Source organism: Phasianus colchicus, chromosome 3 (genome assembly GCF_987193195.1).
Source record: "Phasianus colchicus chromosome 3, bPhaCol1.hap1.1, whole genome shotgun sequence".
Taxonomy (NCBI): domain Eukaryota; kingdom Metazoa; phylum Chordata; class Aves; order Galliformes; family Phasianidae; genus Phasianus; species Phasianus colchicus.
Genome location: NC_143438.1, coordinates 75,827,362 through 75,971,540, shown reverse-complemented (window position 1 = coordinate 75,971,540; position 144,179 = coordinate 75,827,362). Strand labels below are relative to the sequence as shown.

At 40.4% G+C, this 144,179-nt stretch overlaps 3 protein-coding genes and 1 long non-coding RNA gene across 6 annotated transcripts; 2 read left to right on the top strand and 2 right to left on the bottom strand.

Moving 5' to 3' along the window:
* The first annotated feature begins 24,754 nt into the window (after positions 1-24,754).
* Positions 24,755-83,819, top strand: LRP12 (LDL receptor related protein 12). The gene is made up of 7 exons (XM_031591118.2): positions 24,755-25,159; positions 58,852-58,908; positions 64,825-64,960; positions 67,588-67,790; positions 75,398-76,499; positions 77,164-77,296; positions 80,591-83,819. Exons 1-7 carry the CDS (start codon positions 24,784-24,786, stop codon positions 81,449-81,451), a joined length of 2,868 nt encoding a protein of 955 aa, XP_031446978.2. The 5' UTR covers positions 24,755-24,783; the 3' UTR covers positions 81,452-83,819.
* A 965-nt stretch (positions 83,820-84,784) lies between these two features.
* Positions 84,785-88,695, bottom strand: LOC149918687 (uncharacterized). The gene is made up of 3 exons (XR_016465282.1): positions 88,372-88,695; positions 88,104-88,264; positions 84,785-86,000 (listed from the first exon to the last, which is right to left on the bottom strand). It is a non-coding gene; the product is annotated as an uncharacterized LOC149918687 (long non-coding RNA).
* Positions 88,696-89,186: 491 nt separating this feature from the next.
* On the top strand, positions 89,187-121,281 carry DPYS (dihydropyrimidinase). Its single transcript, XM_031591120.2, has 11 exons — positions 89,187-89,337; positions 90,053-90,313; positions 93,462-93,620; positions 95,157-95,336; positions 95,849-96,038; positions 105,924-106,080; positions 107,401-107,542; positions 108,036-108,178; positions 117,149-117,356; positions 119,542-119,647; positions 121,154-121,281. Exons 1-10 carry the CDS (start codon positions 89,257-89,259, stop codon positions 119,614-119,616), a joined length of 1,596 nt encoding a protein of 531 aa, XP_031446980.2. The 5' UTR covers positions 89,187-89,256; the 3' UTR covers positions 119,617-119,647; positions 121,154-121,281.
* Positions 121,282-126,070: 4,789 nt separating this feature from the next.
* DCSTAMP (dendrocyte expressed seven transmembrane protein) lies at positions 126,071-135,673 on the bottom strand. 3 transcript variants are annotated; one of them, XM_090137892.1, is made up of 5 exons: positions 135,449-135,673; positions 134,380-134,434; positions 129,032-130,088; positions 128,153-128,467; positions 126,071-127,430 (listed from the first exon to the last, which is right to left on the bottom strand). In XM_090137892.1, the coding sequence occupies exons 3-5, from the start codon at positions 130,049-130,051 to the stop codon at positions 127,347-127,349; spliced, it is 1,419 nt and encodes a 472-aa protein (XP_089994018.1). In that variant the 5' UTR covers positions 130,052-130,088; positions 134,380-134,434; positions 135,449-135,673; the 3' UTR covers positions 126,071-127,346. The 3 variants fall into 3 exon arrangements, with proteins under 3 accessions (XP_089994018.1, XP_089994017.1, XP_031446977.2); XM_090137891.1 differs by lacking the exon at positions 134,380-134,434; XM_031591117.2 differs by lacking the exons at positions 134,380-134,434; positions 135,449-135,673 and having other exon boundaries at positions 129,032-130,753.
* Positions 135,674-144,179: the final 8,506 nt, after the last annotated feature.

Below are 144,179 nucleotides of genomic sequence, written 5' to 3'. Positions count from 1 at the left end.
CTTTCTTTCTTTCTTTCTTTCTTTCTTTCTTTTTTTAATGTCTTATGATCAAGGTCAGATGGGAAGAACTAAAGATTTATTCCAAGTTGTTCGTGTATGTCTTGAATAAATTGTTATGATGGAAGAACAAGGGTTGTCTACCTTCTTAATGCAGGCATCAAACCATACTATCTAGTTTGAGTCATTCTTTATGAAGAGGTGAATATAATGACTCAGACTTGTGGAAGGTGAAGTTATTGACTGTAAAGAACATTAATATTAGAAATATGAAAGGATTTGTGGTATGCCTGCCTATATGAAAGCTAATCACTCAAATCTCTGGGGTAAAAAATGATGCCAAGTTTGTGATTTCTAGCTCTTTGATTAAAAGATTAAGCAGGGACCAAAAATTTTGCCAAGAGGGCAATTTCAAGTGTGGGAACTGCAATATTTCTGAGATGATACTTACACCACAGGCCTATGCAAACCATACCTTTACAGCAGTAATCAAATGAGGCACATGGACTCTGAGGAGTCGATACAGGAGGAAACTGAGTACCCATCATGTCAAAGTATGAGAAGTAAATCATTAGCTTTGCCTCAGGAGCAGATTTCTGTTTTGGGTTTTTTTGTTTGTTTGTTTGTTTAAAGGATTTACTATTAAGAACAGACCTGTGATCTGTCATCTTAATCACTGCTTCTTAGAAGGATTGATTATTAAATGCAGACCTATGATCCACATGGTAATCTCTTCAAAATTCTGGATTCTCTTCAAGGCAAAAGGTCTAATGTCAGCTCCAGATCTTAAATCTCTTGATATTTCACTGTCATTTTGTGCTTCATACCGACAAAGACTCCAACAATAGATGAAGTTAAAAACAGAAGAAAAAAAAAAAAGAAACAATGAACAAGCTCCATGATTCTGTTCTGGGAATTGGTAGCAGCCGTGTCAGCAAAAATACTGTTTTGCTGGAGTAAGCGAGGCTGTGGGCAGCCATCCTTGTCCAGCTGGGCTGCACTCACTGGAGGTATTATTGTCCCAAGCTGCTCATCATTTTCCTGCCCTGCTCGACAGCTTTGCAGGTGACAAGAACCATCCTCCAGCTCTGCTTCAGCTGGATATTTTGAAATGTAGCCAAGGGGGACTGAATCTATTGCCCAGACTGGGAGCAAGTAGGGAAGGGGAAGATCCCTGGATTTTCCTACCTTTAGAATGGGGATGGCGCCAGCTCGCAGAAAGAGCAAGAAACAGCTGGGAGAACGACAGCATGTTCAAACTGCTGGGATGATTTGCAAAATGTCTATTGCTTATTTTAGGGTGATTATTCCTATGTAACAGGGAGGTTTTTCTTGTGAAAACAGGTTTTAAATATTCCATAGGCAATTGTATGAAAGTAAGTGTTCAAAAAAGCCTGCATGTAATGAATATGCAAGAGGTTGTTCAGACACATTTAACTTGGGCTTTTTTTGCCTCTCTATGCTTTCTGAAGATAGCTTTTATATGGAATATATATTTATAATCTATTTAAAATAATCCAGTGTTTTTCTATATGAAAGTGCATAAAATATCTTTACTTGCTCTGATGAAAAATGGAAAAATAAATCTTAAAACTAATGTATTTAAATTGACTGATATAAAATTGAAGGTTTATCTCTAAAGGCTCCGAACATTTTCAGCAGCTCAGACACTTTAATTCATGCTCCGTGCTTAACTAATGGCAGCTGTATTCTCCAAAATTGTACACTTGGTCCTGTCCTCCCACACTCTCTCACAGCTAACCAACAAAAGCTCTCAAGGTTTTAAAAATAATCTCACTGAGCTGAGGGCACAGGAGGCTTTTACACTGATGATTTGCTATAGGCCTTTTATAAATCACTTTATTAAACCTAAGACAAAGCTGCCAATGTAGAGATAAAATTTTAACTCTAACAGTGCACATGGAATTATTAATAAAAGAGTAAACTGATGGACAGTAGCCTACTGCATATGAAGTACTGAGTAATACGTACATCATTCCAAAACTAAAGCCTCCTATTTATTATTTATTTCCATGGAAACTACAACAAATACAAAGAGTACAATGTTACTGTTTTACAGAGCAAATTCTCAGCTACAAAATACTATTTTTCAATATAGTCACCACCATTAGCTATGCATTTTTACCAGCGATGAACAAGAGCCTGCATGTAGCACCCAAAAATCTGCACCAGCTGAGGTGACCCACTGTCATCACTGCTGAAGCATATCACCCACCACCTCACTGTACTCACATCCAGTGTTTGGTCTCCATCAATTTCAGCAAGAATCAGGGAATGTCAATAGATACCATTTTTTTCATATGGAAGAATTCAATGACAGACTTTTCCTTCATGCACACTTCCACGTCAGACACCATTTTGTCACACTGCCCCTCTGCTGCCGTCTGTCATGTGGCAACAACATGTAACAAAGTACTGCTGAGAAGGTTCATCCTCTACTGCCAAATGCCACCAACATTTGCCTGTGAAGTCGTGGACTGACATGATGAAATAGGGGGCGTTACTTTCAGAGCAGCCCCCATAGTTCTGCGAATGTCTCTTCTACGTTGCCTTTAGCATTCAGAAATAAAAGCATTGAAACAACCATAGGCATTTTTAATTAGTGACAAATCTGGATGATTTTGATGGAACTGCCATCTGATACTTAACATCATCACTGATGCTAATTGACTAAGTAAGAAATTTCGATGAACTCAACCTAATTTGTACAATTAAATTTAAGTAGCTGGGCTTGAAAATTGGATGCTTAATTGAAACTAAAAGTGTATATAGATTTAGGTTAGATATAAGGAAGAAATTCCTCACTATGAGAGCCCAGGAATAGGCTGCCCAGAGAAGCTGTGGACGTTCCATCCCTGGAGACATTCAAGGCCAAGTTGGATGGGCCCTGGGCAGCCTGATTTCCTGGGTAGTAGTCCTGCCCATGGCATGGGGCTTGGAACTGGGCGGTCTTTAACATCCTTTCCAACCCAGATCATTCTGTAATCCTATGAATTTAAATGACATTTTTGACAGAGTCATGTCTAGCACAAAATACTGATCAAAAGAAATACATTGTTTTAAATGTTGTAACTGCTGGTGCAAATGATCATAGTCAAAGGAGAGGACAAAAAACACATTTTTTCCAGAAGATTCGTTTCTGTAGAAACTATATTTATCTGCAGTTCCTATTATGTTGCATATTGACACATTTTGCTTTACAATGATTGTACTGAAAAATTCTGAGCAGCGTTTGCAACACAACCAGAAGAAAAAAAAAAATGCTGATGGTAAAAAAACAATCATCACATCATAGAATCACCAAGGTTGGAAAAGGCTTCCAAGATCATCCACTCCAACTGTCTACCTGCCATCAATATTTCCCCACTAAACCATGTCCCTCAGTACAACATCTAAATGTTTCTTGAACACTGCCAGTGACGGCTCATTCCAGGCCCATTCCAGTGCCTGACTGCTCTTTTGGAAAATATTTTTTTCCTATATCTTTATGTATTTTGCTGACTATATTTAAAGTTTTTCAAGGGTTTTGCCCTTGATCCCCAGCTTTGTAGCTGCCCCTCATCTCTCTGCAACCTTTGGTGGCAGGTAGAGCTTGCCACTGAGCCGCAGGCACAGTGACTCAGCTTCGAGCAGTTGACTCAGCTTACCCTAATGTTCATATATGTGCTATGACTGTGCAGGGCATGCACAGTGGTTTTAATGCCTTTATTTTTGGGACCATCTATGAAGATGTTAGAGCATGTTAACTGATCTTTATTGATCTGCATTTAGCTTTAGAGTAGTTCAAGGGAGTCCCTGCACCAGAATGACATCCTACAAATGGAAGTGGGGCTGTGAGACTACTCAGAGATATTGGATGGCCTGAACACTAGGTTGGGGTCACCCTTGGGCCAGCTGCACACACATCTCCTGTTTATAGCTGGACAGTTGTTATTTTCCTCTCAGTCAGCTTTTGGTCTTTCGTCCAAAGGAAAATTTTGACTGATAATTTTGAGTATCAGAATAGGATCTGTACTGTTGATCACAGAGGATGTGACCTCTTTGCCATGTATCAGCCACCAAGAGAAGCAACAGTCCAATGTCACTATGTGACAGCAAAGTAAAGTAGAACCAATAATTTTACCACTGAATAGCTTCAATGTGCCAGAAATTCATCCAGAAATATCTTGAGGGTTGGAAAAGAACACAAGGCAAAACCCAGACGTTTGTTAGCCCTGCTCACAGTGAAGGGTGTCCTGATTTACTCTCTGATTCTAATCCAGTGCTGAAGCTTGAGATGTATTCTGGAAAAGGTTTGGCACAGCCAGTAAGTGAAGTCAGTTGCTCTTTCTGTCTCATGGTGCCGTTCATGTCCTCCCTGCTGTAAGCAGTATCTTTCCTTCTTCTTGCACCTTGGCCCAGTATGCTGGAGATATGACTGAGAGAGGAGACATCTCCACACGTGTATGGGCATGATGCAGGGCTGATTCACTACTTCATCTCCCTTTGAGCCTTACTGAATCTGTGATTTTCATCTTTGAAAATGTAAGATTCCAATTCCCTTCCCTGCTTGTGCTGCTGGTTTAGCATCATGCTAATGAAATGCTGCTGACTGCTGAAATAAAAGGAGCTGCACTGTAGTCAGTGGCAAATCCAACATATGGATTTTAACTCTAAGTAATCAGTAGAACTGTGCTGATAAAAAGAGACATGGAACTAAGCAAGGGAATAGGGGAAGTAGACAAAAAATAATAGCAGGAAGCTAGAAAAATCAGGAGGAAGGAAAGAGTCTGGGTGAATTAGGAAGAAAGATGATGGAAACAGAAGAATCATTGTTGGGCAAGAAGGACATATCAAAAGTGAACTAACAATCATGGGCAGCACAGTGGAAGATGTGGAACACAGAAAAGAAGGAAATGAATAATCTATTGCTCCATTTGCACTTCAGTTTTAAAGTGGATTTTGGAGTTATAATGTAATCTTAAAGTTTTTCCAACTGAATCGGAATCAAGCTCTCACTTCACCCTTCACATCCTATTAGGCAGTTCTGAGATCATTACTTATTTATAGGTGCTCCTAATCTCCTATCCTGATTGTGTTAGTGTTTCTACTGTATTCCCTCTGGCATGAGCTAAACACAGCCACCTCTCCATCTATCTGAAGCTGGCCTTCCTCTTCATCATGTCATGTTGAGTTTTCTTTTCCCTCCCAGAACATTTCAGACAGATTCTGTTTGCCTTATCTCATTTTGCATCATGCTATCAATTGCATTTACGAGGCAGATTCCATCTATAGTGCGCTCCCCTACTGCAGTCACGTCTTACATTGCATTACCCTCTCCTCCCTGAATCTCTTGTGAATCCTCCCTTCTCCACTGAAGCCAAGAAGATCCAAACTGGTATCCTTAAAGTGTGTTTTATGGAGTGGAACTACATTTTTGAGAGACAGGGACCTGTTGGAGCGTGTCCAGAGGAGGACCGCAAAAATGATCCAAGGGATGGAACACCTCTCCCATGAGGACAGGCTGAGAGAGCTGTGGCTGTTCAGTCTGGAGAAGAGAATGCTCTGAGGTGACCTGATAACAGTCTTTCAGTATTTAAAGGGGACAGACTCTTCAGCAAGCTCTGCTGTGATAGAACAAGAGGAAATGGCTTCAAGCTCAAAGAGGGTAGATTTAGGTTGGATATACTGAAAAAATTTTTACAGTGCGGGCGTTGAAACACTGGAACAAGTTGCCCAGAAATGTGGTTGATGCCCTGTCCCTGAAGACTTTCAGGGTGAGGCTGGATAAGGGCTGGGGCAACCTGATCTAGTTGTGGTGTCCCTGTTTATTGCAGGGGAGTTGTACTAAATGACCTTTAAAGGTCCCTTCCTTTATGGATTCTATGACTTTAACAGAAGAAAATTTTCCATCAGTCACTAAGCTGCATCCTTTCAAGTAGAGTTTGTTTACTGCTCTCAGGGCCAGTTCTGCATTTTCTTCCATGGATGGAAAATACCTACCCACAAGGGTACAAGAAGACCATTTCAGACAGTGCTGAAAGCGTTCCTGAGGAATGGTCCCAATAAACAAGTCTTGACTTGCAATCTGGCTCTTCACATTTTTGCTTTAGGACATTGAGTTCTCTGAATCTCTACAAGAAACGGAATTGGCAAAGAAATACAAAGGTGATTTGGTTTATGACTGAATAGGGTTTGATGCTAAGAAGTGGCTCAACTGCCCAGCTCTTGGGCAACTTTTGCCCACCTCTGGCCCTTCCACTGTCCTTATCTATCCAGCAGAGGGGGGTTTAACTTGTTGCACATTTAATTATCTCATAGCTTGAGGTAGAGAGATTAAGGCTTTACTGTCTTCTAGATCTGCTTTATAATGAAAGGAATTTCATTATAATGAAGGAATAATGAAAGAATAGGCAGCCTTGATGATGTATCCTCAGTAATGCTTGGAGAAAGGACCATCAGTGCTATAATTCTCTGTTTTTGTAATTAGCCAATTACTCTGCCCTAATATCTTTGACGAACCAAAGCAGTCATCACCAGAAAAAAAATTGTCCCACCAACCCTACATCTGGTAATTGAGCAAATGGCAGGTTCTGTCTATCACACTCCCCACCAAGAGAGGAAGAGCTGATCCCACTTAATGAGAAATTGAATTACAGTCACAGCAGAAACTCATTTGTAGCTTCATTTGTTTCTCAATGTGTTCTTAAAATTATTTTGTTGTTTATTTAAAAGTTACTATTTCACTTCAGTGATCTAGCAGCCCAACGTATTTAAAATAGACATTTCAAAAATGATAATAAGATGGAATAACATCGTAAATATGATTAAGGAATGATATCAGCCTTCAATACAGGAAAAATACAGGCATTGACCATGTATCTGTATGTCATCAAATCAAGTTTCACTGCTTTTAGCAAAATTAACGTTATTTTTAAGCTTGCTAGAATAATGTATCTCCAGTCTCATAAACTGGTAGAGTTTGAGATTTTCAGAAAACTGAAACTGTTTGTCTTTATACTATTCTGACAGGAACAGAGTTGTTGGTTAAAAGCAGAATATGTGCAAGCAATTAAATGTTTATTTTGCACCAGAAAAGTTTGAATCCCAGTGCAATTACTTATTGTATCTGAGGAAATGTGATGTTACAAACCAGCTTGCTAAAGCCTGCTAACATACTGAGTTTGTGTTTGTTTTATGTGTAAGATGAAACAATTGCATGTGCACCTTGGGGGGCAGATCCTATTTAATAGTTGCCCACAATCTAGAAGCCTTGTAGAAATTTGTATTCAGGCATTAACCATATTAAACATTCATTAGTTTTGGGAGACAGTAGGACTGCTGAGTACACAGCCTGAAATACAAGTACATCAGTGCTTGCTATGAGTCGTGGTAACACCAATTCTCCAGGCTGACCCTATGATGAGTTCATCTCTGGCACCATTGTTTTGTGCTCATATCATCTGGGATATGAGCAGTCTGACCCTTCAGGTTGGCCCGTCACCAGACAGCTCAGAGCCAGCATGACCGTGCTACCTCATGCTCCCATGGCTGACAGTCAGTCACTTCAGACTTGCGTCTGGAAGGCCATACAATGCCTGCTCCCAGCTCACCTACATTTACCTTTTCTCCAGCGTCAAAAGAAATTAATGGTGGTTGTGGCACCTGCCAGCCTTTTTCTGCCCACTACATACCGTGTCCACAGCTCTGGAGAGCCATCACCGGACAGAAGTGCCATTGGGTGATGAGACACCACCAGCTGCTGCTAGGACCATGTACTCTGCCACACACTCCTACACATCATGCACAACCACCACTATTTATTATGATCTTTTATTTATTTTTGGGGTGCGACTAAACAAGCGGCAAAACTGAGTGTGTTCCCTTGGAATTTTACAGAATGCCCTCCCCTCTGTATATAAATGTTAGCACCTACATCTCTTTTTTGCTATTGCTACAGCTTTATTGGTCACTTAGCTCATGCAGCAAATGGACAAGCACATACAGACTTAGACAGAATTTGTCACCTTATCTTGATGTTATTTGACTTTGGAGCAGTCCCAGGTTTGCAAGCACTTTAGAGTTTGCAAGTATTTGGCCAAAATCTCCAGACAAAGATGGGCCAGTGTCTCATTTACTTATGGCAGCTTTAGAATAAGGAAACCAGAATGCAGTGGTGAGACTACTTGTCCTGCCACTTCTGACACAGCCCATAGTGTCCACAAAGCCTCAAGAGGAGGAAAGAGTCCTCTCTTCTTTCTGCCAGGAGACAACTCCTATAAAAAAACACAAAGCAGATGCTTTCAGACCTCTGTTCCCCTAACAAACAGAACACATGCTGCACCCTGGGAGCTGAAGAGGTTGAGACAGGCCATGATCTGAGCTGAAATGCTAACAGAAAAAGCCTGCCTGTTGTGAGATCAGTCTTTAGTCTCAGCTAAGCAAAACAAGGCAAGTCTGTTTAATTAGTGGTAGAAGAAAAACCTCTGTCTTTTATGTCACATAGAAAATGCATCTGTCCCACTGAGGGACACACAGGAATGTGTGCTTTTCTAATTGTTCTTTTTGAGGTACTTATACCCAAAAGGTAAAAATCTCATCCTTCTCTCTCTTTGTCCTGAAAATCCTTTAAAATTTCACTCTGGGAATCAGGTCTTTGATTTTCACACCATATAATCAGTGGGGCCTATTGCTCACTCAGATCTCAAGAAGGCCCAGCTGCTCTGCTTCTCCCCATCCTTTGGATGTGAGATCTCCCTTATGGAGGCTGTTGTTGGGCATGGTTGCTGGGGGCTGCAGAAGCCACGAACATGCAGAAATTTGTCTCTTCTGATTACGGGCAGCTTAACAGGAATAGGCAAAAATCAGCCACAGAAACTTGGCATAGATGTTCACATTTCATCATTGTCTCATATTTCATGGCTTTTTCTTGCCATATGAACTCCACATGGCATTGCCACCACTCAGCCTTTAGCTGAAGGGCATCTTGGTTTTAATTTGCTAAGATGTAGAGGGAAGCTGTCCCTGCAATGGCCACAGACAGGGCTGGAAAGGAAGGTTTCTCCTTGGGTCTTCTGAAATGGTTTTGATAGTGTGGGTCATCTGGCTTAGTGCCAGTCTCTTTGGAAAGGATCTTGTCCAGCTTGTGATAGAAAGTGTAAACCTGCAGAACTGCTCCAGACTGATAATCCTTTTCAGTGGAATGAACACATTTCACATGGAAGTTTCATGTTTTAATGAAACAGTTTCCTGATCTGTGCATGTGAACACAGGACAGACCCACAGCACTAGTAAAAACACAGAGCTCACCCTCAATACCTCCTCTGAAGTTACAAGGGATGTGAAGAGGGGACAGCTGCTCCATGACACACAGCACTGGGGACAGGCACAGGGAGGGGGCACAGGGTACCTCAGAGGGCTGGTCTGCAAACTGGAATCCAGCAAGGTGCTAGAAACTGCCTGCCTGCCTCCTTGCAGCCACAACATCTGGGTAATATGGGTGAGCAGAGACTAGGACTCCTGCAAGAAATTCAGTCCAACAACACAAGCACACCCATTCAGTGCATAATGCCACTGCCAGTGTTAAGAGAATTAAATTCATCTTTTGTTTTTCAGGAGTAAGGTGGTAGACAGCTCTAATTAGGACTTGGCCATAAAGCACCAGGATGTTATCAACAAGATCACATGCAAAGGCACTGTAGTTCCAATGTATGTTTCTTTATATCCCAAATACTGCAAGTTTTCTCTCTCTCTTGCATGAAGTATTGTAAGCAGAATCTTTGCTGAAAGGAATTCCAACTGTTTTTCTATCAAAGACACACATTGCCAGCACATATGTTCCTGCCTGAATTGTGAAACGGAGAAAATGGAATGGGAGACAGCTGTGACTACGTTAATAGTAAATTAGCATTTTTTCTATTGGAGTGTGAAGAAGGAGGTGAGAGGCATTGTTAATTCTCAATCTCCCTAAAGAGTCTTAATAAAACTAGTCAGTTATCTTGCAACTTAACATTTTGCAGTGCTGCTTAACATTCAGCTACAGTAAGTGAAAACCAGCACTGGCTACTGTGCTGTACTTATTAAAGCTAGCAGAGCATTACAGAAAAAGATTTATGGTTACTTGAAGGGATGGAGGGAATGTTCCCAGCAAGAGGGAAAAGAAAATAATTCACAGTGCAAACGTTACTTTTACTTAGTTTGACTATATGCTATCTATCATATCATAGTGTACCAAACTTAAAATATAGTTGTTTTTAAAGAATCTTTTCAGTAATTAAGTACACTTTCACGCAACAATTGAACATACAGTGCAAATAAAGTTTTATATTATTGACCAATTCTACCAATACTGAAGACACATCCATTGATTGAAACACTTGAGAACATAAACTACCCTAAGTAGTGGGGACTAATCTCCCTATGATTGGTAAAGTTACACAGTGCTCACATCTGTAGAGTGAGATCTTTTCTCCTGTTAAATCCCCATGCATTCAGGTGATAATGTACTCTTTTGACTGTGGCAAAAAAAGGTTGCTTAACCTTGGAATAAAGCACAAAGAAACATGGGCTTATTGAATAACAATATTCCTTTAGCAACGTATGGGGCTTTATCATACAGCAAAAACATGGCATCCTGTAAGTTCCCCAGGCTAATTGTGTGCTGAGGTATTGCAGAAGATAAGTGTTATGCTTTTGCATGCTGTCAGTAGATTTGGAGGGACAATTTGGGTGGGTTGAGAGCTGAAGGAAGCAAGCTGATAAGGAGCCTGGCAATTAGTTGGGATCTACCCTGATTCTTCACTCTTCTACCTTCCCAAATGGAACCCCTTTAAAAACAACCAATGCCAGTATATGACTTCCATACTGATGCAAACATAAATAAGCCTTATTAAGAGATAACTGTTCCTTGGGTGCCTCCTCCCGCTTCTTCGCAATCAATTTCCTGTTTCTTAGGGTTGGTTTTCCCACATCATCTGCAGTTGGACTTTGGTCTGAAACCTGACAGGCATGAAAGGCAGCTCCTGTGTGGAGGCAGCTATCTCGTGTTTATGCCTTTCACATACTTGCAATAAGAAAGGAACCTCTGAGAACAGTGGCAGCAAATGTTGGGACCGAGGCTGGAGGAGAAGTCAGTTTTGTAATGTTCCAAAATAGGTTTGAAAAGATTCTTTTAGTAACATTTGTACCAGGCTCAAAGCTTTATCTTGTTGCTTTCTGACTCGAGCGCTCAGCTGGTATTCAGAGCTGCACCCAATTACTCTGCTGGGAGGGGAAATGGACTTTTACAATAAGGCCTCTCTTTAGGAGAATTCAGTTTATTTACAGAGAAATCCACACAGCATCCTGCTTGTGCAGACAGCCTGTGACCACATGGCAGCCTACAGCCTACTTCCTCACATTTCCTAAGCCATCATTCCCAGCGAGCTTCCCCTCGGGAGCTCAGCCCGCTCCTTGCCCACAGCCACATCCTCATCCTCATCACCCACTGCCCTGCCCGTGTGCCCCTAGCAGCAGCTGCAGCGCATCTCTGCCAGCCTCTCATTCCTGGGGATTCGGCCTTGCTCCGCCCCTGGCCTTCAGCTGCAGATTTAATTAATTTAATTGCTCCTTCCCTTGCCCTTTGACAAAGGATGCTGGCCTGCTTCTGGGCTCTCTCTAGGTGTTCTGCAAATGACAGACATGGGCTTCTTCCAATGCACTAGCACAAATATCTTCTTCCTAAAGCTCCATGTCTTCAACACAGAATATTTCTTTGTTTTTTCGTGTGTATGCTGTCGTATTTTTAGTGCCAGCAGAAAGCATAAGTATGATCCTAACTGTTCCAACTGATGTGTTTGCTGAATTTGTGAACTTTTATTTATATTCACATTATACAGTGCATCCCCTCAAAATGAAAAGAGTACTCCTTTTCACAGGTGGATTAAGAAAGAAATATGAACAGCAAGTCTGGGAAGAAACGTGGCTGTCCCAGCTCAGAGGCAGAGCTGTGGCATGGCCTGCTGCTGCTCACATATCAGAACTATCCATGGCACAAAAAGCAGGAGCATGAGCTATCTGATCTTATGCACGAGTCCTTTAGATTCCAATTTCTAAAAGCACAGTTGGATTGCTTAATGCCACAAAGTTTAAAGTAGGTGTGAGTGTGAAGGTTCCTTAGAGAAGGAAAGAGACCTCACTTGAACAGAACACAGGAAAACACTGAAAGGAGAATTGAAGCAAATGTCTTATTTGGTGATAATACTGATGAACTGCATTTAAAAACATTTTTTAAATTATTATTTGTAGGCTGGAAGCATACAACCTATTACTGTTTATAGAAGGAAGTTTTCATATTCTGTGACAGAATTTAAATTAAAATCCTCGCTATGGTGTCATTCTGATAATATTTTAATTCTGGGACTGCTGCCATCGTGTATTTATAACACAGAAATTTTTGCAACTGGAAGAGCTATCCATAGTAGTCAACAGACTGAGTTACTGCAGTTATCTATTACTTTAATATGCTAACTAGGATTTCACTGTAGCTGCTAGTATGGAAAATCTTGACTTTTAAAACACAGTATATTAACAAATTGGAGGGAACAATCCTGCTTGTTTTTTTACACTGAATATTTTCATGGTTTGCATTTAGATATTCCCCTGCTAAGAAAACTGCTGTTGTTTACATAATGCTGAACTTGGGTTACCCTGCAGGGAGTTCATGACACACAAGGCAAATGTTTTAATAATTGTAACAACTAAATATGATGGTGTTTAATATTCTTACATTCATAATGAAGCTTTGTTGACTGTTAACTCTTTTCTAAAATGTTGTCTGCCACAGTGGAACAAAATACACCTTCTTCCTTTGTATTAAGATCAATGAAAAACAGCATTTGAGGACAGTCTACATCAGACCTATTATCAGCACTCTACAAATTTGCAAAATATAAGATGATGGATCTGTTATTTTGGTGCTGTAAAGAACCAGCAAGGTAATTTCTAAGTTCAACATTTAAACAATAAGTACAATAAAAGCATTGAGAGATTTTCATTTGCATGCTTTTAGGGTCTATTGAAATTAAGAAACTGGCATCCATTGAAATTCAGAAACTGGCATTTTCTTTTATTTATTTTCTTTATATTTATATATATGTATTATTATTTCTCTACGTGTATTTACTATATTTCATTCTGTAACATCTAATTGCTGAAATTCTATCTTCTGCATTACATCAGTGAGCAGCAACAGCAGTACTTTGGGTTTTGTTGTTGTTTTGTTGTTCATTTTTTTATTATGACAGCAGATGAATTGGTAAATTGGTTATCTAACAGCTGTTTTATATTTTCACTTTACCAGTCTTTGATGATGTTTTGTTTTGAAGGCTATTTTCCTGACTAAGACACTGTACGATCCCTCAGTATTTCTGTAATATGTAACTCAACTTTTTAATTTGTTGGTAATTACTCTTAAATGACTGTTTGCTGAGATAGCTAAAGAAATGTAAGAAGTCATTCCACCTGTGGCAAAACTCAGAGCTCCTGTAGTATAATCAGTACCAGCTACGGAGCTGAATTAAAAATGTTCAGAGGGATATTCTCACAAGTTAAGCTACTTTGGAGAGGATGAAATATAGGTCAGATAACCTGGCAGTATAAGACTGACAGTGTAATGCTATGAAAGTGAAATGTGATTGTAAATTCCCTTTTCGTTGCAGCTGCTGGTTGCTAGTACAGCCCACACCAGGATTTAAGTCCATGCACAGTCACTCTGGTGAGGAGGTGTACGGGTATGGGCTCAGACATTTTCCTTGCCAGCCTCTGCACATTGGCATAATTGTATAGCCCCCTGCAGTGGCCAAATCCAGATGGTTGCCACATGGCATGTGTGCCTGATTCCAGCCACACTTCATCTCCTGCATTCACATGCATTGCAGTGTTTCGGTAAAGAACCAATCAAGTTATCTGGCAAGATATTCCCATTTCACTTCCAGAACAAAGCATGCCACCTGGCACACATGAACACCTGCCCCAGGAGAGCAGCTGAGTGACCACACGTGGTGGGAGCTGTGTGTCTAATCCCTTACAACACACATAGAGACCATGGCAGTAGATGCAATATAAAAATATAAAAAACCACTTTGAATAAAATTGCTTGAAATACTGTCTGATCCCCCAGGAGTTCATGGGTAGTTTGTTATTGACTTCAAATTCATCTAGAATTCTGCCCATGCTATTTCAAGGTAATTGGAAAGTTTTCTTGAATGTGTATATCAAAATTGGAATAAAGTCTTTTTCTTCTTTTTCTTTTAAATGAAGGCTTTTGCTGTGTTTAACTACAAAATTGTACTTATTACCACTGTAGTATCAAACTGAAGAAGGAAAATCATGTTGCTGCTGAGTACAGAACAGGTCACCTCTCCAAGGCTTTTAAGTCCTATGAGATTTTATAACTGTATCTAAAACTTACCTGATCAAAATTTGCACTAAAATATTCAAGTGTCATATGTCTTTGCATCTGTGTCCACTGGCTTCTTATTTTTAGTCCTCACCAGTGTAGGTACATGTGGATTTTCTTATTTATTACCTTAATTAAGTTTATTATAGCTCAAGATATGTTTAGCAAATTGTAATTACTAGTATTTCTTTATATATAACAATAGTTTTCATCAATCCATCTTTTCATTCCCAATTCCTCAGACATGTTTCTGGCACTCCCTTAGAGTACAAAATATAATTACAAGTCATTCAGTAATTTTATTAGTTAATTCTCAGAAGACTATGGGATCCATATCATCTAGACTTGTTCATCTTTATATATTCTGTTTCTTAATGTATTCCCATACCTGCCAGATCGCCAGATATAGTGACATAATCTTCATTACTTAATTATAATTATTAGTCAAGGGGTTTCTACTCTACACATACAGCTTCCAAACAAAACCTCTTGAACAGATAAGCAACAAGTTTAAAAAATAAACCATCTGACACTCGGAATATTTTGTGCTGGCCATCTAAGAGCAGTAAGAGAATAAATAGTCATTTGTTATCTGGAGAACACTGTGTAATGAACGATAGAATAAAGGCTGTAGGTGAATCTGTTGCTGAATTATATTCACTTTTGAATGCACTGCAATTCAAAGTACTTTTTTTTTCCTTCACGGGTATATGCGTGCATAATTTATATGTATATAAAAAATAAAGAATGATTATATGTTCTTTTTGCGGGCAGGGGGATTTTCTTGGAGAGGAAAAAACGAAGGCAAGCGGGGAGTGGGGAAGCTTGAAGTTCCAGTGAAACCTAATTTGCAAACAATTTGCACTAGCAGCTGTAAATTTCACTCCAGAGATTTCCAGGTGCTTGGTGCACGTCTGTACATGGAGAGCATTTCCCAGGAGATGAAGCTTGATGGCTGCATTAAAATGAATCAGAGGCCTTATCTCAATGCAGGGTATTTGCATATCTCCTCTTCATGAATCCTTACTTCATGGATGTGTCTTTTGCTTTCATGCTGCCCTCAGTTTTTTTTTAAGAATGCAGATGAATTGGCTTTCTATTAATGAGTTTCAGTATGTTGCAATGAATTTCTTGACATCCATTTCATGACTGTACTTGTCTTTTATGGACACGGTTCTTTAATTGAGTTTACCATACATTTTATAGCATTCTTGAAATCAGAGTCCCTGAGCTACTGGCACCATGCATTCCGGCTGTGAGGCATCCACCATCCACATCTTCTCAGTTTACATGGAAAAGATGAGCGTTATCTCATTCTTTACCTTGGAAACTAGACTCAATAAGATTTTGGTTGTTTTTTTGTTTTGTTTTGTTTTGTTTTTCTCAGAACACAGAGAACACTCAGAACAGAGACTAACTGTGGCATACTCCTAATGTTATCTCTCAATATCGCCTCCTGTCGAACAAGATGGGTTTGTTGACAGGAAGTCCTGTCAACAGCACTCCAATCTTGAATTATTCTTGAGCCCCCTTTCCTATTTCCTTCTGGCAAAGTCTAAATGCTACAGATTGTCAAAGGTCTTACGGGCAGAATGGACCATCCTGTGCTGAGCTGTCTGTACGCAGAGTGAGAATTTCACCTGCTTTTTTTTTTATGGGTCACTGCAGTTGGTCGCAAACCAAAAGCTATGTGATACGTTTCACTTCTCTGTGGTGCTGGTTGGAAGAGCAGAAAATAAGTAACTAATGGGCAGAACTCTGGAGTTCACTGGAAAGTTGCCGCAATATGTGGAGATTTTAATGGCCTTTCCTTTGTCAGGGACACCTTACTCCTCTGAGCAAGAGGTGCTGGGCTGCTGCCAAGCCCAGAGGAAGCCAGCAAAGTCCCTGCAAGCAGCAGCAAAGCTGAAAGTTGTCTTGGTAGGTTTCTCGACGTCCCAGATTGCTGGAATGAAGTTTCATAGTTCTGCTCCTATTTTCAGCAGGTTTTATCTCTTCCCACAGGAGGAAATTGCTAGACCAAGACACGGATTTGTTCCTGCTTTATGTTCATGTTCAGCCTGGGAAGCTGAAGTCTTCCAAGGTAGCAACCAAGAGAGTTTTATCTTCTTCTCAGTGTCTACAGCAGCTTCTCTAGAAAGCATTATCTGTTTAGGGGATTTAGAGATTAACAGCATGGCCAGAGTGTATGCTGTCTCAGGACACACAGATTAAGTGTGAGGAAATATTGGCTTCCTCTCAATTTTATCCTTCCAGCTCTAGATCCACAATGAATAGAGAGGGTGGCACTGGGGAATGAAATGAGAGACGGGTGTTCACTGTCAGCTAGCTGTGTTTCTGTGACATGGAGCAGCCATCAGGGACAGGATTGCAGATAATGATGAAGGCTTTATTATCGACAGAGCCTTTGTCTTTATCCTTTTGCCCTGGACAGTCGCAAATAAACAAGTAAAATGTGAACAGTGTGAAAAATAACTGTGCTTTCCTGAATTTTAAGAGCCTCACATGCTAGTTCAGAAGGCAATGATCCCAGCTGCCAGAATTTCCATGAGTCCTAGATATCTCCTGCAATGCAATTATGCAGGCTCAGTAGAAAAATATTCCGTACGTTTGGAGCTAAAGGACAATATAATAAATGACTGCAGTGAGCTACATTGCTATTGCATCAGATTACATTTGAATCCACTACTAGTGGATTTTCTGGTGTTGGAAATCTGCCCTTCAGGATCTCATTGTCCTCTTGTTTGTTTGCTCACGTCCTCCTTGATACTGTAATACTAGAGGAAATCCAAGGTAGATTAGAAGCAGCTGTTTTGAAAGAAACAAACAGAACCTTCTGTCTATTAGTTGTAATCATTTTTTTTTCCAGTGAGTAAAAGCCAGCTGTCTGTTTGCAGAGAAGCAAAACTTCAACAAATGGTTGAACTTTTCACAAATAGAAAAAATGGAGCTAAATCCAAGCACGGTTTCAGGAAACTCTGATATCTGTAGAGCTTCATTTCATTCAGGGAACAATGCTAATTCCTGCAGTTCATGATACAGCCTCTAGCTCTAAAATCTCTGAATACTGCCACAAACAATATTACAGTACTCACTTGGGGTGTGTCAAAGATTTCTACAAGCCAGACAATAATATATTGAAAACATCATTTATGATAAATAAGCAATGTTACATAGTAGGACTAAAGCTTGAAAGGGAAAAATGAAGCGCAAAACTGTCTGGCACAGTGGAAAACTACAGTATAAATCAACTTCTGCTCTCACTTACAATGGATCTCCTGCTCTCACCTAAAGCAGCATACAGAAAGATGTAAATGGGATACAAATATTTAGGTCTTATTTATACTATATAGCTCCACTGACCAGATGTAAAATGTACTGTAGATATGAAAAACATAAAAAGCACCTGCCTTTAGTTCTACTTTACGTGTTTGTTTTGCACACACTTCATAACTAAAATGTTCACATTTGTCCTGGGGACTTGTAGATCTTTACAGATCCCTGGCACTCTTAACATATTACCACAAGGCGTTTGACTTAGCTAAAATGGGTGAGTGTGTAATGGCATTGCCAAGTGTTATGAGTCAAGTCATACACAAAGTCTTACTGAGAGTCTCATGATTTTTAAATAAGCATGTGATTTGGAGAGGAGGCCCGAGACCCAGAATGACTCCTAGACTGTTTGGAATTGGCACTATTATACTAAGGTGCCCAGATATGAAATGATGTATATTATAATGTAAATTACAAATTTCTGAATATGAATATGGCACATATTTATATACATGTTTGTGTATGCCTACTATCATTTTGGACCTTTGACATAATAATTCATGCTCAGAAGTTTAAGTGGAAACATGTAATACTCATTCAAAGGTTTTTGCTCAAACAGTAGTTGTCAATTACTGTGTCTGTAGTAAGCACCTGAGAGTTTCTGGGAAGCCCTCTCCTTATCTTTGGCTAACCTGTGGTTTATTTCAGGGGCTACAGTTAGGTAATGTGACTGACAGCTCTCATAACCCTTACATAAGAAGTATCATCTCTTTAGGAATTAAGAATAGGCTTAGTCCTGCCAAATCAGTTTCACTTGTGTTACGACCCAAGTTATGATTCTTAATATTGGTTCTTACTGAATAGAAAAGTGGAAAAGGAGAGTAACAACAAAGTAATGTAATCGCTCTCTGAATCGCTCTCTGTCCTTCTTGGGGAACCTCCTCCCTCTGAAACTACCAGCTATTCTGCAGAGCAGTCACAACCAGCACTAAAACCATGCACTGCTATTCTGCTATTCCCCAAATTGTAACTCATATCTGTGAGAAGGCATTAGGCACGGCTAAGCCAAGCAAAATCTGTTAAGAATATTAAAAGAGCAATCCAGCTACTGTGAAAGAAAAACAACATACTTCAGTTTGGGTTCTGGAGAACTGTAGAAATCACTTTTAGCACATATTGGAATTGGAGTATGACTACACTCTGAAGTGCAATAAAGCAACGCAGAGCTCCTCTGCCTGAGGTTCTGCCCTCCAACTTGAAGTCCTTCACTTGGGTGTCAAAGGTGTGCACAACAAAGGGATGACCTGGAACTATGGCTAAAGATTAACTGGACTCAACAAAAGATGAAAAAAAATCTCTTTGAGCAAAATATTAACACATCAGATTGGCTGCATTTTCTTCCAGAACTGTCTGCCTGTAGAGCATAGTTACCAATATAAAAGTAGAGTTTACTCCACTTTTTTTTTTCTTGGATTGTATTAAAAGTAGATCACTATTTCAGACTTCATCTCTCTGTCTTAATGAGCAGTGGGGACATGATGCATGTGCAGATTCTAGTTTAACCTAATTAAAAATAAGAATATTACCAGTGTCAGTATGCAGCTTGAAAAAATAATTGCTTCAAGAATTGTGTGTAAGAAAAAATAAATTGAATTTAGAAAATGAAAAATGCAACACAAAAAGATGTATGCTTTCTAATAGCTCCTTTTACAATAGCTAATTAGCCTCTCAGGTTTTGAAAGCTGTTTATGAAATGTTCTGTCTGTATCGAGGAGATTTTTTATGTTCTTTTTAATCATTAAGTCTTCTATCTTGGCTTTTTCTCTCCTTTGGAATATTCAGTTCTTCTTTCTTCCTTTTTCCCTTGGTCCTCAGTTTGCTCTAAAATTGAAATAGCACTAATAGTTTGGTTCTTCATTCTGTGAATTCTGTGAATCTGATGAAAAGTAGCACACTTTCTGCAACTGGTTAATTACTCCAAATTACTTGACTGTTACATAAACAGTTTTGCCTATAAATTGTTTTACCTTGTGTCTAGACCTTAAGCTCGGGTGCTTTTTTTTTCACATGTGTGTGTGTGCGCGTGCCTTTTTGATAATGTTTTCTAGAGTAATGTGTATACATGTTAAAACAACAACAACAACAAAACAGGTTTTTATAATAGATTTTAGTGACAGAATACTGACAGAAGCTTTTTTCAGGTGTCAGCATGCAGATTCTTTTCCTTATTCCTGAGAAGCTAAATCCAATGAAAGACAAGATTTTCTTCTCAGATGTGGTGTGACTACAGGCTCTGCTATTTTTTTAAGTTGTTCCACCAGTTTAGATAATCACAGCAACTTATTTAGTACATAGGTAATCCTGTAGCAAAATAATGTTAACACAGTCATTCTTATGCCACTTCTGGGTCTGGTATTAAGGATACCAACAGAGGAATGAAGGTATCCCCATGCTTCTTGGTCTTTGCCTGCCACTGAGCTCCAAGTGCCACAAGAGTTCAGCTGCCATGAGTGACAACAAGGAAAGAAGTTTTTACAGCAGGTTGTAGGTACTCATTTAAGCGCTGTGTTGTGTGCTGTAATTGCAGGCTGCATTAGGTCATGCTTTGTCACAAGGCTTATTCCAAACAGAAGTCACTTCCATTGGATTGTCCTTGCAGCAGCAACGTAAATGAACAAGCTTGGGCAGCTTTGCCAGAAATGTCTAAAACTAAAGTAATTACTCAACAGCCATTCATGCAGCATATGACAGAAGTGCTATTATTGTCAGGGAGAGTATGGAGCCTGTGACTACAACTCACCACTCAATCTGAACAGTTAACTGAACATAACACACTTGTTATAATATTTAAAGCATAATATCTGATACGTGTATGAGAGTCTAAATTCATGAGACATACAAGATAAAACAACGACTGTTGCATTAGAGACATTAATTTCTTTTTAAGTTAGCTAAGAAAATTGGCAGGTAGTTCTTAACACTTGTTTATATACAAAGCCCTTTCTGCTGCTGGAAATCCAGCAGCAATGTTCAAACTTTAGGCAAAAGAACTCACAAGCTGCCTATAGACCCGTAGTCCTCAGGTGATGAGGCAGGGGGAAAGAGTCCTCACTTATTCCAAGTGCTCTGCAACATTTTGAAAAAAACTAATGTGAATCTTAGGGACAGTGGGGCACAGTGCTGATACTAATATGCCCTACAGAATTAATTTGGGTGCAAGGCCATGATGATGCAGCTACACTGTCAGGGGTTCCAGACGTATTTCCTTTGCAGTTAGCTGAGACAGTTAGCTGGACTGTTTTCCATTGCCCAATGTACAAAATGCCCAATGTTTATACAGTCCTTAGCAAAATAGGACCCTATTCTTGATTGGCCTCAAAACATCACAGTGATTCTAATTGTAAATACCAGGGAAGTAAATGATCACAGGAGGCATTTAATGTATTTTTTCCAGCATGCAACAGCATACTTATACGTACAAGAGCACAATGCAATCAGATTCTGATGTATGCAATATATTTGTAACACAATGGACTTGATCCAGATATTTCTGGCACCTTCTTCTATTGTCTTTCATCACTTTGCAGTGAAGTCATGTAGGATACTCCAGACTTGAGGTGGCTGTAGTTTAGTGCTAAAATTAATGTTGAATAAAAATCAAGTTAGTTAGTACAGTTTAAATAACTTTTAGGCAAACAAATATTTGTTTGTGTAAAGAAACAATCGCTGAATAGATAAAGTCATTTTTGTCCCTGTCTTCATACCATGTGCTGCAAAATAAATGCAGATTTGAGAGAGAGAGAGAGAGAGAGAGACCCACTTCTTCTGCTGCCCACTCTTTTCTACTTTAAATACATTAAAATAAATAATTAAATACTTTTAAAACACTGTAAATAAATGATTTGGAAAAAAATAATATCATAAAATAATAATATTTAGAATTCCAATAATGTCCCTTTTATGATTGTATATTTGAGTTGTTCTTCAAAAATCAAATGAAGAAACTTCAGACACGGTAGAGGCCTTAACCAAAATTAAAATCTTGTACTGAAAATATCAGCATTTCTTATGAGCTCACCTGAAGAGAGATTATGGGCAAAAAGTAATGAGATGGGTAAAGGAAAGCTACTCTTACTTCATTTGGCCAAGATCTACTCAACATCTTGGATTGTCCCCAATTTTGTTGTGTACTAAAATGGTGTCAAATGAGCCCAAACAGGACTTGGTGTTACAGACACGCTATGAGATTGTCTCCTGCCATTTCACAGTCAGAGGAGGAGTAGGGAGAAAGGAATGAACTGGGGAGAACCTTTACAATGCTCATAAAACTGATGTTAGGTCTGTGGGTGGCATTTCCTAACAGCATAGTCTGAAGGGACAAACAAACAAAAGGCAGAACTGGTGAGGAAGGGATATGAAGAGAAAAAAAAGAGCAAGGATGGAAAGAAGGTAGGCAATAAGTAAAGGTGGCTGTGAAAAGCTGATCACTGAAAAGAAAACAATGTTGAAAGTAGAACTACATGGGAAAAAGCAGCACAGATAGAATCAGTGAGTTGCTGGTAATTCTTAGTCAAGCTGCTTTGATTGCTTCACATGCCAACCTTGAGCTTCAGGCAGAAGAACAATTGACTGTTACGACAGTCTGGGTTTAGTTCAAGGTGAATCATGTGTGCAATTTCAGGATAATTTATCTTCACCTGCCTTAAAATCCAAAGGAAAGACACTGTCAACTTTTGTGCTAGCTTAAAAATTAATCTATTGATAAAATTTTATTAGTCATCTTCAGATTAGAGTAAAAAAAATCCGTGAAGTCATAATTAGAATTCTCTGTATATAGATACGATTTACTAGGCACTTTTCTGACATAGGGAAAATGATGCCATTCCCTCTAAACATCAAAGAGATTAAGACAGACAGCTCTTGGCAAAGGCCAACAGAAGGAGCAGCAAAGTAGCAGTAAGATTTTTTTCACAGATAACTGTGCCAGGAAGGAAATCTTTCAGTGTTAAAAGTTCATAGATTTGGTGAGCTCGCAAAGGGGGCTACATGGGAAGGTGTTGTTTGACATCGTAAGCCTCTTGTCTGGACCTACTAACACATTCTCCTCCCTGGAGCTGAAAAATCCAGGTCACCTTGTAAGCAGGCAAACTGCTGCTGCAGAAGTTTCTCCTCAGCTCATTATATCAGTATCTCACCTTTTGCTTGCCAAGCTTGTTTAGTACTGCGGCAGGAGTCTTTTGAAAAAGATTGTTGTGCATCTTTGAGGACAATGTTAAAATTAAGCAAATTATTCCAGAGGTTTGTGTTTTGCTCTCTGCTGCCATGAATGATCAACGTGGGTATATGATAAAGGGTAACCACTTATTTGTGTGAGTGACTGAAAGCAGTTTTGCCAACAGGGATCTTTGAAACAGCATTTAATCTGAAAAGATAATTAATGTCTTCTTTGTTGTGCAACAGAAGTCTGTGGAATCATATCGCATCACATCTCTCAGTAACACACCACTGGGTGGCTGAAATTGGGTTTAACTAGGCAGACAAAAATAACTTCGGGAGGAGCAGAGAAAGGTTATGGGTCATGTGATGCTGATTTGTTTGTTTAAAGTTGACCTATCCCTGCAGCAGAGAGTTTAATGAGTTCCAGTAAGGACTTGCACCCAGCATGCAGAGCTGCAATTACTGTGGGAGGGTTTGAGGTCTGCGTGTGTGCGTGGGGTCTGGGTCACATCTGTTCGTGGGAGCAGCAGTAGCTTTCTCAGAGACTACAGATCAGACTTCCTGAGCATCCTTCCACTGCCCTGTGGTTGACAATCAACAAAAAGAGACACGGGATACAATGGGTGGAAAACAGGACATCTGAGATTTCACTGAAGAAGTTGTTCAAACTTGCAAGTAGAAAAAGAAATGGAGTTTGTTGGCAAAGACATTGTGAATACTTTTCTCATTTGTATAAACCTGTAAATAAAGGTTATGTTTCCTTTAAAGTGTGCTTTTATTTTATTTTATTTTTATTTTTTTTATGGCTTCTGAGAGGTGAACAGGCACATTGCTCACTTGATGAATTTACCAAGGCCTATTCCACTGAGGGCCATTAAATTTGATGATATCATCTCTAATTCCGGGAGTTCGTGAACCACAGCTTCCCAGTGTTGGGCAGCATTCAGGCTTGTCCAGTTTGCCTTCTTTGGTGACTATCACTGACACTTCATCTTCTTCAAGATGCTCATCCTTAAAGCTACCTATTTCCTGTCCCCCAAGAAGACACTCCTCCTAGTAGTAAAGTAGGGGTTGAGAAGTAAACATGGGAGAAATCAGAGAAGAGTGAATGAAGAATGGAATAAGGAAAAATAGTATAAAGCACTGCCCACAGCCATCACCTTCTGTGGAGCAAGAGCTCTGCTCTGACACCAGACACATCTGTTCCTAAGACGTACGGATGGAGCCCTTGTGTCAGTGGTTTTTGTTCTTGTCAGGAATGGTAATTTCTTACTTTTCAAATGAATCAGTTCACACGGTAGAACTGAGAAGACTTCAGGCAATAAACGCTTCTCCAAGTCTGCAACACACACGTGAGTTCAAGATAAATATAGAAACCGCGCTGTGAATCCCACTTTGTTTTCGATACTCAAGTATCTGAGAGTGCCAGGTAACTGCGGAACAGGAAAGTAATGTCATCAGTGGGTGCAGGGTGGGTAACCACACACAGGCAGACATTTACAGTGTCGTGAGGCTCTGTCTGGGGGTCGGCAGCGTCGGATGCTGTGCATTGACAGCAGCGTTTCAGATCGCACACGAGTTCCAGGTCTCGCTCACAAACGCACTTCGCAGCTGAGCAGCAGCAGCCGCCCGGCGTCCCGGCGTCCCCGCGCCCCAGCTCGGCTCTGTCACAAGCCCGCCCCGGGGACGCGGCAGCGAGGGCGGCTCCGAGACAGCCGAGAGCGAACCGAAACCCGGCGGCGGCTGTAGGAGGAGGAGAGAGAGGCGGGGCGGGGCGGGGACGGGACGCCCACCGCCCCCCTCCGCCGTCTGGGGCCGCCGCTCCGCCCGCCCGGCCCGCGGCTGCCGGGAGCGACTGCATGCGCTCGGGCCGCCAGTGCGCAGCCGCGGCGGAGCGCAGCCGGGGAGGAGGAAGCGGCGCGGCGCGGGGGAAGGAGGCCGAGGCCGGCGGCGGCTCATGGCTCCGCGGGCGGGCGGGAGGCAGAGGCGCGCGGGCGCGGGCCGCTAGCGCTCCCCAGACGGCAGCTCCGGCGGGCGCGGGACGGGGCTGTGCCCGGCCCCTCTCGCGGCTGCGGCGGCGGCTCCGGCTCCGGCTGCGTGTGGGGGGCGGCGGCGGCGGCGGGTCGTGCTCTCGTCGCCTGCCGCGGGCTGGTGGCATGGCCCCGCGGGGGAGCGCGGAATGCTTCCCGGCTTGGAGGTCCACGCAGCTCGTGCTCCTCGTCGTCTCCTGCTGCGGTACGTACCGGGCGTGACGCCACCCCTCCGCCCCCGGCTCCGGGCCGCCCGCCGCGGGCAGGGCGAACAAAGCGGCCTTTCTGCCCGCGGCCCGGTCCCGGCGCTCGGCCCGGAGCGCTTCCCCGCCCCCCCACCCTCCCATCCCCCGCCGTTCGGCCGCTCGCGGCTTTAATTTTGTTTCTTCGTTCTGGTGGGGGTGGTGATCTCCTCGGGGAGGTCCTGCGAGCGGGCGCTGAGATGTGTCCCGGCCGCCCCCGTCTTTATGTTCCGCAGATGTAAGTGGCCGGGAACTCCGGAGTTGGTGCGCGAGCGCACGAAGGCGCGCACCCACGCAGCGCCGAGGGGCGGGGGGCTCCGGGCTCCGGGGAGCGGCGGGGGCCGCGGGGCTGTGGCACCCTGCGCCAGGCCTCGCCGCACGGCCGGGGAGCTCCCGGGGGCTTTTGTTCAGCGCCTTCTCACTTGGTGCGCGTAGTGCCGTGTTGGCACGATCGCAAACCCCTCTTTAAACAAAGCTGCTGGTGAAAAGCACTGAATAAACGCGTCTGTGAGTGTGCTCGTGTTGTGTTTTGCGGTACGTAAGTAGCACGCTGACATAATAGGTCGAAAGGCAGATGCTGCGCGGCGGAGCTGCCCGTGGGCCCTCCCGGAGCTCGCTGTGTTATGAAGTTGAGCGCAGGCGGTGCCGCTGGGCCCCGGGTGAGCAGCAGCACGGAGCAGGCACTGCCCTGTGTGCACAGCTCGGGCAGCGGCCCGTCCCTCGGTACTGCCTCTGCTTCCAGCATGGGCTGAGCGGGTTCAGTTGGAGTCATTTTGCTGCTTAGGAATGTGGACCTACGGGCTGAGACGCTTGGTTTTGTCTTTGTGTAAGGCCTTGTCCGGCACGTGTCTATGCTGTGAGTAGGATTGTGAGCTCCTGAGTGTGGATGCACAGCATGGATTTGTAAGAATGTCACTGTTTCACTGATGAATGCATGTCTAGGTGAGCGGAAGTGAGATGGGTTCTTGATGTAGAACTGCGCTTAGAGCAGTGCCTGTTCCTGAGTGGTGACACCAGTGTGGTTTAACTTTGAGTGAGTACAAATGGATGAGCCAGGCAAGGTGCTGACCCATCCTGTGAATACACACGTGGGCAAGAAGGGGAGCGTTAGTATCTATGTGGGCTCTTAAAAGGTCACAATCCAAGGCTAGAGTAAAAGTGCAGCTGGAAAAGGTTTGGCTCTGGCAGAGCAGGAAGCAGTAGGGAAAGTCTCAGCTCTGGGCATGTTCAGCTGACCTTAGGCTTGTGTGCTTGAGAAATGTAACTTCTGTGCAGAGGCTTTTAATAAACTGCAAATTCTTCTGTTGTTTTTGCCACAACCAAAATAAAAAGAGTTACTGTGATAAACCTCACCAGATTGATTTCAGTAGTTAGATTCAGCTTGTGATTCTTTGGGCTGTTGTCAGCATTTCCACTGTAACACTTAAACAACAAGAACAGCCTTTTGTTAAAGTCGATAGTTGTGGAGTTTTGCTTGTTATACTAAAAAGCTTGACCAAGTACAAATTGTGCTGAGTAACATCTTCGGTGAACCTTCAATTCAAGCTTTCAGAAGTTTAACCAAGAACAAGGGCTGCATAATTTCTTTTGCCTTGCCATTCATTATGACCTTTGCTTGAAAAGGAAGGCAGAGCCTGCCTTCAGCCAGTGTGCTGCCTCTTTTCCTGAAGTTTAGTTTCTCTCTACAACTCCTTGTTAGAAATGTTCTGACCCATTTCACTGCTTGAAGGAAAGGAACTTTCTTGTCCCCAAGCTGAGCATCCAAGAGGAATGCAGGAGTTGGCTGCGTAGCAAGGCCGATCTCTAGTTGTCTCTTCAGTTTGTCCTGTTCATTTCTTTGGGGAGAGGGAGGTGGGAGTGGGAAGTATTCCCTGTTAAAGTGTGTCGCCTTCTTGTAGAACTGCTTTTAGCTCTCCCAAACCAAACTAAACACCAACATGAATTTGATCAGGGAGCTACTGGCAGTAGAGCTCTGGACAGAGATGTTGATCCTGAGCAGAGCCTTGCAGATATCATAATGTTAAGGCGTTGAATACAGGAGGCAGCATTCAGGGTAAACACGTGCTTGGAAGAACAGTAGTGCATCACTTTGGTGACTTTCATTGTGCGATTGCACAGCTATAATGCCTAGAATTTTCCACTAATTAAAATATGAAATTCATGGAGGTTGATATGTGGGCCTCGAGCTCTCTGGAGAATGTTTCTCTGTTTCCTTGTAGCTAGTGAAATTTTTTCAAACCTTCCTTCTGATGATGACTGTAATTATAAAAAATTGAGAAGGAGGAATACTGATGTGTGAAATATTGGAATAGAACTGACTAATAAGAATTGTAGCTTGGTAGGATATTGGGCCATGGTATTTATTTCTTGTTATAATGGGCCTTCCTGTTGACTTGGGAATTATATCCAATAAATATGGTACTGTGCATTTCTCTTTGTAACTCTGGCTTGGCTTTTGTTGGGACAAATTTGAAGACATTTCTGCTATCTCAAAGGCCCTGGAAGTTGCTTGCATTCAAAACAAGACTGTATATGGCATGAAGTGGTTTCTTTAGGGGAAAAATATTGTTTGAGAAATTGTTCTCTTGAGGGCAGTGTTTTTCAGAACAGAGTCTGATGATTGATTAGCTAGAAATCAAATGAATTTTGTTTCCTTGTTAAAGCATCAGCTAGGATTAGAGAACTGAATTCCTGTGTTGTTTGATTTTTATTTAACCCTTGGCAGAATGGCAGCTTATATTTTACGGGTACCATTAACACAGTGTTTTCAGGAGCATTTTGAGGACCAACCAGGGAGAGATAGGTTCGAGAGCAGAGGCTGTGTTATGAAAAGTCTTTCAAGTGACACAAGGCAAAGGCTGGGATGTCTTTGTTTGGACTGTGGGTTGGAGGTGTGGATGTTCACCTCTGCTTTGCTACAAGTCAGGATTTTCACTGACTTAACTGTAGCTGTTATCCCACTGTGTTTACGTCAATTTCTGTCCCACTCGACAGAAGACCACAGCAGGCTTTTTGCCGTGTCTTGTAGAGTTAGTAGTGATCAACACTGTTGTACAGTCAGTAAATTTCCCACTGCTTCTGGTTTTAGCAGATGTGATGAGAATAAAATAAAAGTGCAGCACTAGGAATGTATACCTGAAACAACTCCAAGGTAGGAATTGGTGGCATGATAGATCAGTCTTAATTTTCCATATCTATGGGATGGATTAGGCTTTACTTGGAGCACTGCTGACTGAGAATCATTAGAAGTCAGAAAATGACTATCCACAGAAGTTGTAATTGAAACAATGTTGTGTGTTACTGAGGTTGCAATGCTATTGATGCTATTTTGACCTATGGAGGAAAAAAAAAGAGAACATGCTGTTATTATATAAGCTTTAAAATGCTTTGTTCTGGATTAGTCCCATTCCAGGTTTCTGTAGTACAGACATTGCTTGAGATTATAACGAGATCATGTATATAATGCATTATTTATTTGGCTTTAAGACCAGGTAGGTTAAAGTATCATAGAAGTTCACTGATCCGGCCCCAAATTTAAGTTACGTGTCAGTTTGCTCATGATGACATGAGGAAGAATAAGACGTTTCTCAGGTTCATTCACCTTGTTTGAAAGAACAGTTTGAATCATGTAAGCCTGCCAGCCCGTTTATTTAATTTTCTGAAGAAATTGCACTGTGAAGCCGGAACATGCTGTCCTAAAGGAATGACTTGGCTTCATAAATTATTGTACCTTAAATTCTTGAATGTCACTTTTTAGTGATACGTCTGTGATATGCTGGACGAATACATTTTGCTAAGCTGTAAATCATATTATTGGCAAAACTGCTGTGTTTAACGTATTAGAATGGTTTCATAGTTTTTGAAGGGAAAACGTCCTAACTTTAATGGCATAGAAATTTCTATTGTCTGATAAGTTTACATCAGTCAAATTGTGCAAGTCATTCAGCTGGCTGCTCGGCGCCAGTTAAGTCTGTAGTCTGTATCTGTGAGAATCACAGAATGGCCTGTGTTGGAAGGAACCTCAAGGATCATGAAGCTCCAATCCCCTACGCCACATGCAGGGCCACCAACCTCCACATTTAATACTAGACCAGGCTGCCCAAGGCCCATCCAACCTGGCCTTGAACACCTCCAGGGACGGGGCATCCACAACCTCTCTGGGTGAAAGAGTCTTATGGGCAGTATTTAAAGTAATGTTAGTTTGAAAGGAGAAGAAGAAAACAGAACCTAGACAACCTCTTATAAAAAAGAATTTCCAAATTTAATCTAATTGGTGTGATTGTAAGCATGCCCTGAATGAGAACACCTTCAGGAAGAGTGAAGAGGCACTTGTAGCTGGAATCAGGACAGAAGCCACCTGACTCCATTACTGTCATCAGAGCAAAACACATAATTAGCTTGGTTTCTCCAGCTTCTTTCTGTCACTGCTGGGAGAGGAAGTGCTCTGCTGGGTTAGTGCTGGACGGGCCCTGCAGGTGGTTGTGTTGGACTCCTTTGTTTTGCCCAATCGCCTTTCACTGTGGAGTAGCTGTACTGTATGTAGTATCTGCATTATTTTCAACTAAGCAATAAATATATTTTTTTTGTTTGATCTGGCTAAGACTTGCAATTATGATCAGTCTTCTTTTTCATGAATAGATCTCACACAGCCACAGAATATCGGGGACTACAGGGGACCTCAAAAGATCACCTAGTTCAGTCTCAAGTTCTTAAAATTTGTATTGTTGATATGTTAGGTACTGTACATATTTGCCTTTTATCGTAGTTTCTCAAGCTGCAGAAAGGATTTTTTCATATTTGTTTAACATGAAACTCATTCCCATAGGTATTTTTTGTTCATGATGATAATCTGTACTGCATGTATAGTATGTTTTTACTTTTCTAGACGTGTCTGCATTTTCCAGCATCACTGTTCCATTTATACTGTCCCAGACAGTTAATAGTGATGCTGATTGCTGGCACAGCTGAGATAGCCAGTGAGGCATTAATGAGAATGTGATTTGTTAACAAGCTTGGATTTTTTTTTTTTTTTGCTGTTTCACAGTTCATACAGTAGTGCTTGTATTCAGCTGAGAATTACTAGCTATAATATTTTACAGCACCAGTTATTACTGAGGTGTCTGCCTGTTGGTAAGATTCATCCTACTTAGTTGACATGGTTGTAAAAACAAACAAACTTGGGTACCAATATATTTAATATCATAGAGGATGGTCCGAGTTCCTGTGTTCATCCTGCCAGCAGAAGTAAAGCTCCCAGTGGTTTATACTGCAGGCTGTGCTATAGTGCACTCTGAAAAGCCATGTAGTTGTGGCTCTTGCGTGTTTTCTGCACTTTAGTTGTTACCATTGTTGTTCCATTACGAATGTTTTATTACACTGAAGTTGATAGTTACATTGAAATACACAGTGCTGGTTCTTGTGAATATCTGTGCTTAAATACTAAGTAAGTGTAGTGTGTGGGTGGAGACAAATACTTCCACAGGCCTTACTCCGGATTTTGGTCCTGACTTGTTTCTCTGCTTTATATTTGGATATACTGTAACTTTTGTTGCATGTTAATCTGTTGATGAAAGTCTTTTTAGCAAGGCAAATATATCTAGAACTGATCCATGAGATTTTTTTCCCCTGTTTCAACAGCCTGAATTTTAGGTTATAAGAGAACTGCTGATAACTTCCTCATTGATGTTGTGAGGACCAACTTTCTGGAAGCAGTCGGGGGGGGGGGGGGGGGGGAAGAGGGTTATTTAATTTATCTTTATTTGATTCTGGATCAAAAGTGAGTTAGAAAGCAGTAATTAAAGCCAAAAATAAATGAAACAATCTAAAGGTTAACCTGTTTTGGAGAGGGGGGGAAATGTCACGCAGAAACATTTGGTTTCGTAGCTTGAGTTGTCATAGGATGATCTGACTTTCCACTTAAGCGTCTTGTGACTTACCAGGTACTTCCCCAGATACCTCTGTTTGGGGGGTGGAAATTTGTTTGATGTGAGAGAGCTGTACTTTCTCACTCTTACTGTGTGCAACAAACTTTCAGCAAAGCAATGAAAGTGAACTAGCTGCATTTCTGCATGTGGCGGCAGTAAGTGTGAGCTTTGTTTTCAGGCTCTGAGTTGCATATTTTCACCCTCCTGATGTGTGTCTGTAATGTTTCCTCCATGAAGGGGAAGTCCCCAGGACTTGTGTAGCAGTTCAGAGTAGAATTTTTAATTCAGTTGCAGACAGCAGATAAGAAAGTGATTCTCTAACAAGCATTGTGAGCATACTCTGGTGTGAAGTGGGAGTCTAATAACGTTGCTTGTTTAAAATTTAGGAAATTTTTCTTTCTCTCCCTCTGTTCGAAGTTCCTGTAACTTAGTTTTAGTACTCCAACTCTGTGTCACAGGTCCCTCTGAAAGCACAGTTTGTGAGAATAGTTTTCTCATGAGAATTATTTTCTTCCATCTACTCTGTATTGTCATGCTTGTAGTAAGTTTTTTTCTACTCTGTGCATCTTTCTAGCGATCCTGCTCATTAAGGAATTGCTTCTTTCAGAAGACCTTTTCAGTAACTGGAGTAAGCAATTGAGAACAGAAAACTGAAATTTTGTTGATAGGTTTTGGAGAGAGGAAAGCACGTGTTCATCTGTTGGCTCCTAGGTTTCAGCTGTGTATGAAGTTTCATTAGAGTTTTCTTAGCATTCTTTCTACACCTTGTGAAGCATATTGGAATTTAAGAAAGAGTTTGTTTATCCTTACAGGGTGTTTTAGTTCCATAATGCTACATTCTGAGTATTTCAGGTATAAAAGAAAATGAAAACTTCAAGTAGGAGTACTGTAGTACCTGAGACTGAGAATGCTAATGAATAGGGTCGCATCATGTGCTAAATAAATCCTATATCACAGAATTGCCAGGGTTGGAAGGGACCTCAAGGATCATGAATCTCCAACCCCCCTGCCACACGCAGGGCCACCAACCATCCCACCTAATGCTAGACCAGGATGCCCAGGGCCCCATCCAATCTGGCCTTGAACACCTCCAGGGATGGGGCATCCACAACCTCCCTGGGCAGCCTGTTCCAGCACCTCACCACTCTCTCTGTAAAGAATTTCCCCCTGACATCCAATCTAAATCTCCCTTACCTCAGCTTAAAGCCATTTCCCCTCGTCCTGCTGTCACTCACCCTTTCAAAGAGTTGATTCCCCTCCTGTTTGTAGGCTCCCTTTAGGTACTGAAAGGCTGCAATGAGGTCACCCCGCAGCCTTCTTTTCTCCAGGCTGAACAAGCCCAGCTCCCTCAGCCTGTCCTCATAGGGGAGGTGCTCCAGTCCCCTGATCATCTTTGTGGCCCTTCTCTGGACCCTCTCCAACAGCTCCCTGTCTTTTTTGTACTAGGGGCTTCAGACCTGGACACAGTACTCCAGGTGGGGCCTCACAAGAGCAGAGTAGAGGGGAACAATCATTTCCATGTCCCTGCTGGCCACCCCTCTTCTGATGGAGCCCAGGATACCATTTGCCTTCCGAGCCGCAAGGGCACACTGCTGGTTCATATTATGTTTTTCATCTATCAAGATCCCCAGGTCCTTCTCCACAGGGCTGCTCTCAAGGACCTCTCCTTCCAGTCAGTAGGGATGCCTGGGATTCCTCCGGCCCAAGTGCAAAACTCTGCACTTTGCCGTGTTGAACCTCATCAGTTCACCCGGGCCCACCTTTCTAGCCTCTCAAGGTCCCTTTGAATGGCATCCAATCCTTCAACTGTGTCAACCGCACCACTCAGCTTGGTGTGGTCAGCAAACTTGCTGAGGGTGCACTCAATTCCATCATCGATGTCATTGATAAAGATATTAAAGAGCACCGGTCCCAAGACAGACCCCTGGGGAACGCTGCTCGTTACCGGCCTCCACCTGGACATAGAGCCATTGATGACCACCCTCTGTCTGCGGCCTTTCAACCAGTTTCTTATCCATCGAGTGGTCCACCCATCAAATCCACATCCCTCCAATTTGGAGATAAGGATGTGGTGGGGGACCGTGTCAAAGGCCTTGCTCAAGTCCAGGTAAATGACATCAGTCGCCTTTCCCTTGCCCACCGATATGTAAAAATGTTCCTCTCGTTGCACAGCATTAGGTGGAGGCCTTAGCTGCTATCCCAGTTTTCCTGCAGATGTAGCTAATGGAAGCCCTTTTCAAAGAGAATGATTCTAGAATTCTAATTAACATGCTGTTTTATTTGTTGCATTCTTGTGTTTACTGCACTCTGCTCTTCACAGTACTAAGCAATTACAGTTTTCCATTTGCTCTCTTCTAAAGAACTACTCAGAGTGTGCAGGGGTTTAACTCAAATGTGTAAACTGTAAGGAAATATTTGTAACTGAACTGGGGAGTCTTCATATTTCGTTCCTCCAGCTGATGGTAAGTATGAAGATGTAGCATTTCTCCTGTGATGCAAACACCGATTTAAATTTTCCCAACTAATGCCCATTGGCATATCAGGAAAGTGAATGGTAAAATTGTTGGTCATGAGTGTGTTGATCTCACCAACATGCAGCTGTATGTAATGTTTGGGATTGATTTGGATAGCTGGTGATCAGTAGGAATGGCTTTCCTCATCAGAGCTCCTTTCTATATATTTCTTATCCAGAGATGCAATTGGAACAACCAGTTCCATGGTGTTAGAGATTGTTCATGAAGGTTGGAAAGTGAGGATGGCAAGGGAAAGAAAGACTAGGAAGTCATCGCAGAATGGCCATTGTTGGAAGGGACCTCAAGGATCATGAATCTCCAACCCACCTGCCACAGGCAGGGCCGCCAACCTCCACATTGAATACTGGACCAGGCTGCCCAGCGCCCCATCCAACCTGGCCTTGAACACCTCCAGGGGCAGGGCATCCACAACCACTCTGGGCAGCCTGTTCCAGCACCTCAGCACTCTCTTGGTAAAGAACTTCTCCCTGACATGCAACCTAAATCTTCTCTCCTTCAACTTAAAACCATTTCCCTTTGTTCTGCCACTATCTACCCTTGTAAAGAGTTGACTCTCCTCCTGTTTATAGGCTTTGTTAGATACTGAAGGCTGCAATGAGGTAAAGTCTTCAAGGTACTTTCATGGCTGGATGGAGCTCTGAGCACCCTGACCTGGCTGTAGGTGCCCCTGTTCATTGCAGGGGAGTTAGACTAGATGACCCTTTAATGTCACTTTCAACTCTATTCAAACAGAGGCAGAGGCAGTCTTTAATACAAGAGATGCAAGGTATCAGGGAGGGCAGCTGTTACTTAAGAGGCTGTGAAAATGGGTTTAAGGGAACTGTTTTTGGTACTGTGTTTTTTATTGTAAGGTGTGCTATAGGACTGAGTGAACATCTCATCAGTGTAAGTTGTTATTCCTAGGAATTACCAGCAGTCAAGAAAAGGGGTTGGAATTCAGGAGAACCTGGGGTATCCCAAGGTCGATCTCTCAGGTTCTGTGAGTTCACCCATGCAAGGGGATGTCACAGAAAATTTAACATCCTGATTCTTACCAGTGCTTTAGAAGAGATAAGTAAATGAACAGAGATCTTAGAGGGTTGCAGTAACTCAACGTATGGCTTTTATCAGCATTTTGAAACATCTCTTTTTGTGACCCTGGCACATATCCCTCTTTCTCTCTGATGCCAGCATTAAGGCATTTTGTGCTCTTCAGCTTCTGTAGTGCTGATGTGCCTCAGCGCTGCCTGCTCCACCAGTCCGGCTGCTGCCAGCCTCCCTGGTGGTGCCCGTCCAGCGCTTTGCGGTGCCTGTGGCCCAGGTGCTGCTCAGCTGTTTCCTTCCCATCCCGGATGTGTGGTTATCCGGTGTGCCTGTTATCTGTGTGCGCTGTAGGAAAGCATCACTGGTATTGTAATTGCAATGTAATTGGCAATCCACCGTGCCTAAAATGAGCTCTGATGCTCTTGCTAAGTCCACGCTTCTAACTTTCTGCTTTTCTTCTTCTATTATGGAAGTCTGGGCTGTTACTGCTGCTAGCAGAGCCTTTATGCTGTATGTGGATAAGGCTTGGAAAAAGGAGTCCATTCTTCTCTTGCTGTAGAGGAGGAGCATGGTCAGCTTTTCCCGCAGACTCCTGGAGGCCTAAACTATTTGCAGTGCCACTGGGACTGGGAGGAGTTCTACAGGTCCTGCATTCGGGACTTGAAGGAGCAGAAGTTCTGCAAGCTGCTCTGTGTGGTGACATCCCCGTGGATGAGTCCATTTGAAGCCAGAACTGCCAGAGTGTTAGGTTAGGCTCATGCATGGGGAGCTGACACACCCCTGCTCCCAGTTAACAAAAAGTCCTCTTAGTGCTGGACACTGACTTCTTAGAATCAGTATTGTGTGATTCAACTGCATGTCTGTCTTAAAACATCAATTAAAAGAGTGGAGACCAGGAATACATACATGGAACCAAGTGAATAAGCATGCATTTGAATCCTTCTCACCGAGTTTCTGGAACTGTCCCTAGCTTGTGGTTTTGCAAAGGAGATGGACCTGAATTCTGGGTAGCTATTTTGAGCCTTAGGTATGGAAGAATTCACCATAAAATGCAATAGCTTTTAGGTATGATTAATGGCCAAAGTAAATCTGAATTTAATTTTTAATCTGAGATGCTACTTGCTGACCATACTGCACACTTGGGAGTCAATAAATTGCTCAAAGCACTTAATTTGAAATAAACACCATGTGTGAGAAACTGAGGATGTGTTATTTAAGTAAAATGACTGCATCAAATGCTTATTTTTTTCCAAAGGAGATGACGTATTCAGATGGGAAGGAGAGCTGGAATAGCTTTAAAGTTGAGAGTTGTTGCACACAATTTGTAAATGATTGCTATATATGTAAGGATCATGGCATCAGATCCTTACTGAGCAACTCTTTATGCCTGTAGTGAGTGCTGTATACTGATATATTTCTGAAGTGTCTGTAGACTTTTTAATTTATTTAGACATATAATGGGGTTTGTTTGCAGTTCATGGAGTTGCATTGTTCTGGGCCTACTCTTCTCCCTATATCTGGAAATCTGCTATTAAAGAGAAAGGATGTGTACTTAAATGAGCTATATTCTTTATTACTACATAAAAGCAGGTAAATAGAAATTTGAACATGTAGGCATTGTGTCTGACGTTGATCTTCTACTTGTCACCATGCTATGTCATATTTCTTGCTATTTTAACACTCTGTACTTTTCTTTAAAAGGGTGTAGGAGCAAGTGTTGAATTTTTTTATCGGGTTGCCTTTTAATAGAGTGAAACGTCTACCCGTATGTGTAATTTTTAACTGTTTATTTCACAGCAGAATAAGTGCTTTGAAACCTAATTTTTATGCATTTTCCTTTTCAAGCTATATTCCTTAGGAAGGCAATCCATAGCTATATAAGCTGGGGGACGATTCTGCAGAAATACAGAGTGAAGTGTTCCCTGTTGTAGCATGGCTGAGGTTTATTTTTTTTTAGTAGTAGTACTGTATTCTTTGGAGTTAAACTTCTCAAGGGACGGGCAGACCTTGTGCAGAGCAAGCTAAGAACTTCTGTCATTAATGCACCAACTTGGTTTCCTAAGCCAACCCTACCTTCTTTATGTGTTAGGCAGTGGTATGGCTCCTGTTCCTTTGGTTAATTGTTTTCTTAGCCCTGCCTTAGTGAAGTTAGTCACTGGCTCACCTGTCATTCTGCTGGTGGCAAGTTGACAAAATCAAGGTAAGCCTTTGTTTTTCTGATGCGCGTAAATATTAATAAGTCTTGTGATTGTTTTGAACACAGGCAAATGTGTGTGTATATATATAAATAGTGTGGAGTTTTAATCCAAGCTCAGCCTTGACTTAGCTACGCTGTGTTATAATCAGTGTAAATTTTACTGGTGGCATCAGTAAGGTTAAGTCAAATCAAAGTGAACTACTTTCAAAAAATGAAGTAAAAATTTTACCTGCAGTTTCATGATTACAAGCGGGGAAATTAAGTATAGACCTTAGGAATTTTTATTGGCATGCTTATTAATTTGAAATTGTGTTTATAAAAGGCTGCATTTGAAAACTTTGCCCAGGATTACCGTAGGCTATTCATCTTTGTTTTAGATGGTCCAGTTGGGAAAGCTATACAGATTGGTTGGGGCTTTTGTTATTTTTCTCTTTGAGAGGAGGAAGGCCAACAGGAATGTCTTGTACCATCACTTTCAGCTGCAGCAAGCTTAACAGTTGTCTTTCTAGGGACTGAATCAGGTAAAATACTACAGAAGAGTGGGTACAGATCTCTTGAGAAAGCACATTGCCTTGGTGTCCCATTGCTAACAATGGCAGAAGCCACGTACAAGTCAGTTCTTAGCATCTGTGAGTGTCTGTAGATGATCCAGAAAGAAAAAATCGAGTAAATAGTCAAGTGGGTAACAATCAGCAGTGAAGTATAAACAGTGCAAGAATTTTCAAGTATTCTGTCTTCACAGCATGCACTTCATTGCAAATAAGCTGCACTCTTCAGTTTTGCAATCTTTATAAACTTCAGAGTTCTTCCTAATTTTAGAAAGCAGTATTTGTACGTGCTATCAATACAAGATGAAGGATGGAAAACTCCTATTGTGAAATATTCCAGGCTTCCTTTATACTTATATCCCAGAACTGTACCTCTTGCAGTGATGTCCTCTTCCATTTTGTCAGTAGCGAATACAGGGCGAAACCAATGTTCTTAAACTGTGGTTTATTATTATTCATTGGTCAGAGTTGCCAATAAGGAATTGTAAATGGTGTAATCTGCTTTCATCAATACACAAGTGTAACAATGCTTTTCATGCAAATTGAAAAGGAGCTACATCTGAAAGAATACAACTGCCTGTCAAGTGTGGTAAATGGTATTAACATAAAATACTAGTATCTTTGCACATAGCTGTTTTCCAAAGCATTTTTCATCCCATTCTTCGCATGTCAGTTTGTTTCACTTGCACTTTAGATGGATTTGAGTGTCCCAACAAATAACTCTCTTTGAGGTTTGGTTGGCTGTTACGTCACACGTGGCACCTCTTTCTAAGGGGGCACTTGTGCATCAAGCAGTAATGGTGCTAAACTTTCTTAAAAGTAGGCTTAGACTTGAAGGATCCTGTTAACCTGACTCACACTTAAATTTATGGTGCTTTTCAGATAGGACATGCTTGGAAACAAACCTTCAAAGAATACTTTTTCTTTCAAAATACTCTGTGTGTAATTGCCTAAAAGCTCTTTATTATCTGAGGATTAAGTATTAAGATAGACTAATAACCCCTCACTCTAATATTTCTGTGAAGTGTTCTTGTTTACAGGGTAGAAATTGAAGCACAGAAAATTAATAGCTGCTCCATAATTGTTCATGAATACTCTTCGCTACTTCCAATTTTTCTCATTGCTTCTGATTTTGTGTGTAGTGGAGAGAATGGGCTTGGCTAAGGCAGAGTCAGTGTGGGGAAAAGGCAAGCTTATTAAAGGAATGAGAGGCAACTTGAATGTGGCTTACTGATCTGAACCTGCCTTCAGTGTAGTCAGACTAGTTTGTTTGCTGAAATGCCTGCAGCTCCATTGTGTGCATGTCTTCAAGTGTGCCCAGCACACGTATCCTGGAGGCAGGCTTTGTATCAGGAAAATTACCACTCAGAGGAGGGAAGATGAAGGATGAAGAGTGGTCCTAACATGTTTAAGTATGAATGGCACCCTTTGGGGAAGGATGCAGTTGCTGAATTTTTGTTGTGGAGCTGAAGGGAGGCTACTTGAGAACAGCTGTTCCTGCTATTACAGTATTTAAAACTTCAGCTCCTATCCCTGTCTGGTTTTACAGATGTAACTACCATCTGATTTCTCTGATTCCCAAAACTCCAGTCCCCTTCTGCTCATATTAAATACAGCCCATTGTGTATTTAAGCTATTCCTTCTTAAGTGAATGCATGCAGATTTCTTTAAAAAGCTTAGTGGGGGATCTGCTGCTGCTTAGAGACCTTCAGACCAGTTGAAGGAAGACATCTCATTGGAAGCAGAAGCGTACAACATTTTTTCTTAATTATTATATTCTATGTGGAATCTCATTTAAAAGTAGGTAATTTTTCCAGGAAGCATTTGTGTTGGAATGCAAGTAAAAATGTATAAATTATTATGAAATTAAAACTGCATTTTGGGGACTGTTACTCTTTTCCCAAACGCATTAGAAATAAGCCCAAAGTGCTGAGGAGTTAATGGGGATGTACAGATGCACACATTCGCTCTTAGGCTGTGATGCATTGGGAGCTGATCTCAGGGTGATGCTCAGCCAGGTTACACAGGGAGTGAGTAAAGTGATCAACTCAGGTGGCTTTTGGAGTACTGAGTTGTGAGCTGGGCAGACAGCGGCGTTGGGCAGCGATTACCCAACATGCAGGACTGACCTTCAGCCATGCAAAGTCCTTCCCTTTAGTGCTGGCAGACGATTTCTGGAGGGCGAGCAGGAACATGTTTAGATTTCCCACACTTTTAAGTTTTTTTTGGTTTTTTTTTTAAGATGTTATAATTGAACTGCAAGAGAAAAAGGTCTCAAATTGGTAAAAGTTTTAGCAGAAAAGAAGTTTGTCTTTTGTAAGTCAAATGTGAGAATGTTTTTTGGCCAAGGTAGGGGGAAATGAGAAGAACTGAAAAGAGGCCGTGTTGAGGTAAAAGTGGAGATAGAGTGAGTAGGTGTAGGGGATAGCATTCTGGAAGATAATTATGAATAGGAATGTCAGAGTAAATAGTGATAAGGATTTTGGAAATACTTGTTAGAGCACATTCTGCTCTCCAAGGCATTCATTCCTCTCATTATGTTGAAGCCTCTCTTCCTGTTGTTGCGTTTGTCATAAGAGCTCCATGTGTGGCTGTATTTTCACTCCTGTCTCTGCCTTACCGTCCCAATGGGGAAGAGACCTTTGGTAAGCTCCTGCAGTCTGAGGCATGCTCTGGCTTCTTTCTGAGTATCGCAGGGTCCTCAGGGATTGGGAAGCACAGTGTGTGAGTGAACTCCTGTTCCAGTGTCTGCCAATGGAGCTGGATGTGCATCGGCCTGAGAACACTGCATTTTGCCATCCTGCACAGTGCTGGAGCTGAGGGGATTGCAGAGCCTCAGGTATGGCTGCATTCATAAGGTCTGTTTCCCTTAACAGAGGTGGCCATTCATCTCCACAGGGCTTTTTCACAGAATCACAGAATAGCCAGGGTTGGAAGGGACCTCAAGGATCATGAATCTCCAACCCCCCTGCCACATGCAGGGCCAACAACCTCCCCATTTAATACTAGACCAGGCTGCCCAGGGCCCCATCCAATCTGGCCTTGAACACCTCTGGGGACGGGGCATCCACAACCTCTCTGGGCAGCCTGTTCCAGCACCTCACCACTCTCTCTGTAAAGAACTTCCCCCTGACATCCAACCTAAATCTCCCCTCCTCCAACTTAAAACAATTTCCCCTTGTCCTGCTATTATCTACTCTTTCAAAGAGTTGATTCCCCTCCTGTTTGTAGGCTCCCTTTAGGTACTGAAAGGCTGCAATGAGGTCACCCCACAGTGACTCCACTTCTTTTCTCCAGGCTGAACAAGCCCAGCTCCCTCAGCCTGTCCTCATAGGGGAGGTGCTCCAGTCCCCTGATCATCTTTGTGGCTCTCCTCTGGACTCTCTCCAGCAGCTCCCAATCTTTTTTGTACTGGGGGCTTCAGATCTGGACATAGTATTCCAGATGGGGTCTCACAAGAGCAGAGTAGAGGGGGACAATCACCTCCCTGTCCCTGCTGGCCACCCCCCTTCTGATGGTGCCCAGGATACCATTTGCTTTCCGAACTGCAAGGGCACACTGCTGGCTCATGTTAAACTTTTCATCCATCAGGACCCCCTGATTCTTCTCTGTAGAGCTTCTTCATTGATAAAGGTAACGTTAGGTGGATGTGAAAGACCCAGCTCACTCCTCTGTAAATGGGCCTGTATTGAGGTCATCTCTATAACTTCACTGAGATCTGTTTGTTCAAATTGCTGTGAACTTAAATTTAAGACATGAAGTTTCAGAGCTACTACACCAAGTTTGGATTTATTTGCCCCTGAGGTAAATAATGCTAATCTCATCAATTGTACAAATATTTCCAGTTTCTTGTGAAGTACTCTGATTCATATTGTGATTGTGCTGCACTGGGTTACATGCATGTGGCTCAACAGAGGAGCATGTGTACACATTTGAATGGCTTGAGAAGAATCACAGAATCACAGAATCACAGAATGACCTGGGTTGGAGGGGACCTCAAGGATCATGTAGTTCCAACCCCCCTGCCTAGCAGGGCCACCAAACATACACCTTTACTAGATCAGGTTGCCCAGAGCCTCGTCCAACCTGGTCTTGAACACCTCCAAGGACGGGGCATCCACAACATCCCTGGGCAGCCTGTTCCAGGATCTAACCACCCTCCTAGTAAAAAACTTCCCCCTAACATCCAACCTAAATCTTCCCTCTTTTAACTTAAAACCATTTCCCCGTGTCCTGCTATTATCAGCCCTTATGAAGAGTTTACTCCCCTCCTGGGAGTAAGTTCCCTTCAGATATTGAAAGGCTGCAATGAGGTCGCCCCGCAACCTTCTCTTCTCCAGGCTGAACAAACCCAACTCCCTCAGCCTGTCCTCATAGGGGAGGTGCTCCAGCCCCCTGATCATCTTCGTGGCCCTCCTCTGGACCCTTTCCAAAATCTCCATGTCTTTTTTGTACTGAGGGCTCCACACCTGAACACAGTACTCCAGATGGGGCCTCACAAGAGCAGAGTAGAGAGGGACAATCACCTCCCTATCCCTGCTGACCACCCCTCTCCTGATGGAGCCCAGGATCCCATTTGCTTTCCGGGCTGCCAGAGCGCACTGCTGGCTCATGTTAAGTTTCTCATCTATCAGGACCCCTAGGTCTTTCTCTGCCGAGCTGCTCTCAAGGACAACTCCCCCCAGCCTGTACAGGTGCCTGGGGTTCTTCCGGCCCAAGTGCAAAACCTTGCACTTTGCCTTATTGAACCTCATTAGGTTCACCCGAGCCCAGCTTTCCAGCCTGTCAAGGTCCCTCTGAATGGCCTCCATTCCCTCCACCGTATCGACTGCACCACTCAGCTTGGTGTCATCAGCAAACTTGCTGAGGGTGCACTCCATTCCCTCATCGATGTCATTAATAAAGATGTTAAAGAGCACCGGTCCCAAGACAGACCCTTGAGGGACACCGCTCGTTACCGGCCTCCACCTGGACATAGAGCCATTGACCACCACCCTCTGTCTGCGGCCTTTCAACCAATTGCTTATCCATCTAGTTGTCCACCCGTCAAATCCACTTCCCTCCAGTTTGGAGATGAGGATGTGATGGGGGACCATGTCAAAGGCCTTGCTCAGGTCCAGGTAAATGACATCAGTTGCCTTCCCTTCGTCCACCAATGCCGTCACTCCATCATAGAAGGCCACAAGATTAGTTAAGCATGACCTTCCCCTGGTGAAGCCATGCTGGCTATCTAGGATCACGTGCTCGTTCTTTATGTGATCAAGCATATTGTCCAGGAGGATCTGTTCCATAATCTTCCCAGGCATGGAGGTGAGACTCACCGGCCTGTAGTTACCCGGGTCCTCCCTGCTCCCCTTCTTGTAAATGGGAGTGACGTGACCCTTCCTCCAATCGTCCGGGACCTCACCTGACAGCCACGACTTCTCAAATATGATGGAGAGCGGCTCAGCAACCACCTCAGCCAGCTCCTTCAGGACCCTGGGATGCACGCCATCTGGCCCCATAGACTTATACTCATTCAGTCTAAGGAGGCACTCTCGGACTTGCTCAACCCTTACAGTGGGGAGGGATTTACCTCCTTGGTCCCCACATAGAGGTATGGGGGTGCAAGACTTAGGGACATGAAAAAGACTAGAATCCTGGCCACCAGTGAAGACCGAGGTGAAGAACTCATTCAGCACCTCAGCTTTCTCTTCATCTGTTGAAGCCATTTCTCCTTTTAAATTTACCAAAGTAGGTACGCCCGTTTTGGCCTGTCTCTTCTGGCCAATGTACCTGTAGAAGGTTTTCTTATTGTTTTTCACGTCCCTGGCCAAGTTCAGTTCTGCCTGCGCCTTGGCTTTCCTGATCCCACGTCTGCAAGTCCGGACGGCATCCCTGTATTCTTCCCAGGTGACACAGCCTTGTTTCCAGAGCTTGTACACCCCTTTCTTCACCCTCAGTTCTCTTAGCAGGTCCTTGCTGAGCCATGCCGGTTTTCTACCTCTCCTGCCCACTTTCTTAATCAGGGGAATGGAGACCTCTTGTGCTGCCAGGAGGGCATCCTTGAAGAGCAGCCAGCTCTCCTCAACGTCCTTATCTTTGAGGGCAGCGCGCCAGGGGATCTTGGCCAGCATTCCATTGAGTAGCTTGAAGTCTGCTCTTCTAAAGTTCAGCGTCCTGGTCCTGCTCTTTACCAGGCCCACATCGCTTGAGATCACAAACTCAACCAGGGCATGATCGCTGGAGCCTAGGCATCCTCCAACCTTGACGCCTTTGATGATCTCCTCAGCGTTGGTGAGCAGCAGGTCCAGCAACGCTTGACCTCTGGTCGGTCTGTCCAATACCTGAACCAGAAAGCTATCATCAATGGATTCCAAGAGCCTTCTGGAGCTCTTGCAGCTCGCCGTGTGGTTTTTCCAACAAATGTCCGGATGGTTGAAGTCCCCCACCAGGACAAGAGCCCGTGAGGCAGACGCCTCACGCATCTGGAGCAAGAAAGCCTCATCAGCAGCCTCCCCTTGGTCAGGTGGCCTGTAGTATACCCCTAATACCAGCTGACCTTTATTAGTCCCATCTCTAATCCTAACCCACAGGCTCTCAACCTGTTCTTGACTGTTTCTCATGGGGAGCTCCTCACAGTTTATCCAATCTCTGACATAGAGAGCAACTCCCCCACCCTTCCTACCTCTCCTATCTCTCCTAAAGAGTCTATAGCCGTCGATGGCAGTATCCCAATTGTGGGAGTCATCCCACCATGTTTCTGTGATAGCAACAATGTCATAACTTTCAGAATGCATCACAGTTTCCAGTTCCTCCTTCTTGTTACTCAGGCTTCGTGCATTAGTATAAAGGCACTTCAGCCGGGCTGTCCGTCTCACCACCTTCATAAGCGATCCAGGATCCGCTAGAACAGCAGCATCCCCAGCATCCCCCTGCCCTACTCCCTCCTTTTGCACCCTGCCATCATTGCCCACATAGTTTGGTACAATCCCTCGAATGAACCGTTCAACCCCAGTAGCCTTTATTTTGCCCCCTTCCCCCTTCATTCCTAGTTTAAAGACCTGTCAATGAGTCCCGCTAATTCTTCAGCTAATACCCTCTTACCCCTCAGGGACAGGCTGCTTGCATCAGCAGCCATCATGCCAGGTGCAGTGTAGATTGCCCCATGGTCAAAAAAGCCGAAATTCTTGTGTCTGCACCAGCTCTTAAGCCATCTATTTAAGAGTTGGGTTTTTCGGATCCACCCTGTACCTTTTCCCGACACCACGGGCGTAGAAGAAAAGATCACCTGCACCCCAGCTCCTTCTAGTATTCGCCCCATTCCCCTGAAGTCTTTCTTGATGGACCTCAGGCTTTCCTTGCCAACTTCCTTGCTGCCAGCCTGAATTATTAAAAGTGGGTAGTAGTCTGAAGGCTGAATCAACCTAGAAATTTTCTTTGAAATGTCCCTGACCCGTGCCCCAGGAAGGCAGCACACTTCTCTGAGAAGGATTTAGTTCAAATTCTGAATTAAGAACAGTAATATAAAACTGAAAGATGTAGGACTCTTCTTCCAGGCTTAAGGTTAATGTAATGAAATAAAACCTGAGATATTGTGACCTATATGATACTCTCTTCTTAATGGCTCTATCGAGAGTAAGTACAGAAAAGTGCATTTAGAGTCTTACAATCTTCACTGTACACTGGGGCACCTACAATTCATAATGATCGTTTAATTTCTATAAGAAATAACAGTCTTAAAAAAAAAAAAAAAAAAAAACAAGTTTACCAGTGCTGATTTCTGTGTCTTGGGGATGTGTTCTCATAGCAGAGAAATGATACACTGGAGCATTTTGAAACAAACTTTGTCATCTTGGACAAAGTTCCATGCATCATGGCTGCCTTGAAAGCTTGCTGTGCTCTGCTGAATTGCAGCTGCTTACACTCATGTCAAGTCAAATGCTTATTCAACTCTACAGAAGGGATTTCTTTGCTTCGTTTTGCTGTTGTGGAGCCATAATACTGTCCAACAGTCTTTTGTTTGTAGGTAGTGATAGCAGAAGATTGTTTATCTTTTTTAATTACTGTGAATCCCCATGGTGAGAGGATCCAGCACCCTGCAGTACTCTGCAATCTCAAAAGCATTCTAGTTGTCATGTGCACTTTTTTTCATTGCATATAGAGGTGACAGTGTTAACTGTCTCTCTTTATATTGCAGCTACTTTCTTACAATTGTTTCGCATGAGCTATCCACCTGTTTCTATAGCTACCTCCAAAACAACATAATTCAGACTATCCTGAATGCCTCCCATGATTACCAAGGGACCAGACCTTTACCTTTGGCGTGCAAGAGTTTGGACTTTGGGTAATCTGGGGCAAAGAGGGAAGCGAGCGAGAAGGAAGGATGTTAGCTCTGAGCAGCTGTTTGTTTCACCTGGTTTTGCTGTCCTGTTGATCTGCAGTGGGTCTTTACTGATAGCTTTCTCACTTACTAATGCTGCTGTAGTTTGTCTGTTCCTTTTTTTGTGCTTGACGCTGCCTGGTTAGCTCTTTCTGTGGGATGCATAAAGCTGTCATAGGTGTTTTCCTCAAATGTTACTGCCTTTGCTGTGGTACCTAGAAATTAGGAACCAGGTTTGGCACCTCATGGGCTGAGATTTCCAATTGCTTTCTGTATTGTGCTTTTTTAATTGTCTGTTCCTTGGTAAAATGTAACGTACACAGTTTCCACAAGGTAGTGAACTCTGAGGAGCAATACTTGCTTTTCTTGTTTTTACTGTTCCTGATACAATAAAGCTATAACCGTGATAAATGGTTATTTGTGCTGTTAGGAAAAAGATTGGTAGTATGTCACTGTGTTTTACAGATACTGTGAGCTAAGTGAAGGAGAATATAAACTTTCTTCAAATCCATTTTTGTAGATGTTGTGTTAGACACTGCATGCTGTCTGAAGTCAAAGATGTTAAACTCTGTCGTGTAATGTGTGAGGTGCAGCACCAGTGTCTTGTAGGACAAGAATCACAAGATTAACAGCAGATAACATGAAAGGAGAAAAAAGATCTGCTTTCCAGAGAGAGGGAAGTGAGTGCTGGTTTGAATCTTGGAGATCTATATTTGATTCTTTTTTCTTTTTAAAGTAGGTGTCGACTGCAAACTTACGAAAATATTTGTGGAGCTTCTCAGATTTATTGCTGTAGAATCAGACTTGTGTCATAGCTGTAACAGTTTCAAAGCGAAAGTGTACATTGGTCTTGCATGTGAAAGTAAGTTTTACAGTTTATAATCTTTACTGGATGTTTTCCTTATCAGTTGTTTGCTTTAATCAAACTAACATGTTTTCAACAGAAGAAAGTAGAAAGCTGCTACATGAAGAACTCTCACACAGGTGTTGTGCCTGCTTGTGAAGTGTGTACACATGTGTTCATACCAGGAGTTTGCCTTGGCTATTTAAAATACTAGGAAAATCAATTTTATATCTTACTGGACATCTGTCTATCTACCTAAGCAGTGTAATGACTGCCTACTTCAACAGAAGCCATTTGCAGTGCATTTTAAGGAATGCAACGTGTTATGACTGGCAAGCTCTGCAAGTTCAGCCCTTATCCTTCCTAAGTCCTGAGGATGTTTAATAAACAGCGTAGTTCAGACAAGTCTAGAAAATAGTGGTAGTCAATTAATATCTTTTTCTATCATAGTGATTAAGATTTTGAAACTGACAACCGTAGAGAAACAACTACGTGGTTTCGGAATGTTGTCTTAATAGTAAGAATGGTTTCATCTACATGTTGTTGTTCACTCGAAACTCAGTGACATCTCCATTTCTATCTGCTATAACTAGAGCAGATCAAATTATTCAAAGTATACAATGAAATGAATTTTGTATGTGGATGTTTGCACAAAATTAGCCAAAGGCCATGTTTTGCAGAAGTTGAAGGAACAGGCAAGGACTGTATTCCCTTAGGAGTTCTTCCCTTCTTGCTTGTGTTTTTTTCCACGTTGTTAAAATCTGTGCGAACAGTGCTGTGCTGAGCTGTGCTATGCAGGGTTACTTCTTCTCCCTAACTGCTTTGGTGAAGCCTTAATAAGGGACAGAGGCTCTTGTCCTGTGAGTAGGAAGGTAGCTGGGCAGACTGTGTGCCATTTTTTGTAAGCTCAGTTTCAGTCTGAATAGGTGCTAGAGAGCTAAAAGCTCCAGTTGGCAGACTTTGCATAGACAAGTCAGCACAAGTATTTGCATGGTCTGTGGTTTCTGAGAACTTTGTTTTTGCAAATTAAAGGAAACAATCATTCTTGGGAACTCTGCAGTGCTTTTTATTTATATTAAAAAGAAAACTAAACACATGAAGTCTTAAAGGTTGTCAAAGTTTTATTTCTAGCAATAAGTAGCAGAAGGGAAGAAAACTTTTATTTTTCATGTGAGAGTATTTTCCTAGATGCAATAAACATGCTGTATCTTATGACTTTTGTACATGTTGTATGATTTAGTGTATGTGCATGAAGATATGTTGCTTCACCATCTTTCCTAGTGAACAGCTTGCACTCAATTCAGTTACATTATAGTGGATGCAGCTGGAATGTTTTGCAGCTAATTCTTATTTATTGTTGTTACCTTTGTGAAGGCAGAGTTGCAGGTAAGTGGGTATATACTCTTTAACTCTGGTATTCCCTGATCAGCTCAGGCTGGTGTTCCACTAGGAACACAGTTAATCCAGAAATTGCAGTTAGGTCTATCAGTCCTCTGATTTTGTATATGCCAGATGTCTGGAATTTCTTCCTTGATTTGTGCCTGAGTTGTAATATCTTAGCCCATCTGTTATATAAGGGCTTAAAAACAATTTTTGCAATTGGTTTTATAGTATGAAGCCAACAGGCTTAATGCTTTCTGGATTTGGAGACCATTATTGTCAGGATGTATCCTAGGCTGCTACTATTACTATTATTATTATTATTACTTTATTTTTTAGATCCATGACTCGTATTTTTATCTTCTGTTTTGAGCTATTGGTCACATGAGATGTAGGCCTTATAATAAAGAAATGGCAGTGGAGCTGTGTTTTCCATCTCTTTAAAATCCTCGTGATTCTCCTTGTCCCCTTCCCTCCCCCAGCAGAAAGTACTCCTACACTACTTAAGGCTCTTTTGGAAAAAAATCAGTCGTAAATCTGAGTCATGCTGTCATCTGGAACTAGAAGTTTAGATGTTTTGAGGGTTCCTGGTAGGGATTCTTGGGGTAATGGCAGATAATGCTTTCATTCCTGCAGGCTTATGTTAGATTTATGATGGCTGCTGTATTAGTTTTTGAATGATGATTTCATTTCTTCCATTGGTACTTCTTCAAGACAGAACAGAGTCAAGTCTTCAAAAGACGACGAGATACCTGGCAGTACTATATCTTAAGAATATATGACTCGAAGCTCTGCTTTTACCATCTTATGTCTGAAATCTTCTGCTTGACTGTTGATGCTTTTTGGATTTATTCCTTTTACATTCGTAATATACCGGCTGTATGTGTAGGCAGACAGTGCCTGCTACCATTTGTTCCTACTGTTACAAGGAATTTAGAAGGGAAATCAATCTAAACCTGCATGGAGCAAAAGCTAAGCCAGATATTTTACTGCTGCAACAATATAAAGAAACTATAGTAGATAAAAGTGTGAAGCATGTGGAGAGCATGAATCAAATCTGAAATGCTTTTTCCCCCTACTGTATGCACACTGTGCAGCCCACACTTCAAAATTTTCTCTAGTCTAGCACTTCTCAAATGAGAAATACTTTTAGTTTCTGAAGTGGGATTTCGAAGGAGAAGAACAGTTACTGCAGTTGAACGTGTACAGATGCTCTGAACAGCGCTTTGGTAAAATAATTGAGCTTTATTATCTTTAAACATAGCTGTTTAAAATCAGAGGCTCTGGCTTTTCAAGGCTTGTAAGTAGTACAGCAGCGGTATGTTTTCAGATAGGAGGGCACGTTGTTAGATGTGCATTTATGATAGGATGTAATCAGTTAACAATAGGTGCTGAAGTCCATGTTAAAGCCTTACCAAGGAGATAATTTAGTTAAGAGACCATACTGCCTGCATGTCTTTTTTTTTATGCCTAGTTTGTTGTCTTCTGCCTTTTCCTCTCCTTTGTGTTATTTGAGACTTAGCTATAATGTTACGCTTTGAACAATTTCATTGTTTTTAGGATTGTTTTTTTTTCTCCAGCTCTCAACGTGGCTAATCCAAAGTGCTGTGCCAGATTACCACCCCGAGGGAGAGCATGCAGGGCTCACAGGCAGCGATGTCAGTCAAGGGACTTACTTCATACCTGGCTGAGCAGAAGTATGGGGTTTGACGTGAATAGAACTACTTATGTGCTTAAAATCAGGAATCTTGTTGAATCTGAGCCAGCGTCTCTGCTAGATTTCCAATTTCCACCGCTGGCTGCCAAGTATGTCTATAAATAGTTTGTGGAATATTTGAGCGAGGGAAGAAGAAAAACCACCCAGGTTCTTTTCTGTCCCCCCCTTCTTCTAACTACAGCTGAGAAGCTTACACTGCTATTTGCTGAAACCTTCACACAAATGCCCTCGCAAATGAATAACTAAAACACCCTGAGTTAAAAATGTTTTAATGACAACGTACTCAAATATTGTATAGTGAAATTAATAGGTATTTTCGTATACCATGTTACATAAAAGGCACAAAATGGTATTTTTTCCACCTGTAGCATTAGATCAGAGTTGCTATAGCTACTGCTTGGGTTCTTCTTAGGACCTATTCCAGAGGAACCTTGGGTTATCTTGGTAATTGTATGAAAGGCAGAGCAGGAAACACTTTGGAAAGAGCTTTGCACAAGTCCCTCCTGCTGGCACAGCCAGAACTGCTGGTTGTTTGCATAGTTGACTGACAGCAGCGGGGAGCTGCTGCTTCCAGAAGGACAGAGAAAGGATGGAAGGTGGCAGAGAAGCCACGCCATACTTATACAGCAGGAATGGTGAGCTCGCTTTGCAGCCTGCAGCATCTTCCAGATGTTCACTCATTGCAGCCAGTGGAACTCACAGTGGTACTGAGATGCTCCATCCTCATCTGGCTGGCAAAGACTGGCATGAAGAACAATAGTAGTGAAGGGCTGTGGGCCTCTAGACTCATTATGGTTTATATGGAATCTTGTAAATGCTTTATTTTGTGTCTCATGACACAAAATTCACAGTTGGGATTGTGTACACTGTGTCTAATGAGTCCAAAAAAAGAGCTTGTGTTCCTCATACTGAATGGCTGTGGGAAATCAGAAGGGCATGCCTGGCATTGAGATGGAGCCTCACTGATAGAGCTGAAGCTGCCAGAGCCGATCACACTTCTTGTGGTACATAGTAGGATGAGGGACTGTGATGACAGGTCCTGCGGCCTCGCAGGAGCAGCTTTGTGGAGCAAAATAAGTTACACTGAAGATTTAATGCTTATGTCATACACGTTTCTGAAGGGCTTTCTTTGGACTGGCTGAAGTGTGGCCCATGGGACTGTGTACACATAAGTAGTAGGAATGTCTTGTGAATTAGTGTCTTCTAGAAGAAAGTCAGATAGTGGTTGCTGTAAGAAGTTAAATATATATATATATATATAGATAGATAGATAGATAGATATAGATATATAGATATAGATATAGATATATAGATATATATATAGGTATATATAAATTGACTGTATTTCGATTGCAGAATAGATTCTCTAGTTCTTCTGTTAGTTTCCTAAATAAAGTACATCAGTTGGCCTAAAATAAAAATGGTACATCATAAAGTAGAAGCATTATTATAAACAAACGCCTTGCATTACTGTTTTTACAGTGACATTTTATGTGCTTGTTTTGTGCTTTTGTCATAACCACATTTAAATATGCCACTATTTCAGTATAGTCATTTTTATTATTTCCTTAATTAAGAAATTAATTATGCTATTGTGGCATTGGATTATACAAAACTTTCTCATTTCACAAGAACATTTACTTCCACCATTTGAAATTTAAAATATATATTCACTGTATCTTCTTTGTAGCAGATGTTCTGTTATAGGGATTTGAAATAAATCTTGTCACTCTGCTCAATTTGCTTTTAGTAGATTTCAGCTGATGTCTGCACAGCAATAAGGCTTTGTCTCAGTGCTTCTGTCATGCTGCTTGCGTAATTTCATATTATAACAAATGGTTATTTAATTCTTCTCTTACCTGAAAGGGTAATTAACACCTTACTGCACAGCTTAATGATATTTAACAAAATGACCAGCTGAAATTTCTGTCATCCAGTAGGAAATACGACAGAGCACTGCAGGCAACTAATTAATAGCAAACTGTTGATCAATAACCCTTCCAAAAGTTCTTCAACTAAACTGGGGTTATTAATCATTTAACACCTAGAAGTGTGTCATTATTACGATGCTTTTTTAGTTGCCTTTTGTCATAAAACGTATAAGCTTATGCTAAAATGCCCTTTTTTAGAGAAGCTGTGGTTGGGTATCTGACAAAAGTTTTTGGTCAGAGATGCAAAGTACTACACAGAAAGCAGTAATAGGGACTGTTGGCAGGAAGTGACTGCGTTGCTAATCTTACGTTGATTAGTTAATTGAAATAGCTTACTGGTGCCCCAGCGTATTGATTCCATCTCTAGTGGATGATGTGGCTTCGGAAGGCAGGAAGTGGTGTCACCTGTAAGGGCGGTGACTGGTTTCTGTAGGAATCTGGGAATGCTGTTGCTTTGCTGTGCTACTGGGTGCAGGGGCACAGCGAATGTTGCCTGGCTCCAGTGGACTGTGTGCTCTCAGCTCAGCCACACCTCAGGTTGAAGCATTCCCTGTAGCAATAACACTGTTCATTTCATGAACTGTTCTGAGAGGGTAAGTTTCAAATACTTCAGCTATTTGCTCAACTTTAATTTCTTTATGATGTTGAAGTTTCACACATAGCTCTGATCCTGTCTTCTGAGGAAGGCAAATTATGAATTTCTGTAAAAGGATTCTGCAGTGGTAGGAGGACATGTTTTGCGTAGGGGGGAAAAAAGAAGAGGAGAAGCCAGAAATATTCTCAGAAACTTTTATAGATTATAAAGGGTGAAATAGCAACTTGAAACTCTCTTGTGCCCTCACATCCATTTGAGATTATGGAAAATACTGTCTGTATCACATAACCAGAATTTGTTGTGTGCTGTGCAGCCGTATTCCTGTGGACATGCAACTCTTTGCTGTTGTAATTGTGAATATTGATCACAGAATGATTTGGATCAGAAGGGATTTCAAAGCTCATCCAGTTCCATTGCTGTGCCACGGGCAGGGCTGCTGCCCCCCAGCTCAGGCTGCCCAGGGCCCCATCTAGTATGGCCTTGAACAGCTACAGGGATGGGGCACCCACATCTTTCTGGGCAGCCTCTGGAATTGCATTACCACCCTCTAAGTAAAGAATTTCTGCCTAACATCTGATCTAATCTACCCTCATGTAGCTTAAAACTGTTGCCCCCTGTCCTGTCGCTATCAGACCACGTAAATAGTCACTCTCCCTTCTGTTTATGAACTTCTAAGTACTGGAATGCCACAGTGAGGTCTCCCTGGAGCCTTCTTTTTACCAGGTTGAACATCCCCAATTCCCTCAGCCTTTCTTCATAGGATAGGTGCTCCAGCCCTCTGATCATCTTTGTGGCCTCCTCTGGACCCACTCCAACAGCTCCATGTTCTTCTTGAGCTGGGGATTCCAGGTCTGGACACAGCACTGCAGGTGGGTCCTCATAAGAGTAGAGCAAAGGGGGACAATTCCTTCCATCTGCCTGCTGTCACCCTCTGTTGATGCAGCCCAAGGTACTCTTGGCCTTCTGGGCTGCAGGCGCACACTGCTGGCTCATGTCCAGCTTTTCATTGACTGGAACCCCCAAATCCTTCTCTGCAGGGCTGCTTTCAATGAATTCTCCCAGTCTGGGATTTCTCTGATGCAGGTAAATCCCCGCATCAGAAATGTTAATTCTAAACATACAGCAGTTTAACAAATACAAGTGCAAAGTGCTCAAAAGATGAGAAGTTGTAGATGAGCAGAAAGACTCAGATGAATCTTGTGTAATTTCCTTCTCACATACATTGCGTGTGAGGTGGATGTAAAGTAATTCAGTGTAGTATTTTTGGTTGCACGCTGAGCACGTTTTATCTGGAGGAGGGAAGTAGTACTCGCTTCTCAGTTGGTCTCACCCATGCTGTGCTGTGAGATACTACATCTTCCCTTCAGATTCAGCACAGGTATGCCTTAGACTGTATGACAGCCAGGCAGGCAGCCTTTGCCCCTCTCCCAAAGATTTGGCAGAGCTGCAGTTCAGCCTCAGCGCTGTGTGGTGCAGCTCATGGTGCAAAACAGTCCTTGGGTATCTGCGGGAGGTGGGGGTGGGATGGCTGCTGCCTGTCATTAGCACAAAACGTGCTGGCAACTAGAGTCACTTACAAGAAGTTTGCTGTAATTCTGTGGAGACGTGGATGTTTCCAGTTCCCATACTCTAGGCCATTTTTGGACTACTGTACTATCGGGCTGTTGTTAAAGGACTTTTTAGTGGTGAGATATGTAGGGCACCAACAGTTTATTTATGGAAGTGTAGTTTCAGATTTGTCACATTTGGTTAGTTAGAACTACAAATTGGTGCAGATTAGTACAGCTGGCAAGTCTGTAAATAAGTCGAGCTTGTTCTTTCTGATACAGAATAGGATGGGAATCTTGGAAATAGGATGAAGAAAGGAAGTTTGAGAAGTGTATTGTCTGATTTAAAGCAAGCTGAGTATGTACCATAAGGAAAAGTATTTGGAAGTCCATGATATAAAGAAGTGGATTTGATAAAGTCTCCCTGATGAATGTAGTCCAAGAGAAATATCAAGCCCAGCCTACTTATGTGGAATCCGTTAAGCGCTGCGTGATGCTTTAATATAAGGTAGTTTAGGAAAAGATCTCTCCCCTCAGTCATCTGGTTACTGCAGCTCCTCAGCTTACACAATTCCAGTATAGGTGGCTGTAATCGGGCTGTAAAAGCTAACGTCAGAGGCTTAATCCTTTAGCATCAGTGCAGATATGGTAGTGTGATTCTTCTGTTCCTAAATCAATGAGTTATTTGTCCACAGAAATAAGTTTGTGTTTTCTACTGTGAATTTTTTTTTCCCCCCATTTTTCATTTCAACAGTGAAGTTAATTTCTTTGTTAAACACTGTTTGAATTTAATTCAGTCCCAAGATAAATATTCCTCTTACAAACGAGGAATTAAATAAAATTAAATTTCACTATCACAGTGGACAAATCCACACGTAGCACATCTTTACGGTGCACTACTACAGTACTCATCAGTTAACCATGCATTCATTTTACTACTTTTAGTCAAACTGAAACTGAAACAAGGTTTTAATTAGAGTGATTATTTGATATCTCAAGTGAGCGTGCCATTGGGCAGGAGGCTCACAGGGGGCAGACCTGAAAGGAAAGCCGCAGCTCTATGTGTGGGCTCTGTGTTAGTCCAAGCATTGCATGGCAGTGTGGCTGTCAAATATATAGAACCCTATAGCTATGTTTTTCAATCATAGCATGTTTTTCAGACATTAAATCTTCCGTTTGTTTTTTTTTTTCTTCATATTTTCTGTAATTTGTTGGTGTTGGATGTAAGTGTACTGCTGTGATGTTTTTCTTGCTTCCTGCCCCATCTTCCAGCATCCATTTATTTTCCTGTTTGTGCTGAAATTCAAATGATATTAATGAGTCAGATATCTTCCAGGACTGGTTCTTATCTTCTGTGTAGTTTGATTTCCTCTCCAGATTCCATGCAGAAGACAAAGGTCATGTTTGTTTTTTTTCTTCTGACGCTTGCTGAACAGTAATGGAAACCAAACATTGGGTATGAGCACAGTCAGGCAGTGGGTGGTGCATTTCTGCAGTGGCAGCAGTGACTGTGGGTCACCTCTGGTGCAGGTTTTTTTTTGTGAGCACAGCACGCGGATTCTTGTTCATTGCTGGTGAAAATGCGCAGTTAATAGTGGTGACTGTGGTTAAAAAAAAAAAAAGTGATTTGTAGCTGAGAACTTGCTCTCTCAAATAGTATTACTGTGCTCTTTGTATCTGTTGTAGTTTCCGTGGAAATAAATATGAGGCACTACTGGAGTGACCTGTGTAAACTAGGATTTTCTGGAGGAGTCCATCCCAATCAGTAGCTGGTCCGTACTTAAACTGTAACCATACTTAGAACATGCAAGGAACTTTTAAAGTTATTTGAGACAGGAAAGTATCTCAAATGAAGACGTTTCCTGATTACAGATATACCCAATAAACAGTCAAACTGCTGTAATAATGAGCTGGCTAACTTTTGGTTCCAGTCAAGTGATCTTTTAGGTCTGCTGTCAGCAGTGGTAACAACAAACGTGCACCATATTAGAAAATCCTTAGAAGTATTTTCTGTGCTTTCATTAAACCTGTTAACTGTAGTTTAAGAAGTCTCATATCCTATTTTACAAAGATTGTATTTTGTTTTAAAAATGAGCAAACAAACAAAAAACCCTGTGGGGAATGCTTGTTTTTATCTTGAGCCCCATTCATTTGAATTTTCTTACTTAAATGTGGTTGCTACCCTTATCTTAAGCTACAGGAGTAAATTTGTCTTGCCTTTATTGTCTTAAGCTTCAGTGACATTAAATAGCTCTTGTCCATTTGTCTCATGTATTTAATAAGGAGATGATACCATCCTGTATATACTAATGATTTTTTAAAAGAATCACCAGGAAAAAAGAAAAGTCAGGTTTTGAAAACGAGAGTTGATTTCTCCCAGGCAGAGTAGCCCAGTATGTGAGCTGTGCTGTGCTTCCCTCCGGCCCCGTGTGCACCCAGTGTCTGCAGCCAGGCACAGCCAGCCTTTGCATCACTTCTGCTGGGGGTGCCTGTTGAAGTTTCAGAGTTCACTTTCAAATAGGAGCAAGCTGCTTGAAAACATCAAGAAATATGAAAGCTCGTTGGTTGACATAAGAAATTTTTTAATATATTCTGCTGTATTAAATAGACCCAAAGGAATTTCAAAGATAATAACATTACCATATTTTAATGAAAATTACTGTTCTATTATCTAGTATATTGATGTTCTAGAGCACTTGGTCTATATGGAACTGTGTAACACAATTATCATGGAATCATAGAATCACTAAGCTTGGAAAAGACCTGCAAGATCATCCAGTCCAACTGTTCATTGCCCTACTCTGGACATAGTCCAGGGCCTCAATGTCTTTCTTGTAGGGAGGGGCACAATACTGAACACTGTGCTCAAGGTGTGGCCCCACCAGTGCTGAGTACAGAATTCTTGAGATCTTGTAAGGATCATTGTCTAGGGATTTTATAAAGGTGCCAGCAGTTAATAATGTTTATATAGCATCTGAACACAGTATTTCAGGGAGAGTTTCGAATGAAAAAGAAGGAAATCATAATTTGAAAACTTTTTAAGCTTCACCTATTCTTTAATGAAGGGTTATGGGGAATGAAATAAAAAAGCTTCCTTTGGTTTTATAGTATTTGGATCTGCATTGTCTTTGTCATCACACATTAGTGCTTCTGACTAAATGCAGAAGGTAGCCTGAAAATAAATATAACGTCACCGTGTTGAATTCAACTGTTTGATCACAGAGCGTCTTTAGAAGGAAAATATTAGTGTTCCATTTTGCAAACTGGTGTTCTTTTCTTCTAACAATTCTAAGTGAATGTGTACAGGATTTAGGTCCGAGTTTCCATTTTAGTATGCTTCTGGTTATTATTTATAGTTTATTTTTTCAAAATCTTTTGTATATGCCTTGCATCTCTCTCTAAATGGGCCCTCTTTGAAAATATACAATTGGTGAATAATTGCTACTATAATTTGCAAGACTTAAAACTAAAGATCTTGAAGTATGGTAACATTTTTCTTATGTTGATTGCAATAATAGAAAACAAAACAATCGGAAAAGTGCTCACGTGGAATCTGTTATAAATAAAACCCCTTTGTATCAAAGATGGTGTTATTTTGTAAATGTAGAGCTAAGTGTTACTGAAGATGCGAAATGAGTGAGAAGCGTTCCTTGGCATGTCAAGTTATGTGCAAAATAGAGGAAGTATTTGTAGAATACAATTTGTGGTTGGACTTGGTGATCTTTAAGGTCTTTTCCAACCTAAGTAATTCTAAGAGTCTAATAGATTTTTTTTAAAATTACAGATACACTTGATTTTTGCAAATAATTTAATGGATAATAGTTGCTCTCTGATACGGTACTTAAAGTCATTTTTTGTGGATTTGTGCCTTTGGAACTTATAGGGGAATCACAGTGGGAACTTTTTTTTAAAAAAGCAACTTGGTATGTAAATATCTGTAATGAAATTAGCATGTAAAATATGGGGAAAAGAAAAACTTCCCCTTTAAGATCCCAAATTTGGATTGGACAGTAAAAGAAAAAAGTAGACTTAATATTATCCTATAAATTCTGATAATAAGTCTTCCAATTGTTTTCATTCTTTGGGAAGTGAAAAATTGGCTTTTTCTATTTAGTGTCAACCTTGGGAGGAATTTCTGAAGCATTTTTTATTTGTAAGCACTGCAACTGAGAGGTGTTGAGATGCTTCCATAGATCTGTGTTCCAGGTCAACTGAGTCAGCAGCCTTGCAAGCTCGGTGTAAGAGGAATTTGTTTTTTTGTATGTCCTTAAGGATCTTGTTACCCCCAGGGTCTTGCAGGTATGTTGCACCGGTGTAGAACAATGATTTTGCCTGTTTAAAAACAGGTGTAATGTAGCACATCTACAATAGAACAAGACTTGGAGGAAGTGTGACTGATGGGTTTAAAATTTGTCCCATTCATACATTTCAAATTTGAGATTGACCACCTGTGTTCAGAGCAGCTTATTTATAAAAGTCGCTCTCTTCTCCTGAAATGTCTGGGAGATTTGGTTTTAAGAAATAGAGGTTAAGAGAAAAGATGCAGTGAACGTTGGTGGGGTAGCTAGTTCTTGGATTTATCTGGAACATCTTCCTGGAAAAGAGTGTAGGCCACATTCAGTGTGAAATGGATACTTGTTTTGCTAGAACTGTCTATATAGCCATAGCATTTCTATCCAGGAGGAGATGGGGAAGGTGTATTGAAATAAACCTTTCTTGAAAACAACAACAATTGATAGAAAAATAATTCTGAATCTTCCATCTAAAATATCTGAAGTTTCTCAGAATTTTGCTACTATCCTCACTTTCTTAACTTTCTATTATATGTGATTGTTCTTAAAACATTAATGGTGGTTGTTTTTATTTTTGTTGTATAATAACTTTTTCCTCTAGCTCTTCTCTAACTTCTATCATAAAACAAACCTGGGCCTTGTAACACTTGATATTAATTAAAATACTTTGGTTTTGTTCTTTCTCTTCTGTAAAAGGGTATCTGAAGAATTTTTACAAATTTTATCTTGGAAATTAGCTTATTCATTATGTTTAATTTTAGGAAATGGTGCTCTTGCAGAACATTCTGAAAATGTGCATATTTCAGGAGTGTCAACGGGTAAGTCATTTTTTGTAATGTTTAAATTTCATGCATGACTTAAATAGTAAATATTGAAAGCCACCTGGTATCTTATGAAGAGATATTTGGCTATAAAAATTATTACTGCCTTTTGCAGCATGTAATAAGGAATGAAGCAACTGGAACATGGAAAAATTCTCATAAGATAAAATTGATACCTGCATGCTCATGAACAGATTATGCCTTTCTTAGTGGACTGCTTAATTATTTTTCCATACAAACATTGAACTAAGAGAAAAGTTGGTTTAAGTTGAATTGATATTTTCTTTCCACAGTAAAGTTTTTTTGTGAAATGAAATTTATTGAAATGTAATTTTGAACACTGCTACTATCAAATAATATAAATCCAGGAGTTATGCGTTTCACCTGATTAGATTGAAGCTGTAACTGAAACTACTGTACACTTGACTGCACAGTTTATTTAATACAAGAAAAGAAAGAATTTTAGGACTCATGAAACTGAGAAACTGATGAGATGTCGGGAGAGTATGGGGCAAAATAGCAGCAAATGTTGCTCAAAGATTGCTTCGTTCTCTTCCAGTCACTCTGTCCTGGGCCTCTGGGCAGCAGCTACAGCCACCCCTGTTTGGTTTTAGTGGTGTGACCGTATGTCCAGTAAGGCAGTAGGTGATACCAGTGTCTGTGCTTTGTTCTTCAGTGTCAGCAGAGCTGGTCGTGCTTTGCACTTCTGTGATACAGACACTCAGAATATGGGTAGAAGAATAGAAGCCTGATTATGTTCATAGGGCAGCTGCTGTTAAGCCATCAAAATCAAAATGATTTTGACACTTTTTTCTTAAAGTCAAAATGCTAATTCCTTCTTGACAACAGCCTGCACACTGTGCTGCAGGTATTCTTGCAGTGTGGTTTCAAGCATTACATTAGTGTTTGTGTACACAGTTCAATTTTTAGATAAACGTGCTGTCAGCAAATGGTCTCTGTTACACCATACAACCTTCTTTTCACCTTCCATTGTTTGCCACACAAAGACTGTCAAAAGGCTAATTACAGAAGATCTTTGCTATCCTTTCTGGTGCTTCGTCATCTAGAATGTTGTTTTTTCAACAATAACGCACCAAGTATTGTATGTAGTTTATGGCACACTTAAGCAACAGCACAGGCACTTGCTGCTGTTGGAGCAATTGCTGCTGTATTGTATGAGATATCTTGAAAGCTGCATAGGTTTTAACAATGCTTCACCCTTTTGTTTACTGCAGCAGGCATGTCACAAGTCACAGTACAAGCAGAAAAGCATCTGCTGGGCAAGAAGTGAATGGATTTTTGACTCTGCTTTCAGTCCTTTGGCCAGCAGGCACAAATTGGCTGTGCCAAGATAGGGACAACACAATCTCAATGTGAGATAACTGCTGGTTGAGGGGCCTTTACCTCCTCAGAAGAAAGATCCAGTGAGGGCTTTCATTTAAAGTAAAAGATAATTTTTAAGAAATAGTTCTAACAGTGCTGTATTCTAAAAAATATATTTTTTCCCCAGCTAGAAAACTATATTGTACGTTAAGATAGATACATTGAGTAACTTGAAAAAATGTTAGATAATGGGGGGTTCTGTTAATGAAAACATGAAGAAAGCACATTAACAGACACAATGGCATTTCCCTTATGGTAGTGTGCATACACGTGATATGCATCTTACAACTTCAGTGCATTGGCCAGGAATGAAAGAGGAGGGACTCATGGTTTTTTGGGTTCCTTTAAAACAATTTGGGTTTCCCAAACGTGTTTGAACTTGGAGAGTATTTCATCAGGCATACCTGGTCAGCTTTACATTTATCAAATCAATTTTAAGCAAAGGGTTTCTGTAAAATAGAACCAAAGACAGCTGGCCTTTAATCTTTTTTAAATCCAACTTTAACTTGATTTTGAAACCAAGCAGGAGATTTTTGTGGACAGTTGCTACTGGAAAGGAATTTAAAATGAAATTATTGTCTTGATGGTAGATTTCCTGTCATGCTGCTGCTCTAAAACTACATGACCTACCTCACTAAATTATGTTTTAATAGCAGAGACTACTGTGATCTTCAGTATTTATGCTTCTGCTGTATATTATATCTGCCAAGTTGCAGGTACACCCCTAATATATGAGCATGCTTCTTCTACCAACAGCAGTAACAGAATGTTGTCTCTTGTGTATAAGCTATTACTACTGAACAAGTGTTAATGCCTTTAAAATCTGAAAAGTTGAGAAATATTTTCAGGTCTGTCTTTGGAGTGTTAGCACCATAATTGTCATAACTGCAAAATCGTATTCCTTTTACCTCCATTTGAAAGATTTTCTGTATTGGAAAAAAAACTTCTTCACAACAATAAATAAACGATATAGATAGTGATTACTTCTTCTCTGTTTGCTCCCTGGATTGCAGAGCAAAGGGCATTCTAAATTTAAAGGTTTTTCAGCCTTACCTTGAACAAGGATTCCTATGCCTTCTTCCCCTGTAGTTCTCCAAATAAGACTTTCAGTGGCTCCTGAGAGTTACAAATGCAATAATTATCCTCCCTATTCATGGTTTAGACTTTATCATAACATTATTCCCTTTTTACTCTAAGCTGTTTTAAACACCTTCAGATCATTTATCCGGCTGCATTCATGTCCTTACCATGTCCAATATAATGCATGCCTTATCATCTTGTGGTTCACATTGAAAGCTAATTCTTTTATCTTTTCAACTAATCTCCTGGCATTACTGTGAAGATAAATCCCTAATCTCCCTCTCCCTGCTTTTCTGAAGTGACTTTTTTTTCTTTGACATGTTGTTCACTGTTCCTTACAGGTACTTCACCTCTCTAGATCTTACTACAGAATTTTTGAGTAACTTTCTTAATTATTTTCTTGTTAGAACTTGAGATTGGAATTTTGCACCATGAAATTTTCATTGACTCTCTCTCATTTACCAGCCAACAACCCATACATAACTTACAGTCACGTTCTGTAATGTGGGGCAGTAAACAAATTTCAGGAAGAGGGAGTAAGGAAACCTTTCATGAAATGGATTGTTTTTAAAATCTGCAAGAAAATCTACATGGAGCAGAAAACCACATGCACAGCTTATCCTCTCTGCAGTTTTTGCACTTCAGCATGTAAAACATCCAGTCCTAATAAAATTACTGCAATCTGCTGAACAGACAAAGTAACAAACAATCACAGATTGTCAATAAAATAAAGGCTCACAAAGGAAAGAATGTAAAACAGGTAGGATGCGCATGAGCAGAACTGCAGCAAAAATACAGTGGTGTAGGGGGAACGAAGCAGAGACAACACCCACACAAATGTAGTATGCAGGAGAGAGTTGGTCTCACCTCTGAAGTCTGGTAGCCACCTGCATGAGGAAAGCTGAAGACATCTTGGACTTGTGCTGCTTTTCATCTTAAGTACAAGGCAACCTTCACAGTTTACTTTGGGTTTCTGTCTTTGTTACATCTTCCTTTTTCCTGATTCTGATTAACATTCTATTGTTTTTTGTAAGTATTGTAAGTGCTTTTTTTGTATATGAATCCAAAACTACTCTGTTTTCTTGTAGTTTTCAAATACCTAAGGTCACTGGCAATTGAAATTACAAGTGCAAAATCTCCACAGTTTAGTGGGAAAATGTTTAACTTCATGTGCTGTCAGCTGGGTTGTGTTTTGGTTCCATGGATACCTGGGTGTGCCTCGTATTCTTCAGGTTTACAAACAGACGAATAAAATGTGATAAATCATGTATTTGTCAAAAGCTTTAGAAGAAATATCCTAGTTAAGCAAAGGATTAGAAATTGATTACAAAGGCTTGATATTACTTGAATAAAGGAGGTGTCCTTTACAACTGTTCTATTTCAGGTGGTTGCACTTGATTTTTAAAGTTGTTCTGAGAAATTACTCTCAAAATGACAGCACTCCTGAATTGTAGCTTCCACACACAGTCTTAACTTTTATAAATTTTTTGAGCAAAGGAGAGGTTTCTTTTTTCTCATTAGTTGTAAGAAAGAGATCTCAGTACATAAATGTGTATCAAGTATGTGGGTACACTGGGATTGTGTAGCTAACCTTCAGTCATATTTTATCCCCAGCTCCTTAGTGTCAGCTTTGGTGGAAACAAAGAGACTGAAGTTGCAAGTGAAGGTATAGAAAACATAGGGAGAAAGCGAGACAGCTGGTACTGCAGCCCCTTCTTTCCTCCCACCCACTCCCCCCCACACTCCCAGCTCTCCCAAATGAATAACAAAAAGGGGGGAGTCATGGACAAAAGAATCCTGACTACTAGTAAAATGCAAATTTTCAGAGTGTTCAAGTTTTCAGAACGCTCTGAAAATACCAAGCTGATTATACAGGTGTTTTCCTTGTGGAATTTCTTCCAAAGTTGCTCAGCAAGTAGAAGTTGCTGCTGGTACTACTGCAGGGACTGGTTTGAGAAATTACAGCTGTCAGAGCCAACATTGGAAGTCTGCAAAGTTAATTGCGTGTTAATTTACAGTTGCTAACTGCGTTTGGAGCTTTCTGTTCAACAGATACAGGCTATATATACATATACATATATATATATATATATATATAAATTCTGTTTTGGAGGTGAACTTTCTAAAACAGAGTGAACATTTGCTGAATTGATTATTTTGATGCGTTAGGATGAAGTTGGCTCTTGCAGTTTGTTGTCAGGCAAATTTAAAAGCTTCCTCAGAGGTTCTCAGACAAAATCAAGTATGTCAGTTTGTAAATATCCAAAATCAATGTTCAAATAGCATATATCACCTGAAGGTAATTTATTTTAAGCTGATCACAATTTCAGTAGCAGCCAAATAGCATGTGGAATTGCTTACCAGCATCTGTAAGCTTGGTGCAAAATGTTTTACACACACTTAACTTTTCTGTGTGTGTTTTACTCTCATACCTATCAAAAATGATTATTTATTTCAACTTGTAATTGTGGTATTTTTCTTCCCAGTCCTTTCATTACTTGTCTAAAGATATGCAAGGTGTGTATCCAGATTGCTCATGCAACAGTAATGTTCCAAAATACCGTGGTGTTTGAGCACCACCTATTGGGTCTCCTGGAAATTAAAATAAAAAAGCTTCCACTGAATAGTGGGCTGTTCAAATACAGTTCTATTTGTCTGCATTTTGAGATTTTTTTCTTTTCAGCATACTTGGATGGCAGGCAGCTGAATGAAAGCCACTGCAGAAAACTGCTCCTATAATTATAAAATAAGTAAGAATACAAATTATTTGGTTATTCTGATTGCATATAATTTGTCTTATAAGCTTCCTAGTCCGTTATGAGAAAGGTAGGTTTGCAAGTCCTTCTTAAAAATAATCTCTTGTAAAACTAACTTTCAATATTTATAGATGAGGTATGCTGCGGTAAGTGTTCTTTGCCTTCCGAGCTCTGGGAACCATTTGCATGAAGATAATTTCCATGCTAGAGGGGGTATTTAAACAATGGCTAGACACTGCCTTTCTACACAGTACAAGAATTTTCAACTACTCGATTATTGTGCTTTAATTTACTTTTAGCCTTCCAAACTGTGTCAGTGTGAGGCGTATAGGTAAATTGAATGGAATGTGACAGCTAAACGATAAATTTGGAAACAGTGTTTTACTGAATAAAGATGTCAAATTCAGTTTATATTAGTTTGTGGGGTTTTTTAAAATGTGGTATGCTAACTGATGTTAGTATAAACTTCTGCAATTAAAACAGTGGAAATCATCTTCTAGCTGACATATTTATGCCCTGTGTCCACTATAAGCTACTGTAGACATCTGTTTTTTATTAGTATCTTATCTGATTTTGTGTGATTTTTTTTTTTTTTTGTGATAAGTACTGATGATCAATTATATTATTAAAAACCATTAGGAAAAAATCAGTCTAATTATTTTCTGTATGTTTTCAATGTATGTATTTTTTTCAGCTTGTGGAGATATTCCAGAACAAATTCGATCACCGAGTGGGACAATCACAAGTCCGGGGTGGCCCTCTGAGTATCCTGCCCGAATCAACTGTAGTTGGTACATCCATGCAAACCCAGGGGAGATCATTACCATAAGGTAACAGTGGTCCTGTTATTAACCACATGGACTGATGTACCAAGTAGACATTTTAACTGCCAATTGTATGCACTAATTGCTTTTATCCTTCTTGTAAATGTGGGACTTGTGCTTTGTCTTTTTTTTACCTTTCATTTATCTGACTTACACTTACACATCCATGTAGCATCTGTTGTCTGAACTTTCTGTGTTTCTATGTATATGAAAAAAATACATTTTCCTTTCAAACTACGAAAATACACAAGTTCTGAAAGTAGTAAGAACTATTAGCTAATGGAAACAGCATCCATTTCCATTCAGTAGTGCAGAAGCAAGAGCTAACCTTCTGAAGAATTGTAAAGCTGAAGCAAATGCAAGTGTTTCTAAAAACACTTTTCTAAATTTATGTAAGTTAATGAGAGTGTCACTCTGGCTTTGTAGATCTTTTTTTGTCTTTTTAATAAGAGATTTTAATAAGATTAGGAGGTTATAAACAAAATGCTAATATATATTATGTGACATGTTGTAATGGTCAGTATTATATGGTTTGTTGTAAAGCTGAAATGGATCATTTCCATGCCAATTCCCTCCATCCCAAGTATACTTTCAGAACTGTAGAGACTAGAATAACTTTCTGTATGCTCATTTATTTGATCTCTTTTTAATTTCTCTGAAATATGAGAGTCTTGCATTCAAAAAATATATGGGAAATTCTTTAATGCTTCATTACTGTGAAGTCTTATGCTGTGCCTAAAAGTGACAGGGAATAAATAGTAAAACAATGAAGGTAGTTGTGGTTTTTTGGAAATGCTGACTTCCCACATGGTTTTAGAATCATAGAATCACAAGGTTGGAAACGACCTATAAGATCACCTGGTCCAACAGTCTTCACACTGCCACTGCTACCACAAGCTACTAAACCAGATCTTGCAGCTCCTTGTCCAGACGCCTCTTGAACACTGCCAGAGATGGTGACTCCACCACCTTCCTTGGCAGGCCATTCCAGTGCCTGACCACTCTGAGAGAAAAAGTTCTTCCTCAAGTCTAACCTAAACCTATTCTGGTACAACTTGCGGCCATTTCCCTGGGTCCTGTTCGTTACCTGGGAGAAGAGGCCAAACCCCTCTTCACCACAACCTCCCTTCAGGAAGTTGCAGATCGCAATGAGGTCTCCCCTGAGCCTCCTCTTCTCCAAACTAAACAATCCCAGCTCCCTCAGCCGCTTCTCATAAGACTTGTGCTCCAGACCCCTCACCAGTTTCGTTGCTCTTCTCTGGACACGCTCCAGGGCCTCAGTGTCTTTTTTGTAGTGAGGGGCCCAAAACTAAACACAATACTTGAGATGCTGCCCACCAGTGCTGAGTAAAGGGGGATGATCACCTCCCTGCTCCTGCTGGCCACACTATTTCTAATGCAGGCCAGGATGGCGCTGGCCCTTTTGGCCACCTGGGCACAGTGTCGGCTCATGTTCAGCCGAGCATCAACCAACACCCCCAGGTCACTTTCCTCTTCACAATCATTCAGCCACTCACCCCCAAGCCTATAGCACTGCATGGGGTTGTTGTGGCCAAAATGCAGGACCTGGAACATTTAGGTACGTTGTAACGTTTGGAAAGAAGAAAAAAGTTGTTCATTCCCATTACTACCATGAGGGAAATAGGGGCTTCTTTTCTCAATAAGATACAAACTAGTATTGCTTCATAGACAATCCATACTACTAATTGTGAAACTGTACTAACTGCATTTACTTCAGTACAGACCCGCTGACCAAGGAAACAGCTCTACATTATGAAGTATATACTTCAACATCAGTTATTCCTTCAGTTACTCCTTTATAGTACTCCTTTTTAATTCAGAGTCTTTCTACTAAAGTCTAAACTCATGTAAACACAACGCAAAGTACGTAGAACTATTCATCTATTAGAATGCTTTCTAAAGTTTTTCATATCATTTATTTTTAATAACACTTCTTTTTGTCCCATGTTGTTCTCTTCCGCTTATCTTCCTAGCATACGTTTCACATTACATTTGTTGTGTACTGCTCTGTTGTCTATGCTGACCTGCTTTGCCTGGACTATCTCCTCTTTGCACTTCATTATCATGACAGCATGTCTTTATATAGCAGTAGTCAAAGCTCGGGTAATATCTTCCATGACATACCCATTGGGTAACTAAATAGTGCGACTGAGGGCAACTCTTACCTTAAAGTATAGCTTTGAACAATTTAGCTGGACTTGGAATGTCAAGTCATGTTATTGGAAAAGTGTAGCATTAGCTAAAGTTCTGCTGAAATTGGGTTTATATAAAATCATTTAGTAATACATGAATGTTGTCAAATGAGGCTCAAAAATACAGTTTCAGGAAGATAATGATTTAAAATTTTGTGTTAAAATGAAAGATTTCTTTATTATGTTAGTGAAACAGCTTTATCAGTAGTGGATGAAATGCAATAATTGACAGAATGGATTCTTGCAGTCCTCCATAGCCTTCAAGGTTGAATCGTATTCTTACCGGGGTCAAAAGCCATTCTTTTTATTTCAGATCAAAAAAGTGCTTTCATCTTATTTCCATTTTTATATCTAGTAATTCATTATTTTGGTTGTACAATATCCAGTTCAGTAGTGATTTTGACCTCTCTTTTCCTTCAGCTTTCAAGATTTTGATGTTCAGGGATCACGTCGATGCAGCTCAGATTGGTTAACAATTGGAAGCTACAAGAATATTGAAGGCTATAGAGCATGCGGCTCCTCCATTCCTTCACCATACATCTCTTCACAGGATCATGTTTGGATCAGATTTCATTCAGACGACAGCATCTCCAGAAAAGGCTTCAGATTAGCCTATTTTGCTGGTATGTTTCAAATGATACCTAATACAATTTCACGGTTTCACTTTTTCTTTTCTGATTTGAGAACTATTTCCTTATAGCAGGATAGAGTATATGCATTTTGTATAGTGAGTTCAGGGCTTATTGAAATCAAGGAGAATTCATATTTTGAAAAATATTTTAATCTGATACATAGCTTTGAATGCTTTGAATATTCAAAGCAGGAATTACCGCGTTCACAATAATAAGCAGAATGAATGATTTTGGAGAAATAAATCAATTACTATTACACAACTGGAAGAGATCTTGGTTGTTGTTTTTAACATAGCTTAGATTTTGAATTTTTTCATTAGAATAGAAGTAGTTTGTTAAATCTTTGACTAGACTTGTAAGTAGCATGTCAAGAGAGGAAAGAAATTGTGTTGTTATTTGGGGGTTTTTTAAAAATAATTTCTGATGGAAGTTTATCATGTTTTCCCCATCTTTAGAAAGTATACTCTCTTTAAAGAATAATAAAATCCTGTTCATGTGGTAGATTACTTTAACCAAGTACAGCTGTGGTTTGGCATGCATGATTTTTTCTTGGATAATTCCAAGCTCGTGTAGTCTACTTACCCATGGTAGTAGTTTGAGAGTGTTCTGAGAGGGATTTTTGCTGTGATAACTGTTGCCCATAGAGAGAGTGAGAAGCCAGTCATGGGTTAAAGACTAGTTCAAACCTTTCTTCTGGCCTTAGGGGGAAGTAGGATTTTATTTAATAGCATGATCATGGTGTTCCAAGTCCTCTTGATCAAAAAAACTGGATTAGATTCATCTTATTTTTTTAATGCTTATGTTCTCTTGCTCATGCATGTTTATACTCCATTTTTTTACCTGCTTCAAATCTCTGCATACGTACATTCAATTCCTCTCCTATGTAGAACAATTCATACTCTTATACCTATCCATTGCTGTTCAAGTTCAAGAGTATTCCACCAAGCTTCAACAAAGGCACTCATATCCTAGCGTAACCCAGGTTTGTCCCAGTTTTGTATTCTGCAGCCTTTCTAATGGCTTTCTTTGCCCTGTCAGAGCTCCTTCACAAATTTTTTAAGTTTCCAAGAGGGCCTATTATCCTTTTCTGTCACCCAGAGCCTGTGATAAAGTACCCTCTATGCTTCAGCTTTTTGTAGTTTTGGGAGTAGTGCAGGCATGTCTTTGCTGACTCAGTTCTCAGGGCAATGTTCCACCTGAGTTTTGCTTGCAATCTTACAAAAACATGACAGAAAGAAAAAGTTACTGCCTAATGAGTAATCCTTCACTAACTGCTCACTGCCCACAGACATGCTGTAATTCCATGGGAGACATTGGCTTCTGCTCTGCTTATCTCCAGTACTCAGTGGCTCAGAGGAAAGGCAACATGCCTGCCATGGAGGGGGCTTTGAAAAGAGGAATATTTTGGATATGGGTGGGGATTGGGTGGGGAGGCAGGCCACAAGCTTAATAGAGTATTTGAAAGTCCTTTCTTATCTTTTTCTACACTACGCTTTTTCTTTTGTTAGGTTACTTGATTTTTTTCTTGTTAGCACCATTCAGTATTACTCAACACCTCAATAGAGATGTTTAATCTCTAATGTTTCTGAAGGTCTTTTTGAAAGTGTGTGTGTTTTTAAAAATGATCCATATGAAACTGTGGTTTGATCTTGGTCTATATAGTTGATAAGGTACTTGAGAATTACTTCATATTTGAGGGGGTAGTATTATGTTTCAGAGATTAATAATCTTCTGATTGTTTCTCATTTCCAGTGTGAAGACTCTGGCAGTGCTAACCAAGGTTTTGCTGTGCACTTAGATTTTTGATTTTTCCTCACTAGTGTTCATGCAGTGAATAGCATTGCGTGAGGGTATCCACTCCTCTCTGGGCTATGTGTTCCAGTGCTTTGCTATCCTTATCATAGAAAACTTTTTTCTTATAACCAATCTAAATCTCCCCTCCTTTAGTTTTAAACCACTTCCCCTTCTTCTGTCACAAGAGACACTGCTAAAGAGTCTGTCTCCTTATGTCTCCTTCTTTCTTATAATCCCTCTTTAGATACTGAAATGCTGCTATCAGATCTCTTCTAAGCTTTCCCTTCCCCAGGCTGAACTGCCCCAGCTCTCTCAACATGTCTTCATAGGGGAGGTGTTCCATATTCTGGGTCATTTTTGTGGCCCTCCTCTGGACAAGCTCCAGTGAGTCCACATCTTTTCTGTATGGAGGACTCCACATCTGGACACAGTAGTCCAGGTGACGTCTCACCTGCACAAAGTAAAGGGGCAAGATCACCTTCCTCACACTGCTAGCTGCACTTCTTTTGATGCAGCCCAGGATACAGTTGATTTTCTGGGCTGCAAGGGCACGTTGCTGGCTCATGTCCAGCCTGACATCTGCCAGTACGCTCAGATCCTTTTCAGCAGGGCTGTGCTCAATCCTTTCATCCTCCTGCTTGAATTGGTAGTGGGATTGCCATGACCTAGGTGTAAGACCTTGCATTTGGATTTGTTGAACTTCATGAGGTTCACCTGGGCCCACTGCTCAAGCCTGTCTAGGTCTCTCTGGACAGTATATCCCATCCCTCAGATATGTTGACTGCATCCCACAGCTTAGTCAGCAAACTTGCTGAGGGTGCACTTGACTCCACTGTCTATGTCACTGATAAAGATATTAAAAGAGTATTGGTCCCATCACTGACCCCTGGAGGACACTCCTTGTCACTGATAGCCATTCAGACATCGAGTCATTGACTAGCATTCTCTGGACTTGATCCTGCATCAAGTTCTTCATACATTAAATAGTCACCCATCAAATCATACTTTTCCATTTTGGAGAGAAGGATGTTGTGGGGTACCATGTCAAAGGCCTTACCTGAAGTCCACATGGATGACATCAGGGACTCTTTCTTTGTCCATTAATGCAGTTACCCAGGCAGTTACTGGCCTGGGTAGGTTGATCCAACGGGGTATGCCCTTGGTAAAGCCATGCTGTTTTTCCTGTATTGCTGCCCTGTCTTCCATGTGCCTTAGCATAGCTTCCAGGAGGATCTGCTTCGTGATCTTTCCCAGCACAGAGGTGAGACTGTCAGGTCAGTAGTTCCCAGTGTCCTCCTTTTTACCCTTCTTAAAGATGGGTGTGATGTTGCCTTTTTTCCAGTCACTGGGGACTTTGCCCAATGGCTGCGACTTTTCAGATCTCATTGAAAGTGGCCTGGCAACTACATCAGCAAATTCCCTCAGGACTCTGGGACGCATCTCACTGGGACCCATAGACTTCTGGATGTTCAAGTTTCTCAGGTGATCAAGAATGTGGGAGGGACATTGCTTCCCCAATCCCCTCCTACCAAACCAAAGATTCAAAGCTTGTGTGGAGAGCAGTTATCAGAGAAGACCAAGGCAAAAAAGTTATTAAGTTCTTCAGCCTTCTCCTTGTCTGTTGTTGTCGGGTTGCCTGTATCACTCACTAGTGGGAGTACACCCTCCCGGATTTTTCTTCTCTAATTGAGGTACCTGTAGAAGCCTTTCTTGTCCTTGGCATCCCTTGCTAAGTCTAATTCAATCTGGTCCTTGACTTTCCTGAACTCATCTCTGCACGCAGCCTAGCAGCATCCCTTACCCTTCCCACAGTACCCGTTTCTGTTTCCACTGCCTGTGTGTTTTTCTTCTTACTTAGTTTGACCAGCAGGTCCCAATTCAGTCATGCTGGTCTCTTGCTTTCCTTTCCTGAATTGCTACACCTAGGGATGGAGAGCTCTTGCACACTGACGAAAGCTAACTTGAAGATCTGCCAGCTCTGCTCCGCACCCTCGCCCATGAGGACAATTTCCCAGGGTGTTTTGTTGACTAATTCCCCGAAGAGCTGGACTTTATCTTTCCTAAAACTTAGCATCCTCTGGTGGGGCCATCTTTTACTTGTTTCAGGTAGTTATCCTCAGTGTGCTCCAGGAGCCTCCTGGATTGCCTATAGCTCACCATGCTACTTCTCCAGCAGATGTCTGTGTGGTTGAAGTCCCCCAGCAGGACAAGCGCTTGCGATCTTGATACCTCCTGTAGCTGCAGGTGGAAGGGCTCATAGACAGGATCTGGTGGCGTGTAGTAGACACCAATCACAAGGCTCCCTTTGCTGTCTCAGACTCTAACTGTCCACCCATAGGTTTTCAACTTGCTCGTGACTATATTGTAGGGCCAACTATTCATGTTCTATTCCTTTCTTGAGGTAGATAGCAATACCTCTACCCTTCCTTCCTCACTTATCCTTTCTGTGAACAGCTTATAGCCATCAATAACCACACTCTAGTCATAGGAATCATCCCACAAGGGTTTAGATATGGCAACTGTATCATGGTTTTCTAGTAGCACAGTAGCTTCCAGCTCCTCCTGTTTTGCTTCCTGAGCTGTTTGCATTGGTGTAGAGGCACTTCAGCTGGGCAGCTGGTCTTGTCACTTCCTTGGAAGATATAATTCCTTAATTCCTTTTAAGCATTTTCGTTGATTTTTCATGTTGCCTTCTCCTGTTGCCCCAGCCTCATCATTATAGGACTTTGTATGTGCTGCAGTGTTGCTAGCACCTCTCAAGGCAGCAGGTCCTTCCAGGCCCCTTCTAGTACCCTGCCCTCTAATATAGCTATGCCATCCCACACCTCCTCATGGGAAGGCTCACTATCTCCCTCACCGACTTCAGACCTAGTTTTAAGCCCTTCTAGCTTTTCTCCAAGGACCCTTCTTCCCCTTTGAGAAAGGCAAACCCCATCCCGCACCTAAAAACTCAGTGCCTCATAGGCCATTTGGTTGTAAAAAAAACAAACAAACAAAAAAAAAACCCACCAAAGTTCTGGCAACAGCACCAGCCATGAAGCCAGATATTTAAAGTTAAGATTCTTTAATTTGTTTCTGTATCCTTACCCAATACATGAGGCAGAGAAGAAAAGATGGTCTGTGCATTCAATTCATTCAGCTGTTGTCCTAAGTCCCTCTTGATAGCCCTTGACCCATGTGTAGCTGCTTCATCTTTCCCTCTATGGAAAAGCACTAAGGGGCTGTGGTCTGTCAGCCACACTAGGCTAGGTAATTTCCTAGTGACATCCCTCACCTGAACCCCAGGAAGACAGCAGCTTTCTCTAAGAGGGTCTGCTCGACATATTGGACTTTCAGTTCCCTGTAAGGAGGAATCACCTACAACTAATACCCATTTCTTCTTCAACAATGTAGTCTTGATGTTGGGGGGCTGCTTTTCCTGGTTTGGTTTTGTTAATTTATGTTGTCTGTGTAGGCTGTTATCACCCATAGCTGAGCCTTCCACATCTAAGGCCTCGTTGTTGTAGAGAGGCACCTGGGGGCAGTGGAACAGGCAAAGAGGATTTTCCTTTGCAGTTGTGAGCACAGGTTTGCCTCCATCCACTCTTTTCCTTTGTGTTCTTGATTCTAGCCTTGCAATTTTATTCCTTAACCTGATGGGAATAGACTGCCTTAGGCTTTGTATGAAGTATTAATACTGTTTTTGTATTAAGTATTAATACTTAGTATTTAATTCATATGAATGCTTTTTTGATGGAATGACTTTAGGATCATTGATAAAAATGCTAAATCAGAGTCAAGTAGGCAGTTCTTTTCTGGGAAATTTGAAAGCCTATAGAAAGAAGAGCTTTGGTTGAATTTGTCTCCTGTTTCATTACTACAGTATTGCCGTGAATATTTACATTTCCACATTTTATCTTTCTGCTCAATGTTTTTCCAGGTTCTGCAGGGCAGAAGCAGTGAGTTAGTGCTAATCAGTGCTAAGTTCACGAATTCTTAAGCATATGATACCGTATCTATGCCCCATGGTCACAGGACTATCAGGATGAATCTAGGAATTCACATGTGCAAGTTTCAAATTCGTGACCCAAGTTCATCCTAAGTATTTCTCATGTTAATACTGTGTAAGTTGTGTATGCTCGAGTCAGAGCAAGATGGTCATATCATAGAATTGCAGGGGTTGGAAAAAACCTCGAGAGACCACAATGAGTCCAACTCCTCATCATTTATAGTAAATCTGTTATTGTGTTTTAATGAGTTAAGCATTTTTAAAAACTTAATCACTGGCAGCACATACTTTTGTTTTTGCTCTTATATTATCAGTGAATTTTTCACTTGAACACTCCTGAGTGGTGGTCATAACACTTGTCATCTTATTGATTCCATTTTTTCCCATGTTCTTTATTTAAAAAACCCTTAGCACTTGTGAGATCTTTTGGATGCTGATGTTGCATGTTTTTTTTTTAATTGACTATTTCAGGGTATAGCATATTTGTTTTTAGTGTTTTCCAGCATACTGAGATAGTGAAAAAAGAACAGAGATGTGACATGATTTCAGCTATCAGAGCATATTAGTTGCAGCAAGGAAAATCAGAACTAGGTATATGAGGATTCTTATCATTTTGTATGGTTCAGCATTAAAACTTTGAAAATGCTTGATTGAATGAGGCCCTGAACTACCCAATCAAACTTCAGTGAACCTTGTTACAGGCAGGTGATATCCAGAGATCTCTTCCAATTGGAACTGTTTTGTGGTAAAGCAATGTGGAACCTGGTTCTCCTGGGGAAGTCTGCTTTACATTATGTTTGTAATACTCCCGTTCCTGATTCTTTTTTAAAAAACCCTAAGTATACTGTTATTTAGATTTACAGTGTATTTGTCCAAATCACTTCTTGACTTACTGCTTTGTAGAGCCATCTGCATGGCAGATGTTTTTTAGCTGTTTTTGTGGAAGACTGACAATGACAGTTTGTGTTACAGCCAGTTTTACAGACTGTACAGTAATTTTTAGAAACTGAAGTGATTTTAAATGATTTAGGGATATTTTATTCAGGTAAGTTGTTACAGAGCTGAAATAAATTCTTCTGAGGTATGCTTCAGTGTTCAGATACGGATGGAGCCTTCATAAATGTATCCTGAAGAAAAAAATCTTGTTTTGAAGTCTGGTAGTAGCCAGTATACCATATTTTCATAAATCAAAGTGTCTCTTGACTTTTTTGATTTTTTTTTTCTTTTTTTTTTTTTTTTTTTTTTTAAGCAAGTTTGTTGTACTGTTACTTGCATCCTTAACTTTTAAAGCATAGTTTTGTGCTTAGGCACAGGAGAGAGAGGGTGGTGATCATAGGTGATCCTTCAACTGTTACAATCTATGGCAAGAGATGCTTTTGTGCAAGGTACAAAGTAGGAATCTGTGAAAACAGGAGAGAGAACTAACTGCTTTTACAGGGGAGGTTACAAGAAGGTAATTGATATTGCAGGACAAAATGTTGCCGTATTCAGAGTGAAGGAGGAGAGAAACAATCTTTTCCTAACTTTTTTTTTCCTGTTGTAGAAGCCAAGTTTTTCAGTCGGTAATAAAGAGCATTGTTTTTCTGTACAGGTTAAAGCTATTTGACTGTGTAAGTAGCTAAGAGTGAGGCTCATGCTGATGTGCTCATTGAACTCAGACTTAAAAGATGTTTTATCCTAAAGCATATTGAAAGTTGTAATGATTTACAGAGATTTAAAGTAGCTGTTTTGCTATTCTGAAATACCTGATGTAACCATAAAGTAATAGAAAGTACTAAAGAGAATACTTATATAACTCAATTTTTTTTTGCCCCAGGAAAATCTGATGAACCAAATTGTGATTGTGACCAGTTTCATTGTGCTAATGGGAAGTGTATTCCAGAATCTTGGAAATGTAATAATATGGATGAATGCGGAGACAACTCTGATGAAGAAATCTGTGCCAAAGCTAATCCTCCAACAGTTTCTTCCTTTCAACCTTGTGCTAGCAATCAGTTCCAGTGTCTTTCTCGCTTCACCAAGCTTTACACTTGCCTTCCAGAATCTTTAAAATGTGATGGTAACATCGATTGTCTTGACCTTGGAGATGAAATAGACTGTGAAGTGCCAACGTGTGGGCAGTGGTTGAAATATTTTTATGGTACTTTCAGTTCTCCCAATTATCCTGACTTCTATCCACCTGGAAGCAACTGCACCTGGCTGATAGACACTGGTGATCATCGCAAAGTAATTTTGCGATTCACTGATTTTAAACTTGATGGTACGGGTTTTGGAGACTATGTCAAAATATATGATGGGTTAGAGGAGAATCCACGGAGGCTGTTGCGTGTGCTAACAGCATTTGACTCTCATGCTCCCCTCACAGTTGTTTCATCTTCAGGACAAATAAGAGTGCATTTTTGTGCTGACAAAGTGAATGCTGCAAGAGGTTTCAATGCCACCTATCAAGTGGATGGCTTCTGTTTGCCCTGGGAAATTCCATGTGGTGGAAATTGGGGTTGCTACACAGAGCAACAGCGCTGCGATGGCTACTGGCACTGTCCAAATGGAAGGGATGAAACCAACTGCACCATGTGCCAAAGAGACGAGTTTCCATGTTCTCGAAATGGTGTTTGCTACCCTCGTTCAGATCGCTGCAACTACCAGAATCATTGCCCTAATGGTTCAGATGAAAAAAATTGTTTTTTCTGTCAGCCAGGAAATTTTCATTGTAAAAATAATCGCTGTGTTTTTGAGAGCTGGGTTTGTGATTCTCAAGATGACTGTGGTGATGGCAGTGATGAAGAAAATTGCCCAGTCATTGTGCCTACTAGAGTAATAACTGCAGCTGTCATTGGGAGCCTTATTTGCGGACTGCTGCTTGTCATTGCACTGGGGTGTACCTGTAAATTGTATTCACTCAGGATGTTTGAGAGAAGGTGAGTAGAACAGCAGGACTCAAGTACTTAGATTTTTAAATTATTTTCTGTCTTTTATTGTTATACTTGAAATATTTTTCTTGATGTACAGTTATTGTTAAAGGTATTGTTCCTCTTTGACTGTGAGATTGAAAGGACTGTAAGTTGAAGGGGACAGAAATATTCTTATGATTACTTAACTGTTTGGAGTTAAGCTTTCAGATGATGTTACCCAAAAGGAAGTATAGAGAAGCTGCATTCCTGGAATCGAATTAACGTTTCAGTTTGTGTTTAATAGCATGTTTCTTGTATTGTAGACTCTGTCATGCCAGAATTATGCACTCCTCAATTTTTTTTTAAAGTAATGCGATGTATGTAATGTAATGTAAAGTGATGTAAGCATGGTGCCTTTTATATTTAACCAAAGCTTTTGAGGAATTCATTGTTGCACGGTTTTGTTCTTTTATGAGCTGGACAGACCCATAGGAATGACTGCAAGGACTTGTTGTATTTTGAACAAATTAAATAGACATTTTGTCAATTAAGGCTCAATTAAACTAATAAGAAATAATAAAATTACATCTGCTGAAGGTTATTATTTTGGATTATAAGAGGCAGATGTAGTTTTACTATTAAATATTAACCACAATCTTATGTATTAAGAAATTTCTTTTCTCTTTAAAAGATCGTTTGAAACTCATTTGTCAAGGGTTGAGGCTGAACTGTTAAGAAGAGAAGCTCCTCCATCTTATGGACAGTTAATTGCCCAGGGTTTAATTCCACCAGTTGAAGACTTTCCAGTCTGTTCACCAAACCAGGTAAGATTTCAAAAAATAGGCAGACTTGTTAAAATTTAACAACACAAAAATCACACTATTTTAGCTTCCATGTGCTTTGTTTTGTTCCGTATTTCCTTTTTTTTCCTTTTACACCAATGCTGTTCTATCAAAGATTAGCTATTGGATAAAATCATAATATGGCAGCACCACGTGATTTACTTTGCAGGCATTTTTAAATTTCTATTGAAACAACTCTCTCCTTTAATATATTTTTTTAAAACTGACTTTTGGTTAGAATAGGCTGTTGTTAATAATCCTATAGTGCTCTGCGTGAGTTGGTTTTGTGTTATGTGTTGCATTTAATACAGTAAAGTTTACTGTTGGCTCGTGTTGGTGAGCATGTAAGAACCATTACTACACCATAAGTGGAGGATTTTTTTCTATTTTGAATGGAACTGATTTCATTACGCTCTGCCATAGATTTCAAGTATTCTTTCATGCATTCATGTTCACAAGTAGAAGAATGTTTGAAACCACATAAGTCTTACAAGGATTTCTGGTGGTGGTACAGAGCTTAAGAAACACCACTTATGATGTCTTCATCATGTACTGTGTTCTTTGTGAACCACGTGCTGTTCTATGTGCCTTTTGTCAGCTTTGGGCTGCATCACGACTGACTTTTTTTGTCTTCTATAACAGTTCTACATTGTACTATTTTGTAATTAATTCTTTTCATGTGTAGGTATCTTGAGAAGCTGTGTCATAGTTTTACTGAATTCCCATTGATGAAGACACATGCTTTTCTCTTTGCTTTTCTACTCTTATCTTCATTTTACACATACATTTCTCTTTTTTACTTCATCTATATGATCTGAATATTTTTGTTCAAAATTTCTTCAAAGCTAGATTGCATTACCGTACAGCACATTTGCTATTGCTTCACTGCTTGGGTGGATGGTACAAACTGGGGATTATAATTTATCACAAGTGATTTTGTAGAGTAGTAGTCTTTCATAATAACACGTGTCAAAACATAGTAGTTTCTTAGTCTTTCAATGTTACGTAGTTTCATCCACCGTAAAAATACCGATGCATGTAGAATAGTCTTGAACAATGAAAGAATGTTAGTAAATTCCCAGTATGAAAACCAGTATTTCAGAGAAGATCTGTGGCCTTGAAAACATAAGTAGCTGTACTGGGAAACCAGCTTAAAAATAAGCATTGGTAGGGAGTAGGCTGTTACTTTCAAAAATAATGAAAAATTCATTAAAAAGTAATGATGTTTCCATTAAGATTTTTACTCTATTTAAATCAATGTAACAGCGTTGTTTAAAGAAGTTTGTTCTTCAGAAGAGACAATATCAGTAAGAATAAAAATTGAAGAGGCATTGTAAATTGAATTCTCTGATTTACAAAGGTCAAATGAAATTTCTAATGTGATTAAGTATTGGGATGGAGACAGCCATTAGATCAGAATGTGTTCAGCTTTCTTTGTTTTTCAGCAATATATCTTAAGGTTATGAATCTGTATAGAACTGAAAATGCCTAGTGAAGATTTACCACAAGTTAGTAGTCTTAAGCTAGGGAAGCCTTGGTTGTTCTGAGCTATAAATAATGCTTTGTGCTTTTAGAACTGGATTTTTTTAGGAGTTTGTAGCACTTCCTCCTGTACCTTTTGAAAGTAATGCTTCTAAGCATGCGTACGTAGCTTGCTCCAAAAGCCATGCCTCCTATTTCTTTCTGTGGAAACGACAATAACACACATTCTCAGCAACAAAACACTGTTTTTAACATACTCACTGCCATTAGCTATGCAGTTTCATCAGCAATGAACAAGAACCTGCATGCCATGACCATAAAAACCTGCATAGCCACCTGGAATGTAGCTCGTCTTTCACATTGCGGTCACCACTATTGAAACTCAACACCCTCAGCCTCCATGTGCTCACATCCCTTGGTTGGTCTTCATAGTGTCAGTGACTGTCAGTAGATAGAATTCTTTCTGCATGGAGAAATTCAGTTTCCTGCTTCATTCACACTTCCATGTCAGGCACTATTTTGTCATACTGCCCTTCTGATGCCATCTGTCACACTGCAACAAAGGCATGTAGTCAAATATTGGTGGGAAGGTTCAACTTCTACTGCCATACCATCAATGTTCGTCTGATACCATGTGGGCCAACATAATAAAATAGGAGGCATCACTTTTGGAGCAGCCCTCGTATTTATGTGTTTGAATTGAAATATCATTTCATGAATCACTGGAAGGGAAGAGGTAGGTTGTAAAGTATTATTTGGATAGTTCTGTATGAACCCTGTGACATCCAAAGGACTGTGAAAAGGATTTGAAGATTTATATAGTGTCAGATAAGGGAAGTTCATTGTTTGTAAAACAAATTGAAATGAATACTTGTATGTATGAAATACATACTTATCTGGGGCACTGTTTTGTCTAATTTTGAGTGAAGATGTTGACTCAAGTCAAAGGTGTTAGTATGATTATTTTACCTTACAGTTTGAAAGTTACAGAAAGTTTTAAGCTGAAAAGTTCTGAAGCTGATTGACTAGAAAATTTATACTAAAACTGGGAAACTTGTGATTTAAAACACAAAACATAAACAGAAGCATTTAAAATATTTTGAAACTAGATTTATTTAATTGTGCATGAATAGGGAAGAAAGAGCTAGCTATGAGTATCTCTGTTGGAGGTGATATTTAATTTAATCTCTAGATTAAGCAGTCCTGAGTTATAGATAGTAACAAATAGTCACCTCTGTTAAATCTTAAGGAGTTTCTGGAAGATTTCTTCATTAAATCCCAAACTTTTTGAGGCACATTACAATGAACTGTACTCTGAAAGGTACAGTGATTACCTTACCTTCTTGTGAGACTGTGCAACAGATGTAAGTTCTGCACTGAATCTGAGGTTCTACTTTTCTGTAATCTGTGTTCCATATGAAAGTTACAATGTATCTTCTTTCACTTCTCTTTTCTTTTAGAGGTCCTTGATTTGGGCAAAAATAAACCTTATATACTTAATTGCTTTTCTTATTCTCTTATTTCTTCTGAACGTATCTCCTTTTTATTTCCCTGGTCCTAGTGTTTTTTCCTCAAGAGAATCCAGGGATCTTTCAAACATGCTCTGTTTCAAATAGCCTTTTGCTACACACACCAGATCTTTAGTAGTAAGGACACAATATTTTTTAATATTAAAGACTTTACCTTTAACCTTGCTGATAATATGTAGCTTGGCACAATAGCTGTCGTCATTCTTTTGTTAGATCAGTGCCAGAATACTGTCAGCACTTCATTGTTGTTTGTCTTCTCATTTAGGCTTCAGTTCTGGAAAACCTGAGACTGGCAGTGCGATCTCAACTTGGATTTACTTCCATCAGACTTCCTATTGCTGGCAGATCAAGTAACATTTGGAATCGAATTTTTAATTTTGCAAGGTCACGTCATTCAGGATCACTGGCATTGGTCTCAGCAGATGGAGATGATGTTGCCAGCCAAAGTACTAGTCGAGATGCGGAAAGAAGTAATACTCACAGAAGCCTATTTTCAGTTGAATCTGACGATACAGATACAGAAAATGAGAGAAGAGACACAGCAGGAGCAGTTGGTGGCGTTGCTGCTACCTTGCCTCAGAAAGTCCCACCTGCAACAGCAATAGAAGCAACAGTGGGAGCATGTGGGAGTTCCTCTGCTCAGAGCGGCGGTGGTAACACAGATAGCGGAAGAGAAGTGGCAAGCATAGAGCCCCCAGGCACAAGTCCTGCACGCCACCAGCTCACTAGCGCGCTAAGTCGTATGACTCAAGGCTTACGCTGGGTACGCTTTACGTTAGGGAGATCGAGCTCAGTGAATCAGAACCAAAGTCCTTTGAGACAGCTTGATAATGGGGTAAGTGGAAGAGAAGAGGATGATGATGTTGAAATGTTAATTCCAGTCTCTGATGTAGCATCAGACTTTGACATGAATGACTGTTCAAGACCTCTGCTTGATCTCAGCTCAGATCAAGAACCAGGGCTTAGACAGCCTTACAGTGCGACACATCATGGTGTAAGGTCATGCAATCGAGATGGCCCCTGTGAGAGCTGTGGCATCGTACACACTGCCCAGATACCCGACACTTGCTTAGAAGCAACAGTGAAAAACGAAACTAGTGACGATGAGGCATTATTACTCTGCTAGGTACGGGTTGTTTAGGAAAGATTGTGTACAAGTTGGAGCAATATCTGTCATTGTTTTGTACTTCACAGTTAAAACTAGTTTTTAGTTTTAAAAAGTCCAGGACAACATTATGTTAAAACTATTTTAGCCTGTGTGGTTGATTAAGCATTTCTTATACTGGATGACTTTATGGAACTATTAGAGTGAATGTTTTAATGGCTCTGAATACACAATGTGTGTATCCAGTATAACCTGAGATTACTCTTTAAACTGAAGTTATCCCGGTTAGTTTCAAATTTAGTCTATTCCTGGTACTGTAGTTCAGAACAGAAACATGGCTGCTCAAGACTTATTTGGCTGCCTGTTTAACCCCATATTAACAGGTGAATTTGTACAGAATTGTTTTCCTTTAGGAATTGACTCTGTTGTATTATTGCCAACATACTTGTAACTTAATATACTAAATGCTGATAAGGATTGTTAATGCAAAATATGTACTTTACTTTGAGTTTATACAACATTTTGTCTAAATATTCTTGGATTTCATTTTAATGTGAACTTATTTAAAGGGAGGAGAAGATTTCTCCAGGAGCGTTCTTTTTCTTTCAGAAGAACAAAATGCAATGATTCATGAATTTTAGATAGATGTAATAGATAAACTGATGGCAAAAGCTTTTATAGCACTGACTTTCCCAAACGGCAATCTAATATGATACAGCCAAATGGTATGTAAAGCCCCCAGTCATTAGTCTTTCCATTTTGAAGTGAAAAAGGGCCGAAGATATTACTGTGTGTTAGTTTTTAAAAATATCCAATATGTACAAATACACTACAGAGTAAGTTCCAACTGGTAATAGATCTTTCCCTAATACTGTAGGGTATAAAGCTTGTTTGGACTCAAGGGATTTGCACTAAAATCATATTAAGGTCTCTAAATGAGCTTAGTGCACAAGCACTCTCACTTTAAGTACTATTATTGTCTAATATTGCAATGGCTATATATTTCCATGGCTCTTTTCTTGGGGTGTTGCATTTTTATTGCAATTGAATTTGCTTTACTAATTCCCTATTTATTCATTGTATTTAAAAACTGGTTTACTTGGTTGCAGACTGGGTGTTTAAAATAAAAAAAATCCCTTTCCGTGTATTTTCTTTAAAGATACTTCATGTTGGAGCAAAACAGATCAGTGGAAAAAAGCTCAAAACTTCCAATTTTGTGATAAGCAGGTTAATATGTGGTTACTGGCTTGACAACAAGAATCTACACCTTTTAAAAACAAAAATGTCAACTACTGTTTTATTTATTCTTTGCCAGTCTGTTTTTAGTAGGCTTAAAGATCCAGTATGAAATGTATTTGTGTGTGATTGTATGCTATTTATTAAATTTTAAATACTTTGTTGAATGTCATTTTAAAGCATGTTTAAAGTCTTGTGCATTTCTGTCGTGTTATGCTGTCGGGCAGAACTGACTAAAATGTTTTAATATGTATCAAAATTAAATTGAATTTTTGTTATGTTTTTGAGGTACTTTTAAAGATAAATCCATGTCTGGCTTTTTATTTTACTTTTTAAAAATCTCATCTCTGAAGTACAAATCACATGCAGAAAAAAACCAACAATTGAATGGATTCAAAAGTGTATATTTCTGTCGTCTCCCTCTTCTCTTCATTTACAGACACAGGGATGAGAAAAATAAACAGTTTTACCATCTGGTGGATTTAATTCACAAGAGTAGTAGTAAACTCTGAGTTCAGGACACGGTTATGTAGATTTGTGCTTTTGAGGAACTTATGTGCAATACAGTTGTAAAAGATTTTATTATAATAACCCACGCGGTTTCAAGTTTCAGAACAGATCACATCACACTGGTACCAGTTCAGGTACAGATTGGCCCATAGTTACACATACCTGAGTAAAAGTCATCAATGGCCATTTTTATTCACATTGAATAATATCTAAATCTGTGGGTAATCTTTACTATGATTTCAGTGGCGTTGCTTATAGAGCAGGCAGTTTTGCAATACGAATATGATAACACACTCTGAAATATATGTGAACGGTGTGTCCTAGTATAAAATACTGGGTTTTTAAAGCTTCCTAATTATCATTAGAAAGTGGTTATGGAAATGTTTGTCACTGAGGCAGATACATTTTTGAAGAAAAAGTCTTCATTAGTCAACCTTAGTTGTATACACACACACACAAAGTGATCTAAAGTGGTTCCATGAAATGCCCCAACTAGCATGTACCTATGGTTTCCATAATGCAGATGTAAAGTAGAATACAATGTTTAATTTGTTTTAAAGAATTAATGCTACACGTTAAACTGAAAAGTTGGATTTGATTGAGAATTTGGAAATTTGTAAATAAAATTAATATTTGTATGAGGCTCATTCGTTGCAGTGGTGTTTTTTCTTAGTGATTTTAAAGGGAGTGATAATTCTGATTTATACAATACTGATTGGATTTACTTTTTAACTGAGAATTTTTGAAGTCATGTTGATTTTATTTTGGAGCTGCTTAAACTATCATTTTGTTTAAATGACTTCTGATTTAGATCTGCTGCAATGCTAGGACATGGTGAAGAAAATTCAGCATGATTAACTGCTGTTATTTTCTGTTATTTTCTGTTGTAAATCACTTTTAGCTGAAAGCTTTGAAAAATGTAAATTACTATGAAGTGATTTTTCTCCTCATGTAGAGCCTTCTAGGTAAGGAAGGAGTCTGCCATTGTTTCTTTTCGCTTATCACACTTTTTTTAGTGATTTGCACTAAAGTATTAAGAGGACTGACTGAGCCTCCGGTGTTACCAAAGCCAAGTCCATTTTCAGTACAGTGCAACAAGTACTGCTGATAGATCTTCTTTCAAAATAATTTCCAGGAGAAAATACTGGGATGAGTTGCTATGCTGTGTTCTATTACCCATCTAAAAGCCAAAGCAGGAACTTGGGTTCAGTCTAGGTGAATCACAGTTCAGATGTGGAGCACGTACTTTTCAGTGAGCCTTTATGTTACGTGCTGCAGATGAAAGTTAATACCAAGTTTTCCTGTTAAGATCAGTTTTTGCTTCATTTGCAAAATGTGTGTGTTTTCTGGCCTGTTTTGTTCCCCTGGTGCTGTGAAACTGCTGCAGTCATCTTCTGGAAGTGCTGTACATTTTCCATATATCTGTTTTAAGTCAACAGCATTAATTTCATGTAGCTGTGATGAGTGAGGTTTGGAAACTGTTTGATCTGGCTGTCTCTCTTTCTTTCTTCCTCTCCTGTGAGTTTCTGAAACTAAGTAGTTGGTAACTGAGGACTTCCAGGGTGTCACCTACAGTTTAATTGCTGAAAGCGGGGGTGTGTTCTGAAAGAAAGGGGAAGAAATTTTGTCACTTTGCCAAGTCACTGGAAGGTGGAACACGTAAGCAGACTGATACTTAAAACTCTTCTCCTTTTTTTTCTTTTCCTGTTTAGTGATTGGTTAACTACTGTTGATAACTTTTCTGTATGTAAGTAAATTGAGTTCTAGTTCATTTTCTGACTTTGTAAGTTTACAGCACAACATTCCTTTCTTGTTGGTATATTTGCCCAGTTTATCTTCCCTTCACTTCCAGTCACACACTGATGGGGGAAGAGAATGTATTCATTAAAATAGAAAAAGTATCTAACAAGTTAGGTATGCGCAAAACATCGTCCACGACTGATAGGGGTTAAGATTGTTAAGTGATTGCTGTTCACACTTTGAGAAAGGGCATTTAGGGATAGATGAACAAAACATAGCTGAACTTTGTAAATACCCCAGCACAGACTATTGTTTCTGATGTTCTCCACCATGAAATCTAGCAGAAGAGCTTAGCTCTCAGCATTAGTTCCTCCCCGTGACCAAGATGCATCGCATTGTCAAAGTCAACAGAAAAGGTACAGTCTGAAAGAAAGTCACTTGCAATGTTTGAATTCTACGTTATGATCACGTGCACTGCTTCTGTTGGACAGGAAAGGGTGGAAGAGAAGAGGCAAGAAAATATTATGAAAAGGTAAGTATTTTGATTTTGAATGACTGGAGGACCTGAAGGAATAATTGTAATCTGTAATACTATGCAAAGTATCGGTATTTGGAGATTAGCGATGGTAGGAGACAATCCTTGCTCAAAACACATCTAAATAAGTGTTCTGATTCTTAGCAAGTGATGTTATACAAAATGCAAAGGACAAGTTAATAAGCTTCTTTTAAAAAGTGAGGAAAGATCCACGAAATAGGGATATGTTGTAGATGTTGTCTAGCAAGGTTGGGTATCTCAATTTGAAGCAGAATTCTCAGATTTTGTCACAGCTGTCACAGCAAGTCACAGTTGACTTGCAGTGTCACAGAGTGGTATAATTCCATTTGTACCTTTGTAACCAATTATTTTTTTTTCTTAAAATATGTCAACAGAAATCAAGAAATAATCTTTTGGTGTTTCTCAAGGTATAGAAAATTCATTGAGAACAGCTGGTAAAATTCACTGAAAATCAGTGGTATCCTTTTTGTTAGTTTTCTTGCATTGAAAACCTGGTTCATGATCCAGTCATCCTTCAATGGAGGAAAGCTGTTAAAAATGGAAAATACAGTTAATACAGTTAGTAATACATGAGCTCTACTTCCTCTCCACTGCTCCAATTTTGTGCTTTGAGTTTCCTTCTCAAAGCACAAAATCACAGAATGGCCAGGGTTGGAAGGGACTTCAAGGATCGTGAATCTCCAACCCCCCTGCACATCCAGGGTCACCAACCTCCCCATTTAATACTAGACCAGGCTGCCCAGGGCCCCATCCTGGGCCTTGATCTGGCCTTGAACACCTCCAGGGACGGGGCATCCACAGCCTCTCTGGGCAGCCTGTTGCAGCACCTCACCACTCTCTCTTGTAAAGAACTTCCCCCTGACATCCAACCTAAATCTCCCCTGCCTCAACTTAAAACCATTTCCCCTCATCCTGCTGTTATCTACCCTTTCAAAGAGTTGATTCCCCTCCTATTTGTAGGCTTCCTTTAGGTGCTGAAAGGCTGCAATGAGGTCACTCCACAGTGACTCCACTTCTTTTCTCCAGGCTGAACAAGCCCAGCTCCCTCAGCCTGTCCTCATAGGGGAGGTGCTCCAGTCCCCTGATCATCTTTGTGGCCCTCCTCTGGACCCTCTCCAACAGCTCCCTGTCTTTTTTGTACTAGGGGCTTCAGATCTGGACACTGTACTCCAGATGGGGCCTCACAAGAGCAGAGTAGAGGACAATCACCTCCCTGTCCCTGCTGGCCACCCCTCTTCTGATGGAGCCCAGGATACCATTTGCTTTCCGAACTGCAAGGGCACACTGCTGGCTCATGTTAAGCTTTTCATCCATCAGGACCCCCAGGTCCTCTGCAGGGCTGCTCGCAAGGACTGCTCCTTCCAGTTTGTATAGATGCCTGGGATTCCATCTGCTGTATTCTGACATACATCTTTCCATCACCATCTTTTTTTTTTTTTTTTAAGCTCAGTGCCAGCAAGAATCTTTGGGTTAAGAAAGTGCTGAAGAGTGTGTATGTCTCAGAAGAGTTTGAATTCATTATGTCATCATAATGACTTGTAGAAGATGTCTTCAAGGTTTTCCAAACCTCAGTTATCTGTTTCTTGCAAACCTATTCCTTAATTTGCTGAATTATTTTCTTTTGGTAGATAATAGACATGGACTGGATTTTCTTCAGAGTTCTTTATCTTAAATCACATTAATTCCTAGGTTACTTAGAAGGCTCTTTGATAAAACTTCTACGATATTCACTTGAAATGAGACATTTCCATGTATATACATTTCCAGGATTATTTACTTTGCTGCAGATCACAAAAGCATTAGCATAAGATGCAAGTTCAAGGTTGCAATTGATGGCTTTCTGCAATGTCTCTTACATGACTAACCTACCATGTAGTATTTTAGGGTGAGTAAACATTACTTAACAGAAAACCTCTCTGTATAGTGCAGAGACGTTCACTGATTACAGAATAAATATTTGTTTTAAACTGAGCAAAGAGAAGGGCAGAAAGAGTAACGTGTTTTGTGGGTAAGTGAAGGTTACAGCATCAATCAGGAACCCAGGTCCTCGTTGCAGCATCAAGTTCTCAGCAGTAACTAAGAATATGGGGCCAGTTGTCTTCCTGCAGTATTACTGGAATTACTTCTATCTCACAAGTGATATTTGAGACCATTCTGCCCAGGGACAGATGAGCTCTCAAATATTAAATATTTACCAAATTTCCATAAATGCCGTTGATGTGAGATTATCTTGTTTGTCCAAATGGACTAAATAAAAGAACTGCTTAGATGGAATGTCATTATCTATTTAATGTGCTTAAAAAGACCTGTGGGATAGATCCAGTTTTCTTACGCACAGCAGTATTAAGGCCTTCACTCTCAATTACCTTGCCAGTTTGTGGGATGATCTGCAGCTCTGAGCTGGGCTCAAAGTTACAGATTTAGATAGTGAAGAGCGTGATCCACAAAGCCTAAACAAGCCAGGAAGAAATCTCAGGAGGGGAAGTGGAGCTCAAAACTGATGCCTTTCAGAAAAAGAGAAAAGTAGGCTTTGGATCCGTGCTACTCCATGCCTTTAGGTGTCTTAACTTATGTCAGCTAATTCCTGCACGAGAAACACAAAAAAAGGAAACGGAATGTCCTGAAGCTTACCATAGAGTGATGTGATGTGGTGGGCCTGACTTCAAATCTCCCTTGGCTCCATTTGGAATAAGGATTTGAGCAAAGCAGAGATAGCACCACTATCACTAGCCCCAGAGCAATGAAGATGATTATCCAGGTCTGTCATGTGGAAACTCATTTTCTAGAAATCACTAAATATTCATTGGCAAAGGAGAAATAGAAAGTGACTATTTTCAGTTGGTGATCTGGGCACTGAGTTGGTTCATTCAGGAGGAAGTTATGCCAATAAATACTTAACTTGTTGACATAGTCATTCAATATTCATTGGGGCGTACACGTGAGTTTGACCGCTGCAACCTACCAGTATGCAAGCAATGAACCTCTTGCCTTTGCAGCCCTCTTGTGACATGACAAATGTCACTTTGTTTACACAACAGTGGACTTTTGTAACTGAGAGGCATCCACCTCAGGCCCCTTGCAGCCCAGTTATTTAGTTGCCCATCTGTGTGTGGAAAAAATGGGTTTGCTGTTTCAGCAGCAGCAGAGATCCAAAGTCCCTGTTACCCCATTTCTGTGCCCACCTGGGCCTCTTTTCTATTGTCACTCTCTAATATTAACAGCTCCTGCCTTAGAGTACCATAATTCAACCTCCCCCAGCGTCCTTCTTCCCCTTTCTTCATCTGGCTGGTCACACAGCGGAACCCTGTGCTGAGGACAGGAGGGGTGCCAGCTGAACCAAAGGGCACGGAATGCTCCAGTGGGGTGAGGCAAGGCCTGTCTGCACAAAGCAGGAGATGGAAAGCAAAACAGGTTATAAAGTAGTAACGGGATTCATAAATAACCACACTGTGATTCTCCCCTTTCATTTTAGTCCAAGTTTTCAGATCGTTTCTAGCTCCCTTGCTGTTACCTTCCCGTCTCTCTCTCCAGGCCGAGTCCGCCCGTCGCAGAGGGCTGCCGACAGCCCTTTTCCCAAACCCTCCCCCAGCTCCCCTGCCTCCCGTCCCCGCGGCTCTCCCCGCAGCCGGGCCAGGCCGACGAGTGCCGCCCTCGGCCGCTGCTGCCCGCGGGGCCGGGCAGGGCGGGGCGGGGCCCCCCGGCCGTTGTGCCGGAACAGAGCGCGTTGGGGGCGCGGGGCAGCGGGCGGGGGCAGCGCAGCGCAGGAGGCAGGGCAGCGGGCACGATGATGGCGCAGGGCAACAGCTGCCGAAAGATCGTTTTCATGTGGTCCTTTGACTATGGCCAGACGCCTCCGCCGCCTGAGGTGAGAGGAGGCCTCGGCAGCGCCCAGAAAAGCCCGAAGGGTGCCCTGCCCCAGCCAACGGCCGCTCTGTTTCGCTGAGTAGCGGTGTCTGGGGGAAGGGCATGGTGCCAGGACCCCAGGTAGCGCACTTTCCCCCAGTGCCTTCCAGGATGCAGGCTGGGAGAGACGGCTGATAGCCTGTGCCCTCTGGAGGGGATTTGGGCGCACAGACCTGTGAGTGCAAAGCCTGGTCCCTCAGGGCACCCACAGGCTCCCCAGCTGGCCTCATGGAGAGCTCATGGCACCCCTGGCTTCCTCAGTGCCGCTGCGGAGCTCAGGTCAGCTTTGGGCATCCAGAGCCGTGAACAGCCAGATTTCCAAAGCTGCCCAGCACGTTATAAACTCCACAGTGCAAAGGGCGGGGCTGGAGTGAGCACCATGAGAACACAGCTGGACTGCCCTGAAAGCCTGGTTCCCATCTCTAGGTAAAGAAGAAACAGCAGAAATGCCCAGAAGCAGGCCTCCTGGCCAGAGGCAGGCTTTGTGCCTCGGCTCACTGCACTCCCCTTGGTCATTGGTGCTTCCCCAGAGGCTGTGGGTGGAGCTGCCAAAGGCCGTGAGCTCAATTCCTGTTAAATATCTCCATGGTGTGTGTGTTTAGGGCCATTTGCAGATAACACAGGACGGGTAGCAGTAAGCAATTTTCTGAGCCGAGTCCTCATTCCCTGTCTTCCAGCCTCCCATGCCAAAGCAGAGGCTTCTGATCAAGGGCGGAAGAGTTGTGAATGATGACCAATCTGTGGAGGCTGATGTGTATGTGGAAGAAGGAGTGGTGCAGGAAGTGGGACCAAACCTAAATCCCAAGCCTCCCAGTGGCCTCACTGTGCTGGATGCGACCAACAAGCTGGTGATCCCTGGGGGCATTGATACGCACACACACTTGCAGTTCCCTTTCATGGGCGCCACATCAAAAGATGACTTCTACACAGGAACAAAGGTGGGTGCATGTGACCACATCTGTGCACATATGCATTTCTTTCTCTGAATCTGGTCTTTCTCAGAAAGAAGCGTCTGCCGATTATGCAATATTAATGCTAACGGAGAGAAAATAGCATTCCTCAAGTAAAGGCAGTTGTGCTGTTTCTTGTTTCAGCCACTGTAATAAGCAGTCAGGATACCCAAAGGCGCATTCCACCAGTATGTTATTTGGGTTCCTTCAAAGACTTTGCTGGATGCCAGTGACAAGTGTTAAGAATGGTCTTCCCTGGCTGTCACCAGGCCGAGTGCAACTCACCTTGGAGTATGGGCTTCATGCTTTTCAGAACAAAGGTTAACTAAAGCAACAGTGCAACTCCCCCAGTGTGCTGGGAGCACTTCTGTGGTAACCTGATCTTTCTCCTCTGTTAGCAAGAACACAAGTTTTTCATGTCATTCACTTCTGTCCAGACTGTCTCAGTGAGAGTTCAAATACCAGTTCAAATGCACTTTCTTAAAAATACCTCTTTTCTCCTATTTATGTACTTGGAGTTCTTCTTTCAGATTTTCATCTGATCTTGTTGTATTACTTGCATTAGCAGTTATCAGTTATTATTAGTAGCAATGCATCATCTCTATAGACAAAAATACTCATACAGATGTCCCTGAAATTCATAACCTACTTAGTGCTTTGCTGTACAAGATGAAATCCTTTGCCCACAGAAGAGATGACATTGCCCTGTGAAGTGGCTGGTCTGTTAGGCAACATCTTCAGAGAGCCTGCTACATCCTGTCCATGAGAGATGGCTTAACTGTGGTTTGTCAAAAAGGGGAAAGCAACAGTGAAACTTTTCTAAAGAAGTGGCTTTCACTGATGTTTTCTAATGTGGAAAATACTAGTTTGCCTCTTTAAGATAGCTGAAATAAGTTAAATTAACTTATTTTAAAAAATGGTGGGATGCCTAAGAACACAGCTGTTAAGAGCCTTTAAGGTTTGCAGTCCTGCTTAGTCTGATCCTCTTCTTTAGCAGGAAATTTCATTTCTTTCTTGCTCCATGATGCCATTGACAGGAGAACTACAAATGAGCTGTTATCCTTAAATTACTATCATGTTTCTTTGAATAACACTGTAACTACTCCCAACTCCAGACACATTTGTTTCCAGTGCTGCTGTTATTTGGAATGGAAATATTTTACATGCAGCTTTAAGCACAATAACTATTCTTCTCTATGTGCTTGGAAATTACGGTGCCTTATTAAATAGGTTTTAATTATTATGCACAAGCTTGACAAAAATTATTTTGCCCATCACAGCAGACAAGTTCTGGTAAAAATGGGGAAATCTGTTATTATATGGGCCTCAAAACACATTTTAGTTATCAAAATGGCTTCCACAAGCGGTTTTTGGTCATTATGTTACTTTTTGTGATAAACTGGTAGAAACACAGATCTCACAAAGCAGGTTTCCTCTAAATGCATTACAGGATTAGATTTCTGGAATACTTAGTTTGTATAATTTACAGTACTCACATACATATATTTTAATGTTTGGGGGCTTTAAACTATTTTTGCAACGGTCCCTTATTTTTCTCTGAAGACTGTCTGAAGAGAACCAAAGATTCAGATTAATTCAAATGTAGATGCCTATGAAATCCCAAATTAGGAAAGGTAAAGAAAAAAAAATAAAGAAATTATTTGAAATAGCATTTAAGTTTATCAATAATTATCTGTACTGGAGGCAGTGGACACAGGAGCTCCAAAGCACAAGCTGCATATAGAGAACAGAATGTCCAAATAGCACAGATTGCATACCCAGAACATCCAGTTAGTGACTTTGGTGGCCAGCAGGAGACTTTAGCTCCAGTCCAATGATCAGAGGTCACAAAGTTAGATATTGTGACCCAGGTCAAAGTGTGGAAAGTGTTCGGAGCTGTTTACCCAGGGTCATCATCTAACATGCATCTTGGCAGGAGAATTGTAGAGGCAAAATTGTGTTCCAACTACTGTAATAATAAGCTAAGACTTATCCATTCAGTTGAATAAAAGAAAGCATTTACAAATGTTTTGGGAAGAAAAGTCTTTGGTTGGAATTGTAGAACCTGTGGCATTTCTTTACCTTCAAACTTACAAATATTCTTTAATTTTAATTCTCAACTAACAATTAAGAAGCTAAGACATTTCTTTGGGAAAACAACAACAACAACAACAACAACAACAAAAACCTGATAGTTTGAACAACTTTTCCTTAGTGTTTATCACTGATTCAAAAATGTGTCACTCTCCAAACTTGTTTTTGTTTGCAAAATATACTGACATATTTGCAGTTTTAATTCTGATTGCTAAATGAAGGCAGTGATTTGAACAGAACACAGCAACCAAAAAAAAAAAAAAAATTGTTTACCTGCATGGGATCAAGCCAAATATTTTTCCTTAATTGAAAGAAATATTAGAACTTTGTTAAGAAGGATCTGTGAACTTTAGTAAGGCGAAGTCAAACAAGCATCATTTAGAGAAAGAAGAAATGGGTTTATTTAGAAATGGAGTAATACAGCATGAACTGTGTTTACTTTGATCTGAATAGCTTGTAGCTGTTATGCAGAGGGATGTTGTTCAGAGCACTAGAGAGAATTTCTCTGGCTAGTTTGGAATAGACCAGAAATTGCAGCAAATAATTTACCTTACTGGCAATTTCCAGTAGTCTAGGATTTGGTTTCTGGCAGTGACTACTGACTCAGTTAAAAAGCGCTTTGAATCTTCTTAACATATATAAAATATTTATTTAATAGCAGATAACTTATAAACAACATTTTTGGGAATCTACTATGCAGTTTTTCTAAACTATACCCTTCCAGTAACAACAACAACAACAATTTTAAAATACTTTTTATATCCTTTTGGTGTTAGACAAGAGTTTGGTGATTTTGACAGCGGACTTTTAAACAAAATGTTATGGTATTTATTGCATTGTGTCTCTATCCCTTAGTGCTTTTTTGTCATACAGGCTTGTTTTTTCAACCAAATAGATTCTGAGGAAGCATATCTCAAGTTGACTGGGGTCTGGTGCTGCTCATCTTTCCCTGTGAACTCATCCACTGCACAAGGAATCAGAGAACATAGGAGACACTATTATTTTTCTCACTGATTGCTAAATATTAATTTTTTGTTTTCAGGCTGCTGTAGCAGGAGGCACCACTATGATCATTGACTTCGCCATTCCTCAGAAAGGCTGCTCTCTTATTGAAGCTTTTAATAAATGGAAAAGCTGGGCAGACCCTAAGGTTTGCTGTGATTATGCACTGCATGTGGCTGTTACCTGGTGGAGTGACAAGGTACACACAACAGGCATTTTTCAGTTCCATGAATTTGTACCACACCTGCCTGGAATTAGTCCTCAGGAGGAAAATGAATGTTAATATGTTTTTGTATGTACAAACTAGAATAGTCCACACCTTTATAAAATATATGTATTTGGGGAAAAAAATGGCTGCAGATAACCTACATGTTCGGATAATATTGCATGAATTTGATGGAGGGGAAGCAAGCTGTGCAATGTCAAGGCCAGCCAGACCAGAGGGACAGGAGGTGTTTGCATAAATTTTGCCTTTTCTGTCTGAACACTCAGTAATCTGTGTTCCTGTTAAATCTTGGGGGGTAGGGTTTGTGCTGGTGTATTAATAAGGGCATATATGAAAAATATGGTGATTAGCTTTATTTGCAAAGGAAGAATTTAATCCTGACTAACTGCACTTATATCACCTTAAAGAAAAGCAGAGTTGGAGCCAAGAATTTCTAAAACATGAGATTACCTAGAAAAACTTTTTGAAGTCTAATTATGGAAGGATCATCATTGTTGTATAAAAATTTGCTAACTGCCTAAAAGCTTTACCAAGGAAATGAACATTTCAGATGCTTGACATCTATCTGAACGTGACCTATATTATATAAGACCACTTTGGATTTTTAGAGAATTTTCATCAGTAGCTGGATATACTAATTAAATTTCATTTTAAAATATGAAGTATGAGTACTTCCTCTAACTTTTATCCTTCAGAATGCATAAGCCATGCCCTTCTCATTTGCTCTCCTCTCCTCAAAGTCTTGATTAAAGTTGTACATCCTTTGAGTTCCTTCCCTTAGTGGTAAAAGTTAGTGGAAAAGAAAATAAATGAAAAAGGAATATTAGCTTTTTTCTTCCATATTTGTGCCAGATTAGGGTCTTGTGTCAGACATTTATTTGCTTGATAATTCCAGTGAAGATAATGCTCCAACACAGAAGTCTTTCTTTGATTTTTTTATTAATCTTTCACTTTTCTTGGACAGATCCAAGCAGATTACTAGAGAGATGAACTATAGTGTTTTAATTTTTCTAAAGCCCATGGAAACTGTAATAGCATCACAAATATGCAAGAAGTACTGTCACCATCATTTTATTGGGAAGGGAGAGCTCAAGTTCTAGTGGCTGGTGACCCTCCCCGTGGCAGGGGGGGGTTGAAACTAGATGATCTTTATGGTCCTTTTCAACCAGGCCTTCTATGATTCTAAGTTAGTTAATGGGTAGATTTTGGTAATACAGTATTTTCAACATAAGGTTTTCAGTGGAATAAAATTTTACTTCACTGTCTTAAAAAAAAAAATCCCTTCCAGTATCTGCACTGCAGTGGGCCCGGTTTGTGTACTTTGAGAAGCAATTTCATGCAAGAGTAATAGTAATCAGCCTTTACATATGTAACTTGGGCTGTTTGAACTGAATCTATTTTTAATGGGTGAGTAAAGCCTGGTTGTTGGTTCATACCAATTTCTTTGTAGAAAGCTAACAGGTAAAATTTTATATTGTTGTTTTGTGAGAATTGCTAACTGTCTTTCAGGTGAAGGAAGAAATGAAAAGTCTTGTTCAAGACAAAGGTGTCAATTCCTTCAAGATGTTTATGGCCTATAAAGATTTATACATGCTTTGTGATGAGGAATTGTATGCAGCTTTGTCCTGCTGTAAGGAACTTGGAACAATTGCTCAAGTTCATGCGGAGAATGGGGAGCTAATAGCGCAGGTGGGCATGTGATATTTTGTCCATCAAAGTCAGAAATATAACTTGTCCTGTTATCTAAACACTTTAGAGAAAGGCTTTTTTCCCCTATTTAAACTCCAACAAACTGAAGACTGAGATCCCAAAGGTTGTTTGTGGTGGGCATAGGTATTTTTAACCTGGAATACTGGGTTTGATACAGATAGGAAGCAAATGGTTCTGTCACAATTAGAGTCATACTTGCCATATAACACATGTACTTGCAATGTATACTTGGCTAATAAAGAAAGCATCAGGCAAAGCCTACCATGAGCTCAGTTCAAGGGGAAGTTCTTGGTCAAATATTTGCATGTCAGGTGTATGATGCCTGACCATGTGTAGCACAATAATAAATTATCTGAGAAAGAAAGCATTGTAACTAACTTGTTCCTTCACAAACTTACTGCAGTTGTCTGGTTTAGGATCTATTTGGCAGACTGTATGTTCACAATACCATGTTTTCACTTTAACTGACTCTTAAATATTTTTATGTCCAGAACACAAAGAAGTTGCTGGCAATGGGGATAACTGGTCCTGAGGGTCATGCTTTGTCACATAATGAAGATGTGGAAGCTGAAGCTACGCATAGAGCAATTACCATAGCAAATACCATAAACTGCCCCCTTTATGTAGTCCATGTGATGAGTAAGTCTTCAGCAAGGATGATAACCAATGCACGAAATGAAGGTAAAAGTCCTAATTACTTTATGCTTGGCTATAGCATTGAAGTAATCAGTGTCTCAGTCTGAAGGACTGTCTTAACCCTAAAAGCATGGATGAACTCCTTGGAATGGGATCTTTAAACTGCATGTGTGGAAGCTAAGAACTGTGGAAGGACAGTTACTGAGGTTGATACTTTGGCTTCTCCCCAGAATAGCCTTTTTCTTCTTCATGCTACATCTTCACAGTTGAAGTAGTAGCCAGAACAGCACTGCATTAAAAATGATGTGATGTTACAAATAGAATTATATTTTTAACTCATAAGAGAGAAACAGTAAATATTTATTGATGTAAAATAGCAATATCAAAGTTTAATTGTAAATAAGACAGTGGCTTAACAAGATCCAAGATGGCAAAGTATGCTTGATTATTCGTTGCATAGTGGATAGGGTTAAACACATTTGTCCAGGAGATCCTCCTGGACCCTACTCTTGAGTTATGAGGTTCAGAGAAGAAGCTTTTGCTTTCTAAACAACTTGAACCAAAGAAGTAAGGAGCTTAGATGCAGCTGAATCTCCTCATTGTCCTAGACATGGTCACTAATTTACATCTAAAGAATGATATGTGCACAGTCAATTTAAGATACAATCATCTCAGTGAAGCTTGCATAGTTTACAGGCTATAAGTCACTTACTGAAGATCTGTCGAGGCAAGGAATCTCTTGGCATCCAGGCATAAGGGATCTCTGCTGCAAGCATAATCTCAAGAGGTGTCACTGCTCAAAGGGAGATACTGTTGTGCAGCCAGCTACTGTGCAAGAGGGCTCAACGGGCTGCTCACTATCTATGGGATAAGATGATTAACTCATAGTCATGTTTGTATACCAGCTATAGATATTAGAGTCTTCCAAATTTGGCTTGAGTCAAGACACTGACCAGCAGTGTGGTTAGGTGAGTGCACTGTGCAAATTAACACTTTGCTATACTGTGTTATGTTTCCCACACCACTTTGAGCTGGATGATGGAACCGTTGCATCCATCATGACTGCAATTTCTGGTCATCTACTTAAGTTGGATACAACTATCGCAACTGCCACTGGTGATTGTCACTTGAGCAGGGTTTTTGGGAATAGAGGTCAGGTTGAGGGGCTGGGGAAGCATACTGTGACCAGCCTGAGGCAATGGATATGTTGTTATTCTCCTGCAATGAGTTACAGTCAGCAGCTGGCTGAACATAAGCCACCCGTGTGCCCACGTGACCAAGAAGGCCAATGGCATCTTGGCTTGTATCAGAAGTGGTTCAGTCAGCAGTACCAGGGAGGTGATCATGCCTGTACTCAGCCCTAGTGAGGCCACATCTTGAGTACTATGTTCAGTTTTGGTCCCATCTCTACAAGAAAAACATTGAGGCTGTGGGGTATGTCCAAAGAATGTCATTGAAGCTGATGAAGGATCTGGAGCACAAATCTTATGAGGGACAGCTGAGGGAGCTGGGATGGGTTAGTCTGGAGAAGAGGAGGCTCAGGGGAGACTTTATTGCACTGCAACTACCTGAAGGAGGTTGTAGAAGGGTGGGGGGGTCAACCTCTTCTTCCAGGTGACTAGCGATAGGATGAGGTATAGTAGACTTAAGTTGTGCCAGGAAAGGTTCAGGTTGGATATTAGAAAAAAATTATTCTCAGAAGAGTGATAAGACATTGGAATAGGCTGCCCAGAGTAATGGTGGAGTCACTGAGTCACCATGGAGCATTTACAAGAAAAGGGTAGATGCAGCACTTAGGGACATGGTTTAGTGGGCATGGTGGTGGACTAGATGATCTTAGAGGGTTTTTCCAACTTAATGATTCTAGGATTCTATAATTTTCAAGCCTATATCAGCTATTTAGGTGAGAAATTGTGCAACAGTGATGATGCCATGTTTGTACAGATTGTGCTGTTACATGATGAGGATGTGTATTTATTGGGCACTTAGAAGTCAGGGTGATGTTGACAGTGTCCAAAAGTTTAAATTCCCTCCAGAGAACAATTTTTTAGTTCATGCACTACATGGTTCATAATCAGTTCTGGCCAGCCAGGGTAGACTGATGCTCTTGGCCACCTGTTGGGCAGACTAAAAGCTGCCTGCAGGTTGTAGGGATTAGTCTGTTGCATGTGTTATTCTGTAAGTGCCTATGGAAGCACAGCACTGTGGGGACATTATGTCAGTAAAAGGGATAAGACCGAAGCTCATGATTTGAAGGGCCTGAATTCTTATGGGTTATCTATCCTTGTTGTCTTTTCATCTCACCTAATGTGAAATGCATACAGATTTGTTTCCTCATTTCTTGACTTTAGACTTTACACTAGTGGCATGTATTATTGATATCAAAATGCACAGTTTGAGATCTTGTACAAAAATACAACCAAAATCAGGCTGACATCAGTGTGCTAAAATAAATTGGAATGTTTATGTGGAATACGTATTGATTATGACTTCTAGTAAGACTTTTATGTAATTCAGGTTTATAAAAGAATCTTACCAACATATTTTTTAGTAGCATGTTTTTTGTACTATGCTATACTAAATTTCTCCACTAGATGACAGTGCTGCCGGTGATGTGAATTCTATCCATCATTGTACTGTTATTTGTACATTCATAGGCATAGGCATAACACTGACATTCATGTCAAAGTTAACTACAAGAAGCTGTAACAATGGTTAAAATACTCAGATTAAAGACAAAACACTGGCTGTGAATGTAAAAGACCTAAGAGAAGAGGTGTTGTTTGTAACACACTAATCAAGTACGAAATACAGTGTTGTTAGTAAATTCTGTAAAATAGTCTGACATAAGTTGTAAGAATAAACTGCAGTGCCAGTATGATAAATGGCTTTATCGCAGTATGCTGCTTCAGAGTATAAAAAGAATAAATTGGTATTACTTATGCTTATTGTTGTGCAAATTGCATTTTGTAGCTTCCTGTGTTCATAATTGTCAACATGCTTGTCTTTATGCATCACAATATAAAACATCTTTTCATAATTAATTTCTGCTTTCATTGAAGTATGTATCTTAGGAGAAAGAAATCTAGCATTAAGAAATTACTGAAGAGCAGTAATGTTCTACAAAGATTGGTATAACAGCTACAGGTTTTAGAGAGGCTGGTCTGTTTAAATTCTGGCAATTAGAAATCTACTGTTGTTGTTAATTTCAGTAAGTGTTATTTTTCATTCCTCAACTAAAAGTGATTTTGCAAAATAAAGAGTTCCAGACTTAAATTCATGAAGCATTGTATAAATGATGTAAATAAAACTGGTAAAGGATTGCCAGAAGGTGGAGGGCAATAGTTCTTCCCTTCTGCTAGGCACTTATGAGACCGTATCTGGAGAACTGAATCCAATTCTGGACCCACAGTGTAAGAGAGATTTGAACATACTGGAGAGAGAGTCCACTAGAGAGCCACCAAGGTGCTGAAGGGTCTGTAGCACCTCCTCTGTGGGGAGAGGCTGAGAGAGCTGGACCTGCTCCACTTGGGGCAACTGATCCCCTCTGACATCTCATCAATATCTATATATAGGGGGATCTCATCAGTATCTATAAATACCTGAAATACTTGAAGAGAGAATGTAGTGTGAAGGTGGAACTAGGATCATTTCAGTGGTGTGCAGATGCAGTGGGCACAAACTGGAAGACAGGAGGCTCCTCCTGTGCACCAGGCAGCACTGCTGTGATGTGTGGATGCACTGGCACAGGTTGCCTAGAGGGGACCTGGGCCCCCTGCTCTGGGTGTCCCTGGTCAAACAGGGGTGGGACTTGATGGCTCCAGGAGTTCATTCCAGCTTCAGGCACTCTGTGATTCTGTAAAAAGCCAAATATTTGAAGGATATTCAACCTGGAGAAGTTAAAACCACTCTAATATGAAAGCTGAGAAAACTCTTATATACAGGGAAGGACTGTATATAAGAGACTGGAAGGCATTGAAAATATTCACTTTAACATAGTTTATTCACCTTTTCAAGATGATTTCTCCATCCTTTGATACTAGCTTTCTGGAACTTACAGTTGTGAAATTTTTCATGTTTCTTACTAAGTACTTAACATGAAGTACTGTGTGTGAGTGCATATTCCTCTCAGCCTATACTGGAGGAATATTGACATCTTTTGCTGTTCCATCACACACCTGAAAAAGGGAGAGACTGATCTTCAGTGAGAAAAATTTATATTTTGGGTGATGGCATGATATCAGTGTGGTATCATTGCTTTTCAGATTGTAAGGGATGGTGATTTTTCTGGTCAAAAGTGTAAGAAGAGCCCAGTTCATCTTTGTCTATCCTTTAGATAAACATTGTTTTTAGAGTTAGAAACTGAAGGCCAGATCCAATTTTCTGAAGGAAGAAAGCATAATTCCGTTGATTTAAGGCTTAAAACTTAAAGGCTAAAACCAGTCATCCAGGCTGTAAAGGAATACTAAGAATACTCTAATACATAAGAATAACAAACCTCAGGGAAATTTTATGAGTGACAGCTTTTCTCTCTCCTTCCCTCCATGCTGAAGTCCACTGTATACTCTCATCTCCAGCCATATCTTTTACTAAGGGAAGTCTCCAGACTATAGTAGCATGTTTTTCACGTACACCAGCAATAGCTATAGTGCTGCTGAATTCAACAGAAAATCCAAGATTTCTACATATTTTGACTGTGTTGGAGAGGGAGATCTCAAACTACCATCTTATACTTTTTTGGTCCCCACCAACCTATTTACCAGAAGCAATCATTCACTGGTTCTCAATTTGAGGGAATTGAAGGCAGCATCTCTCTTTGAGAACTGTACATATTCATCTCAGAGGGCTGTTCGAGAATATATACTTATTCAAATTACAAGAAGCATGCTTAGACTTAAAAAAATCCCATACCTCACACCATCAGCTACAGACTAGGCCAGATCTTACTGAGAGGAAGGACATGTTTGTGAGTGTACAGACTCTCAAGCTGATGCTGAGCTCAAGAGTGCAATTGAAAATCCAGACTTTTTAGATATCTCATGCAGGACAGTTCAGGTCCAGACTGTAGATAGATTAACTAATGCCATGATGTGCCTGCACCATTAAGCCCTGCCTTGCATTCCCACCTCTGTCAGATCATAGCTGATCATTGAGTACCTTTGCCCCATGTGACCTTATCTTCAGTGCTTCTGAAAATTTTACTGAAGTAAACACACAAAGACCAGTTTTACAAGCCTTTAAATGTTAGTAGTTGTTTCTGAAGATTATAGCTCTTTTTGAATTCTGAAAGGTGGTAGAAGAAATTACAATTGTGTGTTCTTCTTTGTTTGAAACTAATTTATGTGAATGTAGCTCTTTCCAGTCAGTTTTATGACTAACAAAGAAGTCACCAAATCTACAGCTATTTCCCAGCTATTTCAGAGTGTCAGAAAGACCAAATGACAGAACACTATCTGCTTACTATTTTTACTGAATGCAGGAAAACATAAGAGGAAGGACTTGATATATTACTGCATTACTCCAATTTTATGTCTATAGACAGAAACTTGTTGGGCTAAAAGAGCCTTAATGTGGAATTCCCTTACTATTTGGGTTTTGCTTTAGCAAAATCTTTGCATTATTGCACCCATCAGTCTGACTAGTCATAGTCCAAATGAAATGCAAGAAATTGTCAGTTGAGTGTCCAGATACAGTCTGTTGAAGCTGCAGTGTTCATACTCAAAAGTCACTTGCAGAAATTGCTTCTACTCCTTCTGTCTCATGGCAACAAGGGGAGATGTTCAAATTCTGACTGCATATTGTTATAAATATTGTTATCAGCTCTGGTACATGAGTTTGAATCAACTCAGTATAAATGGCTGTGAGTTTAAGGATGTAATTTTGTTCGGATATCATGGAAATAATGTAAGAAATTATTTATGGAATCGAACATATATTCCCTTTCAACTGTTATAACTTTTGTCATTTTTAGCTATGACCTAATGTTGTTTAGTTCAGGTTTGCGTTGTATGAAAGTTTCTTCATCTTGTTGCAGTTAGGAGAGATCACAGACACAAACACATGCTGCTTTCCATTGATTTTTCTGTCAAAAGTCTACTAGGTTAATATAGAATATATTGTTATAGAATCATAATAGCCTTTGGGTTGGAAGGGACCCTTAAAGATCATCTAGTTCAACTTTCCTGCAATGAGAAGGGATTGGTGTTGGGACCAATGTTATTTAACATCTTTGTAAGCAATATGGACAGTGGGATTCAGTGCACCCTCAGCAAACTTGCAGACAACACCAAGCTGAGTAGTACAATTGACACGCTAGAGGGAAGGAATGCTATCCAGAGGGACCTGGACAGGCTTGAAAAGTGGGCCCATGCCAACCTCACAAGGCCAAGTGCAAGGTCCTGCACCTGATTCGGGCAATTCCAAGCATAGATACAGGTTGGGCAGAGAATGGCTTGAGAGCATCCCTGAGGACAAGGATTTGGGGGTATGAGTTGATGAATGTGCGTTTGCAGCCCAGAAGGCCAATCATATCCTGGGTTGCATCAAGAGAAGTGTTACCAGGAGGTCGAGGGAGATGATTCTGCCTCTTTACTCTGCACTTGTGAGATGCCATCTGGAGTACTGTGTCCAGTTCTGGAGCCCCCAACATAAGAAGGACATGGAGTTGTTGGAGCAGGTGAAGAAGAGGTCCTGCTGCTCAAGGTCTCTGTGGATGGCATCCCGTCCCTTGAGCACATTGTCTACACCACACAGCTTGCTGTCAGCCACAAACTTGCTGAGGGTGCACTCAGTCTTACTGTTCATATCATTGACGAAGATATTAAAGAGCACTGGTCCCACTACTGACCCCTGGGAGACACTACTCTTCACAGATCTCCATCCAGAGAGCCATTGACCACCACTCTCTGGTTATGATCTCGTAACCAGTTTCTCATTCATTGAACAGTCCACCCAGAAAATCCATATCTTTCCAATTTGAAGAGAAAGAAACTATGGGGGACCATATAAAAGACCTTGCTGAAGTCCAGATAGATTACATTTGTGGTTTTCCCCTTGTCCACTGATAAAGTTACACCATCAGAAAAAGCAACAAGGTTGGTCAGGCAGAACCTGTACTTGGTGAAGCCATGCTGGTTATCTCATATCACATCCCTCTCTTCCATATGCCTTATCACAGCTTCCAGGAGGATCTGCTCCATGATCTTCCCTGGCACTGAGATAAGACTGACAGGTCAGTAGTTCCCTGAGTCATCCTTTCTACCCATCTTGTACCCATTGAAAATGTATGTGACGTTGCCTTATTTTGCAGTCACCAGGGACTTCACCTGACCACCGTGACTTTACAGATATCATTGTGAGTGGCTTGAAAGCTACATCAGCCAATTCCCTTTGGATTCTGGAGTGCATCTCATCAAGACCCATAGACTTACAGACATTCAGGTTCCTCAAGTGGTTGCAAACCTGATTTTTGCTTACAGCAGGAGCCTGTTCTCTACTTACATCAGAACTGGCTCCCCTAGTTCCCACCATTTGAACCAGCTGTTCGAGGACTGCATGTAGAGCAGTCGTTAGTGAAGTCTGAGGCAAAAAGGTTATCATCTCAGCCTTCTCCTTGTCGATTGTTATTAGCCCACTTGTATTGCTCACTAGGTGAGGAACACCTTCCTTCTATATAAAAGGCTTTCTTATCCTTTGTGCCCCTTGCCAAGTCTGATTCCAGTTGGGCCTTGGCCTTCCTGACCTCATTCCTACACAGCATTCCTATACTTCTCCCAGGTTATCTGTACCTGCTTCCATTGCCTGTGCATTTTCTTTTTGCTCTCCAGTTTGATCAACAGGTCCCAGTTCAGCCACACCAGTCTCCTGCCTTCCTCTCCTGACTTCCTATACCTCAGGATGGAGAGCTAAGGAAAGCTTCCTTAAAGATCTACCAGCTCTGCTCTTCTCCCTTTTCCTTCAGGACAGATTTCCAGAGGGTTTTGTTGAATAACTCTTTGAAGAGCTGGAATTTTGCTCTCCTAAAATTAAGATTCCTAATTTTACTCTTTCTTTCCCTGTCTGATATCCTTCAAGAGTGTGAACATCATTGTTGCATTGTCCTGCATTGTGTATATATGCAGAACTTTTTCAGTATATATCTATACTGTGACACCCTGTCCTCAAATACTGTGTTCAGAATTGCCCAAAAAAAAGCCAAGATCTCCCTCACTCCTGCTGCAGCTCTGAATTAGAAAAATACAAATCCAACTGAATTCCTCATTCACTGGGTGTCCATATTGCTTAAGTGGATAGCCTCACATTCAGTGCTTTTGGTTTTGAAAATAAGGTTTTTAAAAACAACTGTTTAAATCATGATTTTTAGTCCAAAAAACTTGTGGTGGTGCAAATAAATGGGACTGGAAGCTTAGAATGCTCCAAGCCAATGCATCAGAATGTCAGTTCAGCATGTCAGAGCATGATGAGTTAGATACAGCAAATTAATAATGCTCACAGGAAGTATCTAGGTCATAGCAGAAGTACTATTGTAGTCTTGGAATAAATGTACAGTATGGTAATGCCAGCACAGGTCTTGAAACCTTGTAGAAGTAACTGTAGAACTGTAGGTTCTAATACAGACTTCAAAAATGTATGTGACTTTTTTGCAAGTCTAGCAAAGAAAGTTCAAGAAATGGCACTACTGCAGTAGGAAGCATTTTGACAAGAACTAAGCTCCTCAGAAGCTACCTGTGCAAGCCTAGCAGCTTACAGAAGTACCAGAATTTAATGCACGGAGAGAAATTAGCAATGGTTTGCTTTGTTGTTTTCCAGTAGTAAAGGTGAATGCCTCAGTTATGCTCAGAACACCAGAAAAAAATACCATCTAGTAACAGAACAATGGCCATCTGAACTCTTGCTGAGATAACATAGAGATAGTTTTAACAAAAAATTGCTCCTAGTCCCTAGAGTGAAATATAGGGTCCACAGAAAGGTAACAGTTGTCCGTGAAGAGCAGGGGCAGCAGAAAACTCTTGCCAGGATCTGGCAAAGGCTGCCTTTAACAAGCACCAAGCAGCCTATGAGTGGGTGCATGAGGCCCCAGACTGCTGTGATGTTTTGGAGACCATAATGGTTAGTGGCATTATCTGCTATGCCCACAGAACAGTAACGTGGCTGGATCAACTCCTAAAGGAGGAAAACATCTTCTTTCAGCTCCCTTCTTCTAATGATTTCAAGCCTATGTTTCCTAGGAGGAAAAAATAAACTAATTAAACTATATTAGCTCTATCCAAAGGCTAACAGCTTGTTTAGATTGGGGTCCTTATATGAGAAATCTAGAATACTGTGCCACACACAAATAAAGTTTGGAAAATAACTTATAAAATTAAAGTATTTATGGTTTTTAATTTGGAAGTGTTTTTATATTTTTAAAATTTATACCTGGTGCTCTGTTGTTCTTCCTGGTCAGCACGCCTGCATTTGTAGCCTGAAAGTTAAAAATAACATCTTGCAAGGTCTGTTTGCTGTATATGTTAAATTACATTGTTACATAGTCAATAATTTCAGAACATCAAACAAAAAGAAATATATGGATCTTGAACATAATTAATGCAACCCAGGATTGTGTTCCTTTTGAAATCTCAATCAAATGCCTAGAAAACAGTGTGTAAAACCCATTATAATATATCTGTCAACAATTTAATTAAAAAGCTTTCCAAAGCAATGTTCTTATGAGAAATTATATTGGGAAATCACCAGCAGAATACTCAGAAGAGTGATACTGTGTTATAGCTTAGTTAATCTTAGCTTATTATGTTCTTCCATGTATTGGTGTTTAATCTGAAATATTCAAATTCAAATATATTGCCACCAAAAATTTCTGAAACAGGGGAAATACAAGAAATTCGTTTTTATGTAATTTGGTGATGATATTATTGCTTTACTTGCTTTTAGGAAAGGTGGTTTATGGGGAGCCTATTGCTGCTGGTCTTGGCACTGATGGTACCAACTACTGGAATGAAGACTGGGCTCATGCTGCAGCACATGTGATGTCACCTCCACTGAGTCCAGATCCTTCTACTCCGGATTTCCTCATGAACTTACTGGCCAAGTAAGCAGATGAACAAATACTGACAGCTGTTGCACAAATACTAAGCAAATTCTGTCTGATTCCCTGGAGATCTTTTAGGAACAGAATTATCAGGAAGGTGAAATGGAAAGTGAAACCATAGATTAAAAAAAAAAAAGATTAAAAAAAAAATTTGTTACAGAAATTAGAAACTGCTCAGATTTCGTTTCTCTGAACTGTTGTGACCTTATGTCCTCAGTTGATTTTATTTGATTTTAGTCAATAAGCCTAGCTAGTCTTGCTAGTACTGAAGCAAAAAGTAAAACAGGAGGACAGCAAGGCTGTTGGTGGGAATTTTGTGAAAAGATGTCACAATTAGAGGTTCTGGGCATTACTGTCAACTCAGTGTTTCACTTGAAATTTGGATGAAAACTAAGCCCACTGTTTTCTGAAAGCAGATACATATTTATCACTTCATTACACCTGCTTCAGAAGGAATTAGGAACAGAAGTATTACCTAGAGAGGTAGTGGATGCCCTATCCCAAAAGACATTCAAGGTCAGGCTGGATGGGGCTCTAAGCAACTGATCTAGCTGTACATGTCCCTGTTCATTGCAGGGGAGTGGGACTAGATGAGCTTCGAAGGTCCCTTCCAACTCAAATGCTTCTATGATCCTTTGGATACTGGCAGTTAACAAAATGTGGCTGATGGTTGTGCAAATCTGGGGTAACTTAGAGGGAACAACATGGATCTGTGACAGGGGAGGTTTAGGGTGAGGATTAGGATAAGGTTCTTCACCAAGAGGGTTGTCAGGCACTGGAACAGGCCCTCCACAACAGTAGTCATGGCACCAAACCTGCCAGAGTTCAAGAAGCACTTAGACAATGCTGTTAGACATAGGGTTTGAATTTTGAATGGCCCTGTGTGGAACCAGAATTTGGGCTTGATGGTCCTTTTGTGTCTTTTCTAACTCAGGATACTCTATGATTCATGGGATATGTGAAATGACAGTCCAAAATTGTTCTAAGTGGGGATGGAATCAAGTCTTGCTCTGGGGCAAAAAAAGATAGTGTTCCATTTGTGGAACACCTATGGCATATTCAAATATCCATATATCCATAATAAAGAGCTTTTTTTTTTTTTTTATCCTTGGTATTATCTGAGGACTTTCTGAGGAGAAACGGGCAGTCACTGTGAAGATACTCTTGGAGGATGGGGTTAAAGACAGGCTGACAGGATGTTTTCAGTTTCTCTTTGCAGGAAGGATGGTTGGATGTGTCTACCTAGCTTTGCAATAGATTTTCTTATGCAGCACTGTCTGACACATGCTCCAATTCATAATTAACTTTGTTTCTCCATAGTGATGACCTCTCTGTGGTAGGGACTGACAACTGCACTTTCGACACATGTCAGAAAGCTCTGGGAAAGGATGATTTCACCAAAATCCCTAATGGACTGAATGGAGTGGAAGACAGGATGTCAGTAGTGTGGGAAAAAGGCGTTGTAAGTAAATCAAGATGTCTGAACATGGAAGTAATTGGTGTCTCCAACAAAATACGCTGTCTCAGTATAAATAGCTTCTCAGATTTATCAAATGTATTTATCACAGGATATCTGATAACACAATTTTCAGAAAACAAGATACCTGCAAGATGTTCTGTCTCCTGAGGAAACTGCTCAGCAGAACTACAGATTCAGAAGCCAGCTAAGAAATTTGATTCCAGTTGACTAACTGTGACCATAGCTTTAAATTTGTCTTTTTTTCCCTTTTGTTATGAGGTAAACTGACACAAAGTCATCATATTCCATATTTGCTGAAAGTGCCTTTTAATGTGTGCACCAGAGACAAATAGTTATTTTAATTTCTTTTAAACTCATCAGTAAATTGATGTGCTGCTGTGATTTTGGTAGAGATCAACCTTTTAATCAACACAAATATTTTTTACATTCCTTGTTTAAAAAAACAGTGAGTTTACTTTTGTGTACTCTCCTTCAGTACAGTGGAAAAATGGATGAAAACAGATTTGTAGCTGTTACCAGCACAAATGCAGCAAAGATCTTTAACCTTTACCCGAAGAAGGGAAGAATTGCTGTGGGTTCTGATGCAGATATTGTAATTTGGGATCCTGAAGCTACAAGGTATGTAGGGGAAGTTGTTTCCTTCCATCCAGCTCCTCTGCAGGAAAAAAATACCTCAATCCATTTGTGTAGCAATAAACCTCTAGGGAGAGATTATTGTGTTTTTTCAACTGTACTTCGTGTGAATTATTTACAAGTTAGTTATTTGACTCCTGCAGTAGTGTATGTAAGCAGAGATCCTTGATCTCTAGATGGCCTTAAAAAAAATCTCCCAAATTGCTGACCAAGCATAAAAATAACAAGATCCGTACATTATGCTACCAGGGCATGGTATCCTAACAGCAAAAATAACCACGTTAGGATCTTAGAGTAACTGTTAAGTGCTTGACTATGTTTAGCTCCCTTCCACTACAAAAAGCAGGGAGAGAAGACTGTGTTCCTGCAGAGTGACCCATCACGAGCTTGTGTTTTGAGCTTACAGCTATTTCAAACATACTCAGAGGTGGTCAGAATCATTAGTAAGGAGTCCTGACCCGATAAAGACTCCTTCCTAGCTAGCAGAGCAAAAACAGTGGTAAAGCCATAAGTGAGCCTAGTTCTGAAGCTCAAGTTGTATGTGCTTATACTTAAGGAGTTTTCTGATTTTGTGCCCAGTAAGGCTGCTTAAGTAGAACTTGTCACACCAGCAACAGACGCACAAAAGATATGCCAATCTCTTGCCCTGCATGGCCTGATGCCATGGTACATTCATGCTTCAAAAGACATCCACTGTCTTTCTGAGAGCCTCAAATCACACAGCACAGTCTGTGCAATAGAACTGATTCCTGTCTTCAGATCTATTCACACCAAGAGCCAAATCCATAATCGGGCCACTGTAAGTATCTCAAGAATCTCTCGAGTGTTTCATTTGGCTCTTACACCCAACCTTGGTATAAGAGCAGTCTAAACTGCATGAAATGGTTTGAGAGCAAGCTGTCAGAGGCAGTGTGCCTTTGGAAGGTGCTAATATTTGCTGAGATGCCTATGGGCTGTGTGAGTGCACCTCCACAGTCTGACCTGCAGGTCACCTTAAATCTGTAGGCATTAAGCAGTTCAGTACAAAGTCTGACCACATTCAGCCATTGCACATACCAGCAGCTGATCAGGATGTATGCCAGGAAGGTGCTTTGGTGTCAGACTTAGCTTCAGTAAACAGTACGAGCATACACACTGACCCTTCAATGAGTTGAGATTCCTTCACTGATGTCAATCTAAATTAGTGAATAAATCCATATAAGAAAGCAATCACAAATCCTAGCTGAGCTTTGTAGGGTGCTGGACATGATAACAGCATTGCCAGTTTTCATCAAGAGATCACAGTGTTTGGTGTTCCTAAAACTTGAGCAGTTTTAACTCAAGAATTGCAATAGATTTTCAGCCTTTGTTTTTAAAAAACAGAGTTGAAGACTTCTCTGATTGTAAAGCAAACTTTGGAAACATAAGTAGATAAATCTGAGGCTCAGAAAGCAAATGGAGGTAAAAAGACCTAAGCCTAGATTTACCTTACATATACACAATTCTTTAGATTTACCTTCTGGTTTTTGAATTTCAGGCATTTCAATATACTCATGAATAGCAAAACCGTACAGAGTGACAGGGAAAAGCAATCTGTGTTTCAAGCTGCAAAGCTTGAGGACGTGGAACTAGCTTCTCAGGAGTGCCACAAGAAGCTGTAAATACCAGCAGAAGTTTCAAGAATGCCAGTCAACACAGAGTCCTGCCCTGTTCTGGGTCAGAGAGATTTTGCTGCTGGGTATTAAATACCTCATGTGCATTATGCCTTCTGGCATGTTGAGCAAGCATATTTTGAATCCTAGCACTGAGCTTTTTCAGGACAGTGAAGCTATAAACTCTGATTTAAAATAAAAAAAAAAAAAAAAAAACCTCAAGGTTTATTTTAGAGTTCACTTCTGCTCTGCCTGGGGACAAATGGGACTAGAAGTAGAATTACGACATTGTTCTCAAGGTGCTTTGTCAGCTCCTAAAATTACTTCTCTTTTGCTTCCCAGACATTCCTTCTGCCTCCCTTCACTGTCCTGATAGTTCTCTTATAACCTTTGACCATTGCAGCTTTGAAGGTACAGTTTTTCTTCAAATAGTTTTTGAGAAATTAAACTGTCTTTTCTTACTGAGCAAGCTGATTTTAAGTTGAATCAACCTTTTTGTTTTTATTCATCCTCCTGATCTGTACATTTCCCATTGTTTATCCCTTTGGCTTTGCTGAGAACAAGCCACTGTGCAAGTACAATTGTGTGAACTCCATAAGTAAGTATAAATAAATCTTGCGCTCGTCTATTCATTTCTCTATAAATCCTGAAGAGGGCACAAACAGCCAGACAGAAAAAAAAGGATCTAGCTAACGGACTTAAACCATTTGAGATATTACACAACCTGCAGTCTCATATGCTTTTGTTACATTTGGATATTAGGTTTTGATTTCACAATAGGCTTGTTCCTCTTTCTAGCAAACTCCTTCCTGTTTTGATGATAACTATTTTTCAATCTGTAGATCTAAATCTTTCAAGATAGGAAAATGTAATTTTACAGTTCTGGCTTGATGCTGTATTGCTGTAGTCTTAAAATGCTGGCTGATAGTAGTTCAGATAGTTAGGCAATTGCTGAAACATTGCTGTGAAGTACTGGTATGCTGTTACCACAGTCTGGCAGAGAATTCTGATGTCATTTTGTAAGAGTGAATCTTTTCAAAACATAAAATCTTAAATTCCTGCAAAATCAGCTACCTTTTGCCTTCCACATCATTGCACAATAGCAAGATGATGGGTACTATCTGGGCATTCAGGATATTCCTTTCCTAGGTTGTAAAAGCCTGGTGAAGCAGTTGCAATTTCAAGGTTCTACTTCCAGCCCTCTGCTGCTTTTCTTGAGGCTTTATTTACAGGGATCATAGAGAGACTGGCCTATTTCTGCAGGATTTGCTGGTAATTTCTGCAGAAAATGTATGAACAGTTACCAGATTTGTTGGTGTATTTCAAGGTTTTCAAATACTGGTTTTAGGGGGTCAACATGAAAGCAAGCAGAATTGAAAAGAAACACTTGAAATATACAAATTCATTAGAAACTGCATTAGAAAAGATGGGTTGTGAGCTCTGCAAGGTTAGGCCTATTTCTTAGCTTTCTTATTTAGAACAAATTCTGAAGGGACCAACTGGTTTACTGCAGCTATGTGCTACCAAACATCAGTCACCTTGTGGGCATCAATGCCCTCAGCATCCTAAGTACAAGCCTGTGCACATAGGAATTTTTTTGTGAGAATTGCTGGAAAAACCTGACAGCAAGCCAGTGTCCTCTATAGCTGATAGCTTTGCAATTTGGAAGCAAGCAAGAATACAGAATCTCTAAGGCTTGTGTCAGAAGTGCTCAGCAATGAATCTAAATACTGAGTACCCAATTCAGATGTGGAAAGAGCTGAGCATCTCTTGTAAAGAAGGTGCTAAATCTTGGAAGAGATATTCAGCTCCTGGATGCTAGTAGGGTTTGATAAACTAACTGCAGCCTGTCAGAGCCTTGCAAATAAACTCTGGGTCAGGCCCTCCAGGCAAGATCAGAACAAAATTTAAAAACATCCATAGGTAGAAAAAAATCTCTTATGGGATTTAACTAAGTCCAGTTAAATTATCAAGCTACTTTGTTATAACAACATGCTGTCTGGGAAGCTTTCCTCACCATTGATTTCCCACTTAGCTAGAACAGCCTAAAAGTTGGGTCACTTTTGAACGTAGAGGCAGAGGGTTATGCAGGCAGTAGTCTCTCAACTCATTCTCCTTGTCTCTGGATGGCCCTCTGGCATGCCCAGCATGTGCCAAGGGAGCTGGGCTCAATGCCGAGCCCAGCAGTGACAGCTGCAGTCCTAGATGCACCGCTGCTGGAAGGGATGCCCAGGTAGTAGGGAATGCAGAAGTCCTGACGTAGAGAGGGAGGGAGGAAAAGAAGTTGTTAGTTTTGTAACCTACCAGCTATGGCATAACTAGAGGTTTGTAGCTCCCATTTCCAAGTGTTTCTTAATGCATTTTTCAGGTAACAGTCACTGGCTGCAAATCAGCAAGAAATCACAGTGGCCCAGTCTGCTGGCATTTTTTCCCCCTCTGCCTCTGTGTTTGCTTCTGTATAGATATGTTAATAGATAAATATTTTGTATTTGTTAGATCCAATGTTTGCAGCTTATGTCTGTCCCATTTGTAGTCAAAATCTTCAGCCTCAGAGTTAAGTGGGGACAAGTAACAACATGTAAGGACTCTATGCCAAAATACTGCCTGTAATTTTTCATGCAACGCAAGAGGAAAGGAAAAACAACAATGTTCATTGATGTTTAGAATAAATAATGCTGTGTCTGTCTTATTCTTTTGATGAATTATCATAATATTGAATACTGAGCAAATGGATAATCTCATCTAGACTGAACTAGGCAAAATGAATTAATGTAGCATACAAATATGTATGCATAGGACAAGCATGTTCCAGCACTTTCAATAGCTCCATATTCTTTTGCATGAGTACAAGCCTGCACATACATGTCTGTATGCTATTTCCCTAGAAGCCCAGACTTCTGTCAAAACCTGTGACCTCCAATCTAGGGAGCATGGAGAAAGAATGAATAGGTACAGAGCAGATCAGATTGTTTGCCAATGGAGATTTTGAAGTCCACATCCTTTGAGATACTCAAAGCCTGTCTGGGCACAGCCCTGAGCAACCTGCTGTGGCTGACCCTGTGCATGGAGTAGGGTGATCTCTGGAGATGTTTTCCAACTGGAGTGACTCTGTGGTTCTATGAACTGTAACAAAATAAACCTCTATGAGAGAGCAAGAGGCATGTTTCCCTAGTAACTTGCTGTCTCACCAAATGTCAACTGCTCTCTTTAGTGAACTGAATCTTAGCAATGTCACCAAGAAACAAAAGATTATTTCTCATTTTTTCCTCATATAAGCTTGTCATTTTCTCTCCAGAAATTATGCCTTGGTCTTCCTTAGTCATTGAATAGATTCATTTCTATTCTCCTCTCTATCCTTTCCTGCAAGCTTAATTTCTCATCATTGTTTCCCTTCTGCCCATCATACAATTTGACAGTTTCTACCTGGAGTGATTGATAAGAGCAGACTGATGGTATTGTTGACAAATTAGTTGCCTTCTGTAATCAGAAAAGTCACTTTGTTGTCATTCTCTACCCATCTTAAAATGGTGCATCTTAGGAGATCAGAATGCATAAAATAAAGATCCCGTCCCTTAGATATGCCACTGTGACAAAGAGCTCCTAATCATTTACTTCCTATCCCTTCTAGCAACCATATTTTATCCGCAGATCCTCTCACTTCCTACAACTACTCACAGACTGCTTATTTAGGCATATTTGTAAGCAGCTTGGGATGCAGTTTGGATGTGCAGTTACAACAACTACTTAATACAAAACATTCTCAGCTTTTTAATCCACATAGATCTCTCCTTTTTCTGCTGTTTACTTCTTTCCTTTTCTTTGTAGTAAAAGTGTGTCTTTGACAAAGTCCAGTTTACTTATCTTTATAAATGAACAGTGCCTCAGGACAGCACAGGAAGATGAACCAGAAATGCATTTTTGACTGGATTTTAGGAAAGGAAGTTAACGATATGGCAGTGTGAAGGTAGCTGAAGTAGTGTGAAGGAGCAAATTGCAGAGGCTGATATTAGCCTCAGCAAACTGGCCTCAGCTCTGAAAAGTTTAAAGCCATTTCATTGTAAGCACTGAGAGAAGTTGCCTACGTCTCAAATACTTCCTTTAATGTAAGTTGGTTTTATAGGAGTTGTCAGCAAAGCAGTTTTCAGAAATGGACTCAGATCATTTTAGCTGCCTTTATTACTATGTTTTCACTTAAGTAATTATAAAATCTGTGTCCCTCCACTCTGATGAGGTGTTCAACAGCTGTTCTTGCCTAAGGGCTGTTGGCTACAGAATCCTTTTGTATTCCTGTGCCTGGAGTATTTAAAGAAAATTATGTGAGGTCTGCATCCAGTTTCCACTGAAAGTAATTATGTTCTTCAGTTTCTTATTCCCCCTCTTGAAAACTACACAGATAAAATCCTTTCATCAGTCAAAGTTTAGGTCCTAGAACTCACTCTCTAATGGATCCATCTTCACTGAGCCAATGTAGCTTCATTTCCTATGTATTATGAGGTGTAGAAGATTACCCTAATGTCATGTTTGCTTCCCTTCACGTGGATGCCCTTCTTGCTTGGCTGTAACTCACTGTTCACTATTTCAGGTGCTGATGGGGGCTAAGACATGTTTGAGATGCTCCTGGATTGTGTCTGACTTGCCATCTAGTAACTCTAACTTTTTACAAAGCTTCAGATCTTATGAAGTGCATAGCTTTTGGGTTGACTGCCTGTACTCTCTTCAATATTGCACTACAGCTTTACAACCTTTCACACTGGAGCATTAGTCTTACCTGATGCTCTTTTCTAAGTTTCAAACTTCTGTTTCTGGTTGATTTAGATATTATATTCTAAGAATGGCTGTAAAGCCCTTCCTCACATAGAACATAAATAAATACAAGGTTACTACATGCTGAATTGCCTTGCAAAGTCTGCAAATTGCTCTTTGGCTATAGAATTGCTTTTTGACTATAAATTGGTTGGATAGATGCACTGGATTGAAAATAAAGGACAATCTCAGAAGTAAGTCTTTGTCTTTGGTTCTTGAGGAATATCATTTTTTTAATTGATTGCCTGAAATCTGTTTTCAAGGCAGATGTATCAAAACCAGCTCAAGTAAATTACATAAAAACACTGATACAAGTAGGAAAAAAACAGAGCCTGATGTCTTTGCAATATCCTCTTCATAAAGAATGTTATTTAAAATCCTGAAGTAATCATTCTGATCTCTGTCTCCATTTGAGGAAAGGTTATTTGCAAAAAGAACGTCTGTAATTTATAGCAAGAACTAGAGAATTTTATGAAATTGATTAAAAAATTGCCGTTCAAATTTTTGAAGTTTAGACTCAGAATCTGCTTTCTCACTTTGAATGACATCTTGTGTCAGACATCACTTGGGATGTTGGAGGTAACCATTACATTCTACTTCACTATGATGTCAATCCACTTTCTCAGATTATTATTTCAGATGTTCTTGCCATTAATTGAGGAACAATAGCATTCGCTTTCAGAGCAAATAACTGGAATTTCACCAAGCTTTCTAGCAAGCTGCTAGATGAGATGGTTGATACAGCATTGAAGTGTGTTGCATAAGGTGTTTGAGATGTGAGCTCCAGATCCAAGCATACTGTCTTTGTTTTAATTCATTGCTGACTTCCTACCTGAAACTTTCACTTCCATTAAAAACCTAAACGTAGGTGAATTTTGGTGAACTCCATAAGGGAGACTGCACTTAACCTTCAGAAAGGGTAGCATGATCAAAGTCTTGTTTCAAGAGAAGAGTTGTAAATTAATTCTATACAAGTTTGTTGTTGAGAGAAGCTCTGGGAAATCTATTTTCTCATATTGCAAGTTTTGCATGTATGAATGGATGTTTCTTTCAAATGCACTAACTTTTCTATTAGTTTTCTATGTTTTTATGAAGGACATATTTGCCTTTGAGGCATGTTTACCTCCAGTGGTTCTGCTCTAGAAAGTTTAAACAAGCTTGTTTGCTGAACTGAAGGATCTTGCTTATTTTTCTGATCATTTGCTCGAAGTGCTTTTTCCATTTTTCTTCTTATGTCCCAGCTCTTGCCTTCAAATAGATCTGAGGTATGCCCGGAGAATGCTAATTATATTATCGTAGTTCTTACTTACTGGTCCATCAATTGGACCCATATGTGTAATGGAATAAGCCAGAGGAAGATGTTAACCAGTTCTTTGCAGGGCTGTTATGACACCCACTGATAAACTTGTTCAACAAGTATTCATAGGATTGGTGAATACAAGGGGCATCTGACTTCATGTCTGAGATAGTAATAGTACTACGTGTTCACAACAGGTTTTTTTACTACGTACACACTCATTATGGAAAATTCTGAATGATCAACAAAAAACATCCCTCCTTTCAGAAATTACAGATAGCAACTAAAATATAAATTTTCTAAATTAAAAAAAAAAAAAAAGAATCTTAAGATTGGAAACAGATATTAAATTTCAAAATCTTGTGATCCATTTTAGACACAGTAGATAATAAGTAGCTTAGTAGATAAAATAGATAGTAAAGTATATACAGCCTGCACTTCCAAATACAGTGTCATCTCAAGCACTGAGTCTGACTTTCATGTAGCCAGTTAGGGTTAAAGTAATTTGCTAGAAAAATTCTGAAGATATAGAATGCAGTCTATGTATTAACAAAGTAATAATACTGTAGCTCAGATTGATATAGTTGAGATCTAGTGTTATATTTGCTTAGTGCCTTGGGAAAAAAGGTATGTAGGAGTGTGATTATTATTTGACAGCATAGAGATATTTAGGCTGTGTGTCACTGTATCAAACCAATTCACATTAGGAGTTACCAAAATTCATTACCATCTACTGAATTTCCAGTTAAATAGTCTTTGCCTTATTTGTGAGTCTTAGTCTTTGAAACACTGCAGCCATACCTTCCAAACTTTAAATTGCAAGTCATTCCAGCTAAGAGGTCAGAGCTTTTTCGGACCTTATTGTGCATAGATCTTTCCTTGATAAGGCAGAATTCAATCATGTTATCCAAATAAAATATTACAACCTGTTGGTTATCCTTTTTTTTTTTTTTTTTTTTTTTTTGGCTAATCTCTTTCCAGTGGAAAATTTTGCGTTTCAGAGCTGCAAAGTTCTGTCCTTTTGACTCCCTCTTTATTCTTTTGAAATGCAATTACTGTTCAATGAAATGTTAATGCTCCATTCTATTTTTACAGCTATTCCATGATGTACTCTCCAATGTCATAGCTTAATAATGCTGCTAAATCTTCCTCTATCAATTCCTTATAATTTTATAATGCAAGGGTCATAGTAATTTTTGTGGTTGTTTTGTTTTGTAAACCCAGGACAATATCTGCAAAGACACATCACCAGGCCAACAACTTCAATGTGTTTGAAGGAATGGTCTGTCATGGAGTCCCTGTTGCAACAATTTCAAGAGGCAAAGTGGTTTATCATGATGGAGTTTTCAATGTCACAGCAGGACAAGGCAAATACGTCTCTCGTCCACCATTTCCTCCATATGTCTATGAACGAGTCAAGCAGCGGGAGGAGGTTAATTAAAATAATAAATCTCTGTAATGCTTTCTAGAACATGAGGATAACAAGCTCTTGGGAACAGAGGTTTGGGATTCAATGACAATTTCGCTTACTAATCAAAATCCACCGAGGTGGGAGGAAATTAAACTAAGGAATCAATTTTTATTGTTCTTCATATTACAGATAAATATCATAGATTAGTTCCTGTTCTCAGGATAGTCTATATAGCTTGTAGACAATGTCTAGGTTCTTTTTAAAATAAGTCCCACCTGCAATAAAATTGGCCAAAATATTTTGCAAATAGGTGGTCTGACTACTTGTGAGATTTCACCACTATTTTCACTGAAAATCACAAAGACTCAGCATTTTATTTAGGAATAAAAACTATCTTGGAGGAAGAGATCGGATGTTTAGAGTTAAGCCCTATAGAATATTGAACACTTAGCTCTGTTCCAGCAGGAGTATGCTAAAAGCTGAACATGTGCAAAACACACTGCTGGACCAAGCTTATTGTTCAAGCTCTTCTTCTGTCTTTTTTAAAAGAAAAAAAAAATTCAAAATAAATGCAGATTGAATTTGCAGTGTCTATTTGCCATGCAAGCATTCATGAAGAGTGTTTTTGAGGCCTTAATGTTGCTTATCATGGGTAGGATTTTCAAAAGCACCCAGACTAAGTAAGATTGAAAATCACAACCTGAATCATTAGAATTCACTGCAGGGTCTAAAAGTTAAATTAGACAAACATCAATGTCAGATCTGACTCTTAGAAATGCTTCCAAGATGATTCCATACATTGCATCCCACTGTTGTATTGCTGGACTGTGAAAGGCGCGTGAAAATCATTGAGGTTTTCCTTTGAACATTACACTCTCCCAGGAGCTGGTGGTCTGTCTGCTAGCTAATAGGTGTAATACACTTCAGGGGATAGGCACAGCAGCCCTTTCATGACCACACAGTTTTTCTCTGGAAACTAAAAATGGTAAATAAGTGAAGCATGTTTGGGTTTTCTGAGCAACCTTTGGATATGTATCATACACAAATTTCTGTGTGCCTCTGAGTCTGTTTAATCCACTGGGCACTGAAGATGTTTGATGTTTTGTTAATGAGAGCTGCTTATGATTATTGCACTTTCTTTGTTGTGCAGTGTTAGTTCCTTTAGCTTTCAGTGCAATATAAATGCCATATTATGGTAATAGAAGCTAGCCACTGAAACCAGATTTGTACTGGCATTACACTAAAAAAGACTTAGGGCATTTCTTTTCAAGTAATAGAACTAAATGATAATTAAGTTCTTCCTCCAGCATAACTGACTATTAGTGAATCCAGATCCTGGCATTGCTAGTAAAGCTTTATATCCCATGTGAAAGGAAGATCCGTATCAAAACTAAATAAAAATTTATGAGAAATTTGGCAATCACACAATTCTAAGACTTCAGTGAATTTTGTGGTTTCTATTTCCCATCAAAGCTTGGGAGAATTTTTCCTTAACAATAGCAGTGCTTTAGTTAAGAAAATTACTTCAGAAGTGATTTTTCTACCAGCTCAACATTCTGTGTAGTCAGCACCTGAGGGTGTATGGTAGAAAGCCACACAGGGCAGGAGTGGCTTTGTTTCCTTGATGTTCGCTTTGCTCTTATATGTATTAAGAGCATCACTGGGAAATGTGAACATAGTAATGAGGAACAAGTTTACACTGTGAATGGGCAATGAGTCAGCTCTTCTGGAGAGCTGTACGTCTTCTCTTCTGAGACATCCTGAAGTAGATGAAAAAATATTAAATGTATATACAGAAACAACCAAATACTGCAGATAGCTGATTTATGATCATGTTTTAGCGTGTCTTGATTATTTATATGCCACAATCTTTGGGATTTTTCCATTCTGAGATCTGTTTAGATTAAGAAAGAGAGAAGCATAAATAAATTGAGGAGGAACATGGTCAGTTTCTTGTTAGAAAAATGGTTTTAGAGATACTTTGTTAGAGTCCTGAACAGACTGAAATACCTCCTGATGAAAGCTGAGAACTGAACAGTTTAATTTCAGAGTAAGGCACCTTTTTAAGAGAGAAGTTTGATGAAATCGTTGTGTAACATGACATACAAAGCTGGGCTATCTCAGGATTGCTATTCTCATTATGTAGAGTTAGCAATTGCAAGGAGAAGAAAAATAATATTTTAAAGTTTGAAATGTTTTATTGCAGGTCTGTCAGCCAATTCCTGTTAAGAGAGAACCATATGCAGGCATGGTCTCAGCAACACCTGTCACACCAACATAATAGCTGCATTCCTCAGATTTGCTTCCTGCAGGTAACTATCTATCTTCATTAGTGAAAACTGTTTTACTTAATTCTTCCCTGCAATTTCAAGAAAAATAAAGTTGGCCTTCTGGCATGAGACAGGCTTGTCTGAAATGAGCCCTCTTGAAAGGGAAGCTGTTGTGGTATCTTTGAATTTGATGAAAATGAGTGGCAACTCATTTATGTAGGTCCTTTCTGATTGGAGCATAATTTTAAAACTTCTTATGAGAGAAGAGAATGGAGTTTGATCATTAAACTGAGGTATGAATGTTAAGTCTCATAGAAAAGCTGAGCTCAGGAAGGACATCCCTTTTCAAGCACCAGAAGTACAAAGTGTAAATGTTAGGCTTGCAATTTTACAGGAAACGCAGGAGCAGCTTGATGTGAAAAATCAAATTTTCTAATGTTCCTTTCATACACACAATAAATGTCCATTAGTTGAGCTGTTTGAATGAAGCTGAGAAGTCTATAATGAAATGACAATATCTGTCTTTGTGCAGTAGAAGTGCTGCAGTCAAAGGCAGCTGTGGTCTGATGGATGGCTGAGCTGCTATTAAGCTCAGTGCTGCTAACGGGATATGTAGTAATGCCCAGTATTGCCCTCTCCCTCTTCACCAGTGTCTACAGTACACAGCTTGGTTACTGACATTCCTTGAACTATGTAAGCTCTGGTGCTTGGTATATCTTTTTGTGAGTTGATTTTCTTGCTAAGCCAATAGAAAACAATTAGCTTCATTTTTCTGGACTAGTTTTCAGATGACTTAGTGAGTTGAACTGTCTCTTAGAAGAACATAGCAAGGATCAGCTCTATGCAGCATATGGATGGGATAAAGCACCTAGCAAGAAAGGCTGGGCAACAGCATCTCAGTCTTCAACCATTTACAAGTTGCAGAAATGCTTCAGAACATAATAAAATAACTTCAGACATCACAACTGGAACATGATGATACCATACACCAAGTACAGTTGAAATGTTTGTCTGCCACAGTAGGGAGTTGCTTAATAGGGGTCAGGAGTATAGTGAGTGGCAGAGTGGACAAAATCCAGGCTGAGTTTTTGGGTACATATAAGTACCAACACTGAGATAGCTACCACGAGCAATGATTTGCCAGTAGATGGATGTAAAGCCTCAGTTCTCACATCACATAAAATGTGTTTATTCTTGGTGCTAATTAATATAAGGGCAGGAACAAACCCACAGTGGTGGGAGGGCTAAATTAGTTTTTCCACATTTTATTGTATTATTATTTTAAACTTCCCTCAGAGGGAAGTTTGTATAGAGGATCAGGAGAGGCAAGAGAGTGCAGCATGCTATTTGTTTTCCTATGTCATAAGGGAGAAAGCTTTTGTAATAGAGATGAGTAAAGGCTAAAGCTGCAATAGAGTGAGGGAGTAATAATCATTTTTTTCTAGCTCCTAGCACTCATTCTCCATTATTGCCTTTCTGAGTGACAAATTACAAAGCAGAGATTTTCTTTTGAAAGATTACATCATATTGTCTTTTTCTTCTCTGTAGATAAAAGCAGATGAAAATGACCCTGATGTGTCCACTGAAGAAGTGCACATTCAGTTCAAAACCAGCTTCTCAAGCCAATGTGAAACAACAGTATCCAATAAACATTACACTGCGCTTCCTGCATGAAAGTTGTCTTGCAATCTCTCTTTAAAAGAAACTTTATTAGTAGAGCTTGAAAACACTTTTTAGAAAATGACATAATATTAAAATATTAATTGCAAATATAATATGGCAGTAGGTCTGTAGATTCATAAATGTGGGTAAATCTGGGGGCAGTATTTCCTAATATTTATCTTTAAAGGGAGTCTGTTAACCTATAAAGTAAAAGCAATGAACACTAGCCTTTAAACACATGGCCTACATTGTCCAGTCACAGCACGTGAACCCTAATTCTCTAATTAATGTATTAGAAAGATCTCTGTATTTAGGGACACAAGGAGTTCTAATACCAGATACTGGAACTGATTCTTCTCTTTTCCTCTTCTTTTTTCCTGAAAGGGATCAGGTACAGAAAAGAACTGACTCAGGGGAACTATCACTATTTTAGAGCTGCTGCTACATCTCCCTGCTCCTGTGTTTAATGTGGATTTCAATCCTGCCAGTTACACAGCCAAGAGTTTATTGGCATGGTCAAGTATTTCCTATTATAACCTACAGAAATCTATGCTAAATGTGCTGCTGAACTCATCTACTGTACTGATTCTGGCTTTATAGAGGGACACAGACCTTCTAACTTAAGAGGTTATGAATCAAGGTTATTAGGACCAGAACTTTTGAATTTTTTTTTACAGAAAATGTGAAGTTTCCCTCAATATAAATGATACAAATTGTGGGTTTTCTGTTCATTTGTTTTCTAGGATAGGATTCTTGAATTTAAAAATATATATTCTCACTTTTTAAATATATTTGATTTCCCCTCTGAGAAGTAACTGTATTCTAAGAAGCATGAACCTGTTTCCCCATCTAGGCATGTTTTGCTTCAGAAACCTAGAATTAGGCTTAAATTTAAAATTTTTACGTGCACTAGCCCTCTTTTTAAGTAGCAGAAATATTTAAGAGAGAAATGAGGCCAACAGAGCACCACCTGTATGGAGATTTTTGTGTCCTGTATTTAGAAGCACTATAACCTGTTCTGTGCAAGCTGTAAGCCAAACAAGCACACGGGGACATTCATCTTTGTAAGACAGACACAGAAAGCATATGATAATTATTGTTCTTTTAAATTTGACAGTGGAAGACAGTCTTATATTTCCTGCTACATTCATAGGTATATGATGATGTATGAGCTTGTAGCAGAAACAAACTCTAATATATTGGTAGTTCTTCTGTCTCTAAATAGCAAAGGAGACTCTTCTTTGTAAGGTGATAGAGGTTAATTGTGTGTGTTTAGGAATAGCTAGCACAGGCTCCCAGCTCTCAGGCTCTCTTTGACAGAATGGCAGAACCAGGTATCCAGTACTATCACAATCACTGTTACAAGGTAGTAGAATTCACCATTCTGTGTAGACTTCTAGATCTGTAGATGTGTAGATCTGTATCTGAGTTTATGTCTAGTCTCTTTGTAAACAATAAAGAGAATGAGGTCCTTCACTATTCATTTCCACAGCAGGATCTTAAACCGGTTAGATAAACTTGTCCAGATCTGTTCTCCCTTGGGATGAGATGGATAGTTTTCTTGCAGTGCCATCCCACTTATTACAGGCATACAGTATGTCTGATTTGGGTGCAGACGTCTACCTTGCAGCTACCTCCCAGCTACCCAGCCCATCTTTCCCTTTCAGAACTTGAACTTTCTGCTGAGATGGATGCCTGTCTGATGTTTTGTCTCACCAGGAGTAAGAGTACATGGCCATTCTTTTAAATTAATCTTTTGCTACCTTGGAAGAAGATCAGAAATTTGAGAAGAATAGGGGAAAAAAGCAGGGACTAAAGAAGATGTATTTATACTTTTAATGATAATTTGAATTTGCATGGAGCCTTTAATATGAGTGTTTAACAATTATTAGAGCCTTGCAATCACATGATATACCTGGGAGACTAATAAATATAATGACTGTACACTCATGAGATCTATAAATTCTCAAAGCTCTTAAGTATTTGAGTATGTGTAGCTGACTGATGTTTAACATCCAGCATTGGCTTATATGTGTTGCTCAAGGCCACAGTGACTCAATTATTACAGAAATGAAACCCAGGAGAAAAAAGCTACCAGCCCTTTGGGTACTGTGGAGGTAGGTGTCCAGGTCTTTCAAATGTCTTTTTCCTCTTGGGACCCTTACTAAGATCAGAGTGGTATAAAACACAACCCAAAGGAACTAAGTTAGTCATTTTTCTAACACCAGATGCTTTCACAGCAAGATAACAGCAAGTAGTTTTATGAATTATATAAACACCCATCACGTAAACTGAGCTTTTTAAGCCATGAAAGTATATTAACCATGGAAAAATGTATCTTTTTCTGTTTCCTACACATTTTTGTTAGATTAGAAATGAGGGAACTTCTCCCGGTACCATTGGCAAATAGTTCTTCATCCCTATGATGGTGTTTTCTGATCTCTGTCATGGCTTATACTCCTTATGGGGGAATCCTTAGGATTTTGTTCTTAACAAATGCATACTATCCAATTGCAATGACATTTAAATATTGTGCAGATGTGAAAAAAATTACCTGCATACTGTGAATTGGAATTTTCACTAAAGCTGAGTTGAGACTGTCATGGTCCAAATCCCTACATTTTTATTTTTCTTTTCCTACTTACGATGGGTGCACTGTAATGGTGGGATCTTCCCTGGGATATAATTTTGGAACTGCCCAGGTCCTTGTTCCAGAACACCAGTAATGACTGATAGCAGAACCAAATATGGTAGAACTGCTAATATTTAATTTAGGAAGAAAAGTGATTTTAAAACACATTTACTTCAGCACAGTTCCCCAGTTGGAGCACTGGAAGGAGCGCTGAATGGTCTCCCAGTCCTGCCTCGGTCTCCAGACCTTACAAGACTTCTGAGTTTGTCCTACAGCCTCCCATCTACAGCCTGCAATTTATATTTGCACAGAGTTGTTGCTGGGCCTGTGCTATAACTGCTTTTCTAAGTCAACAGCTGCACCACAGTGCCTTGGAAGGCTGGATTAGAGATGAGTTCTGCAGCCCACACAGTTTCCTTGGGCCTTTCCCAGGGAAGTAAAACAATTGCTTTCCTGCAGATGTTTGAATCCTGCCTTATTCAGGCACATTCTCCAGCCTCTACTGAGAAAAACATTGGATTTCATTGATTCCTCTTTCTGTCCTTTGGCCACTTGGGCAAAATGGACTATATCTTGATTGCTTTGAGTGCTAGCATTGCTGCTTAAACCTTTTTTTATTTTCATTTTTTTCTGAAGCAGTAGATCTCAGCATGGAGCAGTTGAGGATTTGCTTTGCCAGGGCTGAAGCACAGAACAGCCTCATCCCCGCTTAGCACTTCTCACTGGGACCCCGCAGGGTTCCCTCTGTTCTTGTAAAGAAAGGTTAAGATTCAATTAAATAAGAAAAGAAAAAAAGTTATGATATTTGTCACTCTCTCCATCCAGATAGAAATTTGGGATTTCTAAAACTCCATTCTCTGGTAATAAGGATTATGAGAGCAGGAACAGCAGTTTGGGAGATCCTGGCATACCTGATGTTTCTTTCATCCTCGTAATCTGTGGCACAGTGGGGTTATTGCCCAGCTCCCTGCGAAGAGCCGAGGGGCAGTAAGTGCTTCTCTCCTGCTGCAGCACCCAGAGCTGAGCCCAGCTGCATCGCTGGGCGTGCAGCTCTGCAGGGCCGCTGGAGGGCAGGGCTGGCATGGCACACAGGCTGGAAGATGTTCCCGTGCTCGGGAGCAGCGTAGTCTCATATTTTGAGGCCTGTGCTCACTAAGCCGACAGTAACATCCTCATTCATAGGTCTTAGTTCATCAGCAGTGAGTAGTGATCCTCTGACCCTGACTTTCTTCATTTGCAATGTAAAACAGAACTAAAAGAACGACTTTGCCTACTCCTTTGTTATTTATTTTAAAACATCCGAGCCATTTAGACTGTGATAAAAACCAAAGGAGTCTGTGTCACTATGCTGACAGAGCAGGGATGAAGCAGGCAGGGTGTAAGCAGCTCCAAACCCAGCACCCTCTGCCTCAGCACACCCAGCTGCCCGCATGAAATGTGCACTGGAAAAGCAACCCAAAAAACACCCTTCCTCTTAGCTATGAAGGAAGTGAAATTCAGGGCCTGGTGCTAATGAGGATAGTTCCATAAACACAGTTGTTGGTAGGAAATGGCCTTATTTGTGCTGTGTGTCAGGGTCAGGAGAGCCAATGTGTCTCTCCGAATTATCTTCACAAAACAATCAGGGCAGCCTTTCATTAATTTTGCAAACCAGATTTGATCCAATTGGGAGATTTTTCACAGTAAATCAAACAGCTCCTACACTGGTGAAGGATGCTTAAAAAGAAAGTTGAGCTCTGCAGTGAGCTGGGTGAAGGAAAGGGGTGAAGGGGTCAAAAGTCAAATCCAGACCTCTTCTCAGGCTTTTCTGAGCACTGAGGGTGTGTGATGCATTTCTGACAGCCCCTAGAGAGGCAGCTAGAGACAATGCCCACTATGAGGAAAGAGGTTTAAAACTTCCATTGAGGCAATAAATGAATAAATAAAACCCTTAATTTCAAACACAGTTCACTTTTACTCAGCAGAAAGAAAAAAAATATATGGTTTTTATCCATGGGGAAGTATGATCTATTGGAGCAGAAGAGAACATGGCAAAAGGGGAAAGGGAACTCTGAACGACGAAGACAGGGGAACAGAGCCAAAATAAAATTCAGGAAAGAAGAGAGTAGGAAAGAAGAGAAACAGAAATAATTGTGGATGGAATACTGTCTTTTTAATGTAACTTGTAGATTTTTTTTTTTTTATTTTTTTTTTTTAAGGAGAAGAAGAAAAAAGATGTAATCATGTAGTTGAAGTCTATGATAAACAGGCAGTGGAAGGAACTGAACAACATGCAGAGGAGCAGCTGAAGGTCAACAAACCCCCCAAACTTCTCCAGTTCACAGGACAGAAACAAGTGGGAGTCCTTGTAAGGGCTGCAGAGAATGAGGAGTGTGTCTCTGCAATGCCAGGAGAGGCAGACCCACCCTTACAGCCACACAACATAAGGACCTCAGTTAGTGGGTGTTTACCTCTCTGCCACTGGGCCCGGAAGGAGCAGACCTCGTACTGTACCTCAGGACAGAAGCTGTTCTGCCACTGGGATGGCCTAATGTATTTGAGGCCCTGAAGAGGAATTTGTTTTAGAATTCAAAATAATGTGTAAAATGTGCCGTCTCTTAGCTGTAGGGAGCAAATGTTTCCTCTGCCTGTGGTTCTGCTCCCCTGCAGCACACAGGTATGTGTGTATGCAGTCACCGAGGAGAGCAGGGCCTTAGTCTGCTTGAGTGCATGACACCAGGATGGTTGTCTGGCAGTATTTGTGCGATGGCACACTAGTGTTGGCACAAAGCATTCACAAATCAACACAAGTTTCTGCTGTGCATGCCTTAGGTTTTCTGCAGAGGTTTCTGTGACAGGGAGGGAGTCACAGAGTGGCTGGGGCTGGCAGCCATCTCTGAGGTACCGCATTCTGATTCCACTGCTCTGAGTTGCCCAGGACTGTTCCAGTCATGTTTTGAGCATCTCCAAGGCTCCATAACCTCACCATTTGACCACTCTCAAAGTAAAAAAGTTTTTATTATGCTCAGGTGATGTCCCAGTTCCCTGCCTGATTTTTGTCTTTGGAAATGGATTGCATGGTCCATCACTTTCCAAGGTGGGGCTGAACAACCAGTTATTTCACAGGTTCTCCTTTCTGTCCTTAAAGACTGAAGTGAAATTTACTTTCTTCCAGTGCTCAGGAGTCTCTCCCAGCATCCATGGCCTTGCAAAGACAATTTGGAATGGCTTCATGATGGCACAGCCAGCTCCATCAGCACCCATGGGTGCATCCCGTCACGTCCCAATTTGTTGAAGTGTTCTCTCATGTGGTCATCGTCCACAGAGTCATCTTTGCCCCATACTTGATGTTTTTCAGTTTTTCCGGTGGAAAACATCTTCTGACATTTGCTACTGGAAAGTTTTAAGTATTTATTCATTCAGATAACAAATATGCCCAGCCTTATTCAAAGTTTCACTTGGTCTTGTTCACACCATGTTGTCATTTAATGCAGCTTTGTCTTTCTTCCTTATGGTTTCTCTTGTCCTAAGTATTGGGAACCAAAAATTGACCTGAAAATAAAGAAATATGATTTTTAGGTCATAGTATTTCTGAGTTACAGTTCACTCAGACACATAGTCAAGACTGAAAGATATTAAAAACAAATAAAAGAAAAAATATGGCCACATCTGCAGCAATATGTAAGTATTTGCCTTAAATATTTGCATGTGTATTTTTCCATTTCTACATATATATATGTATAGATATGGAATTAATGTTTTTACAATTGAAAATTTCTACTTCCTAATGGTATTTGCAATTCCAACACCATTGTGCTTTTAAAACAGAAATATATTACCTTCTGTTTTCCCAAATAACAGCATGTTGTACAGCATTAAGGGTCTGCTCACAAATGCCTGATATTTGCCATCTGCATTGCAGAAATACGCTTTGTACTGCAGGTGCTTATCAGACATTTGTGAAAACAAGTTTCTCCTCAAGTTGGACTTGATGGTCTCTTGAGGTCTCTTCTGCAATTCTGTGATTCTCTTAAAGCTCTTTGCAGCACATACTCATTGGTTGTACCCATTTTGTGTCTGATGCATAAGAATTGAAGGGCAGAAGAACACAGTTTTGTAATCTGATCTTACCAATAGGCCAGTTGTCTCCAGCAGCACTTCAAAAAGTCTATTAGCACATACGTGAAATTAAGAAGCCTTTAAGTATTTCCTGGATGGGAATCTGCCTACGATGCTGAGAAAGGGAGATTTTTTCCATTGTGCTGATGGCTTACCGTTCTAGCAAACACATTCTTGTCAGCTTTCTGTTGTATCTTTGCTCTTTCCTTGAGTAATTTTGCATGTAAATAATGTATCCGCTTCGTCTCCACATCAGGATAAAATGAATTTGACACAAGTATTTTAAGCTGGGTCAAGAGGCCAGAGGATAACCCAAAAATGATTAAGAAGAAGATGATTATTCCAAGCTGGAGCCACGTCGTGGAGAGGTGGAGTTCTGGCTGAGGAATGCAGTTATTCTTAAACAAAGAGATCTTCAAAAGATCGTTCTTTGCAATATGCTCATTCATGACATTGATAAGACTATTCTTCTGCACAAGAAAAAGGGGAAAAGAGAGTTGAAGATTGTACTGATTCTCTCCTTTATAATATTTCTCTTATTGGATATTCACATTTCCTAAGGTCCGTTAATTGTCTAATCCATCTAGTGCCTATGAATAACAATATATTTATTAGCTATTTTAAAAATATTTCAAACTGCATTTTCCCCATTTCTCCTGGGGCAGTGTCCTACAATTGCATTCTTAGTAGCTCTGCCAGAAGAATGTTTAACTTCTCTGACTGCAGTGGTTTAATTTATTCCCATCCCCATGAATCTGCTCAGATCCTCCACTGGGGAGACATTCTTTGTGAGTAACGCCATGGAGCAGAGCATGCCCATCCCCTTGGCTCAGTATTTGATGAGCAGTGCTTCTGCATCCACCTATATATGTAGCTGTAATGGCAATGGTCCTCTTTCAAACAAACATATGAATTACAATGCCATGAAGGAACTGTCAGCTTATTGGCTGTGATTCTGCTCCTGTAGCTGCTGAAAATGAAAGTTTTCAACACTAAGTTAAAATGAGAAATATAAAGTACAGATAAGTACTTACTTGCTGAGAGAGTCTGAGTTGAATCTCTAGATCTGGTAATTCTTGGAGATGTTTATTCACATAAATAATTAGCCAATAAAACAAATAATCTACTGCAGCAAACAGAAGCCAGACACAAAGATGAATAAATACAGGGAGAAAAAAATGCTGCATCTGTTTTCTCTCCTTCCTTGTGAAGCTGAAAGATGGGATTGTCACATAATTCTTTCTCTCCTTTTTGTTAAGTGGAAGAAGGCATGGCCTTTGCTGTTGCTTTTGATGCTCATCAAATGTGATGAACCGTTTTGTGATATAAGTATTCTTAAACTTGGCATTATGAGGGTGCACAAAATGTTTGATAAAAAGCACAGTTCCGAAACAAACTAAAAGAATTCCCACTATAGGCAATACTTTCTGGCCTATACAGGGCAATATATTCAGCATAAAAGATATCTGTTTAGCAACTCTCTGGATTTCTTGTTTTGTGTCATTCAGTTCTTGTTTCAGTGTATCATCCGAAATTGAGTAAGATGGTGTGAACTCATGCTTTATTGTCACAGAAAGCAGGTTGGTAGGAAAATTGGCCATCTCGTAAATCCATTTTACGACCTCAATGTAATATTTTATCAAGTCAAATTTCTCATACTCTAAATGGCAGGTTATGCTGTCCGTTAGAACTTTTAGGTTGTGGAAAATGCTTTGGATGTTGCCAGCTACCACAACACCTGTACCAGCAGTAAGGAGAGCATTCCTTCCCTCCCGCAGCCCACAAGAGAGAAGGAATAGGGCACTGAAGCAGCGCAGGTGCTTGGAGAAGCAGAGAGCGATGGAGAGTGAGACCCAGACGAGGCCACAAAGCAGCAAGAGACCCGTGGACTGCTGCTCCAGGGAGACATGGATGCTAAGGAAGAGGAGAACACTTAAGAGAAAGCCAACTGCAGAACAAATGGCAAAAAGCTGCATCAGGTACTTCCAGCCAAGCCTCCTTTCTGATACAAATACTCCCCAGGCTTTCTGGGCTGCCAAGGCAAATACTCCCATTTTCTTCTGATTGTTGCTGACACTGAACAGGCTCAAACTAAAAAGAAAGGAAAACAAAAATGCTGTTAGATGCAGGATCACAGCAGTGACAACAAGGCGTATTTGATTGGCAGCTTCACATCACAAAAAATACAGATCTGACTCACATGGCAGCTGAACTGCCCCAGTGAGACCCAAATCTGAGTCTCAGTATAGATAGAATCACAGAATCATAGAATCATGGTTAGAGTTGAAAGGGACCCTTAAAGGTCATCTAGTCCAACTCCTCTGCAGTGAGCAGGGACACCTACAGCTAGAGCAGGATGCTCAGAGCCCTGTCCAACCTGGCCTTGAATGTCTCTGGAGATGGGCATCCAACCTCCTCTCTGGGCAACATGTTCCACATATACAAATGTGTAAGGGATGATTATGGGGAGCAGCAAGATGGGGAGAAGAGAGATGGAGAGCAGTGAGATGGGGAGCAGTGAGAGATAAGGAAGGAGGATGGAGGGCTTCTCCTTCAGCTGGAGGTAGGTCAGTGCAGACTGAGTCTCAGAGACATTATTCCTTCACTGGGTCTCTCCTGGGACAGCATATTGGCCCACATATATGGTTAACTCTAATTGCTCATTCTTTTCACCTTCTTCTCTGCCTACAGCATGCCCACACTGTAAATTAATTCAATCTGATGGGAGACTGTACTTGCTCCATATTCACATCTTTCCTTCTTTGTAATACATTTTTAGTGCCTTTTTTTACTAATTTATATGCTTATTAGCCTTTTAACATACTAGAACAAATAAGATACTAATTAAATAAAATAAACTGTTTCAATTTTACCCTGTAATAAGGAACAGTTGCCTTCACAAATACATCCTGAAGATATTACTTTGTCTTTTGTTTAGCTTGAACACAGCAGGTAGCCAGGAACCGAACAATTATTTTATAGACATGCTGTATTTTTCTGGCATTTGACTTTATGAATTCTGCCAGCATTTACTGTGCCATTTTCCCCTTCCTCTCCTTATTACTGTTTACCGGCTTTGTTGTTCTGTTGCCGTTGGCTGTGAATACAACAGGAGCAGAGGGTGAGCAGAGCAGGCAGATCCTCCCCAGTGCTGAAGGATACCCTGAGAAATGCCGAAGACTCTGGGTGCTTCCCAACCCCAGCAAGGATGGGAGGTGGGCAGCAATGGAGTGGGCTCAATCCCTGGCACCAGGCTTGGGAAAGCTGCTTCCCTCCAGGGCCTCAGCTGTAAGAAAGAGCACATAGTAGCTCTTTCACAGGAGAGAAATTAATTAATGACTGTCCAGGAAGTGATTGGCAGATGTATGTAGAAGTCCCCATGTGTTTGGGAAAGGGGTGCAAGCAATGTGGGGAGAGGAGGCAGCACACAGGAAACCAGGCTCCAGCTTTTCAGGATCTTTAAGCACTGCTGCACATTCTTGTACATCAAAGAGAGGTAACCTTTAGCAGTGAACAGACCTGGAGTTCTGTTCTTGATCTTAGAAGTCATAAAAAATCAACTGCAAAAACTTTTTGCATGTATGCAACATTATGCAAAGATACTGAGAGTATGAGAGTTTTCTTTTACAGCATTGCTGTTCTCAATCATAGTCTTGTGTGTTTGTATGTATGGTTGTTGTTTATTCTTGTCAGTGGTAAATAGGCTTTAGGTAAATGGCATAGGAGCCATTGGTTTTTGGAGCCTGTGGCAAACACTCAGGTGATGTGATGGCTGATGGCTGGAGGTTGGAATACTTGCATGCATTCCTGACTCCTGCAGAGCCTGTCCCTGATCTCAGCAGTGCCAGGGCAGAGCACTGACTCAGCACCTCAGCTGGGTGCTCTATTTCCCCCATAGGACATCAGCAGCAGAAGTAAATATTGAGCGCAGGAGAAGCACACAAAGGATGAAAACTGGAGGCCTAAAAAATTATGGAGGCCAAAAATTCTTAAACAGCTGTGAGTGCTTTAGAAGGGGAAATAACCTCCTGGTTCAGAGTTAGAAATAAATCAGTGAGTTCAGTGTCTCAGTGAAAGAGGCTAATCCCGTGCTCAAAGAAAGAGAAACCTTGAGAGCTTTCTGGACTGTTTTCTTTTGTAACGTAAACCACAAAAACTCTAAAGCTGCTGGGTGCAGATAGGAATTCTACCAGGAGGGTGACAGGAACAAAACCTTCATTTCAATTGCAGTCTGAAGCAAAGCAGTTTTTTCTTCTGTCCCATATCATGTACTGATGTGGCACTGCTACCTTTATTAATGTAGCATAAGGAAAGAATGTGCCTGGAAAAGCAGTTTTTTGCTGTTCTGTGCCAAAGTGTTTCCACCATAGTTTTCTTGTGGCATGCAACACAGAGGGGAGCTGGAAACTGTCTTTGAACCTGTTTTTTTTGCAGAACCCAAGGGGAACCCCTCTATGCTTTAGTTTCCCTTGCTGGGAAGTGCTTCCTCAGATCTGGAAGTATGATGTTCATCCACCATATGGCATGCTGGCAGGAGTAATTATGAAAACAAATTCTTTCCAGCAAGGAGTTTGGTCCATGCTTCTTAAGGCTTGTAATGTACTGAGATTAATGCAATGTTAATGCAACTTAGTTAAGAGGTATTTAAGTTCAGATATTGCCTACAGATTTGAAATAAGTAGAAAAATAAGTGCATAGCATCAAGCATCTCTAGAAAATGCTTTTCCGGCTCAGGCACAAGCTTTCAGCTAAAGCTGTGTCATTGTTGTATAGTGCCTATTCACATCATGTATGTGTTGTTTCCCTGCCTGCCATGGGTATTTTGTGGTCACTGTCCAAGCAGTATGATCATCTTCACTGCTGATTTGACCCTGCCCCAGCCCCTTACTCTGATGAACAACCAGAGCTCAATTTCCACTATACGGATTAGCACCAGGTTTGTCTGAGTTACATCTGTGCCACAACAGGAAGAAGGCTGAAAGATGTGATGGTGTCTGTCAAGCTTTGCTAAATAAGGTTTGTCCCTGCTGTCTGTCTTCATTTATAACTTATATCAACCATCCAAAATATTTCATGAAAGCTATTAAATTACTGAGTCCCATTACAAACTGCTAAGTCTCACTGCAACTATTAGGCTGCGGGGTGACCTCATTGCAGCCTTTCAGTACCTAAAGGGAGAGTATAAACAGGAGGGGAGTCAACTCTTTCAAAGGGCAGATAATAGCAGGACGAGGGGAAGTGGTTTTAAGTTGAAGGAGGGAAGATTTAGGTTGGATATCAGGGAAAAGTCCTTTACAGAGACAGTGGTGAGGTGCTGGAACAGGCTGCCCAGAGAGGTTGTGGATGCCCCGTCCCTGGCGGTGTTCAAGGTGAGATGGGGCTCTATGCAGCCTGGTCTAGTATTAAATGTGGAGGTTGGTGGCCCTGCATGTGGCAGGGGGTTGGAGATTCATGATCCTTGAGATCCCTTCCAACCCTGGGCCATTCTGTGATTCTGTGATTCTTTTTCTCACTATAAACTTCTAGGAAACAGAAGCTTCTGCCATTATATTAAGCAAAGAGTTTGCATGGGTGACTCACCCATACATTGGAGATTTAGGTCTGGTTGTAATTCCTAAGCAAGTAGTAGCCTGAGTAGAAACAGTTTCAGAAGTAGTCTCTTGCAAATATGAGGAGTACCCATGTAACTATAGCAATCATCAGAGCAAGTGGCTATGGCAGACCAAATCCCTGAAGACACTGAAGGTGAGGCTGGACAGGGCTCTGAGCAATCCAATGTAGCTGTAGGTGTCCCTGTTCACTGCATGGGAATTGGACTAGACGACCTCTAAGGATCCCTTCCAAATCAAACAATTCTACAATTCTGTGGTTGGCAATGAAGACACTGCTCTCCACAGGACAGCTTTATTTGAAAGAGCTCAGTAGAAGCATGGCTGTGCAGCCAGCCCCTGCCTGTGCTGTGCCCCAATCTCAGAGCATAAGTCACCACAAAAGGGAGGGATGAGGTGGAATGGGAGACTTACACCTCCTTAATGGTAAGGCGTCGGCTACGCAGCGCTCTTTGCCTCATAAATCTGATTTGGATTTTACACAGGAATTAGGAAAAAGTGCACAATAGGAACATAAAAACAAATATTTCCTTTTTTGGCAGTTCAGCAGTCTGCTTTCCCAGCCTGGATGGGCTGGGAAATTCTCTTGCATTGAAGTGTAAGAGAATTACTTCCCTTTTTTGGATACCATCAGAAAAATACAATGATAAGCTACTCTTAGCAAGAGACAAAAATACAAGAGATTGTCTCACATTACTTCCCTTGGTTAATGCAGGGCATTCAGCAAAGAAATAGAAGTCGAATCAAAAATCCATCAAGATGGATGGAACTACCTCAGGGCTTCCTTAGTAGCCTGCCATTTCTTGTGTTCACATTCTTAGATTCTAACTGCAGGAGGAAGGAGAGTAAATCATATTGAACACAACAAACACAGTTGAGGATTGAAATACATTTGAAATATCAAATGTGTACACTTAGGAACTTGAAAGAATAAAAAACAGCCACAGAAATACAACAACATACAAAAAAAATGCCACCATCAAAAAACATAACACAAGTAAAAATTCATAACTGATCAAGGTCTCTTTTTCTTCTTTTAAACACTGGATCAGGAAAATTATGAACTTTGTGAGATATTATCGGGTCTTTAAGATGCTACAAATTGGTTAAATGTGATCTAATACCAGATGTCAAAACTGCAATATTCACATCTGAGCTACCTGTTTCAATGTCAGTGAGAAGCGCAGCTTCCCAGAGCCGAACTTGAGACCTGATTTAGAAGCCCATGCTTGTGTGGCATTAATTGCATCCTATGAGAGCTTCTTCCCTATATTTACTACAAAAAGACTCCAGATTGCTCAGAGACAGCTGTTCAAAGTCAGATGTATCAAATATTCTATGTTTCTCTTTTGTAAGGAAGGGTACTTTTTGGCTGAGCTGAGTGCTCAGAACAGGATGCAGCACGTGTTGTGAACAGCTGTAGAATCTGGGCAGCTGTGGAAAGAACAACAAACTTGAAGTCATGCTTTCTCAAGGATGCTGCTGTGGACAGTTTGGAGGAGTTGATGCAGCAGACCCACAGGTGTGCTTCACTTAAAGCAAAGGCAGGAATGGGGGGCACAGTTTCAGAAAATAAAACAGTTGTTTTCCTATTGAAAGAAAACAACTCTAGAACATAGAAAATACCACTGTCAAGGAGAGCTACACAGTCCCTTCAGATTTTACATCACTGTATTGCAGGCAGAGCCTAGGTCTGTACTGTTTACGAACCTTAGGAATAGACCATCCAATCAGTAAGGTGGAAACAACTAACTTAAAGCAAGTTCTTTTACCTTAGAAGAACTAACCCCCTCCATCTTTACTATCCACCATTACTTGATATTATCCTAAAGTATTACTTACAGACTTTCCTGTAAAGCGCATGAAGGATCTTCTAGGTGCAGTGCTTCTTGCTTTTGATGAGGAACCGGGATGGGTTCTAACAAAAAATAGCATGAGTAATTTCTTTTCCATACCCTCCCTCGATGAGTCAAGCATACCACAATTTTGAAACTACTCTACTTTTGACTAAGATACATAAGGAAGTAACTTAAGCACAAGAACGAATATAGTATATAATTTGCAAGTGCCAGTTTCCACCTTTTTTTTCTGGCAGAGTAATAGATAGCAGCAAATGAGTTCTGGTCCCAGATTTCAGTGTCTTAAAATTATGTCGAATAATGCCTTAGGTCTGGAACATCTCGGCTATTTTGGTGCTTCCCACTGAAGATTGCAGCAATTCAGTGCCCAGAGAACTCTGAAGCTCTAAGTATTTTTGCTCTAGAAATGTTCATATAGAGACCTTTGTAAATATTGTGCCCCCAGCACAAGAAGAATATGGAGCTGTTGGAGCAGGTCCAGAGGTGGCCATGATGATGAACAGAGGGCTGGAGCACCTTTCCTCTGAAGACAAGTTGAGGGAGCTGAGGTTGTTCACCCTGGAGAAGAGGAGGCTCCAGTGAGACCTCATTGAGGCTTTCCAGTACTTGAAGATAGCTAATTAACAGGAGGGATTTTTTTACAGGGTCTGAAAGTGACAGGACAAGAGTGAATGGTTTTAAACAAAAAAAGAGGAGAGATTTAGGTTCAATGTTACAGGGGAGTTTTGCACTCAGAGGGAGCGCAAGCTGACCAGAGGAGCTGTGGGTGCTCCATCCCTAGAAGCTTTCAAGGCCAGGTTGGATGGGGTCCTGGGCAGCTTGATCCAGTGGGTGACAATCAACCTATGGTAGGGGGTTGGAACCAGGTGGTCTTTAAGGTCCCTCCCAACCCAAGCCATTCTATGATCTGATATGATTGGTATGATATGATGATATGATATGATATGATATGATATGATATGATATGGGAACTCAACACACAGCAAAGACTTCTTTTAACTCTGGATTATTATATTTCTTAAAACTTTTTGGAAAATATATAAATATTTTGTTTTGCTTTAATCAAGCCTTTGGCGATTCTAAATTTTACTTTAAATGAACTACTGTTTTTTAGTGAACACTATGGTTTTGTGTGTATATATATGTGCAATGGAGGAGGAACTCTATGACACCCATCCTCTCCTCTTGAAATGAGTCACACAGGTCCTATCAGTTCTTAGAAAGATCCATTGAACCAGGTAGTCCTTTCCTTCAGTTTCCATCAGAGCTAACTGATAAAAGAGAAAGACTACAGACTTACTTGAAAGGAAATCAAAGGCTGACTATACCTTTTAAAATGGATAATAGCAGTAATAGTAGTAAGAGGATCCTTATCCACAATCTACTCAGTAAATGCCTATAATACCTTTCCAATAATATCTTCTTTAGACTGTCTTTTACAGCCACTTTCAGAACTGACTTGCTTGTTTACAGCTTCATTGTTTCTGTTTAAACTTCCAGAACGATTTTTGGAATAAAATATGCCCGGTGCTTTTATCAGAAATCTCGCAGGTAGTTAGGTCCATTGCAGAAAATTTATTTGCTAGACCTAAGAAATTCTAAACTGGAGATTAGTTTTCATTTATACTCCGAATTCAGAGATCCAGGGTTGTACATCAGGTTCAGTCCTATCCTCAGTCTATTTGTGAACCATAGATTCCAACTACAGAAGTGCTGGCACGAACATTATCTATTTGCCCTTGGTAGAAATGGCTCTGTGTGTTATTTTACAAATAACTGGCTTTCCAGCGGGCACTGAGAGCACTGGTTCACTGTATGACCAAGCTCCCCCTCCACAGAACATCCATACCCTTGCTACTTCAAGAGCAGCTACTGTACAAGTTCATCAAGTCCTCAGGCAGCAAGATGAAAATAGAGTAATACTTATAGCATCTAAATTATGCATAATGTAGAGATATAATTAGATATAGTGGACCATCCATAATTTGAGGAAGTTTCTAAAGTTTCATTATAGAAGGAATTAATTAAATCATCCTTCGAGCAGAGCATATTGTTCATAGTATCATATAAGAGAACATTCTGTAAAGTGATCCAGGTAAGAGCATATTAAGCAGACAAAGTCTCTATCTAACCCAACTTATTAGCTTCAATTCAGTAGCAGATGTTTAGAGGTTTATAGAACAGTGACCCTGCTTGAGGAGGGGAGCCCTGGATCAGAGGTACTCCAGAGAATCTTTCCAACAAAGAATAGAATCAAATAGTGGTTTAGTTGGAATAAACCTTAAAGATCACCTAGTTCCAATCCCCTACCATGGTCAGGTTAGCCATCCACCAGATCAGGCTGCCCGGGGCTTCATCCAGCTTAGTCATTAGCAATTCCAGGGATGGGGCATCCACAGTTTCTCTGGGCAGCCTGTGCCAGGTGGCAACCCTGCCCAAGGCATGGGGCTGGAACTGGATAGTCTTTAAGATCCCTTCCAACGTAAGCCATTATATGATTCTATTTTATGATTCTAACCTAAATCTTCTTTCTGATAGTTTAAAACCATTTTCCCTTGTCCCATCATTGTTGAAGAGTGCCTCTTTGTCTGTCCTATAAAGGCCCCCTTTACTATAGTAAGGAAGGCTGCTGTAAGGCATTCCCAGAGGCTCCAAACTAAATAACCCCCAACTCGTTCAGCCGATCTTCCTAGGAGAGGTGCTCCAGCCCTCCAACCATCCTCATGGACCTCCTCTGAACTCATTCTGACAGGTCTGTGTACTTTTTATGTTAGAACCCTGAAAGCTGAAAGCAGTACTTCTGGTGGGGTCTCACAAAAGTGAAGTAAATGGATAGGAGCACCTCCTTCAACCTGCTGGTCACACTTCATTTGATGAAGCCCAGATATGGTTGGCTTTCTGGGCTGCAAGGGTAGATTGCTGGCTCACAGTCAGGTTTTTTGCCCAGTCATACCCCAAAGTCTTTCTCCGCAGGGTTGTTCTCAATCTACTTATCTCCCAACCTGTATCCATGTTTGGGATTGCCCTGATCCAGCTGCAGCATCTTCACCATGGCCTTGTTGAAATGCATGATGTTCACACAGACCCATCTCTGAGTCCCTTTCTTCATCCTTTATTGTTTCAAGAACATGGAATTGTGCACACAATACATGTTCATATGAATCCTGGAAGTGAAGAGTGTGAGTGCTCATAGCCCTTCTTGATCTTTCACAATCAGTGTGCTGCAACTCTCAGCATACCTCTCAAGTGTGCTGGTGTCACTGATAGTGGAGCAGTTCCTTTACAGCAGAATATTTCAGTGACTCTCAAAAACTGTGGTACTGGTACAGCTGTGAACCACATCCTCTTGGACCAGGGTGGATACCTGCCAGCCTACAATTCCTGCATCCAACAGGTCACAAACTACAGCAGCCTCTGCTGCAGCATCATTTTGTCTTGCTAACAGCTGCTGGGGCTGCCCGATTCCTGGACTTCCCTGCTAATATTGTCCAGTACTGAGCACTGTGAAATGGGAAAAACTTACACTCTGCTCATTTGATAAACCATACTATAAAGGCTGTGGTTTCTTTCTTCCCCTCAATTTGCTGATGTAGTATGAATCTCACTGCCTGCATTAAAAAAGTGAGGTTAGTTTCAGAATTTTCTCATTTGTTTTCTTAATCCCTACAGTGACTAACAATTTGCCTCCACATAAAAAGTATTAAAAATGGCATTGCTGACGATCCTACTGTTCTAGCAGCTTCTGAATGCATTTGAGCTGATAATGGTGCTGCTATTAACACAGTTTTGGTAACTCAGAGTTTTCTCACTATTTTAATATGCAAGCACAAAGTGTATTTCTTTGAGCTTTACTTTAGGACTCTGAACATTGCTCTCTTCCTTGACATATCCATGTGCTGCAAGAACAAAGCAAGTTCGGATCTGAGAACACTGTGTCACATTTAAACCATTTGTTATTTTGTTCTGCCTGCTTCTCCTTAAGGAAGACCAGCTAGCAATACTAGTTCTTCCTTGTGACTGGCTTTCAGAGAGCCAGGAAAGAAACAAGGATCAGTATTTGTAACTATTTGTGGTCTTGTTTTTACTCCTGGTTTTAATTACTGTTTCTGTTTTACTGCTACAACAGAAATTTAGATTAAAATAAGGCAATTACATTCTCTTTTCTAAACATCAGAGGAAATGAAATAATGACAGTGGATCATTGCTCGCTCTGCGCCGATCTCCACCAGATGAACAATATGTCTGGAGCCAGCCATGTAATGGCCAGGAGTAAATGGTTCCCAGAGCGAACCAGGATTACAGAAACTTACTTCTGGGGGCCCACTGAAAAAACTGATTCAAATACTGTTGACTTTGATTAAAGTTTCATTTGATGTTGGTAGCTGAAGTTGACTTTGTATGATACAATGTCTTTGAGTTGCTATGAAGAAACATCCCTGTAGAGTGAGCTGGAGAAGAGCTAAAGGCAAGGTTCTTAACAGTCTGTAGGAAAGCAGGAAGTTTTCACCTGGATATACACTACTGATTTCCACAAAAGCACTCCCGGCTTGATAATAGGATAATCCTGATACCTCTCCATGGATTACTAATTGAGTGTTCAGGAGATGTCATGAAGTGACTGTCCTCAGCACAGATTTGTCACAGCCTTCTTTTAATGAAAGCTGGAAGTACCTCTTTTCACTACTGTAAGTTACGTTATATTGTTTATGTTTCGTAATCTTCTATGATGGAGATGCCACTCAACAAATTATGCAGACAGCAATAGCTAGTATCTCCAACTGCAGACAGAATAAATATTTTTAATGAATAATAAAATCAATATTTAAAGTAACATAGCATTTCATAGATACAATGAAAATCTGCACCTACCTAACTAGCTCTGCTGAAAAAGGGGATGCAAGCTTTGTGAGAAATCCTGGGTTAAGGGGTCTATGATAAAAATATTATTGAGAGATACATTCTTACAGGGATCATGGCTTCCTGTGGGATTCTTGCCCTTCACACTAAAGCCTGGCTTTTGGGCTTTTGGGGTAATTCCTCTGGTGCATTCACACACTTTGTTTTGGACAGAGTCTCTGGCCTGCGCATTCCCAGCTACCTTATTTGCAGCCCAAATACTCATGTATTTTCACAGAATCACAGAATCACAGAATGGCCAGGGTTGGAAGGGACCTCAAGGATCATCAATCTCCAACCCCCCTGCCACATGCAGGGCCACCAACCTTCCCACCTAATGCTAGACCAGGCTGCCCAGGGCCCCATCCAATCTGGCCTTGAACACCTCCAGGGACGGGGCATCCACAACCTCTCTGGGCAGCCTGTTCCAGCACCTCACCACTCTCATAGTAAAGAACTTCCCCCTAACATCCAACCTAAATCTTCCCTCCTTCAACCTAAAACCATTTTCATTTTAACCCATTTCAAAATAACATTGCTTTAAAAAAGCCTGCTATTTAAAAGCCCTTAAAATAAGCTGTGTCACTTCTACTAACTAAAAATTGCACAAGAGGTTATTCCAGAAAATCTGAGAGGGGAAGTAATCTCACTGAGCCGTAGTATTGGGGATGGTCTGAGGGTAGCTAGGCAAGTTCCCAGCTCAGTGGCAGGCTAGATGTGCAGTGCTTTAGCTGGGAGACAACTGGGATACTCAAAGCACATTCTCCAGGTATATATTCCAAATCATTTTCATCAGTTTAAATTCAACCCCAACCTATTCGTACATTGATAACTTCATTATCTTTCTGATTTTTCATTCAGTTTTCTGCTTTCCCTTCATTGTTCACTTAATACCTCATTATATTCTTCGCCTAAGCAAAAGGTATTCCAAACAAAATAACTGACTCGTTTAAATGACTCTAAGGAAATGAAGAACAAATAGGATGCACCACAAAAAAGTTTTGCCTCAGACAGTCATGTAATGAGTTACAAAACTATTCCATATTATTTTTTGCCCAATATACGCTGTTTCAGATGAAACTAGCAATGCTCCATTGAAAACCTCCTCACAGCAAAGACTGCCAAAGTGATAAAGGAAAAATTTTATATGAACAACAAAAAAAAGAAAATGTAATAAAATCATTTGTTGGACCATATCTTACCAGGAAATCTGATACATTACTAATAAATTCCTTACTGAATGCTATGAAAAGAACCTGTGAGATAAGGAAAGAAATAAAGTATCCAAAGAACAGAAAGCGGATAGTAATCTTTGTTTAGAATAATGCAAGTAGAATTTACAGTAGATTTATCAAAGCATCTGGCGCCGTTGTCATAAAATAGGTCTGATATTTCCATCTTTACCCTTCAATTACTTTGAAGGGTTTTATAACTTTGCTAACTTGCTACAAACTTGCAAGAAAGTACTGTTTTTCAGTCTTGGATGTTTGGGTTTGTTAGTGACTAATAAGAAAGTTCTTTCTTAAACATAAAAAAGCAAGGCAGCCTAAGGCTTACAAGACAATACTCACCACTGTTCTTCCCAGAGTCTTTCCTCGTGTTCTCTATTTCTGGCTAAAGATCAAATTCTCTGTCTGTTGTTTTCTGACTCTCACATAGCTCAGCTAAAGAATAGCTTTGAAATAAGAATAAGAAAAAAGTTTTGGGGTGAAGTGGTTGATACAATGAAGTTAGTTGTAGTGTATGATGATTATATGATACTACAAACAGCATGGAAGTAGTGTTTTGAGGAGAAAGAACTGCCTTGCTATCAAATGGAAAGGCACAGAATGAGACCCACAAAGCAAACCTCAACAACAAGTTTGCAGAACTGTAGAAATAGGTAGAATTTCACTAGATCTTAGTATCTAGTGTTCCAGCTCCTTATCTATCCTGAATCTTTATAGAACATGACATCTTCCCCAGCATTCAAAGCCTCTACCAACTCCAAAAATATTAACATTCTAGCCATTAAAATACAGCATAGTTCAGCTTCTCAAAATGGAAGATTTGAGATGAAAGCATCTAGGAACTGAGAGTGAGCATTACTCAGCAGTTCCCCCAGCAAACTAGGGCAAAAAAACTACAGTATAGGTCTGCCAAATAGATGTGGAAAAGGGTAGTGGTCCTTTTATTTTTAGTAAGAAGTAAGTGGGAGAAAACAAGAAAGCTATTTATTACATCCTAAATGCAGCCTTCCTGTAAAAATCCTCCTCTGCATCTAGGCTCTGGGAAACTTCTGCAAGAAGGGGGACTTGCAAATGGAAACATCACTAAAAAGATGTTCCTGTTTCTGCCTCATCGGGAGCCCTGCTTTGCAGGACATCCAAGGACACAGAGAGGATACAAATGCAAACAGAGCTATCCTGCGAAGGAGCTCTGTTCCTCCAGCACTAAGAATGATGACAAAGCTAGATGAGAAAGATTCGTATTGGGCTATTATAGTTTCTGTAATGGATTTTTTTAGTTTATTTGGTTTGTCCAACTGGAGTCAATTAAATTATTCTTTAAAGAAACAAAGAAAAAGGGAAGGTACACATTCTGCATAGATGAGTTGCAACTCATGACACTTCTAGTCAGAAAGAGGAAGAATAAATACATAGAAGTTAAATGCATATTTATAAATAACGTTACAATACCAGTAAAAAGTGAGCTTCCAGTTACATAAACTCAAAGATATGACAGCACCTTCTCTTCTGACATTCCCAGAAATTTGTGACACCAGATTCATTATTAAAGTCAGAGGATTAACCATGTGACACTTACAGAGAAATCTGATGTGTGGAAGAAAATGTTTTTCTTATTGATGACAATAAACAAAGGACAATGCTGCTAGCTGGATACAGAGGAGAGAATAGAAGAAATTTCCAATAGTTACAGCAATTTTTGGTATCATAAGCCAATTCTTTGCCTGTTTTGAAAGAGTTTGATAGAATAATTGCAGCAATTAATTTTTTAAGATTTTATAGGTAGGCATCCTGAGCATATACCTAATAAAGGAAAAAACAAAGGCACATCACACCACTAGATGTTAAAATTTCAAATAAAAGCAGTTTCTGTTCTAGCAGATTTATTTCCTTCTGCATTTCTACTGAAGGAAGCATTCAGATTCCCAGTGTATTAGCCTTTCTTCAGTAATCACAACAACTTCTGCTAGCATTCATCAACATGCATACTTTATTAGGAAGAAAATAACTAATCAACCGTTTACTTTCCTGCAATCAATCAAAGGTAGCGTTCAAGATTAGATGAATTACAAAACATTCTGTGCATATTGGAAATGTGAAGGAAACATGCATTTTTTGATCAGCCAACAAGTTGTGGCATGAAAGATTTCACAGGTAACAGAATCATAGAATCCCAGGCTGGAAAAGATCTTAAAGATCATTAAGTCCAACCACAACCAAACCATACTACCCTAACTCTAACAACCCTCCGCTAAATCATGTCCCCAAGCACCACATCCAAATGGTTTTAAAATACATCCAGGGATGGTGACTCAACCACCTCCCTGGGGAGCCTATTCCAGTGCTTAACAACCCTTTCAGTAAAGAAGTTTTTATTGATATCCAACCTAGACTTATCCTGGTGCAACTTAAGGCCCTTTCCTGTCACCTGTCACCAGTGAGAAGAGACCAACCCCATTCTTGATGTGAGCACCTTTCAGGTGATGGAAGAGAGCAATGAGGTCTCCCCCTCAGCCGCCTCTTCCCCAGACTAAACATTCCCAGTTATATAATGCTCTATATAATTGAGCATTTGACATAAAACAGTAGTGT

Excerpts from the sequence above, each read along its gene's own strand:
- LRP12 (XM_031591118.2), top strand. The coding sequence starts at position 24,784 with ATGCGCTCGGGCCGCCAGTGCGCAGCCGCGGCGGAGCGCAGCCGGGGA. Across the intron at positions 76,500-77,163 it reads CTCAGGATGTTTGAGAGAAG|ATCGTTTGAAACTCATTTGT; the intron begins GTGAGTAGAACA and ends TCTCTTTAAAAG. Across the intron at positions 77,297-80,590 it reads CAGTCTGTTCACCAAACCAG|GCTTCAGTTCTGGAAAACCT; the intron begins GTAAGATTTCAA and ends CTTCTCATTTAG.
- DPYS (XM_031591120.2), top strand. The coding sequence starts at position 89,257 with ATGATGGCGCAGGGCAACAGCTGCCGAAAGATCGTTTTCATGTGGTCC. Across the intron at positions 93,621-95,156 it reads TTACCTGGTGGAGTGACAAG|GTGAAGGAAGAAATGAAAAG; the intron begins GTACACACAACA and ends ACTGTCTTTCAG. Across the intron at positions 117,357-119,541 it reads GAGTCAAGCAGCGGGAGGAG|GTCTGTCAGCCAATTCCTGT; the intron begins GTTAATTAAAAT and ends GTTTTATTGCAG.
- DCSTAMP (XM_090137892.1), bottom strand. The coding sequence starts at position 130,051 with ATGGGAGTATTTGCCTTGGCAGCCCAGAAAGCCTGGGGAGTATTTGTA. Across the intron at positions 128,468-129,031 it reads AACTCAGACTCTCTCAGCAA|AAGAATAGTCTTATCAATGT; the intron begins GTAAGTACTTAT and ends TTTCTTGTGCAG. Across the intron at positions 127,431-128,152 it reads AGAATGTGTTTGCTAGAACG|GTCAATTTTTGGTTCCCAAT; the intron begins GTAAGCCATCAG and ends CTTTATTTTCAG.